The sequence below is a fragment of the Zonotrichia leucophrys genome, chromosome 1 (genome assembly GCF_028769735.1).
Source record: "Zonotrichia leucophrys gambelii isolate GWCS_2022_RI chromosome 1, RI_Zleu_2.0, whole genome shotgun sequence".
Classification (NCBI taxonomy): Eukaryota; Metazoa; Chordata; class Aves; order Passeriformes; family Passerellidae; genus Zonotrichia; species Zonotrichia leucophrys.
This window is the reverse complement of record NC_088169.1, coordinates 62,146,000-62,289,393: the sequence shown is the minus strand read 5'-3', so window position 1 is coordinate 62,289,393 and position 143,394 is coordinate 62,146,000. Positions and strand designations below refer to the sequence as shown.

At 41.6% G+C, this 143,394-nt stretch overlaps 3 protein-coding genes across 15 annotated transcripts in view; all 3 read left to right on the top strand.

Annotated features, from left to right (window-relative positions):
* The window catches only part of LCP1 (lymphocyte cytosolic protein 1), a 50,668-nt gene extending 4,056 nt beyond the window's left edge, over positions 1-46,612 (top strand). For 4 of the 10 annotated variants that reach the window (XM_064714624.1, XM_064714660.1, XM_064714633.1 and 1 more), the window contains 16 exons: positions 25,692-25,781; positions 27,678-27,829; positions 28,523-28,652; positions 29,602-29,734; positions 30,325-30,406; positions 32,479-32,644; positions 35,706-35,848; positions 37,510-37,536; positions 37,886-37,981; positions 38,489-38,684; positions 39,142-39,220; positions 39,421-39,535; positions 40,377-40,510; positions 41,463-41,586; positions 43,674-43,798; positions 45,175-46,612. In XM_064714624.1, the coding sequence (XP_064570694.1) occupies positions 25,692-25,781; positions 27,678-27,829; positions 28,523-28,652; positions 29,602-29,734; positions 30,325-30,406; positions 32,479-32,644; positions 35,706-35,848; positions 37,510-37,536; positions 37,886-37,981; positions 38,489-38,684; positions 39,142-39,220; positions 39,421-39,535; positions 40,377-40,510; positions 41,463-41,586; positions 43,674-43,798; positions 45,175-45,307 (1,925 nt within the window). In that variant the 3' untranslated portion in view covers positions 45,308-46,612. Of the gene's footprint in view, positions 1-7,675; positions 7,727-13,227; positions 13,292-16,109; positions 16,298-25,691; positions 25,782-27,677; positions 27,830-28,522; positions 28,653-29,601; positions 29,735-30,324; positions 30,407-32,478; positions 32,645-35,705; positions 35,849-37,509; positions 37,537-37,885; positions 37,982-38,488; positions 38,685-39,141; positions 39,221-39,420; positions 39,536-40,376; positions 40,511-41,462; positions 41,587-43,673; positions 43,799-45,174 lie in introns of those variants that run through there. The other 6 variants (XM_064714687.1, XM_064714614.1, XM_064714668.1 and 3 more) reach the window with 5 other exon arrangements.
* Positions 46,613-56,009: 9,397 nt separating this feature from the next.
* CPB2 (carboxypeptidase B2) lies at positions 56,010-69,200 on the top strand. Of its 2 annotated transcripts, none has more exons than XM_064725357.1 (11): positions 56,010-56,137; positions 59,434-59,509; positions 61,387-61,511; positions 61,603-61,711; positions 62,243-62,344; positions 62,867-62,971; positions 65,614-65,730; positions 66,180-66,270; positions 67,468-67,670; positions 68,697-68,781; positions 68,903-69,200. In XM_064725357.1, exons 1-11 carry the CDS (start codon positions 56,061-56,063, stop codon positions 69,085-69,087), a joined length of 1,275 nt encoding a protein of 424 aa, XP_064581427.1. In that variant the 5' UTR covers positions 56,010-56,060; the 3' UTR covers positions 69,088-69,200. The 2 variants fall into 2 exon arrangements, with proteins under 2 accessions (XP_064581427.1, XP_064581515.1); XM_064725445.1 differs by lacking the exon at positions 56,010-56,137 and adding an exon at positions 59,148-59,263 and having other exon boundaries at positions 68,903-69,148.
* A 1,155-nt stretch (positions 69,201-70,355) lies between these two features.
* ZC3H13 (zinc finger CCCH-type containing 13) lies at positions 70,356-115,708 on the top strand. 3 transcript variants are annotated; one of them, XM_064714593.1, is made up of 20 exons: positions 70,356-70,600; positions 76,393-76,515; positions 76,953-77,062; positions 82,297-82,408; positions 88,546-88,654; positions 90,308-90,447; positions 91,172-91,332; positions 92,651-92,848; positions 94,270-94,443; positions 97,227-97,537; positions 98,549-99,013; positions 100,000-100,182; positions 103,258-103,801; positions 104,469-104,572; positions 105,015-106,037; positions 106,904-107,413; positions 110,405-110,560; positions 111,167-111,367; positions 114,470-114,633; positions 115,215-115,708. In XM_064714593.1, the coding sequence occupies exons 2-20, from the start codon at positions 76,399-76,401 to the stop codon at positions 115,383-115,385; spliced, it is 4,953 nt and encodes a 1,650-aa protein (XP_064570663.1). In that variant the 5' UTR covers positions 70,356-70,600; positions 76,393-76,398; the 3' UTR covers positions 115,386-115,708. The 3 variants fall into 3 exon arrangements, with proteins under 3 accessions (XP_064570663.1, XP_064570653.1, XP_064570668.1); XM_064714583.1 differs by having other exon boundaries at positions 76,390-76,515; XM_064714598.1 differs by having other exon boundaries at positions 70,357-70,600; positions 76,390-76,515; positions 110,405-110,554.
* Positions 115,709-143,394: the final 27,686 nt, after the last annotated feature.

The window sequence follows — 143,394 nt, the reverse complement described above, 5'->3', positions numbered from 1 at the left end:
CTAAGTAAGCATGCATTTACATCAGAAAAGTTTCCTTCCTCGTAGCATTGAATTTTAATGTGACTCACTGCGTATGAGGTTTGGGTAGATGAACTCCAAAGTTTCCATCCCACCTACATATACACAGTCTTTTCTTCTCAGCATATTTAAACTGTACCACAAGATGGAAAAGTATGGTTAAAACTCAAGTGTCAAAATATTTGGGGAGAATTATGTGGCAGCACATTTAACATTTACGTCACATTTTAATCAGCAAGTCCAAAAGCTTTTGGAAAAGGAGGTCACTGTCATTCTGGAATTGATTTTCCCAAAGATAAAGCACTATAAAAGCAGTGGTAAAAATATTTGTTTCCAAGACCTGAGTACTTTACAAAATGTGTTTGTTCCTCTAGACAGAAATAGCCATATTTTTTATAATAGTGGACTTTCTTTCCTCATTATAGTTCCTGTCACCATGCTATTGTGTTGCCTAACCTTGAAATGAAAGCAGTTTTGTTAACTTTTTACAAATGCTTCTTGCCTTGTTGGGATTGAATTGCCTATCCCTCTCAGGGCCGATAAAAAAACCCCAAAAAATTTCATTTTCTTGTGTGTAGTAGTAAAAGGGAGCCAGTGTGCTGGGTAAAAGAGGAATTGAGCAGGAAAAAAACCTGAAAAAGAAGCCAGTTACTGCCTTTGCCTTTTTTTTTCTTTTGTTTTAATAGTTTTATATGGTCATCGTTTTCGGTAGCAAGGAAACAAAACCCAGTGTCTGCTCTTAAGCAGAAGTTTCAAGTTGAATCACTGAAAACATACCTTAAAATAGTATCTTATGAGCAACTTCTGTGTTTCATGATTTTGTGAAGAAACATGAGAACATTCTCTGATTTTTATAAAGAAAACGTCCCGAATGATTTACTTTAGGAAGTTGTCAATGTAATTTTTCTTTTGCTAATTGGAAGAACTCCAAAAACGAGATTTCAATGTATATCACAGACAAATTCTTCTTTGCATTTACAAAAAACTAAACAATTTATGTCATAAGTCAAAATCTCTCAATAAACTAAACATCTTTTACCCAACTTTTAAATTCAGAAGCATCTGTATTAAGCATCAGCAAACTCTTCTAGCATTTTTGCCCTGTTGTTTTCTATACAGTCCTTGTTTGCATGACATTTTGTAAAGGGATGATTTGATGATTTTTTCTCGCCTTGCCCTCCCCATACATGTACTGTCTTTTTGTACAGGTGGGTGTCATGAGTTCACTCTTCCATTTCTTCACCTTTATCCACCTTTATCCAGGTCAGAGATTTCAAAGGAGAACTTAGATTTCAGATTACCTGGTTTAAGACATCCAGGCATTTTAGAATCTCAGTTCAGCCAGGACTAGAGAAAGCAGCAAAGGAGCACAGCATAAGTGGAAATAGCTTGGGTTATATTTTGCAGTCACAGTGCGGTCTTTTGCGTGTTAGTGACTAGGTCAGCTTGGCTCTAATGAGCAAAGTCAGAATTGTGATTAACACAGGAAGTGTGAGCAGGAACATGCAATGAGCAGCAGCATCAGTTCATTTTTTTTTTACCCTAAGAATTAAAATGAAGTAGTTTATGTGTTCTTAAAAAAACCCAAAAGAACTAGTTTCCCCTAATAGCTCATCAGGAGAAGTCCTCACTGAGTGCTCTGCTGTGAGGTTAGGCAGAAAAGCTCCTGGCTCCTCTTGCCAAAAAGAGCAAGAATCAGAGGAAAGTGTCCCACTCAGCAGGTACCCAAATCCAGGTGTCTGGTGGGGTTGTCCTCCCAAAGAAGCCGTCTCTGACTGTGGGAACGGGCTCCCCTGTACCTGTGGGGGTGGGGGGGATACCTGAGGTGCCATCAATTGATAATCCTGGGGGCATCTGCTGCCCAGGGAGTGTTGCAGTAATAACATGGAATCACATGGACAGATGATGCCAGGGGGAAATGAGGCAGAAAAAGAATCACCACGCTGCTCCCTTCCTGATGAGGAGAGGGTGATGCCCACTGAAGGTCTCCCATGCTGCTGAAATAATGTGTCTCATAACCATCATCAGCCTTTAAAAAGCTTTTATTTTTAAAAAGAAATTGTCTTAGAATATGTGTGTCAGTAGGAAGCATGGGTTTTGGGTAGTACTGAGGTGTCAGTATTCACAGGGCATTTGGGACAAATAATTTAAAAAATTCCTGCAAGAGAAAAATACTATTTTGCACAGTTTGCTTCTTGATAATGGTAAGTGCTTTACACAATGAGGCAGTTATCAGTTTCTTTATTCTTATATTGCAAACACAGTTCTTACATTGCCTGTTTGCCTCAGAGAGATTGCTAGGTCATAAAAGAGATACTGAAGGAGAGATACTTCCCAGAAAATGAGGAAGAGATTTATAGTCATTAGAGAGAGAAGATGTCCTTACCAGAGATCCCTTAGACCTTCCTTCAGTCTCCTGTAAGTTACAGGACAGATGACACTTTTTACTTCTGGTTTCTACTATCAGAGGGAATCAAAATATTTGTTAATATGAATCACACTTTTAAAAACAAATAGCATTCTTCTCCTTCCTTCTTTTCATTTTGGGCATTCATTCAGTTAAAAAGGCAGTGCAGTCTCAATATTGTGATATGCCAATGAGCCCCAGTAATTTTGTGTGAATGCTACACACTTAGATGAGAAATCAACTTTTCAAGCAAATTCAAAAGCAGCCCTTAGAGAAAGCTGTCATTTTACACTGGTTGTCAGATAACCCTTGCTTGCTGCAAAGTTCTGAGTGTCCAAGTGTTTGCCTGTGTATGCAGTTCTTACTTAAATCCCAGTGTCCAGACTTTGTCAACATCCCCTTTCAGAATTACGTGCCCAAGATAGACAGGCAGAAGGTCAGAAGAGGAACAACAACCAATACTTAGAGTTAGGCCTCTATTTCAAACAGTGAAAGGTCTCTTTTGGACAAATGTTTTAGGAATATGTCTCTCTTTTTTTTAATTTTTTTTAATGGGAAAAGTGGAATAGATAAGTTAGCAGTTGAGATAGCTTCTTAAAGCAAACTCAGGTTTTTCTCAGAATCTCAGAATTTCTGCACTACTGTGCCTTCATTGTCTGCATGCGCATATTTAAATGGGCCTTTGCAGCCAATGGTAACCAGAAATCCTGGTAGCTGACCACCATGTATCTGCCTTGTATTTATCCTCTTATTCTTCCTCAGAGACTTTCTTGTGGTGGGATGTGTGGGCTCACTTGTATAGACAGAATCTATGCAGTGGCATTGTCCCAGAAATTTTAGATAGAATTATGGAATAGTTTGGGTTGGAACAAACATTTAAACATCATCGAGTTCCTACCTCCCTGCCATGAGCAGGACACCTTCCACTAGACCAGGTTGCTCAAAGCTCCATCCAGCCTGGCCTTGAACACTGCCAGAGATGGAGCATCCACAGCTTCTCTGGGCACCTTGTGCCAGGGCCACACCACCCTCACAGTAAATAATCTCTTCCTGAGATCTACTCTAAACCCATCCTCTTTCATCTTAAAGCATGCCCTTGTGAAAATTTCTTCCCCAGCTGTCTTGTGAGCCCCTTTAAGTGCTGGGAGGCTGCTAGAAAGTCTCCCTGGAGCTTTCTCTTCTCCAGGCTGAACAATCCCAATTCTTTCAGCCTGTCTTCATGGGAGAGGTGCTCCAGCCCTCTGATCTTCTGTATGGTCCTCCTCTGGATTTGTCCCTGCAGGTTCATGTCCTAATGTAGGGGTCCCAGCTCCAGAGCTGAAGCAGCACAGGTAGGGGTCTCATAACAGTGGAGTAGAGGGAGAGTGTCACCTCCCTTGGTGCTTCTTTTGGTGCAAACCACAAGCACACACCTTTCCTTAAATGCTAACTTATTTTGCAAGGGCAGGTAGGAAGACCTGAAAATATGTCCTTTGGTAAAAGCTGGGTTTGAGAATGCAGGTACTTGTGTGCTAGGAAGGGAGGCCATGAAGTGTGGAAACCCAGGGCACAGGGAATATTTCTCTGTCTGCTCTGGGGTGCCCTGACCCCCAGGGGAGCACTGACTTTAACCCTCATTCATAGAGAAAGTTTCCTAGACTTCAAGATAGACTAGAATCCACAAAAGTGTGATTGTAGAGAGTAGTGTAGGTGTACCATTTGGTGAGAAATTTAGGTTTTGGGATTTTTAGTGTGTTGTGGATGGAAGCAAGATGGAGGGCACAGGGGGTCATCCTGGGTTTCTTCTTCATGCTTCTTCCTCCTTCTTCTTCATGGGTTTGGGTGGCATTTTGTAATTGGGCAGAAAAGTCCACATTGCAGCTCTTTGGGATCAGTTATTGGGTTAAAAGGGAAAATAATTAGGTGTCAGTTCTTAATTGGATAGTTTAGTCTTAAAGGACTTTGTAACAAGAGATTGTAAGCCATTTTGTGCCTTCTTATGAAAAGCTGCCTAACTCATGGTTGTGAGACTGTTTTACTGATAAGAAATAATAAACACCTGAGTCCAAACATGAACTACCATCTCAAGTGCCTTCAATCCAGACCCAGAGAAGCTGATAATGAAGTTTTGATGCAAGGCTGCAGAGCAGCTGCTGCAGGGGATCAGTAAATGCTCAATCGTTTCTTTCTCATTCATGAGTCTCCATCTCTTGCACTCACTGGAGGAAGACACCCTTGGGCATAGGGCAGCTGTAGCATCATGGTTCTCGTGCCTGCTGTTCCCACAGTGCTGTGTCCAGAAATTAACTTGGCAAAGGCATCCCTGGGCTTTAAGCAGAGAATGCCCATGGTGCTGGAATCCCACTGGGTTATGGAAGTACACTTACTTTTACAATCAAAAACAACCCCTCCTCAGCAATGGAGGAAACAGAGCTTGCAACATACAGCTGAGACTACTGTGGAAATGTAAACAAAACCTAAATCTAGTCTTTGCAAAGGAACCTGCAAACCCTCTTGTTTAAGTGGGATTTGCAAGCCAGAGTGTGCCCCGTGCAGCTGGGGATACATTACAGGGCCAGTGGGCTGCTCAGGAGTGTGGTGGGTCTCACTTCTCTGGGGAGGGAGTCAGGAAGAGATGGGGGTGTGGGGATTGTTGCAAGCCATCAGAGCCAGACCCCAGTTTTTCTTCCTCTTCCTGTTGCAACTGCAGGAACAGCTCACATTCACAGGAGAGAGAGGAACCAGGCAAATCGGTGGGATCTTCTTCAGTGTGAGATCTTTGGTGGCTCTGCTATAGTTTGGTGTTTCTGTCCAGTTCTTCTGACAGCTAAAATGGATGTTTCATTGCACAGCTACTCAGTCATGTAATATGTAATGCTGTGAAGAGTTGAAGAATATACCTAGTTAAACCTAAATCTTAGATACTTTCCAGAGTAATGCTTAGAAAAGGATTTAGAGTTCCTGTCCTGTCAGAAACTCATTGCTGCTCACGTGAAGCTCATAACTCACCAGATGGCCAAGGACACAGAAATGCCTGAAGGAGCATTAAACAAGAAAAAGCAAGTTTAACCAGCAGGCAGACTGCTCCTGCCACTCTTGACACTGAACCCTCTTTCCCTTGAGCTGTTTGATGATTTGTGCTACTCTTTTATCTCAGTTCACCCCTCCTGTGTGTCTGACCTTTAGTCCTGGTTAGCAAAGTGGACTGAAATAAAAAGTAAGGATGCTCCTTCCTTTTCCTCCATGCTTTGCAACTCTCTCAATTATAATGGCAGAGCAAACCATTCTTCTGTCTGTCTGTTATGTCTGGTTTCTCTTACCTGCTTCTGTCTGTCATCTGGCAGAGTGCAAGACCTGTGGGAAATCTATCTTTCTTCTCCTCTGTCTTCCTTCAGTTCCTGGAACCACAGTGCCTGGAGTCTCCAGGATCTTTTGTAGAAATTAGCTACAGAAAAAGAGAAGACAGAAAGTTGTGAAGGAAAAAGTGAGCACCCAGGAGCATTCTGGAAAAAATTCTTAGCTGCATTACACATTCCTCCATGCTTGATGTGCCAGGGAGAATGGCCTTCTCACTTCATGGTGGCTGAGGCCATTTTCACCCTCAAGCAGCAATGTGGGTTCCTGTGCCTGGTCCCAGGTTTTGGGGTGGACTCCTCAGCCAGTCTGTGCATATCGCCCATGGCAGGGCTTGCCAGGTGGGAACGTGGCCAGCAGAATGGGACTGGGGCAATCCCAGCCCCAGGCTCCCTGCGTGCCCATGTCCTGTCCTTGGCACAGCTCCAGCTGCCTGGCCAAGGGCAGGGACGGTGGCCATGCCTCAGCTGGCCTTACAGGCCAGTTGTCCCCTTACAGGTCACAACCTACAGGTCACATTGGCCAGTGGTATCATCTGCAGGGATTTCCTTCATCTTCAATGTGTCCAGAGGTCTGAATCTCCACTGTTTGGGAACAGCTGAGGTCAGAGTTGATGGAGTTTGCCATTCATTGCATGAGGCACAGATAAATGTCCAGGAAAGGGCTAAACAGATCTGCCTGAGCTCATCTCCAAAGCCATACTGCTCACTCGCTCAGCTGTACAATGAGGAATGGAAACTGGGCAGCAAAGCCAAGTGGGGGCAGTGACACTGGCCCTTTTTGGGGTTTTGGTTTAGGAGATGGGTTGTGTGCACCTGTTCCCTTCTGGTCAGTGAGTGCCTGGGACAGTGGACTTCACTGATGGCTTGGGGGCGGCCTGCAGAGATGCCGTGGTCTGGGCATTTATTTAGTGGGATGCGGAGATGGATTGGGCCAAACACTTGCTCCTTGTGCCTTGCTTCTTGAGCTGTTTATACAGGGGATTTTTGGGCAGCTGTCTGGAACAGTTTGGGGTTTTTTCCATGCTTTGTGACAGCAAAGAGGGGGAAAGTGACCGCTCTGTGTGTCGCTTGGATAGCACAGGGCTTTTCTCCTGGAAGGCCTTGGTTTCTAAGTTTCTGACACCACACACACACACCCACCCACACACAAAGATCAATACAGTTGTGGAGTTTTTGTTTGCTACTGAATTGTGTAACATTTCAGTTTCCCCTGTGCCTCTTGAACGCTTTATCAAAAGAGCAATTACTGCTTGTTTCAAGTTTGTCTTTTAGATAACACTTCAGCTAAACTTTTGTTCTCTTTTTCAACAACAGTCCTTTAAGGGCTCTTTTGAGTCTCCTGACATTTGAAAACACACATGATGTCTTTGCCTCATTAGCTTTCACTGTGCATTGGCCACAGCAGCACAGAAAATGGAGCAGCTAAATGAGGATGCAGAAACAAGGAACTCCTCTGCTTGGCTGTGGATTTGCTCTGGATGCTCTACCCAGGCAGCTCCTGGATGATCCCCACAGGGATCATCATTGTGCTGCATCATCTCTGGGATCAAACTCATGCACCTGACACATGTCTGACACCTCACTGGGGTACTTGGTTTCGAGGGGTGGATCTCCTATCTCTCTGTGCTCCCTCAAAAATCTTTCACTTCTGCAGTGAGCAAAATTAAAGCCTGGTCTTCTCTTTTGTAACATGTGACTTCTTGTAGGATTTTGTAGGGGGATAGAAGATAAGAAAATAAAGATAGTGTAGAAAGTAATCTCACCCCTAAGGAGTTGCAGCTGGGCCAATTATCAAAGATGAGGAACAGGCCTGACTTTACCAGGCCACAGCTGTGACCAATGAGAAGAAGAGTGCTATAAAAGAGAGGGGTGGCCCCTTGAGAAGGGAGCTGGAATACAGGTGGCTGCTTTGTGAAGAAGGAAGGGTCGGTGCTCTGAGGAGATGCCCACGAGAAACACCAAGAAGGTATGGAACTTTTGTGATAAGGAGACAACAGTATGGAGCCCCTGTGATAAGATGACAACAGGATTTCTAACTTAACAGCTATCCCACTATCAAGAGTCTTCCTGACTGTATTCTTAGTCAGGTGCTAAATATATTGTATGCTAAAACTTGTTCAGGCTGCCTCAAATTTTTGCTCAGGTGTGTCTTGGCCACCATTGCTGTCAAAGCCTGGCTGCTGCTCTAGAGAGACACTTAGAGAATAGGAGCATGCCTTTGGGTGGATACCCTTCAGTTGCCTTGCAGGGATTTTGTATTCACATCTCTTCCAGCCTTATCTCAGTGATCTTCCAAGAAATATCAATGCTAACTAGTAGGAGAGAAAGGTGTTGGACCAGGAAGATGAATTTTAAAAGAACAAACTGAAAAATCAAGGAAAAACTCTTTTGCTTACTTGAAATAATCAATGCTGATACTGAGAATATAAAGGAATCATAACTGGGCTTGTTTGGTGCCAGCTATAGTCAGTGTTTCTCATTGCTAGAGGAGGCAGCATTTCCCCTTCCAAAGCCTTTTCCTCTTTTTTTAAATTTATATGTGTCATCCCAAACACAAGCTTGGACTCAGAAGTCTAGTTAATCATTAAGTAAAAACATTATGAGGACTAGATTTGTTCACATTCCTTTACAAAAATAGAGATGCAACAGGTAAGAGATTGTTGGATTCAGGGCCTTTGTGAAAAGCCTGACCTCAGATCACAGAATAATAGAATCACAGATTGGAAAAGATTCTTAAGATAAGATTAAGTTCAGTGGTAAACCAAGCACTGTCAAGTCCACAATTAAACCAGGTCCCTGAGTGCCACAACTACGCATCTTTTAAATATCTCCAGGGATGGAGAGTCAGCCACTTCCTTTAGGTGGCCTGTTCCTGCCTAGAGAAGAAATTTTTCCTAATAACAAAATAAACCAGAGGCCACTTAGTCTTGTCCTGTCACTTGTTACTTGGGAGAAGAGACTGACCCCGGCCTGGCTACAGCCTCCTTTCAGATAGTTGTAGACAGATCCCTCCTGTGATTTCCATATGATGCCTCTACTAGAGAAAACCCTCTTTTTTTTTTTTCTTTTTTTCAAAAAATGCAATCTTTTTTTGTCTTTCTGCAGCTTCAGTAGATGCAGGGCATGTTCCTTCTGAACAAAAGGCTGACACCCAGCAAGGGCATGGATAACCTAGTGCTGGCTTTTACCCTTCACCTGCAGGAGGATGGCAGGTGCCTCTGATGCAGCTCCAAAAGCAGGACTGACTCTGCAAACACAACCATGGCGAGGCTGGAAACAAAACCTCTTTGGTTTGGTGGTGCAGGGGGAAATATTTTTTTTTGGATGTGCTGTAGAAACCCAGCAAGTTCCTTCTCTGTTATGCAAAATTTCCCCTCCTGACAGGGAACTAATAACTGCTTGTAAGTGTTTCTGGGCAGCAGTTCCAGGGCAAAACTTGGGCCCCAGGCTCTCATGTGAGAGGCTGCAAACAAGAAATGGAGATTCTGAGCACAGTTACAAATTTTATGAGTGTTGCTGGCTTCAAAGCTTGACAACAAGCAAGCAGAAACTGCCAGGGTAGGAGTGAGGAAATGACCAGAGGCAGATGGAAAAGCAGGGGAAAAAAGAGAAAATGTGCAAAGGAAAAATGAGATAATAAAGGGAAACATGCCAAAGAAAGAGGAAGATATGCAAGAATATAGCTTTTAAAAAAGCTGAGAAGAAAAAGAAGAAAACTAAGGTAAACGCAGAGCAGACAGACTAGGATGTAAAATTTCTAACATTTAAAATCCTATAAAGTCAGAACGTAATGATAGAGTGTTCAAGCAGACACATGTGCAAGTGAACCAATGTGCACATGACATTTTGTTCAGTCCTGCAGGTATTTGTGTGCAAATTTTCATCTGGATCCAAAGGAAATGGAATTATTCTTTTCTTGGCAAAAAGCTGCCTGCTGTTCAGGAGAGCAGTGTAATTTATAATGTTGGGGTTTTTTCCTCCTGCCATGGTTTGCAGCAGAAGACAGGTACTTGAAATTCTGGCAGTGCCTGAGTTTTCAGCAGAGCAGCTTTGTCTTGGCTGTGACAGCCACCCTGTGCAGGGCCGGGGCCCTGGGAAAGCCCATCCTGCTGCTGTGTCAAAGCTGACTGTGGTTCACTCGCTAAAAACCGAGTGAGATTGAGGCTGAAAGTACATGAGAAGGTTGATTAACCATGAGTCAGCTTCTGTCAAATCAGATTGTCAAAAATCACTACTTTGCTTCCTCGCAGTTTTGCAAAAATAACTGGTATAATAAGTTTAATTAAAAATAAAATATTTTTTTTGTCCCATCTCTTTCTCATGCTTTTTTACTCCTGTAAGCATCTGGCCAGCTGAACCACCAAAAAATCGCATTTTATGTATTTCCTTCCATCACACAGTCAAATTATTTCCTGAAAAAAACCCAGGAAGACTAGAAAACACATTGAACTGTGTTAGGATCTAACCAAGGCACTGGTTTTCTTTCTTTGTAGGACAACCAAAACAGGATAGAGAGTATTGTTGCAACAGCCTCCATGAATGACACTTCTAGACCCATCTCCATCTGGAAATGGGTTTATCAGCTGGAAGAGTCACTGCCAGTCTCTGCTGGAAATGTGGGACTTGCAGCTTTCCTGGGAGAGCCTTGGAGGTGTGCCCTTCTCCCACTCCATCCAAACCTGGGAGCTGACAGTGGCCAGGCTTCTCCAACCTCTTCTTGTCACTCTCTGACCAAGTAAAACCTAAGATTAGCTCATGCACTGTTATTAATATTTCACTACTCCTCCCCTTTGCAGCAAATGGATGGCTTTGATCAATAATTCATGGCTGGGCGTAGCCTATTAAATTTGAAGTGGGGTGTATGCTTTCCTGTTATTTATTTATCATTGCTTTTATTTTACAGGGTGTTTTTTCCCCTGCTATTTCATTTTTCACTTGCTTAAATGCCTCTCCTTCAAAGTTCAGACTGCTTGCAGGAAATTAATCTTACGCCTTATGACTTTTAAGTAAGACTAAGCTCTCTGCAAGGGCCCGGGACTGAGCCACAAGGAAAACTTTCAGACCCACTCAGCCACTTCAGTGCCAAAGATCTCTTTGAAACAAATGACTTGGGGAATTTGGTAACAAATCCAACTGCTCAAAGCTCATCCCTGGCCTCAAGAGCTATCTGCTTTTTGATATTTGGGATATTTGGCTACTTCTGCTGAGGGAACAGCCTGCTCCAAAACCAGCAATCAGGTGTTGCCCTGTCCCCTCCTTTGCCACTGGGGGCTGTTCTATTGGAACCCTCCTGAACACAGGTTTTGGGGAGTGTAAATCTTCCTGGGCTGGAATGTTGTAGGTTGTATCACTTAGATACAAGTGGCCTTCTCCTTTGTGAAAACAGTCTACTCATGTCTTATTTGATTTTTGTGGCTCATCTTGATTCACAAATAAGACAGATTGTAGTGAAACTGAGATAAAGATTTCCTTGGAAGATTCTAAGACAGATTACTGAGTATAGGGCTTGGAAATTGAAAGCTGTACAAGCATGGGAAGTCATAAACCAATCTCCTGGCCATTATCCTCCTGGTCATTCCTGTGCCCAGGTCCAGGGGAAAGGGTGAGGTTTGGAAAGCTGCTGATCTGAGACTTACCCTACCAAAATCATGCTTTTCAGTATGACTGAACTTCTTTCTACATTCCTCTTTGTCCAGCCTTGCCTGTATGCAAGCCTGGGTGTCCCTCCTTGACCGAGTATAAATGTCTTGTTGCTGATGGGCACTCGGGGCTGCCATATTTGCTGTGTGGCTTCTTCCCTTCATTCCCACCTGTGTGCATGGCATGGGCCATCACTTTCCCTCTCCTCCACTGGGAATGCCCATACCAGAGGCCTGCAGGAGCTGGTGACTCCTGCCATGGGCTGTGGTGGTTGAATGGGGGTTGAGACCAGGTTTCTCATGGAAGGAGGGCATAGTGGCAGACTTCAGCTGGAGGCAAAGCTCTGGCAGGGGTAGATCCACCCTACTCCTTCCTGCATGGACAGATTCAGACAAAGAATGAGAAGCTCTTGTTGTACCAAGAGATATTTCACGATATCATGATTCCACTCTCAACAGACCCCAGCATCCATGTTGGGACAGGTTCAATGGGATCACCCAGCATTGCTTTGCATTCTCAGGGCTTTTTCTGGCATATATAATGCAGGAGGAACACAGTGTAAAAGGTCTGAGTTTCACATGCATTCTGCAAAGCCCCATCTGTAGTATTCTCTCTCCTGCAGAGATCACAGGTGGCATTTCAGGGTACACTGCTAACACAGACCCAGCAGTGGGTCAGATTACCAACTGGCACCTGAGCACATGCCATCAGAATAATGACTCCTGCTTCACAAAGCCTCATTTACCTTTCAACAGCTTTGAGGTTCTCAGGGTCCATATTCAGAGGCAGTTCAGTGCCTAAATCACTAGTGGTTACAGGAAGTATCACTGACTTTCATAGAAACAGGGACAGAGTCACACAATAAAGGCACAACTCAGCATCAAGCTGTAGTGGGAATTAGACCAGGTCCTCTGTACTTATATATGAGCAAGATATTATTTGTTAAAAGGAGATAATTTTAAAATAATTTCCATTATTTTGATTTGCCGTAGTTTTTCATGGCCCAGGATGTTCCTCTCAAAGGGTTAATTTAAAATTGTGCTGGCATTTAGCCAGATGCTTTGCAAGGTCCACAAGAAGCTTTCATTCTGCTTGGAAGATCTGTGCTGCAGTCCCCACTCTGCTCCCTACCACACACTCCCCACCCCAGAGTGTGGCCTACAACCTGTGACCAAATCAGCTGGGCCGAGGAACATGTGGCATTATATCAGTGTGATTTTGCAAAGTAATGGTTTTTGGAGAAAGGCATTTCCTAAAGCAGAAGCAGCCTGCGGGAAGGCAAAGTTCTTGGGAGATTGCAGTGGGCAGTTAAAAATGAGAGCACCAAGAGGGGGATGTGCCAGGAAAGGCCCACCCAGGAATACACAGCCCGAGTGCCCATAAGGAAACGACTGAGCTGCGGCAGAGCCCAGCTCTCTCCTCAGCTGGGCATCCCTGCAAACCCTCTCCTGACAGCCAGAACACAGCACTGCCAAAACTGCTGGACCTCTTCTTAGGCAGATGCCCCAGATCCTTCAAATATAATTCCCATTCTTTGGTGGAAGTGGGATTACTGGTTCCTACCTGCTTTTTGGGTTGTCACCTACTTTGCCAGGAAAATATCCAGGCCTTGTGGCAGGAGAGCACAGGCAGTTTCTTGTAGTGGGAGAGACGATAAGAAAATAAAGATAGTATAGAAAGTAATCTTACCCCTAAGGAGTTGCAGCTGGGCCAATTATCAAAGATGAGGAACAGGCCTGACTTTACCAGGCCACAGCTGTGACCAATGAGAAGCACAGTGCTATAAAAGAGAGGGGTGGCTGGGTGAGAAGGGAGCTGGAGTCAGGTGGCTGCTTTGTGAAGAAGAAAGGGTCAGTGCTCTGAGGAGCTGTCCACGAGAAACAGCAAGAAGGTCTGAAACTTTTGTGATAAGGAGGCAACAGTATGGAGCCCCTGTAATAAGATGACAACAGTTTCTGCCCACCCCAAGGCAGCTGGTGTGAAGGGGAGGGAGGTGAGAGGCCTTTGGCAGGCGAGGAGGCTGAAGTGCTCTGTGACTCACAGCTGTGGCCCTGGCTCAGGGGTGGAAGCAAGGAGCAGGTAACTCATGGAAGGCTTTGGAGCCTGTGGTAACACAGTCTGGCTGATCTGCAGTGAAATGTGACTGCATTGCACAGGCAGCAGGATGGGAGTGTCAGCACTGCCAAGAGCACTTGGAAAGAAAGGCCCTTCAGGCACAGGCACAATAAGGGTCAAGACTTGTGAAGTGGTGTAGTGGTGACAGCAGCAGGGAAAAGATTGGTTTTGACCTTTTCAGCTGTGTCTCAGGGGCATGGTCTGTTAACAACTATACTCCTCTCTCTGCAAATGATTGAACACAGTGCATGCTAATTTATGATTCTTAATTTATAGATAATCATCTTTTATATTTCCTAATGTCTTTTCCTGTAATTGGAGGACCACCTCTCCTTTACTTTTTTTTACCTTTCATGCACATAAATCTCAAAGCAGTTGCCTTGATATTTTGGCCCGAAGACTGAAGCTGTAGGTCAAGTGTATTGTTTTTCTGAGGTGGGACAGTAATGGACATTTAACTCAGTCCCACAGCACAGCCTGTCCTAACACCAGCTGGCCTGTTCCTAGCCATAAGCATACTTTGTGTCAAAATGCAAGCTGTTTATATTGTAGAGTTACAATTCAACGCCCTGTAGGAAACCAGGACTATAGTAATATCATGCCCTGTATAAGAAATTACTTCAGAGGCATCATTCTTATGGAATCCTACATTGTCAACAACAACACATCATGGAATCCTACATTGTCAGCAACAACACAGAGGTCCACACATGGGTACAAGTTAACCAGGTACAGGTAGGAGATAATTATTGCGCTGTCCCACTGAAATGTGTTTCAGTGCTGCCCAGTAAAACTGCTATTTGTGTGACACTTCAAGGATGCACAGAGGAGGGTGTAAATACTGTGTTATGACAGGACTTCAGCTGGGGTTGTATCTAAATTTTAATAATAAAAGGTTTAATAATATTTGGTGAGACAGCATTAGCTGTACAGGGACAATCCAGCAGGTCTTGAAATAAGAAAAAGGGATTCATGATCCACGTGTCAAACATGTGTTTTGTTTATGTCTGCCTCATAAATCCATCATACTTTAAATCTCATCGTTGCTCTCCTTGTATTTCCAAGCTTGTTTGAATGCTTCTTTAACACAGCTGGTGCCTATGGGATGTACTAGTATTGAATCAATGCTGAGTGTTGAGCTCAGTCTAGGTCATGTGATATAAAATATCACGCAGCATGGTGGAAACTCTGAGTTGCTCTGCTGCCTTCTGCTATAAGCTGTAACAATTCAAGAGAGGGTTAAGCAAACATATCTGATAAGGAAACACCCACCCCAGTTTTCCTGTTTGAGTAGGATGTTAGATTTAGAGCGCACATCCCTTTGGTGCCTTCTTCCTTATCTCAGAAAAGACATTGCAGCATTTAATGGGATATCATGGAGACCAACAAAAGTAATTTAGGATTTGGAAAAGGTCTGTAAGAAAAAAGCTGGGGCAAACCATCAGGCTCATGCAAAATATCCTGGAAAACAAAGAGGAGCTGTGGCACACCTTATCAAATAATCAAATACTATAGAGGAAGTATTTTTTCAATAGAAGTGAGTAACCAAAAATGCCTGGAAAGTGTTTCAATGTACCTCTGAAGAGAGCAAAAGTATGCTGATTCAAGGATGGATCTTAATTAGGGAGATTTGTTCATGAAAGGGCTTCCTGGAACCTCTTTACAACAGCATGTAGCTCATGGGCCAGTGAATGACAGCTTTTTCATTAAAGACATACAGTTTGGTAATTGTTTTCACCTGCCTGCTTTCAGAGGTAAAAGTCAGAACAGAAGTTTTTGAGAAATCTGAAGGATGATTCTTCAGCCTGCGGAAAGTGGCAAGAATCTTGCTGTTAAGGCAGAACACTTCTTAAAATCTCTGTGGGACTGATTATTAACTTTTCTCTCTTGATGTGTTTTCAGACCTAAGCCTTCTGCAACGTTGCATTGTTGGGGCTTGAAAGTTGTGAGGTGGTGTGAGGAGGGCTGTGTTCTTTCTTTGGCTTCCCTGTTCAGTAAATGGTTGGACAAACTGTAGGGAGACACCAGGATAGTACTGGGATGGAGCACAGCAGATCAGAGGACAGGGGAGAGTGCTCAACTTGTTCAGCCTGGAGAGAAGAAGGCTCAGAGGGATCTTGGCATCTACACCACCCTAATCAGAGCTCATAGAGAAGATGGAGCCAGCCTTTTGTCGGCGATGAACACTGATAATGAAAAGGTCACAAGCTGCATCAAAGGAAATTCCAAGCACTTGCATGGAGGAAGGGAGGGCAGTCCAACGTTGGCAGAGGTTGTGTGGCGATGCTGAGGAGTTTCCATGCCTGGTGACTGTGCCCCAGTCTGGCCTGGCAGCCAGCCCTGCCTGGTGGGTGAGGTGTCACTCTGTTCCATGCCTCAAGTTGTAGCCACCCTTAAAGGAAACATTTTGAGGGTGCCTGTATTCCCTGAACAAGAGTGCTACTAAAAGGAAAGTCACAGAGCAGTGGCCCATATGGAGAGCTGAGGTGAAGAAGTAGAGACCCGAGACCAAAGACTTCGTTTCCTTATAAAGACAAAAATCTATTGCACTATGAGGTTTTGTCACCGCTCACTTCCCTCTCGGCTCAGTTGTGGGCTTGCACTCTTGGGCTTGCCTAGCTGCGCTGCAGAAAAGGAAGAGTTTCCTTGTCTGCAGTGACAGCTGCGTTGCAGTCCCTCCGCCCTACAGGACGTTTGGTTTCTTTCAGAAGTTCTGCCCTTTCCGTTGGATTTGCAACTGCTGAGCTCTTCGTTGCTCTGACCCACTGCTTGAGCCCAGGAGGTAAGATCACAGCATCTGGTGTTTTTTTGGCAGGCTGCTCTCACTGAGAGCCCCAGCAGTTTAACTGCACAGGAAATTGTGGCTGCCATGAAAAAAACAGCAGGTTCTGTATTAGCATGAAGCATTTTCCAGTAGTCTTGTGCATAGCATTTCTACTGACCTTCAGGAAAGTGTTTGATAGATTTAATTTGGCAGAGTGGCTTTTGGCTGAGTAGAATGGTAGTCTTGGAGTTGGTATTGGCTTGGAAGGGCATGATAAAGTAAGAAGCCATTATTTAGATTGAAGTCTGGATCCATGTAAGAAGGTAATTTTAATTTCAGTGATGAGAAACACTGATTCAAAAGTATAATGTATTTTGGCTTGTAGTGCTTACAATGTAATCTGCTGGCTCTTAAGACATTTATATCAGGTTTTTAGAAATGTAATTTTACTTTCCAGTGGATAAATAAAACTGATTCATGTTAGAGCCTGATTGCAGTAGGAACTTCTGCTTTTAAAATAGTGACATGGGGGGGGTCCTAATGTTATAGTTGCCTTTTAAGATCTTGACTGGTGAACCTGGTCAGGCTGGTCCCTTGCCTGCTTTGGGGTTTCAGCTCAGGCTCTGGATGAATTGAGAGTTGTGAATGTCTACAGATATTTTAGGTGGTACTATTGTGAACAGGAGCCCCCAGGCTTAACTATCTTCTTTGTAAGAGCAGTAGCCTTGCTGGTTTTGTCCTATAGTGATTCCCTCAGCACATGGATTTGGTTTGAACACTGGAACTTTAGGTCTTTCTTATCGCAACCAAAGTCTCAGACCAGGCTGGCTGACTGATCTCATACTGCTACAGGTGTCAGGTGAAGATTATCTCTAGCAAATGCAGCTGGCTGCTCAGCAGATGGGGTTTGACCACCTTGCTAAAAGCAGATCACACCCTGGCACCCCTCCCACAGAGGAACTCCATCATGTTTCACCTTCCTCCCCTCTTGCCTGCCCACTCTGGCCTCCTGAGCTGGCGAAGATCTCATGAGTAGACAGGAGATGTGGAAACCCCCTCTGTGGTGGGAAACTCCACTGAGAAGCAATGCCAGAGCCAGGAGGGACTGGGAAGTACCTGCCTGCTTGCTGGTAACATGAGCGGGAATTTCTGCTTCCATCCTGACCATAAGGTCCAGATTTACTTAGCTCAGAAGCTGAAGGTCAAAAAAGGGATGTGTTATCTTACTGGGTTTGAATTTGCTTCCTCAGCTTGACCAGAGTGTCTCCTTGGACTGAATATTGTTATGGTCATAAGATGTTTGTACTTAAACAAATCTAGTGGTGTTGCTCTTCTTCGCTTACTCACAGAACCTACCACACGCTCCATTGTCTTGTATTTTGCTCTCAATTTTTTGACTCCATTTCTTTCTGATTTCAGTCATGAGCAGTTTAAAACAGCTGTATAGCTTGAAGTAGAGTTATCTTGATAGAGAACCTACTGTAAAAGTCATTACCATATGTTTTTTATAAAGCATGAAAGAACTAGGAAGAGATTGAGTAAAGGGGAAGGAAGGAGATGGGGGGACCAGGGGCGTAAAGTACATTCAGAAATGTAGCCATTTTCATACCCAGCTCCTTCATGCAAAACAGTAGACTCCAGTGAAATGCTGATGCAAAATGTAAAATATTTATCAAAATGAAAAATATTTAGGAAAAAATCTGAAACAGTGTTTAGGTGTTGCAGGACAGAGTACAGGAGAGTCTGTTGGATGCTCTGTGCATTTCCACAGTTATCCAAGGGGAAAGCTGTAGGATGGGAAATAAATTCCTGCCCCTTGATGAAACAAGTAGGGTGTCCTGGACATGGAGGCTGTGCCAACAAGCAGGAGGGTGGCATGTGAGAGGCATGAGAGGGACATCCAATGACCAGGCTTGGGGACCATGCCATAAAGCCAAATCATTATTCAGAGGAAAGGGGAGCAGGAGGGCTGTGCCTTCTGCTGCTCCAGGTGCTGCTTGAGTTCCCCACTGCACACTGCAGCTCCCAGCACAGCACCATCACAGGATAGGGGTCCAAGCAACAGCACAGCTGTAAAGGAGGGCTGTGTTCAGATGTGCTTTTCTTTTTCTAGTCTGATCTTGTGGGTGGAAGGGCCTGGTCACTGCTGGAGTCACTGAGGTGTCCTGCAAAACTGAGGACAGAATTCAATTCCTGGCACGGGAGAGACAGCAGCAGATTCATAAATCCTTGTGGAACCAGGCAAATGCAAAAATGTGATTGTATCTTAAAACCTCCTTTTTACAGCTGGAACATGTTTTTAATATTTTCCGTGCGCAGAGGAACTGTTTTCCTGCAAATGATCTGGAAGCAGAGGCTGTCTTCTCTCTTTCTTGCATCAGTTACCAGGCTGCCTCAGCACATTTGGGTCAGTACTTCACGACCTGACCCCTCACCCTCAGGCTGAAGCACACAGGAATAGGAAGAGAAGATTCTATCTGTCCCTCCAAGGTTTTATGCCCATCTGCCAGCCCATCTGTGCTGTGATAGATTCTCATACCTACATCCAAAGCAGACCCTGCAGATGCTCTCCTCTTCTCCCACCTTTGTTAGTGAAGATGGAACTGGGTGGGACAGGGGTTTCCATGCCAAATGGGACACCTGTTGAATGACTGAAACTGTTTGTCAGTTTGAGAATCAAAATGTTCCTTTATCTATGGAAAGATTTTCTCACTTTAAAGCCAGCTAGCCTGTGTTGATAAAGAGATGAGAAAGATAAGTGACTCAACAAGAAAGGTAGGGTACTGGATCTATTTTTTTTTTTTTTTAAGAAAAATTGTACAGACTTTGATTGAAAACTAATTTACACCTAAATGCTATCTCCCTAGTAGGATGTATCTTGTAGATACAAGACACATAAGGAGAGTATTTATAGGTTCAGAACTCTGCTTTTTCAGTGTCTTAATTTTCTGGAAGGATTAGCCCTCCCTGCCACTGAGTGGTATATTGGAAAGAGATCTCCATCTCTTTCCAGACCCTGTGGATCTTCCCTTCCCTACTGTTGACCAATATTTGATTTAGGACTGAGGCATCACACTGACAAATAAGGTCCTTTAGGAAATGGAACATTAACAAATTACTCATGGGCATTGCTGCGTTCCTTCTGAACAGTGATAAATGTGTTTTCTCAGTATTGTTTTTTTCAAATTGTATAAGAAAGAAAACCAGATAAAGTGCAACATCTTAATAATCCCAGTGCTTACATACATGGCAAGATTTGCTGTTGCAGACACCAGTCTTTTAAAAAACCTTTGAGGCGAAGATTGTCATTTATTGTGGGCTAAATCATGAATCTTTGTAATGTACTAGGGAGGAAGTATTTGCCATATCTGCACAAAGACTCCTCTTGGTGTCTTGAATGCTGATTTAAACAGCAAGATGCTGTTTAAATCCCAAACTGAAGGCACTGTGATCCAAGTTGCCCATTGTTAACAGAGGATGTTTCTGTCTTCTTTAGGATTTAAAATTTAGCTCAGCATCTTTGAGGAAATTTAAAAAAATATTCTTATTTATCTATAGTTATTTCAGTAGGGAAAGTGTCAGAGCCCAACATGCATAACATGAAAAACTAACTTTTTTTCATGTTATACATGAAAAAGTCACCTTATGTGTTTGAAATATTGCAGTTCATGCTTCTTAAATGATTTTCAAAGTCCCTGTGTAAGGCATGTGTCTAATTGGCATGAGGTTCCAAATGTGTTTGTGTTTGCTGATATTGTCAGCCGTAGTGAGCAGCTGTCTGAGTAACTCACCAGCATGGAAGAGAGGTATAAACTCTGGTTTTCATCTTGCATCATGAGCAGAAAAAAAGCTGTCACAAAAAACCAATCCACTCTGTGTGCCTGGAAGCTGTGACACCAAACAAGGATAAAGGACATCGATGGGATTGTTTGTTTGTCTAAGGAGGCTGGGTACCCCTGAGCTATCGCTGCAAATGATCACTGGCAGCTCACTTCAGTTCAGCATTAAAGCTGCTATCCTATTTTGCTGTGGGTGCAGTGTGGATCACCCTGCTGGTGTAGGGATCTAAGTACATTATTTTGATCAGAACTGTAAGAGAAATAACAGCGAATAATAAATATGTAGGAGAAAAGCATGATAGTAGCAAATATGCTGAGACTGAAGTTTAATTGAGAGATGAGCTATTCTGGATTATGCTAAAGAACATGTTTGGCTGATTGCCAACAAGATGGCTTTGCCTGCTGCGTTTTAGTCAAAGATTTTTGCTGATAAGCACAAGATGAAACTTTCAAATTGAGGAACTTCTAGGCCACACTGCTGTAGTTTTGTAGCCTTGATTCTTCTTTCAACATGAGATCTACTGTATCGTTTATCTTTTTCTCACCCTTTAGTAACAATTAAAATGGCAAAAACTTGTCTTCAGAAGGAAAGAATCACAATCTAGCTCAATCTCCTCTTGTCTCCTCCTCAGCCTTCCACACTGTAGGAATCAGCTGAGACAAATCATTTGGACAGAAATGCATATGGATATATGGACATATGTGTGATATCTTCTGAGAGAAAGGTAGAGGGAAATATTTCTTGGGAGGAATATCCTATCAGGGATATTCTGAAGAGTGACCAGGAATAGGCAGGTATGCAAAGGTGCAATAAATGTGGGACAAATATTGAATATGTCCGAGATACAACGGAAAACACGAGTTATTTTTCTGGCCTTCAAGATGCTTCAGATCTGTCACAAGAGTTTCTGCACAATTCTAAGGACTCTTCTCTCAATCCTCCCTGCTGGTGGCATGATCCAGTGCAGGCTGTGCTTTGGGGGAGGATTGCTGGGGCTGCCTCTTTGATGTCAGCTGGGAGGGAAGGTCTATTGCAGAAGAGAGCTGGGGAAGTATTCCCCATCCCTACAGAAAGCCGGATGTTGGAAATTGAACTTGTGAGTGAGATAAGAAAGAGAAAAGGAGTTAGAGCTATGAGCTCTGGCAAAGTGAAAGGCAGAGTTTTGTGTGTGCAGGGGGACAGTCTCACATTGCCCCATGGAACAGCTGACAGCTGTTTTGCAACAGCCAATGCCTCTTATTTCATCATATTTCAGAAAAAATAAGCAAGTTTGAAGAGACGATAGTAGGAAATTTATATATGCCAGGGAACATGTGTCATGCCCCTCTCCAACAGCCAGACAAGTTATCATATAATTAACAAAGTACCAGTGCATTAACAAAGCAAACCCCTGATGGTAGAAAGTGAGTAAATTTTAGTAATGTTATTGACTTTCTTGAAACCAAATTCACAGTTAAGTTGTTCCTAACTAAATATGCTTGTGAAAGGCAATGTTGTTCCATGAAATGTGCTTTTTTGCTTTGGGGAAAGGTACAACTTTATGTCTATCTATGAAGTGCCATTTCAGGTCTTCAAGGTTTTCATTGCCTTGCTTGCAACAACGCTTAAACACCAGAGCAGTGGAGAAAAATATCAAACAAGGTAACCATTTAATACAAGTCTTGGAAACCTTGAAGTTTTAATGGCTTTGCCATTTATTATTTATAGTGCATGGTGGGTGTACACTTTGCCAAGCAATGCATAACCAGGCAGCTCCTCTGAGTATGGCTTCAAAATCGAAAAGAAAATGGAAGAACATCAATATCCCCGTGTTTCAATTTAGCAATTATGTTCAGGTTTAAGATTATTTTAGTTCTTCCTTTATATTCCAGTTCAAAAATAGTTTGTTATTAGATCTCTTAAAACATCAGTGTGGTCATAGGTTCTTCTGAGGATAAGGTCAAATACAAGGAAGCTTTAGGGCATGGCTGTGACATATTGGTTGGAAATGGTGGCAGGGAAGGGAATGCTTTGCTAGAAGCTCTTTTGGTACCAGTTTGCTTGTATTCTCAGCAGCTTAGGGGAGAACCTCTTCCCTTTTTTACACCAACTGGTAACTCAGCAGTCTTCTGGGGAGGAAAGAGTGTATTTACACAACTTTGTTTTGCTTTTGCAATAGTGGGTTTATGCTCCTTGCCAAACTAGAAAGAAGTGTTGCTTCCAGGCAATGTTGTAATCTGGATGTCCTGAAGCCATCTGAATCTCAGACTGTCTCAGGGAGTTTTCTATTTTCCTTCTGAATGTTTATTACCTTCCATTTATTTCTTGTTGGCAGTTCCACTGCCTTGCTTGCACTGACCCAGGGAGGTGTCTTCCCCTTCTCAGCATCCTGCCTCAGCATCTAAGCATGTGCTCACTTTCACCTCGTTCTCCCTGAGACACTTCAGCTCTTTCACTGATCTTCCATCACACCAAGTTCAAGATCCTTCCTCCCAGCTGCTCCTGATCTTCAATATCTCATCTGTGCTGGCAGCTAAGCTGTTTGTCTTCAGTTGACAGCAAACTCCCCTCTGTCTTGCAAACCTCTCCCCTGCCCAGCTTTTCTCTTTGCTTCTAGCCATACATCACTTTGCTCAAAGCCATTGCCTGGTTTTCCCTTTGCTCCTTCCTCAGGTGGCTCCTCAACAAATGTTCCCTCCAAAGGAGCTCTTTCAACTTGTTCACATTGCTCATCATCATTGCTCATCCGCATATTCTCCTTTGCTCTTATATCACCCTCTGCATTTTTTCTCTGCATCTGCCTGGTCATACTGATTTTGCAAACAGTTTGGAGTGAAGCATTGCACTCTGTGCTTACAATGCCTTGTGAGTTATCAGTGATTGAACTATTCGCCCAGGATTGTTGGATGCCCAAAGTATTTTCAGTTTGCATGGGGGATGGTGAAGTGCTAAAAGAGATTGAGCTCTAGAAGCACATGGCTCTACTCTTGCTGGTTAAATCAGTAAAAATATTGGGCCTGACCTCTCCTGCTACTATCCAGAAGCATTTTACACCTCTCTGTGCCTCAGTATTATCATTTAATGATTTAAGCAAAATAAGCATTTTAAATACTGAAAAGTGGCTTTTTGAAAGGGGATTTTTCTCCATTTTTGCGGTGTGTTGCTGAAGCTTTGGACTTTCACTCACTTGATTTCCTTATGTTTTGTTTTTCCTACTTGAGCAATTTAAAAAGTGACTGATTTTTTTTTGTTGGGAATAACTCTGAAGCCTTTAAATCTGAAAATTCTGGTGCCTTTCTGAATCTCAGTGTTGTGAAACCACAGTGGGGTATTAACCAGCAAACCCAGTGGATTTAGATACTGGAACTGACAGGCTGAAGTCAAGAGGTGCTGTGAGGGTGAAACTGTACAAGAAGCTCAGTTGTGTGTTGGAGCAGGCAGTGACCATCCTTCTGTCACCCGAGGAGAACCACCCCTCAGGTGATGGAGAACCAATTCTCATTCTTGGTGTGCACCTGAGATGAATCTGATTGCTCAGCTAAGTGTGGTTACCTTCACAACCTTAGTTACCTTGGTTTCTTTATGTCAGTAGATAATACTGACATAAAGAAATCAAAAGAGGCCATTACAGCTATGCCCTTCATCCTATTATTATTAGTATAAATGTCCACATATGTAAACATATGTACTTCTAATAGGATTCTTTGTGCTTAACAGATTACTTAATTACATATCAGAGGTCACAACTTCTTATGCAAGCTGGAAGATGCCATTTTATGTTGGTGATACTTTTTTCTCAAGGTTACTTTGCAAAAGTAATGTTATAGGCAAAAGCCTGTAATGTTTCCTACCTCTTAAGCCTAGAACAGTCTTCGTGCTATTAAAAGTTGTGTTACAAATTATATTGCTTGATCAAGTGAGTGGACTAGAAAGAATGACCTTGCAGTGGAATATGGGCTTTCTGGCTGATAGTGTAAGATTTTCACGTGTCCAGCTGCATTTTAGTTAACCCACAATTTGTAAAAACACCGAGCAGGCAACAGAAAAAGATTGGCAGTGAGAAATCAGAGGCAGGAAAGATACCAGGACAGACTGGGGGAAGACTATGGATGTAACTTTACCTAACATACATAGCTCACATTGCTAGTGGATCATAGGGGTTTTTGAAGGTAATCCTTGAAAGTAGGGTGGTTAGAACCAACTGCAAGAGCAATGGCATCATGGATTCTGCTGCACTCCTCTAGTTATCAAGGTCAGAGTGAATAGACTCATCACATGGACTCATCCTAAAACCACAGTGATTAGGCAGGAAAAGGGTGCATGGTACTACTGGGAGGCAGCAGACAAGTTAACGGCATGAGTTTCTTTTGGTTTATTTCAAAGCCGTGTCCATAGTGGTTTTCACAGACACAAGGAATCGATGCATGAGTTCTGCAAAGCATTGACTCTGAAGCCCAAATAGGCTGTACATAACTCTGTGTTTTTACACAAATTGCAAACCTAGGGGTTTTTTTAAATTGTGCAGTGTGAATTTTAGTTTGGGAATGGCACATTTCTGATTTTTTCCCCCTCATTTGATTACTGTATCTACTGCAACTACTTCCCAGGATCAGCTCAGGTTTCCATTCTACTCTATTTAAATAGTTGTTTGGTTAATTAATACTTAAAGAGACATAGGACACTATAGTCATTCTCACAAATATAGAATAATAGATAGTCTGTCTCCTGAACAGTTTCCTCATGAATATATTCAAGGGACAGTAGGTGCATGAAAGGCAGATGGGGATAATGTGCATCTTCTGGCAGTGTATTTAGTGATGCCATAAAAGAAACTGAACTTTCCCTTCCTGATTATTAAGGAAAGTGCCTGTAAAGTGAAAGTCTAATCCTTGCTCCTGTTTTATATCTTTGATGAGAGGAAAGACAGGAAAACTCCTTCTGGCCACACATTCCTAAAGCCACACAGCCTCAGGCACTAACTTAGGCACCTTGGGAGGAAAATCCTTAAACTCCCACATATCCAGGGAGAGAAGCGGCTGACTTTTGGGAAGCCAGACCTGGTGCTCTGAGCACCTTGTGAAGGAGCATCTCTCAATCCCTCCACCTTGTCAGGGTGAGCAGCTTCCTCATTAGGTACCCAAAGGTATGTGGTGCAAATGTCCCCTGAGGTTCTGGCTCCATCCCAGAGCCCTGGGAAGCACCCAGGGCTGCTTCTGTGCCAGCACTGCTGAAGAAAGGACTGGATAATTGAGTTTCCAAGGGGGAATAACAAGAACCAGCACCATTTAGTCAATTTTCTCCATGAGAAATGAAAGTCAGCAGAGGTAGGATTTAATTCCAGTTAAATTAGTATAAATAAAACTGTTGTAATTTTGAGCAGGGCCTGGCAAAACAACAGGAGGGACATGGAATTGTGTCTCATCTCCACAGGATTTTATCCCTTCGCTTGATTTCAGGATACAGAGAGGAGCTGGGTTTGCAGCTATGGCGAGCAGCTCCAAAGCTTTGAAAACCCAAGTGAAAACCTCTCTCTGTTTCATCACAGCTGCAAACTCATAAAGCACCAAATGAAACAAGTGTCTTCTCCTTGCAGACCTGCCCCTCACAGAAGTCAGGATGGCATCGGCAGCACACTTCTCCGAGGAGGAGATGGCAGAGCTCCGGGAGGCCTTCAGCAAAGTTGGTGAGTGCAGCCAGCAGCAGAGGCACTGCTGAGGTGTGAACCTGTGGCCAGCTCTTTTCTCATGATCTGACTGACCAGCTGTGAGGAAATGGAGTTTGTTCCAGCACTGATCACACATCAGCCACAGAAAGCCCTTTTCCTGCCACTGCAGGCCTCCCAGATGAAACCACATCAGCTCACTGCAGAGCACTGGCCTCTTGCACAGGGGATGTTGGGGCTCCAGCAGGATTTACAAAAAAAACCCCGCAAAAGCTGTACAGCAAACCATGTTGGAAATATTCTCAAGCATTTTCCCAAGAATATTGTTTATTCATGACAAATTATTTGGAAGGCAAAAAATGTTTTATTTTAATGTAAATTGAATATTCCCTGTGGGAAGGAAGAATGTGGAGAGGACAAATGTGCAAATGGATAAAAAATTTGTAATCCCTTCACAATGACCTTTCAATCCCCATATTTCTACTGTGTGTTTTCTTTCCAAACCTTTGACATCTCATCTGATCTGTCTCCTTTAAAGTCACATGGACCCATCACTGTCTACCCAAATTCTAAGAAAATGGCTTTGTGCTTCTCACAGCTCACTTAACTCCTATCAGCCTCACTGGATTATGCACTCATCAGCTGTCCTTGCTGATTCAGGTTGATTTCTGAACACACAATAGTCTAGTCTGTCAATCTTAAAAATCTGGTCCGAGTGTCCCATACACCCAATGCCCTGAGAAGGCAAATCACAGAATCCTGGCATGGTTTGGCTTGGAAGGGACCTTAAAGATTATCTAGTTCCTACCCCATAGCCATGGTAGGGACACCTTCTACTACATCTGGTTGCTCCCCCAAAGGCTGGAAGGAAGCTCTCATTCCTCTCCCAGACATTTCCCTCTCCAAGTCCAGATCCTTTTGTTCCATGCCATGGTGAGATGGATGGGATGCTCTTTGCAGTCCTTGTTAATCCTGCTACTGATGCTGAGAGCTGAGTGTCTTTTTGTAGCATGTGACTCAAATTGCAACTTCCTATGCAGGAAGTCAGCTCACACTGCTCTGAAATCACCTCAGCCTCCAGGATGGGGCAAAGAACCCTGCAGAAAAAAAAAAAGACACAGATAAAAAGCCAAATATAAATAAACATACATATATATATATATATATATATATACATGTATATATACACATATATATACACCATATAACTATATATATATTTATCTGTGTCATAACCACAGTGTTTGAACAAAAACTCTCCATGTGATGAACTCAGTTTGCTTTTTTTTATCTGTGAAGTGTTTCACTAAGTGGAGAATAAAGGATTATAAACCTGTATTGGTCATCTTCTCATCAAATACTACCCTGTATTGGTGATCTTCTCTACCAAATACTTGCAGGAAGCTCAGCAGGAGTATTCATGTTAGCACCATCCCAGAGAAACACAGAAGTTTTTATTTTGAGGATGACCATATGCAGTTCCAGCCTACTTCTGATGTAATTAGATCCAGAAAACAGGTCAAAATCACAAATTATATCTATGGATAAGTGCATATGTGTATTGTGTCAACTTTATTTTTTTTAGCTGTTCTGTGGACTGGATGCTTCCTTTATAGATCACATTTGTCAGTGTGTAAACCTTAGAATAGCAATTATATCCTTTAAACCTAGCTTTGTTAAGATATTTATATGTCTAAACTTATAAATTCAACACTGTGAGGTTTTGTTTATTAAAAAGGGATTGTAATTCTTTCTTGAGTGTGAATAACACCAAAGCAATTGAAAATACCAGATTTCAAGACAACAAATCTTTGTCTATAATGTACCTTTCCTTGGATAAAACAAAATCAGCCTTTATGTGCAGAAAATGTCACTGGGCTGGATGTAGAAAGTAAAAGTTTGCTTTAATCTTTGCAGATATCAGCGGGAATGGCTTCATCGATACCAATGATTTAACAGAGGTGCTGAAGGCTGCCAATCTCCCTCTCCCAGGATACAAAGCCAGAGAGCTCATTCAGAGTCTGACAACCACGGGGAATGGCAGGATCAGTTTTGATGAATTTATTTCAGTAAGTAATTTATTTCAGTCACTCAGGGTGATCTCCAGGGCACAGCAGAGGCACAAGCACAGGGTCTCATGGGCACCTCATTAATCCAATGAGTCTCCTCTCCGGAAAAGTTGAAATCGGAAAATAATCAAGCTAGAAATTCTGCAATTTACTGGACAATTTATGTGAATACAGCTGCTCATTGCATAAATGTCATATCTTTCAGTTTGGTTCATGCAGCAAGATACAGTTTTTCAGTTATACACTGAAAAAAGATGATGTTCTGGCTAGATGATTACAGAAAATGTAAGCAGATTGAAACTGAAATCTTCATGGGGCACTTTTTAATCAAAAAACTTATTTTTCTGGTCTGAATTGGGTCAAAAGCAAATGCTAAAATAGTGGAATTTCCCATGGGATGGCAAAGTAGGTTTTTACTTGCTCTTTCTTCAAAACCGAACTGCTGTGCTCCAAAGTAACATTTTTATTACCTAACTGATCTTTGTTCCCTGATTTGAAAGCATAAAAGCTGAGTTGAATCCTTTTGTACCTCAGCAGATGATACACAGATTGTACCCAGAAACCCACTGAAAATACTAAAGCTGCCCTTCCCTATTCATGAAGCAATGAGAATGTGTCTCCTGGCCCAAGAGATCACTCTTTTAGCTTGGTTTAATTCTCTAAAACTCTAAAATACTCTCTCACGCTTGAAAGATTTTCCAAGACCTGAAGAGTGATGATGTTGCCAAGTCATTCCGGAAGCAGATCAACAAGAAGGAGGGGATCTGTGCCATTGGTGGCACGTCGGAGCAGTCCAGTGCTGGCACACAACATTCCTACTCAGGTGGGTGCACCTGGCCCTCCCTGACAGCAGCAGCACAAACACCTGCCCACTGCTGCCCCTGCTCACCAGGGAGGTTCCCCACTGCTGATAGCCCATTTCACTGCGCATTTTAGCAGGCACTCATTCTGTAAACTCTCCTTGCAACCTGGTAGTTCCTGACTTTTTCCCATGGAGGGTACAACTCCATCAGGGCTTTTCTCCCAGCCCATTTCTCCAAGCTGAAAGTTGGTTGCTGTTGTTAGCTCCTGGGCACAGCCCACTCTGAAGCAGTTCCATGGGGAGGAGGTCCTACCCTTGGCAATCTTCTGCAGGGACAGTAGTTGGGGATTGACTCTCTGGGGAAGGGAGAACAGAGGATGCTTCCAAGGGCTCCATCCATCCTCTGGGAGCTACTGGGAGCCATGTGAGCTGCTGCTGGTACAGGATAGCTGTGCTTCAGCCCTGCTGAGCTACAGGCACATCTGCCTATTACCCTCTGAATGCTCTTTGTCAGAGCCCAGTCCTGGCCAGGCTTTTCTAGATATTCCACATGAAGAGGGTGTAATGTGCAATACAGAATTGTTTGAAGTTATGTGGGGTTTCTGTTTAGCAGAGTGGTACAACACTGCATTCAAATTACAGTGAAAGCACAAATTACCACTTGCAGAGCTTAACATCTGCACCACACATTAGAAGCAAATGGACTTCATTACCAGTCTCTGTAATATGCCTGATCTCATGACCCAGACAACCCCCAGTGAGTGAGAAGGGTATTGAGGGAGTATTAACCAGCTCAAGCCCATTGCTGCCCTCAGCTCCTTTGCTGGTCTCCTGAGAGCCTCTTCCATGCAGGGTTTTGTTGATTAGTCACACTGGTGGCAAAGGCTCCCCCAGGAGTTCTGCCTGTGTCAGTAAAACGATGGTAGAGGCACTGCACAGCAAACTGATGGATTTGACGTTGTGTCCACAGAGGAAGAAAAATATGCCTTTGTCAACTGGATTAACAAAGCCCTTGAGAAGGACCCCGACTGCAAGCACGTGGTGCCAATGAATCCAGAGACAGATGACCTCTTCCAGGCGGTCGGTGATGGCATAGTGCTTTGGTAAATGATACCTTTCCTTCTCACAAATGGGAGCCATGAGTCTGCAAAAACTCACATTTCTGTTCAAAGTGAACCTGCTGAATTTACATGAAACTCAGGAGTGTTTGCAGACTCAGGGCATTGATAATACTAGGATTTTGTGCTTCTTTTATCTTCAGAAATATAAAGCATATTTCATGCTTAATGAGAATTTTTTCTTGCCTCTAGACACTTACAATTAGATGAAGTAAGTGAAATTTGAGGAGCTTCTTGGTTTTATTTTTGCCCAAGGACTTTTGATGTTTCACACAAAGCAGCACAAAATAGTGAGTGCTTCCACAGACATTTTCTGCACAATAAATTTCTCATACAACTTCACCTTGTGGCATTCTTGGCCTCATTGTACCTATAGTACAATCTGTATGTAGCCCATAATAAATGCTTAAGCATTGAGTGTGTGCCTATGTGTATATATGTAGAAGCAGAGGGTGATAATCTGTTTTTGTTAAGTAACTCTCTAGCTCTTTGACTTGTCCTGCAATGTAGAAAACTTGTATTTTGTGCACATATAGCTTAATGTATTTCTTGTTATTTTTTTCTTTTATTTCCAGTAAGATGATCAACTTTTCAGTGCCAGATACCATTGATGAGAGAACAATCAACAAAAAGAAACTCACACCCTTCACAATACAGGTACTTAAACACAGCAAAATCCTTTGCTTTTCCCCTTAGGATGCTTTTGTGTAATGACTTAGAGGAAAGGCTGGTTCTGCCCAACACAGTCAGGCAAAGTTTTTTGTGGCACAGTGAGATGCTCAGGTCCGTGTCATAAAAACACAAAGACTTATATTTACATTTCTTTCCGCACATATGAGCAACCTGACTAACCAAACACAGTGAATAATGTTCACCAGATCAGAGCTTTAGATGCTTTGTGGTAGATGCTCTATGAATGCAAGAGCACAGAGATAATACAGTGACCAGTTGCCATTGGAGTATCTCTCAGAAGGCTGAATCCCTCTTTTAAGGCATGGCAATGGACCTGAACTCACACTGCTGTTGTTGCAGTCTGATGTCCTCACCAAAATACTAACTGTGACCCTGGAAGTGCCAGTGCAACATGCCTGGAATTGGACCATTGCTGTTGCATGCCTTTTACAAGCCAGTGTTTCACCTTGAATACTGAATCCCTCCTTTATTTCTATCACATGCACATATCTATGATTGTTTAAATGGGCAAAAAGGGTGTTAATTTTCACTACTTAAAGTTTATTGTGCTTCTCACACAGCAGTATGTAGAGAGATATTTTTATATTAACAATATCTATGTACCTGGTACAGAATATAAATAGATATATGGAATAGATATGAACCTAATCCAGTTTAGCCCTCAGCTACTCTGATTTGATGGAACATTAGCCAGACTCGAGTAAGCTCAGAAGCCATTAAATTGGATTTTTATGCTGTATACCTCGTTTTTCAGTTCTAATCATTTTGGTCAGCAGCATAACTTAATGATGCAGCTCAGATCAATCCCTGTCACATGTAGACATGATTTGATCAATACAGCTTCCACTTTAACTTAACCCTTTTACAGCTGTCTGCTGGAGAAAAGGCAATTAATTTGAAATGGTCCATTTTTTCTAGCTTATGAGAATTTACACTATGTCTCTCTCTGCATTTTATATCTAATCAGATCTCCCTGTCATGACAGCAGTGCTGAAATTCATGTGAAAAACTGCAAAGCTGTGTGATAAATTATATTTTCCAGGCCTCTTTGCCTGCCTTGCTTGCCCTCTGTTTACAAAGCCACCTTTTTGTATAGTGGTAGACCTAAGGATCAGATTTTTTAATTCCCTTTATTTTAAATGGACAGGAAATGGCAAAGGAACATAATAATGTTCCTGAAATATCACTTTTATTTCTGCCTGTCACTGTGAATCACTGAATCCCTCAGCTTCCTCTGCATGCTCCCAAACCAGGAGTCCATACTCCAAAGTTCAAAAAGAAAATGTCCAGATATTACCAGTTCTGACCATGGCTGAACTGCAAGGCTAAAAACTCATCAGGTTTGTTCACACTGATTCCTGGGACAGCATGTTCTTTGCAAACATTGCCAGCTAGCAGCTTAGTTGTATCCTAGGTATCAGGGCTTTTGCAGAGTGCTCAGGGAGAGGCAAGCCTGGAATATCTGCCAGTTGATGGGGCTGTAGCTCCTTTCCTCCACCCCCCAACGTGTGCAGCACTGAGCAGAGGAGGGTTTGTCCCATGCTGAAGCTACATCTGTACTTGAGCATGAGCTTGAGCAGTAGGCCTGGGGAGAGCCTGGCCTGGGTAACCAGCATTGAGCCAGGACATCACTGTGAATGTGGCTGTATGCCCTGAGCTCCAGTGCCTTGTGACCTGACATTGGCCACTTCTGCCAAAATGAGATCCTTTCTGTCTTTGTGTTGAGACCCAGAATGTGCCTGTAAATCCCCAGGAGAGTCTGCATTGCCCTGCTTGCTGTGGCCAGACATGTATCCTGGGCTGAATCAAAAGAACTGTGGCCAGCAGGTCATGGGAGGTGGTTCTGTCCTTTTATTCCCCTCTGGTGAGCACCCAGAGCACCTACCTGGAGCACTGCCTCAGGAAAGACATGGTTCTGTGTGCTTAAATGCATTTACAGTGAATCTGCCTACAGATTCCACTCATTTTGGCTGCGCTCCCTTCCTGTAGCCTCAGCTCAAGTTCTGCATCATTCAAAAGTTCTCATCTTTTTCTAGGAAAATCTGAACCTAGCCCTGAACTCTGCTTCAGCCATTGGGTGCCATGTTGTTAACATTGGAGCTGAAGACTTAAAAGAAGGGAAACCTTACCTGGTTCTGGGTCTTTTGTGGCAAGTCATCAAAATTGGACTCTTTGCTGACATAGAGATCAGCAGGAATGAAGGTATGTATGGCTCTTCCTTTCAGTGCCCCACTGTCGTCACTGCAGAGGCTTTAGGATAAAGCTATTAAAAAAAAAAAACTGGATTTTAATTTTTTTCTCCAAGTATTTGTTGTCCGTTTTCTTGACTGGTCTAATTTTCCTTGCTTTTCACAAGCTTCTGCACTCAGAAGTCCAAGGCTTTCTGCAGAGTTGTGTGTTCAGAGCCTTTTCATACTCATTGGGTCAGGAATGGTGGTCTGCGTCCAAGTATATTGGTGTATTGATGCTAAATCTGGGATAAGCAAATCTGCATTCAGGAAGCTTGACTCCTTCTTGCTCTTGATTGCCAAACATCTTTCTTTGTGAGATCATAATTATAGAATCATAGAATAATTTAGGCTGGAAGTAACCTGTGGAGGTGCACCTTGGAGATCTGACTCACCCATCCAGCCACCTGCTTTCACCCATACAACATCTTAAGTGCAACATCTTAATGTCAGATGAGGTAGCTCAGGGCCTTTTCCTGTGTTTTCTGGGCAGCCTGTTCCAGAGCCCAACCACTCTCGCTCTGATTTTTTTTTTTTCCTAGTTAGAATCTAGTTGGAATTTCCCTTCTGGCACCTTGTGTCCACAGCTCCTCATCCTTTTCCTGTGCATACTGGAAAAATGCAGATCTGGCCTCTCTATAATAGTTGAAGACAATACTTGCTCCCCTCTCAAACCTTTTTCCAGGCTAAATAGTCCCAGTTTTCTCATCCTCTTCCCTTATATCACAAACTTCCATCCAAACATTTTTGTGTCCTTCCACTAAACTGGCTTCAGTTTGTCAATGTCTCTTTTATACTGGGGAGCCAGAAACTGGACCCAGCATTCCAGGTGTGTCTCACCAATGCCAAAATTCTCCATGAAGTAGCTTCATCACGAAGGCTGCGGGTGTACTTGCAGCCCACAAAGCACCTCATCTTGCTGCTTTGTTCCCCATGCCTCTGGACAGTCCCTCACCCAACAGTGACACTTCTTTCCTCCAGTTTCTGTGCAGGTATTACCTTCATTGCCTCACCCCTTCCACATTTCTGTCCCTTTCATTGCCAGAGCCGCCAGTTCCCATTCCTTTGTAGGTAGCCTTGCCCTGCTTATTTGCTATTTTTTCCCTTTCTGGTATTTTCTCCTTCACTTCTCATCTAAGACTTCATCTAAGGCTAGACAAGCCAAGAAAATTCTGATTTTTTTCAGGTTCTCTCTTTCCCTCATAGCCCTTTTCTGCAGCTGTTTCAGGTAGAACTCCCCTTTCTTGAACATGAGACCCTGTATTTCCAATGAACTGTCATGAGCACATTATATCACGGCAGTAATACATCCCAACCTCTATGGGAATTACCTGGGATGCACTTAATATCTCATTGGATTTTCCCCATGTTGTATCAAGTGGTGGCTCAGAGTAGCTTAGAAGACATCTAATCCACTCAGGTTCTCATCCTTCGTTCATATAAGCTTTTAGCTAATAGCAGTTATTCATATTAATTCCCCAGAGAAGATCTTTGAACATGGCACTATTAAATTGCATTCCATTTTTATTACTGTCATCTAGTTCCTTCTGTCTGGTTTCCTGATCATCCTCTGTATTGACTATGCCACCTATTGACTATCATCTTCACATTTTTAGCATGTTGAAAGTATTCGTGCCAAGATAATTGATGCAAAAAAAAAGGAGAAAACATTAATCCAAAAATCAATCCACAGTCAACTCCACAAGAATCCTTCTTCCAGCCTTTTGGCAGTGTCAACACTGACAAAAACACTTCATAAAATCCTCTGTCTATTTTCAAATGCTTCTATTATCCCCCTCTGGTCCAGTTTAACCCCATTGCACCCTATATCAAATTATCTGTGTAATTATCTCTAGTTATGGTCTGTCTCCACTGTTTCCTTTATGTAGCCAACCCATAATTCTTTCAAGGTCTGACAAAAGATTCTGGAAGAAAATCAGAGCAATGTAACACATTCTCCTTTTTTAACCACATTAATAGTTAGTTTCCTTGTTAGTTATTTTCAAAACTCATTCTAAAGCCTTTCATGGTCCAAGTTTCAAGGGTCAATCCTCCCATCCTGCCTGTTCCTCCTCTTGTGAACATAATATCAATTTGTCTGTGTAAATAGAGCTATCTCCTGAATTGACAGATGAATTAGCCCTGCTGGCCCACAAGCCCATGAGGTCATGTGCAAGTGTTCCAGAATGCCTGTGTGAATCCAGTTTCAGTGTGAAGGCCACTGAGATTTCTTCCATCTAAGCTGCAAAAAGCCTGTGTTCATATTTTCATTCCAAGCTTACCCCTGTGCTCAGCATCACTGCATCCAGCTCTGCACTGCTCAGCACAGGAAAGACTTGGACCTGTTGGAGTGGGTCCAGAGGAAGGTCACAGAAAGGCTCAGGGTGCTGGGCACTCCTAAGAAGGTGGGCTGAGGGAGCTGAGATTGTTCAGCCTGTAGAAGAGAAGGTTCCAGGGAGATCTTATCACAGCCTTCAATGCTTGAAGGGGCTTATGAGAAAGATTATTACATAATTTTCAGTGGGACCTGTTGCAATAGCAAAAGGGGTAATGGTTTTAAGCAAAAGAGGGTAGATTTAGACTGGATATGAGGAAGGAATTTTTTGCAGTGAAGGTGGTGAAACACTGGCAGAGGTTGCCCAGAGAGGTGGTAGATGCCCCATTCCTGGAAACATTCAAAGTCATGTCAAATGGGACTCTGAACAAACTGGTTTAGTTGAAGTTGTCCCTGCTCATTGCAGGGAGGGTTGATAAGACCTTTATACTCATGGGCAGTTCTTAGACCACACTGAAATTGTCTTCCACTTGAATATGATCCACTACTAGATACACAAATTGCAACCTTGGACTCTATTGGTGAGACCCTTTTTCTGTTTACATCCTCTGTCATGCTAACCCAGCTTGAATTTTAGCAACATTTTGACAACTCACATTTTACAAACTAGGGCAGGAAAACATGAAAGAGAGAAAACAGTTATACATTTTCTTCCACAAGTATTCACATCATTATTTTTATTTTTTTTTTTCCTGCTTAGCCTTGATTGCTCTTCTGAGAGAAGGAGAGAGCCTGGAGGATCTGATGAAATTGTCTCCAGAGGACCTGCTGTTGAGATGGGCAAACTATCATCTGGAAAATGCAGGATGCAACAAAGTCAACAACTTCAGCTCAGACATCAAGGTATGAGAAATACTGACCAACAAAAGCAAAACAGCAGCTCTACACCCAAATTCCTGCCCTCCAGACAGGGGCTGTGCACTGAAACACTCCAAGCAGCTGAACACATGGAGCTGGGTACATAAAATGCCTTCACTGGGGTTTGCCTTTGCACTTAGTAGTATTCCTTCTCTTTCTCCTGACCTCCCAGTTATCACTGCCAGCTCCTGCACACCAGATGCCTGGGAAAGGAATGGCTGCTGGCTCTGGACAGGGCATTAGACACTGTATTTTCAGTTCCTTGCCTCTATTGCTGAGCTCCTTTCCAAATCTCCCTAAATTACTCTTGACCTGACTTTTGTTTGGAAAAGCCTGGACCTTATTCAAACACGTAGAGAAAGATGATTGAGCATTTCCAATTCCCCTTGATCTTTCCTCACTTGATCTTTCCTTCACCTAGGCTATGTGCTCCTCTGTCCCAACATTTGCTATAGCCCAGAATGCAGTTTTCTGTGAGTTTCAATTCACTGGGACTATAGCTAGACAGGGAGACTCGTGCAAGGCTGGGTCTGTAGTCTGGCATCATTATTTCATATACTCAGGACCTCTTGAGCTTGTTGGGTGCAGATTTCAGCGGCTTTCTCTGTAGGACCTTTGTTGTTCCCAGACAGATGTAGCTGAGCCTCAGTGGTGCCCACTGATGAATTTCAGATCCTAAAACCCAGTGTGAGTCCCAGACAGCATTCCAGATCTGTAGAGGGTGTATAAGGGAGGGTATCTGAGCTGGCTTACAAGAAAGCCAGGGGCTGGCCAGCACACCAACCTCACCTGACTTCTCTGCTCGCAGAATGGCTTGGGAAAAATTCAGCTCCCATGGTACCTGGTCATAGGCTTCACTAGGGACTGAAACATAAGCACAAGCATTTAATTGAAATACAGAAAAAACCCACCAGGGAAGGCAACAGGAGGGGTAGAGAGTCACATCTGATAGTACAGTTTTTATTGTAACAGATTTTTAGTTGACTGGGTGGAGGTGACTGGAGAATATCCATGAAAAGGGAAGGGAATGGAGTCTTTCCCATCTTTCTGTGTGCTGGCCAAAAAGACTATGGTTCAGCTGGTTAAATCTTATCTACAGCTGAAAGCTAAATCACAATTCTAGTGTTTACAGTTGGAAAAGAAGGCACACATTTACAAAATTTCAGTGTTTACAGGCATTCTCTAACTAAGTCTGTCTCCCCACCTCACTTCTGTTGTAAATAAACACTTCCTAGATACAGTACATAGTAATACAGATGTAAAATATTTAAAATAATTCCATTATTGATATTGACTATCAGTAGTAGTCTGCTTAATATTTTGAAGAGCATCAGTTGGGTTAGTTAGTCAAGTCCCTAGACATTAAAATGTAGCTTCATTTTCAGTTCTTTGAGCTCTTTTTGAAGTGAGTTAATATTTTTCACATATGGAAGCAGCGTTGTATTTCACAAAAGATTAAAGACACAACATGATAAACCCTTGTCTTGTTCTTGCCCTTTTGCCTGAAAAATGCTGGTATTGTTGTCAGTGTTAACTTTTGTCCTTGAAAACTATGCTTTCTCTTCCACAACTGTTCCAGCCTTGCTTTGAAATCTACTTTAAACATCTGCTTTCTCCTTCTGCATTTTCTTTTATTAAATGCTCAGCAGCCTGACTTCTACAGCATTATAAAGGTATGCATTTTCTTACCTCTAATTTTACCTTCAGATTAAGTGAATTCTGATATCATTTTGTTGTTGCTGCCCTTTCTGTAAGTTCCACATACAGCATTCTTGTCTCGTGTGTTGGGCATTCTCCAGCAAATATATATTGTGCTGGAGAAGGGGAGAAATAGATTTGGCAAACACAGCATAAAGTAGGAATTGCTAAGTGCTTCCAGCTTAATTAATTTAATTATGTAGCCCAATGATCGATGTAATAAAAATGAAGCATGCAGGCACATTGTTCAGGGGAGCACTGGCAAGCAAAGGGCTGAGCTTTAGATGTAATTTTTCTTCCCTTTAATTTCTCTGTCTGTCACAGGACTCAAGAGCTTATTACCATTTGCTGAACCAAGTTGCCCCCAAGGGAGATGAAGAAGGCATTCCAGCTATTACTATTGACATGTCAGGATTAAGGGTAAGATGAGATAAGTTTGGAGTAAATGCCAATATTTTCTGTCCATTACTTGCATTCCTGGCCAACACACAGCTGCGCTGGGATGTCAGAACCAGCAAATTCTTTCTTGCATTGCAACATGCTTGTAAATCAGAAATCAAAGCTTCCAAAGAATTAAAGAAGAATTAAGAATTATTTGTTTGGATTTTTGTTAGCTAGTAACTCTGAAACTTCAGCAACCATTTAATCATACTGATGAACTACCAGCATGTAACAAGTGTATTTAAATACATTTATCTGTCCATCACATTTATATGGAATATGGCTGTAAAAGCAATATGGTGAGGTGGCTGAATCGTGGGCAAAGCCCATTTGAAAACACAGACTTGCCATCAGTAAAAGTGGGAACGGGAATAGCTGTAATTCCATCAAGGAGCTGCTTTAGCAGCTAGATGCCCGCAAGGAGACCGAGATGGGGTGGGTGCAGTGCTGGGGAGATGAGGCTGACATCCCGTTTGTGCTGGGCAGGAGAAGGACGACGTGCAGCGAGCCGAGTGCATGCTGCAGCAGGCCGAGCGCCTCGGCTGCCGCCAGTTCGTCACCGCCACCGACGTCGTTCGCGGCAACCCCAAGCTCAACCTGGCCTTCATCGCCAACCTGTTCAACAAATACCCTGCCCTGCATAAGCCAGAGAACCAAGACATCGACTGGGGCTCCATTGAAGGTCAGGAAAACGCAAATATCTCATGGTGCACTGTGATATTTCCCTTGCATCTCCTTCTGTTCATGGTTCAGTGCTGTAGGGGGATAGAAGATAAAAAAATAAGGATAGTGTAGAAAGAAATCTTACCCCTAAGGAGTTGCAGCTGGGCAGTTATCAAAGATTAGGAGCAGGGTTGACTTTAACAGGCCACAGCTGTAACCAATGAGAAGAAGAGTGCTATAAAAGAGTGAGGTGGCTGGTTGAGAAGGGAATTGGGAGTCGGTGCTCTGAGGAGCTGCCCACAAGAAACACCAAGAAGGTATGAAACTTTTGTGATAAGGAGACAACAGTATGGAACCCCTGTGATAAGATGCCAACACAGTGGGCTGTAAATTCAGTTTGGGTTTCCTCTCAAAACACTTACATTACTGAAGTGTGGTGTTCTGCAGGCCTTTGATTGATGTGTCTGTTGTTTCAGGTGAGACAAGGGAAGAAAGGACATTTAGGAACTGGATGAACTCCCTCGGTGTTAATCCACGAGTAAATCACTTGTACAGGTAAGATGAGGTATTACACTTCCTTCAGATGATAGATACAGCCAATAATTTGATTGCAAGAATATAAAAACTTCTGGGCCCTATAAGAATATATGCTGCTTTGTGTTTCCCAGGGAACTAAGTTTACCTCTGCTAATAGTTGAATTATGTTTCTTTCCTCCGTTTTTTGGACAATAATGTACCTTTTTTGTTGTTTTCAGTGACCTGTCAGATGCCTTGGTTATCTTCCAACTCTATGAAAAGATCAAAGTGCCAGTAGACTGGAACAGGGTGAACAAACCACCATATCCTAAACTGGGTGGCAACATGAAGAAGGTACAAAAAGCTAGAATATCTCCAGTAGTGATGCCTTATCCTCAGTGAATGTCTGAATAATTTCAAACGGCAGTGTGGGTATTCATGTTGCTCTACAGTCCCAAGGACAGCACCTTAAATGATTTTTGTGCTTAGTCAGTGGATAATTTTTCATTCTGAAAAAGAAATCTACATTAGACTCACTCGCTCTGTTGACAGGTAAAAAATATTTGTTATGTAAAAAGACTTGACAACTTTTGTATCAGTATTTAGAAACTGTATTTGCAGATCCCTTTTGCTACTGCTTTAGGCACTGATTGTAATGCATCTGGACCGTGAGATGCATGGCACCAGCTTAATTGCAGCTGTCTGGATCACTGCCCTCCACTTCAAATGAAGACAGTGATGATAAGCATTCTTGATCAGATGCATCAAGAACCAATCACACAGTTGCTGCTAAATGCAAAGGTTTCTCCCAACTATCTGGATGAGTAATTGCATCCAGTTAGGCCAGAGTGATCAACCAATCTAAAATATTGGCTGGGACACTAATCCTTTGTCTCAGTGCAATGCCACGATGCTGGAGCTACCCATGAGCCATATGCTTTTATTTTCCAGGCTAATTTGCTTTTCAGGCCTTAATAATGAAGTATAGCATTTTCTTCTATGTTAAATGTTCAGAATGGTATTTTTGGGGTGGATCTGCCTGTTGGTAGTCAATCAGCTGTTTTATCACAGAGCCCCAATGTTCCTTTTTGCCCAGGAGGATCTGGGCTGAGTGATCCAAAGAATTTAAAGTCATAGTGTCTTGTCTTCCTTATTTCTTTTTTTTCTTCTATGTTTTTGACCCTGCCATTAACAGCTTGAAAACTGCAACTATGCAGTGGAACTGGGAAAGAATCAAGCCAAATTCTCCCTTGTCGGCATTGCTGGGCAAGATCTGAATGAAGGAAACCGTACGCTCACACTGGCCTTAATCTGGCAGCTGATGAGAAGGTAGGTCAGAGCATCTTGGTGTGCTCAGTTTGCATTGCAGTAGTTTCCTGATGCTCTCACTGGCTACAGCCTTCTCACTCCTCTGTTTGCACTTCAGTGCCAGGGCACAGTGACCTTCTGCTCACTCCTTCTTAAGGATGTGATCAGAGCACACATCTTGTGGGCAAGGCCATACAGTTAGCTCATGCAGAAGATTAATATTGTCACTATCTGCATAGCAACAAGAAATGTTTATTGCATAGAAGAGAGGAAAAGAAGTTAAAAGGTCTCTGTATCAGGGAACAGGCACAGTGTCCCAGAAACAAGGAATTGATGCAGCAGTTTTGCAAGCTGCTTCCTGAATGGGTATAACTCAGTACCTCTCCCCATTTTAATGTAATTCTCTGTGTGTGCATGTTGCTGTGTTTAAGAGTGCCATAACTGAAAGTCAAGAGCCCCTGTAGTTAGGAACTGAATACAAACCGAATTCAGACTATAGAGAAAGGTAGAGTTTTATCAGTAAGGTAGTTGAAATAGGGATGAGGTGATTACTTACCATCAGTTTGGGATATCTTTCCAAGGTGTATGCTGATATATAAGCAAAATACTCCAGGTGTGTTTTTCATGCAGAAGGTCAGTCTTAGGTGAGCAGAAGGATTTCCTTCTATCTCTACAATCAGTGATTATTTTTAAGCACTATGTGGATGAGTAATTTACAATGAGTTACATTGAGAGAAATTCCAGGAATTTTAAGTAACCAAAACTTTTTACATTCCCCAAACAGTGATTAACGAATTGGAGATGAATTAAACTTGTTAGATTAATAATTGTGTTATAAATCATATGCACTGTGAGTGTGTGTGAGGCAGAAGAATATCAGATCATTGGGATGATCCCAGACAAGCTGTGTACATACAGGAGAGTTCTGAGGTAACAGCAGACTTTGAGCAAATATCCTGGCTTCCCTCTTAAGGTACACCCTGAATATCCTTGAAGACATTGGTGGTGGAGAGAAGGTCAATGATGAAATCATTGTCAGCTGGGTCAATGAAACACTCACTGCAGCTGGGAAGAATTCAACCATCTCCAGTTTCAAGGTACAGGATTTTTTTTCAGAAATCTCTGCTCAGGAATCTTATTCAGAGTGCATGTGTGTATGGTATGTAGATGTGTGTATGCCTATACACACACACTCTACATTATGATATAATTCACTGCATAGCTTGATTATTTTTTCATTCCCTTTTAAAAGCTTGTTCAAATACATAGGTTTTATTCAAGGGACTTTATTGTGAAAAAGTAATAGAAATATGATATGAACACTACAGGAAACACCTTGAATTCCAGTTTGGCTTGGGAAATCAAAGGATGGAGACAGGAATGATGACTGGAATTAAGAAACAACTGCTGTGTAGTTGGTTATGAATCAACAGCAATTACAAATGGCAGTATTAAAATGAACAACAGCAATATATTTATAACCTGGTAGTACCGTCCGGGGGTACCTTGCCCTATTTTGCAAGGTACCACACAAACACAGAGATGAACAATTTTCTAGAAATTCCAATTCCGCTAACCGCACAGTATCTATGACACTTCCCAAGCTAGGGAACACTCCATGGATATAAATCAGCAGTTTGTACCAGGCAGGAACAGATCCATCAAACTTCATGTAATGAGTTCAGGAATACACAGCTGGTCCCTCTCACCCCTCCCAACAGTAGATGTCTATCAGCATCATCTCCCCACAGGAAGCAAATGCACTAGCCCTGCACCCCATCTTTTGCTTTATTAATTAATGACATTGTATTCTATGACAAGGTGACCTGCTTCTTGAGTGAGGGAAGGGCTGTGGATGTTGTCTATCTGGATTTTAGTGAAGCCTTTGACAGTGTTTGCCACAACATTCTCTGAGATAAACTGGCTGCACATAGCTTGGACGGTTGCACTGTTTGCTGGTTAAAAACTGGATGGCCAGGCCCAGAGAGTGTTGAACAGAGTTACATCCAGCTGGCAGTCTGTCACCAGTGGTGCCCCAGGGCTCAGTTTTGGGGGTGTTTAACATCTTTATGGATGGTCTGGACAAGCAGATCAAGTGCATTCTCAGTCAGTTTGCAGAGGACACCAAGCTGGGTGGGAATGTTGATCTGCTGAAAGGCAGGAAGGCTTTGCAGAGGGATCTGGACAGGCTGGATTGATGGATCAGGGCCAGTTGTATGAGGTTCAATGAGGCCAAGCGTTGGGTCCTGCACTTGTATCACAACAGCCCCAGGCAGTACTACAGGCATGGGGAAGAGTGGTTGGAAAGCTGCCCAGCAAGAAAGGACCAGAGAGTGCTGGTCAACAGTGGCTGAACATGAGCCAGAGTGTGCCCAGGGGGCCAAGAAGGCCAATGGCATCCTGGCCTGGATCAGCCATAGTGTGGCCAGCAGGACAGGGCAGGGATTGTGCCCCTGTACTCAGCCACACCTTGAATCCTATGTCCAGTTCTGGGCCCCTCACTACAAGCTGAGTTGTAGCTTGTGCACCTCACTGAGGTGCTGGAGCATGTCTGAAAGGCAGCAAAGCTGAGAAAGGATTTATGTTCCAGAGCCTATGAGGAGCAGATGAGAGGGCTGGGGGTGTTCAGCCTCAAGGGAAGGAGGCTCAGGAGAGGCCTTATCACTCTCTACAACTCCCTGAAAGGAGGGTGTAGCCAGGTGGGGCTCAGTCTCTTCTCCCAGGTAACAAGTGACAGGACAAGAGGAAATGGCCTTTAGTTTGCAAACGGCCAGGGAAGGTTTAGATTGGATATTAGAGGAAGTTTCTTCCCTCAAAGGGTTGTCAAGCCCTGGAACAGGCTGTTTAACAAAGTCACCATTACTGGAAGATTTAAAAAATGTGTAGATGTGGTGCTTAGGGACATAATTTAGTGGTGGACTGGGAAGTGCTAGATTAAGGGTAGACTTGATCCTAAAAATCTTTTCAAGCCTAAATGATTCTGTAATGTTTCATCCCTTGGGTAAAACAAAAAATCCTAGAAAGAGTCCTTAGTCTGCCTTAGATTAAAAAATATTCTAAGCAGTTTTGCGAAGATCTAGATGGTATTTGACTGAGTTGTCCATTGCTCTTGAGTCTAGACTCTGGCTTTGTGGGAGTTCTGTCATCCTGTTCTTGCATTTAATTTTATTTTTTGTCTATGCAGGATACCAAAATCAGCACCAGCATGCCAGTCCTGGATCTCATTGATGCCATTCAACCAGGGTCAATCAAGTATGACCTCTTGAAAACAGAGGACCTGAATGATGAGGAGAAACTAAATAATGCTAAGTATGTTTCTGCCAAGTGGCACTTAGCATGAGTTACCTGCTTACATTGTACTAACTCTGTCTTTAAAAATGACTCTGCTGTCCTTTTCACCTGGCACAACCTCATGTGAGAAATACAACCTGAGTTAGAAGCATGAAGGCAGGGAGTTAGGTAGTTAAAAGAGTATCAATGGAAATACAGTGTGTAATGTTATAGTTCCTGCTTCATAAATGCCTAGAAAGGATTGAAATCCCTTGGTTTCACAAGCTCCTATTTTCTCATATTAAATTTAAAATTCTTTCAGATATCAGGGAACAATACCAACCAATAGTGAAGAGGGATTAGTGACAGCTCTTTAGTCACCTACAGGTAGAAAAACGGCATCTTTAAGAGAGAAGGGGCAGGACAAGATTCATGCCTGAAAAACTGGTTCTCTAGATGTGGGTATTGATGTTTTTTCCCTGAATGCAAATGATTTCCTAGCAGAGAGTCAATTCCGAGGGCATGTCCCTCTCCTTTGAGAGTTACACAGATCACCTGCTGGTCTGATAATCAGTTTAATTTCTCTTCTATGCAGTAACTACAAAGGAGAAAAGGATGACTGTAAAGCAATCAGAGCTTCCATTATTTTTGTAAAGACTTTTCCCACTGTTCTTTTCCTTCTATTTCCTACCATCTGTTCTCCTTTTTTTGCAATCCTATGTGTGCTTTTCTCTGTACTTTATTTCTTCATTCCTCTGCTGTTCTTTCCCTCATTTCTCACCCCTGTTCCCCCACATTCCCAAAGTTTCTCTGCATTTTGGGGGAAATTTCACAAATGTATGTGCTCTGAAGTGGAAAGAACCTGGGATTTTCTAGCTTTTTTAAAAACATAGAGAGAAGAGACAGACTCGCTGGAGAACACCCAGTGTCTCTGAGCAGGTAGATGGGAATGTCAACCTGCACTTTCTGGGTATGACTGAAATAAGTCCCCAGATGTTGATTTCCAACAACACTGATTTCCACTGACATCAGCCTTCTGCTTCTATCCTTGCAAGTTTGTTTATGTGCAAAGCCTGAGTCTCAAAGATTGAGGGGGGAGCAAGGTCCCAATGGGTGGTTTTGTGGATAATCTTTTAGGTGATGGAAGATTAAATATCTGTACCAGGACCTGCAGATCCCATCCTGCAGGTAATCAGTGCTCTAACTATCAGGGAATGCACTCTGCCTTTTATTAGAAATGTAGTTCTTTATGAACTTGTCTAAAACATTCCTATAGAAAAGTTTAACTTTGGTAAATCACTGACACCCACTGTGGTATTGATCATGTAAAACACTTAACAGGGGAAAAATTATTGCTTCTGCACTAATTTCTGTCTTTATTTTTTTCCTTTTTTTCTCCCACCTCTGCAATGCAGATATGCAATCTCTATGGCAAGAAAAATCGGAGCAAGAGTCTATGCCCTTCCAGAAGACCTGGTCGAAGTAAAACCCAAAATGGTCATGACAGTGTTTGCTTGCCTTATGGGAAAAGGAATGAAGAAAGTTTAAAGGACAAAGACTTGCACTGATGCCTGTTGTTTGTGCTATGAATTCCTTCAAACTGGATGCTGTTCTCTGTATCAAATAAATATGCAGGGTGCTCATGCTCTTAAGGCACAATTGTTATACATGGTTCCAGGCAGAACCATGCAGAAGTTGTGTATTCACTTGTATCCACGAAATACTTTCTGCTTGATTTCTTTGCCTTATTTTTCCACTTTGCTAGCTATAACCATTTCATATTCCTAAACAAGTTTTTGACACTGAGGCCTAAGCATATCCTTTCATTAATGGATACCAGGGTTTTCTGTGGAGGTCACCCAGTGACAGACAGCTTTTAGGACTGTGAAATGTTATACTCTGCTTCTGCCCTAAAATATTGTCATGCTTTTTGTAGCATTTCTGCCATATTTACCTTCAGTTTGCACCTGGAATAACAAAACAAGTTTCCTCAAGCCAATGCAAGTAGTAGTGACTATTTCTGCAGAGGTAGGATCCTCTGAGGAAATTCTTGTGGAAAAAAATAAGTATTTGGTGTCTGTGACGTGTTGCTGGTATGTAAACTGAGCAGTACTTTTCCCTGCAAGTTATGACTCTGCCATCCATGGCATTACTCACAGATTACATTACTGCTCACCAAAAAAAACACACTGCAGCCTGGTCCGCCAAGAACATCCAAACTCTGGAACCTTGGCAACAAATATTCTCCAAAGGATAATTCATTTTTATGTCATAATACACTTTAAAAGGATTGCAAAGCATGATAGTAATGAAAGCCATGTTAAAGAAACTAAGGGAATGTACTCAGTAGCAATACAATGAGAAGTGAACAAAGGGATGCAGAATGACATATTTATATAGACAATAAAAATTCAAGTGTTAACTTCACAGAATTGCACTCAAGGGGCTGTGGCTCTGATTCAGGAGAGCATTTATACCTGTGCTAGCATAAGAAACACGTACTAAAATGCTCCCCTGAATCTGGGCTGGGATCCTCAACAGAGCTAAATCAGCTTTGCTTTGCAGCTAACAAGGCGCTGTCAATTTGCCTCAGTTGAGGTCCTAGCCCTGTCTATGGATAGTCAGTGGGATATATTTGCACTGAATCTCTTCCTTGGCATGAGACATTTACTGGCCTTTATGTGGATTTTACTGTGGTGAAATGCAGAAGGAGGGAATTTTGCCTTAATGCACTCCTGTTGACACAGTTCTATCCCTCTACCCCTACCTTTCCTCCAGCCCTTCAGAGCTGCCTTAACAAAGAACCAGTAGTCTATGACATGAGAAGTGTCTCCAAATAAAATGTTCTATAAAGCCAAATGTGTAGTCCTTGCTTTTAGTAGTGGATGTGCTAGTTGGTGTGTGTCATGGAGCTGAAATGGGGACAGAGGTAAAAATAATCTGTGGGCTCACTGAGAATGTGTCTTCTGCGTTGTTACTGAAACCACAGATTGCAGAGAATGGAAAGAATTCTTTCCTAGGCTATTTGTGAAAATTCCTCTCTGAGACACTGCCAAAGATGGAACATTGTTCTGGCTGGACATACAGTATGATTTCCCCATTTGGTGCACTGCCCATCATCCTCTTCCTTTGCCCAGGTACTCATAAATTTTGCTTCTTTAAGCATTCTGCAATGCAAATATGCTGCCTTGTTTCTGCAGGAATGGCCAGATCCTGATCCTGATCTGATCTGACTGCCCTGTTTCTCTTAAGAATTTAATACAGGATGAGAAAAATACAGCATCCTAAACCCCATTCTGTCTGGTCCCAGTATTTCCCAGTGCTTCCACAAGAGAAAATCCAAAGTGCTATACTATGGAGATGCCACCCCAGCTTCTTGCCCAGGCAGGGGGAGTTATGAGACCATGGCCCCTGCACTGCTTCTCCTCCTCTTTCCAGGTGTGGCACCTGCCGTTGCCAGAGAAGAGGGGTGGCACTGAAAAGGCAGCTCCACCCCCTTTGTGATTGACTTGGGAGTCCTTCAGAGGTCATCCAGAGAGAGGAAACTCGGACTGCAGAGCTTCTCTCAGGTGGGATGGCCATATTTTGTGTGTCTCATGCACGTGTGTGTGTTTGCAAAATTAAGAGGCCATTTTTTGTTGGATAAATGGTGTAGATCTGAAAGGACTGGGTAATCCTGCCTGACGAGAGCCCTGCTTCAGGTTCCTTGTTTCAGGGAGATGGAGTCACCCCAGACTCAGGGGCAGTCATGAGGGATGAAGTAGATGACAGATTGGACATGGCAGCAGTGCCAGGGTGAGAAAGATGGCTTTTCCCTTGACCCCAAATGAATGGAGGTGTTTGCCATCCCCAGAGAGCAGAAGGGATTTTCAGGATTTTCCATTCACCAGCTCTTAGCAGCTCAGCTTTTTGCACAGGGGTAGGACTTTTAGAGAAGCCTGCTGAGATGGGCAGAGAGGAGGTTTCCATACATCATGCACTCCCACTAGGCAGGGCATGGGACTTCAGGGGCTCTGGGGACTGAAAGCTGCCTCTGCCTCAGGCTCTGGCGAGAGGCCAGGTGATGTACGGTGTTATTTGAACCATGTTTTGTGGAAGGGGCTGCTTTTCCTCCTCCTCAGCCCCCCAGCTCCCTGGCGCGCATCCCTCCCCGTCGGCAGCGCTCTGCCCGCGGGCTTTGGGGAGCAGCATGGCCGAGCGCCAGCCCGCACTCTGCAGCAGGGACAGATAACCACGAGATGGCACTCCCTGCACCCAGAGCTCCCACACCGCCTGCAGCACTGCCATCCTCTGAGGAACGGAGGGAAAAACCTGGATCCTGAGCCCTCGGCACAAAGCCAGCACTCGCCCGTGCGCGAAAGGGAGTAAGTGCTGCTGGCAGGGATGCCACGGTAAATCCCTCCCAGATCTTCAGCCCTGCCTCTGGAATCTCACTTGAAAGACAAATCTGTCGTGGCCCTGAAGGTGTGGGGATAGCTGCATTCTGGTACAGGAGTAGAAATATTTTCACTTTTCAGTGCATTTCTGTTTAAGCGAACTTATTTGATGGACGTGAGGTTTTGCTTTCATGAACTGGTAATAGCAGCCTGTAATAAAGGTCTCTCTCAGCAGGTGCTGAAAGGGTTAAGCCTGTGACAAACATCACTAAAAATACCAACCAGGATCTGGAATGTTTTGCCGTTGCTTTCCTCAAACTTTTTCCATCCCTCTTAGAGAAAGCAGCTGTCTTTGGGATTCACTCCCAAATCAAGCTGGCTTTGTAAGCACTTCCATTATTGATTTTCATTGCACAATTAATCATAATTTTCAATGCTTCAAAAAGGCTTAGACACTTACACGAATAAAAATAAAGCATCAGCATTTAGACTAAATAGGAGAAAAACCATGAGGGCAATCAATCCACATGCCTCAGGGTACAGCCTGATCACAGATGGACTTAGAAGGAAATGTCCCCCCACAGAGTAGTAAAGCATAATTAGGTGTATGATGAGGATTTTACACCTTCTTGTAAATCATCTACCCTAGCTAGAAATCATCTGTTCTAGCCTTAGAAAGGGGAGAGCAAGCAGTTTGGCTGGCTGCTGTGCTCTTGTAGAGATAAGATTGTCTCTATTTCCTCCAGAACTGGGACTGAACCAAAACCCCAACCTGAAGTCACTCATCCTTCTAAGTGCAGCTTAATTCCGTCATGAGCCTAATCACAAACTTCAGGTCTGGTGTACACTGCTGCCTAAATGAGCAGCAGCTTTGATCTGGCTTCTGCTTGGAAAATAGGACCTTTGGAAAATAGGTCTCTGTCAGCTGGCTGCAAAAAGCACAGGAGCAGCACTGGTCCTGCAGCAAGTACCAGTGAGTGCTGCTTTCAGCTTGATGGAGAAATGGATCCTGGTGCCTCCAATGCTGCAAACCCATATGCTGAGCTCCTCAGAGTCAGCTCTCTGTCCTCTCCCACTTCTGGCAGCCTCCTCCACCATATGAAGAACAGACTTGCCAAGAATTTGGGAGCGTTTTCCTTCAGGCTGCTCAGCCACTCAAGCCCAGTGCTTTTCAGGCAAGCAGACAAGGCAAGCAGCAGAGAGCAGCACCACTGAATGCCTAACTCTCATTGCCTGCTGTGTGGTGAGCCAGTTTGCAGCTAAAGTTTGCCCACAAACCTAAGAATCTGTTCATTAAGCAGGGCATGAATCAGAAGAGCACTGTGTACTGGTAAGGTGGCATCTGTGGACTTTGTACAGCTTAATGTGAGAAAACTGTGAATTAGGGCCAAGCTCACGTTATAATGCTCTACTTTATTTTTTGTAATTGTCAATCAGTGCTTGGTAGTGGTTCTCTTCTGCCACCAGGAAAAATGTGTTATTCCCCTGGCAATTCCTTTGCTGCTCTGAAAGTAACACACAGCTCTTAGTACTCAGCAAGTAAAATTACTATATTTATAAAGGACTGTTTTTCATTGCATCTTATTTACTTTTTGTGCCCTGAAAACTTTTCAAAGTGCTTTATGGGAAACTTAATTTGTTCCCAGAATGCAAACTACTATTACTATTCCAGATCCATGATAAATTGTCCAAAGCTTGGCCAGAATTCACACAGGCCATCTGCTCACTGGTGTTACTACAATGTGCCTGAAATTTGTGAAAAGAGCAGAAAGCTACATAACCAATCCCACCTAGACACATTGAACTTTGGGGATTTGTTAAGGATCCAAAGAAGTACAGAAATGAATATCTGTAAATGCACAAGGCACAGAGAGGAGCCCCACACGTCCACTCTGGAATTCTCCTAGCAGGTGCTTCACATGTGTGGTGATGCTTTGATTCATGCAGGCAGAAAAGCAATGTGAAAATGAAAAGCAAAACATCCTGCATGTCTGAGAGGTGGTGAACAAGGCTTAGGAGCACCAGCCCTGCCATGCCTTCTCCTCAAGGCCTGTGTTTGCTTGGGTGTCAGTGAAACCATCCTGTGGTTAGGTAATGTGCCTGTGAAAGGCTCAATCAGCCACAGCAGGGAAAACAGAGATCCTGAGGAGGGATGCAGGCCCTGCCCACCAGTCCTACATCCACTGCTTGCTGCACAGTCAAATCACAATTGGCGTTAGGGAAACGTGGCCTCAGTGCCCCTAATGCTTCTCAGACCTTCCTGGGCTGATGCTGTCCATGCAGTGATCTGATCTTGTATACCAGTCAAATGCCTCTAGAAAATTTCAAAATGTGTAGAAACTTCCCAAATTTGCACTTGGAGCCAAATTCTAGAGTAGTGATGGTGTCTCTGCAGTGTGGATCTGCTTGCACAGACTGATGGTGGTGGGGACCACACCAGCTGAGAGGGGTGAATGAAAGAGGGCAGGACCTTTGCTCTGTGGGCTTTCTCTTCAGCAGCGTCCTCAAACAGGCCCTGGCACCTTTCAAACAGGTCCCAGCATTCTCCAAAAGCCCAAAGGAAAGCTCCACTCTTCTAATCTCTGAGAGACACCGTGCAAGAAATGTGAGCAAGGGCAAGGAGTGCAAAGAAGAAAGCAAATTGTGCTGATCCATCCAGAGATGGGCAGAACACAGCCCTGCTCCAGGGCTAATTGCATTCTGGATATGTGCACACATAACCTTTGTACACAGAGGGGGAGACAGGTGTGCATCCTTGGCCAAAGTATGCTCTCTGTATATGGTACTTGGACACCTTCCTCAAGTGCTCAGAAGTTCTGCTTGGAGTGCTCCTGGGACTCTCTTTGATATCCTTTGTTTACCAAAATAAAACTTGCCTTGCAAGTGCTCCCTGCTAAGACACTGGCAAATAAGTCAAGGTGTACAGGCAAAAAACCAACATGAGTCACTTGGACAACTGTTGTTTGTGTGGTGGTTTATAACAGACCTTCAGGAAGCAGAGCTCATGGAGAAAGTGTTTAAACAGTACAGACATCTCCCCACTTACGCCAAACCTTGCATATACTATAGCAGCTTTCTCTCTGCTAACCCAGGAGGGCTGACTAGCAAACAGAGTAAAAGAAAAGATTTAATAAATAAAATAGGTTGGCACAACAGAGTCCTCAAACAAGTATTTCCAGCCTTTGCTCATACCTATCAACCATGATTGAAACATACTGCTGGGGTGTGTTTTCCCCCAGGTTAATCCATCATTTTCTAGCACAAGCAGCATCTGATTTTTTATATTTGAGAATGATGTGAGGGAGAAATGCCAGAACAAGAGAAATTTAGACATAGTCCAGATTTTCCTCTCCTGGTGGTTTCATGGGCTGCAAAATTGTTTCCTGAATGAAATAACAGAGGTTGGTGACATTGGCCATGTATGCAAATGATCACAGTGTCCTACAAAGATTAATTGGTTCATGAATAAAGATGAGGAGCTGAGGTGTGCAGGGAGAAATCATTTATCAATTATATGCCTTGGAAAACTGAAAGATGATGCAGCCTTAACGGCTGAATGGGTTTGAAAGGGGGACTTGTAAATTGAGTTCTAATTCTGTTCTGCCACATTCATAATAAAGAGCTGTTACACTAATTGCATCCTTGTGTGGCTCATGAGCAACAGCCCTCAGCTGCATCGCACACTGAGCAACAGAGATCAGAGTTTAGTTAGATTTTAGTCATCTTCTGCCTCATGTGGGAAGGATGCTCACTGGTTACCTTTGGCCCCATCAGTAGTGATAATGCACCAAAAAAGGGGCAAGGGCCCATCAGCAATTTTCATGAGATTATTTTGCATTTGCAGCTGAATTTAAAGAACCAGTAAGGACAGCACAGACTCACTTGGCTTTTATGTTCTGCTTCAGTCACACACATGCATCAGCACGATTACCCATCCCTGGAGGGACTCCCTGATTAACTGGAAACAAGAGGATTCTGGAGGATCAAAACCATACCAGACTATGCTAATCCCAAACAAGGAAAAAGATCTGAGGGATGTGGTTGCTGATAACAGCTGACCTCTGCTCCTCCTGCCCCTTGGGCGTGCTTGTTAACAGGTGTACTGTTACAAACAGACAGCACCAGCCCAGCATGGGCTTCAGCACACACTGAAATACAGACTCAGATCTGAGGATCTTGATGAGACTTGTTATTTAAAATCTTGCTGCTGGATACTGTGCAAGCCCCAGGATCAAAGAGGACAGTCACACTTAGGTCACAGCTGAGTATAAGTGAAATCTCATGACACCTGGGTTGCTGAAAACTATAGGAAAAGCAAAGTGACCCCCGACGAAGGGAAGAAATGATGCATCTGACTCCATTGATATCAGAAGGCTAATTCATTACTTTATTATACTATATTATTCTATACTTTATTACACCATATTACACTGAATCTGCATAAGCACTCAACTCCACTCAACTGCACAGAATCTTGCAACTGTCAGCCAACAGTCCCGACACACACACGTAGATTCAATTGGTCAGTGAATCAAAATACCTACACCAGAATCCAATTACCAATTCCCTTCAGGTAAACAATCTTCCACAATGCATTCCACCTGTGCACAACAAGAGGCGCAGCAATTGAGATAAGAATTGTTTTTTTCTTTCTCTGAGGTTCCTTGCTGCTATTCTCAGAAAATATCCTTGGGAAGTTGTGCCTTGCTTTTCTCTGTGAAGAGGAATGCCGCCACAGAAAACCAAGGGTGACACTTAGGAGAGTCGCTGGACATTACTCAGTGGCACTGCTGCAACTGCTTGAGACCATCTTGCTGCAGCAGTTCAAGAAGTTTGACTTGTTTTATCTGACAGCTTTTCAAGGTCTGCTCTCTTTCACCAAAAAGAGCAGCCTGCAGGAGCCCAGGCATCCTAGTGTGTGCAAAGGGACCTTGAGCAATGATAGACACCCTGACTTAGCAGGAACACGAGTGCTGGTCTCTGCTGCTGCCACCATTTTGGGCACTGACATCTTAAAGCACCACACAAAGATGTGCCAGAGCCTGGTCTGGCTGAGGTACAGCACCCAGTCTCTGTGCAGGGGACACTGGTGTTACTACATGTGAATGTGCAGAGGGAGAGGAGAGACAGCATCCAGTCAAAAGAGTGAAGACATCTCTTTAGAACTGCCTTTAAAGTGTGATTACATTTTTTAAAGCAGTATAATATTGGCATTGGGAGGCTATATATATTACCAGTCCTAATTCCCAAATGCATATTTTTCAACAAAGAAATCAAGAGAATACTTTATTAATTATCTGCTCTGAAAACCAAGACCTGCTCATCCCTCTTTAAACAAAAGCCTGTGCATCTCCCAAAGGGACCCTAAAAGTCAACACAAACCAGCACAACTGGAATTGTCCCCCATTAGTACAAGGCCTCTGGTCACATTTGCTATGGCAACACTTGCAAGTATCAGCTCAGCACAGCCCATGGACTACCCAGTGGAGAAGGAATAATTAATTCAAATGCAGCAAAATCTTTGAACTCTGACAGAATTTTTGACCAAGCAGCTCTTCACCAGGGAATGCTGAGTTAGCAGAAGTGAAATGGGTTGCTGGGAATGATCAGTTTTGATGAATTTCCTAATTAGAGAAAAATAGATTTGTTCAAGAAAGGAGGATTTCAAATCTCCTCAAATTCAACTAAAACCTCACCTTGCAACAGTTTCTAAAGTCTTATTTTCTCCAGGTTTTAAAAACAGTCTGTAGAAATGCAAGTTAATTTTCAATAAAATAATTAAAATGCCTTAGAAAAATCAAGCAGCAGTCAAAATTCTCAAAATTAAATGTTTCTATTAACTCAATTGTTTTGACAGTTGCCCTTCACAGTGTTTTTTAAGACTGCATTTTTTCTTCCCAGATAATCTGAGAAATACTTCCCAGGTTCTCAGAAGTCCTCAAAGGTTATTAAAAGATTTACTGCTGGAGGTAGAGTTTCCTCAAACACCCTTTTTCTTCTTTTTTTGTAGGAAGTATTTCCTTTGCATTCCAGAAACCAAAAAGCAAGTAGGAAATCAGTGGCTTTCGAACACTGTGGGAACAGTCTCTTTCCAGTAAACTGGAGAATTTCCTGGAAAAGCCACCAACCCCAAAAAAAGTCTTCCAACTACTGTTTCTCTAAAACAGTCTTGGGTAGACAATAGAAGGTGTTCCCTTTTCCCCCTTAATTAACACCATAAGACATATAGAGATATGCTCCTTTCCTACAGTAAGAGCAACACAACTCCATCAGCTTTTCAATTTCTTCTGTTAAACCTAGCTCAGCAGATCAAATTTTTCGTCATATCTGTACATGAAACAATTCCACATGAAAGATTGTCTGGATGAGCAAGTTTTCTCTCCTGTATTTTATTTTTATTTGACAGCTTCCTTTTGCCTGTGTGAGGAAAGAGCATCTGAACCACTGGTTTAAAAATCAACCCTTCTGGCACAGTGCTGCCCTTGCTGGGAACGGCCTCTGTACTTTACCAGAACTTCCTGTTTGTTTGAGCAACATCTAGAAAAGATAAGAACTAAAAAGACTAGGTAAGGCATCAGTGATTTCACTTCCCATGAGCCTTTCTTTGCCTTTCCTCTTGGTGTCTGGTTTGTGCTTTGGGGATTTTCAATGTTGGTGTATTTTCACAAAGACATCAACCCCAGCACACCCACTGGGGAGCATAATTCACCTCTGTTGACTTCAGTCACCTAAAACTCAGCTCTCTGGCTTCTTAGCACAGGGCTGCCCTTCTGAAACAATCAAAGCAAAATAAAAAACACCAACAAAACCAAAACCAAACTCCGGGCTGTGCTTGACTTCCAAAGGCCTGGCTGCCTTCTTAGGTGGAGAATTGGCTCTGATCCACACCACTCCAGAGCTGTTCTAGAGGATGTTCATGGATGCAATCTAGTCTGCATCACCTCACCTTACCTCCAGGGCTTGTTCCCAGCCAATTTTTTACCTGGGGTATAGCTATAATCCTAAGCCACACCTAGAGCATCAAAGAATTTCGTTCCCCCATTCACCTCCAGGTCTTGGCTCCCTGCTGTCCCCATTACATACATCTTGATTCACTCCTCAGTCCTCTTCTGGAATTAATTCCCTCTGGAAGAGGACTTAAACCAGGATAATTATCTGTGTTTTAGTCAAGTTTGGATTTTTCGTTCAAGCATGGGACAGAGATGAAGATCCCTATCTATTCTGGGCGTGCGAAATTCACACAGCTCTTCAGCATGTCCTGTACGGAGACCTGTGGATAGAGATACGAGGAGCAAAATCTTGGGGGCATGCAAAAATTAATAATAATGAGATGAAGAGTCACTTGTACTTTTTCTTGAAAAGTAACCCTTATGACATCCATAAGGAAAATACATGGATGTCAAAGCACCAAAAAACCATATGTCTCACTTGCTCTTTGTTTTCTCTGCTAGCAAATGCCAGGAAAAGGAGGCTTCCTGTTCACAGTTTTTCTGTTTGGACTTAACCTCATTGCCACTGCTTTGAATCAGATTCATGCTTGGCTGTGATGCTTTATAAGAGAGCTGGATGCACAGCACGCTGCTGGACGTCCACAAATATTAGAGGATCACAAAAGCTTTCTGCTTGCTGTTCTTTCTTATGTCTGTGGTTCGTAGCTGCAATAGAATAAAAGGCTGAGATGACAAAGTGATTTGTCAATATGAAAATGTTCAAAATGTATTTTATCTTCTCCTACATGGACAACATCAATATGAGCAGCACCTCCCCAGGGAGCTCTGTCATATTGACTTAGCCACCAGGAGCTTGGGGTTGAAGTGAGAAGCAATATTAAATTTTAACTACTCTTTAAATAACATTTTAAAAATCAATAATGTGGGTCCTGAACCCTTGTCTTTCCTATTGCATTTGGTTTTGTTGTGAACACCATGAAGATGAAGTTTTACCTGTTCTTTTTTACCTTTTTTATCTTGGTTCCAGAGAAGCATGCCTTCACTATTCCAAGGTAAAGATCTACTGATGCTGCTGGGTGTTCCAGTGTGCAGTGGGTGGGACAGGGAATGCAAAATAATTCTGAGTTGCATGAGAAAACATTTGTCAAAGGCTGACGTATATTTATTGCCCTTGTAATTGGATACGGGGTTCAATTTAACATAAAGATGGTGGGGGAAATGAAATTATTTTAAGTCTTCTTTGCATCCATAAATCCTGTGGTTTTAATCATATGAAGACTACTCTTTTTGGTCTAAGTGCAAATCAATTCTGTTCATTCAGTACTTTTGAATGCCAATAAAGGGCATTTGGAAACTTAATGGGAAAAATAATTTGCTTCATTCGCCTTAAAACAAGATCTTAAATGAATTACTTCTTGAGGTAGAAAGAGAAACCATTTCAGAAAGTGCTAACAATCTGTTTTCTTTCCAAAGCAGCTTTTATGATGGTTTTTCCAGGCATAAATCATTTTTGAATAACCATTTGGTATTTGTACAATGTTTCAGAAGCAGCTTTATTGTTACCTATTGATAAACTTCAGAAATGCCCTGAAACCAAATGCTTTCTTAAAAGATGAGAACATATGTCAGAGATGAAGACAGGCAAAGTGCTTTTATTTTCTGCATGTACTACTGGTTTAAAAACCTGAAATGTTTTAATAAGTAGAACTAAAAGGATAAGGTCCTCATGGTGATTTTAAGCAAAGCTGAACAACCTAGGATTAAATATAACCTGCTCCCAGAACTAAAATATCTACACAAATAAAATGTGAATTATTTCTCGTATCCCTTCTGTGATTTTGCACCACTCTGCAGACCTGTGAGAGGAAAACACCGTTGGGTTTATGCCTTAAAAAGAGGATCTTTCCTCTCCTTTTGTGTTGCAATAATATTTTGTTGTGGATTGTTATGGAGGTGGGAGAGTTAAAGTAGGGGAGGAAACAAATGTGGGTTTAGGTGAATTCAGTGGAACAATATTGCTCTGTGCTACTTGAAGATTTATTTATTTCATGTTTAAATAGAACACTGAATATCTGACTCTCAAAGAAGAATATGGTGTTTCCCACTGGAAAGCAGGAGCCTAATCCCCCCAGCCCCAGTTATGAAAATGGCTAAGAATGGAATTTTTGACCAGATGGAATTTTTACACAGCTTTGTGTAGGAACAAGCCCCCTTCACCTTTCTGTACTGCTAGTGGGGAAAAATACGTGTATTTGGAAGGTAATTCACATCAGGTTAGCACACACCTGAAATCAATTGCCTTCTAAGTACACATATTTTAAATTAGCTCACATCTAAATTAGCTCAGGTTAACCCAACCCCTAAAGCACCTGTTTCTTTATTAAAAGAGTGCCTAGCTCAGATGAAGTTATCAAACCCATCTAAGATTAATTGAAATGTAACTTACTCACATACAGGGTAAGATCTGAGTAAGGTAGTGTGGAGATGGCAGCTGGACTTCTACCAAGAGGAAAAAGGGAAAGGAAAAAGAATGGGAAACAGGGACAGAGCCAATGGGTCTCTGGCAGAACACTGGAAGAAGGAATGAGAAGGTTCTTTTCAAGGACAAACTGAAAGCAGTCAGGGAAGAGGGCATGAGAACAGAGAGAAAAGAGGTCCAGCTGTACAGGGGCAGCAGGCAGGGCCAGGAAGTTGGGAGGGCTGATTCTGTGCTTGGTATAAGGGTAATAATTAAAGCTTTTGTCTGGGTGTTTTCTACAAAGAATGGGAAAGAAGAGGGTACAATGCCAAATCAAAGCAGGGGAACTGAGAAGGGCAACAACTACAGTTTTGGCAGTTAATAATTGCCACACTGAAGTGCAGGGGCAGAATTTTGATCAGCTTATTCAGTGGATTCAGGTCTTATCACAAGAGCTAGGGAGGAACTGTAACACCTGTTCAGTACTTAGCACACTGGGATGAAATAGCTGTGCAACAAACCGTGGGGTACAAGTACACATCAGCTTCCCCACTATGGTGCTCTCAGGCTGTGGGAATTGTGCAATGAAACCAGATGCAACAGGCCTTTTCTTGGCTCCTGTGTGAAAAGACAACCTCAGCTATGACAAGACATTCATTTTTAAAGTAGCCTCAAACACACACTTCAGAGTGCGCTAAAGAAATAGGCAAGCTGCCCACCTTGCCTATCCCTGATTGTTTTTTGATGTTCTGTCAAATGATGGTGGAGGCAAAAATAGAGTTGGCATGTTATTGGTTCTGCATGAGAAACAACAGTGATTGCTTGGAGCCTGGCTAAAAGCAAAGATGAATCACCTGGTTGCCAGATGCTGTCAGGTTTCTGCTTGAAATCAGTCACAGCAACAAGCTGTGACAATCATGTTATGCTGCTTGAAAATCCTAGTTTTGAGAGCCCTGCCTGTTTTCTTTTCAGGACAGTCTTTGCAGACAGGGCTGGCAGGGACTTTGATCGTGTCTGGTTTATACAGTGCCACCAGCTGCACGTGATTAGATGTGGCTGAGAGCCACCCCAGCCCAGGAAATGGAAAGAGGGCTCTGACACTCCCCTGAGTCACTGTCTTCTACACACACTAATTATTTTAATTACCTATCCAATGCAATTTTTTACTACATGACTTGCAGGACACTGATGACCAGGACTCAGTGCAGAGTGCTGCTTTTTTTTCTTTCCAGAAAGTGAATTTCACTTCTGTCACCAACAGTGGCATCAGGCATGGAGTAGCTGGGAAGCACCATGTCATGGACAGCATGTCCAGGCCATGGTTTTCAAATAGAAAGGGAATACAAGTTACTGGGCAAAGATGGGGAGGACAGTGGTGCAGACCATCTGAAACAATACCAGCAGAGGGACACAAATGAGGAGACCAGAAAAACTTGACTAAAGTAGGAATGCACAGCTACAAAACATCATGTTTGGCTTTTACCAAATCTGTGAGGGCTTTTGGCAGACTGGGAGGGCTGATGTCTCTGCTGAATGGTGGCTGAGAAACTCAGGGGACAATAGGAGAGCCATCTTCCTGTTCTCAGGTAGTTTTCAGCTGCTGCTGCTGCACTGTGGGTGAGCTGGTGGCTGGTGGCTGTGGTGCTGGTGCCAGCTCCCAGGAGCAATCTCAGTGTTCAGCAAAGCCCTGCACCATCTCTTTCATGGATTTTGATGACTGGTAGGTGCAGAGGCTGGAACCAGATTCAGCATCTTCACTATTGAAGTGTCTCTGGGTTCATGGCACCCAAGCCAGGGAAGATGAGGGAGGCCAAACCTGCTTCTTCCCTTTTGCATGAACTGGAGCTGTTCCAAGGACCTGTGCTTCACCTAAATACCCTTGTTTTTCAGGGATGAAGTTTTGTGGGCTCTCCCACAAACTGATGAACAAGTCGAAGCTCTTCAGGATTTACTGAACACCACTGAGGTAAACAGATTATTGTATCTCTCTGAACTCTAGGCCAAATTTTCCCCCCAAATGCCCTAATACGTCTTCTTCCTCACAAGAAAGATCTAGCCCAATTCCATTTATTTGTTCTAATACATCAGCTCACGAAATGCTTGGTTTTAATTTCTCACTACCTTCTGATTTACATGTGTTTACATAATATCTCAGTAATTAATTATATTGGAGCTCATATTTCTGCAATTGATTTTGTGTATTAAGGCACTGCAAAACTGGGAAAACACAAACACACAGTAAGTAGAAATACATTTGCTAGGGAGCCTCAGCACTTTTGACCATGTGATCATGACCAGATATGGCTTGCACACCTTTAAAGATCAGGACTGGATTTTTGTGGTATTGTTTTAAAGGTAGCATCTAGAAGATAAAAATGTCTTAAATAATACTTTTGTATTATTATTACTTCCATCTTTCATTAGATAAAGGAGTATTTGATTTAAGTGAGACATCTCTTTTCTCACCCAATCACACCCTCCCAGTTTGAAGTCAACACTGCAACAAAAGTGTAACCATTTCTTCAATCAACATAATTTACAGGATGATTGAGAATGGGTTTCATATGACTAAGAGCTTTTAGAGGTGTCTACACCCAGTCTTTCTCTGTCTCTCTTGGCTCCTATTCATTTTATGCCCACTCCAAAATCCTTCTGCTGTCCCTACTGGCATCTTCTAATCCTTCTCTTAAGTTCTCAGTAATGTTTTGATAACCTTGCTCTTTTCCACCTTCAAAAGTCAAGTCACATATTCATCTCTTTTTCTGTACCAATATAAAACTCTGCTCCTCCATCTTTTATTTACTGCTGTGATTCTTCACTTTCTTGTACAAGGAGCTCCAAGAAGTCAGGAAGAAGAACTGCAGCACATTCAATGCAAGAGGGCTTGTGGTGTTTTATTCCAAGTCATTTATGGGAATGTGCCAACCAAATATTTTTCATGGGTTATAAACCAGACAATTTGTTTCCATTACTATAATTTGAGGAAGCTATAAGAAAAGAACAGAAAGGGAAAGGGGAAGGGCAGACACAAACAGTAACTCCCAACCAATTTTAATGGTTACCATTTATTGTTCAAACAATATTCCTTGTGCAGCTGAACCATAAAGGAAAAAAATAAACCCTATTGTCTGGTGGCTTCATGCTGTATGCCCCAAAAATTCATCCAATAATTATGCTGACTTTTTCCACACTCTAAATTTATGCCTAATTTACTGCTAACTGTCACCCCCCAGATCCTTCTGTAATATTGGTTCTGAAGTTTCAGTCTTTTATTGAATATGCTGGCTTCTGATTTTATTATTGTAAAATATTTAATTTTACAAAGAACAATCTCATTTTCTTACTTTTTTCCAATTTCTAATCTCTGTATTGCTTCTTCAACTTGAGTTATATTCAAACTCCTTCTGGCACTCATTTCCTCACTGATCAAAGTCATCAGAGAATACAATAACTACAAACACTGGTCTGATCTTCATTAATTCTTCAAATACCCTCAGGGAAAATAACTCTCAGCAGACTTGAAAACATGTAATATAATAACCAGCTAAATATATCTATTATACTAGAAATACTATCTTAGAAAAGGTTACGTTCTTGCCTTTGTTCTTGATTTATGAATTTCTGTGCAGAAGTCATTATAAACCTTTCTTTCTACACACATTTCACTTCCAGAAGCAGCAGAATGCTACACATCACAAGGAACATTAAACTGCTTGTTACAAGGAGTCTCTTAAATTGAAAACATATGCTTTGATTGTTTTCAAAATGCTTATTAAATGTTAGTAAGAATATTTTTTCTTTCCTAAGGTAAAAAAAAATAAAATGTTTTTGGAAACTTTTTAGGTCATTCTCTGGCAACCTGTTGTGGTTGAAAACATCCAGAAGGACAGAGAAGTCCATTTCTATGTCAGGGCATCCAGCATAAATAGCATAAAATCTCAGTTAAGGCAACTGACCATCCAACACAAGTATGTATTTTTTGTTTGTTGTCATGAATGATTCTGTAAAGTTGTTTGTCGTTTATTTAACAGGAGGTTGTGCTCTTCCTTTGTTATTCAGAGTCTTGATGGGAGATGTTCAAGGAATTATTGAAAAACAGACTGTCAATGACACAGTCAATGTTCGTGGATCTTCCTCATACTATGAAAACTACCATTCAATGCAAGAAGTAAGCTGTTTTTGTTGTCAACATCTGTAGATGCAAAGGATGAAATTTGTTTCATGGTTGAGAATGGATATAAAGGGAAAGAAATCATCAGCAGTTAATAACTACCACTGCATTGCACAAAAATTAAGAGTTCTATTTATTGTAATGCCTTCATAGAGATAGAAAGAAGCACCAGACAAAATCTCTCATACGTGTATTGACTCAAACTGTCATTCAAAGGCAGTAAGCAGAGAAGCAAAATGAAGTCACAAAACAAACATGTAAATATTTAAACATAAAATCAATAACAATTTAAACAAATAGAACTAAACCAGAATTTCAGGGCTACATTTGGACTGTATTGTGACTGCATCTTACTGTTGGTTTTAACAAAAATTAGAGTCAGGCATGTGGTAGGTGGGTTAAATTATTAGTTTTTCTTTTCCGTCAGATAAAAATTTTGGAAGGTAGAATGAATTTAAATCTAGACTACCTTCAGGGAGGAAGGAAAACAGTAAAAAGTAGATCCACTTACTAACTTCACCCTTGCAGATATACCGTTGGATGGAGGCAGTAGTGAAAGTCCATTCTGATCTCCTCCAGAAAATATATATTGGATCCTCCTATGAAAAGCGACCGCTTTATGTTCTGAAGGTACACCTGTGACTTACTGCAAAAACTTTCCAAGTACTACTGTAAGCAAATGATGGCGTTTGGCCAGGACATTTCCTTAAATCTATACATACATTCTTATTTTTTGTGATTTTTAGAAGTCCGAAGTTGTTCTAGCAAGATGCGTTCTGTTGCAAACGCATTTGACCAGATTAGGTTCCTCTCTGGATCAAAGGAAGTTGCCACACCTAGGCCATCATGCAAAGGCATGAAATACTGGATACCCTCCTGTGTTGATGTTGAAGCCAATCTAGTTTTTTGCCCTGCACAGCTGATGGCAGACTCCTCTGACCTGAGCTCTTGCTGTAGTCTTGGTGCCTGTGTTGGGACTCTGCAAGCAGCCTGAACGGCTCTGACTGTATGCAAATGTAACTTGGCGCAGGATCAGTCTGAGCTCTCCTTACAAGACATGCTTCTTTTTCCATCTTGGTTACACTTTCACTTCCACTTTTATATGGTACCCTTTCCAGTGGTGACATTTGAATGCAATGTCTCTTTTGTCAGATTTCTAAAAGCAAGGAAAAATCAAAAAATGCCATATGGATTGACTGTGGTATCCACGCTAGAGAATGGATTTCTCCTGCTTTTTGCCTGTGGTTCATAGGTCATGTGAGTACACAATCACATCTGATTACTGTTTTCAAAGCAAAGCTAAAAATCTTGATGCCATTTACCTTTGTCCAATTGCATTCTAGGATCCATAAAGCCTTAATCCATTTACTCCAACACATGATATTTATGTCTAAGCTGCAAGCATAGCAGAGTGTGTATGTGTGTATGTGTGTGTGTGTGCCAGTAGATAAGGGTATGTGTGTGTGTGAGAGAAACTGAAAGTCATTGGGAGCAAATGCAAAGGAGCTCAAACGTACTATCAAGCATGAAAGAAACCTCAAAGTATGTGCAGCAAATTCAGCAGAGACATTTATTGCTGTGAGTGGTCAGGGATGGAGAAGGCATGCCAGGAAAAGCACGTGCCTGGTAATCTGCCAGGGCCATGTCTGTGCTGCCCTGTGGATTGCAGCAGTGCTCTTGGCTCTGAGTCACACAGCACATGGTGACTTGTGTCCGTGTTACTGCAAGTGGCACTGCCTGGGCAGTCAGAAGACACACAGGGTGAGCTCAAGCTGTCCTACAACCCTTGGCTCTGCTCTAGAGCCTTCCTAGAGCAATAGGTACCCCACACCTGCCTGCTCCAGACATGGCACAGCTCCACAGCAGCAATCCACTGGCTGTGATGCATCACCTACTCCTGTGTCTGCTGCCACTGCTCCTCCTGACTCCAAGCTTTTCATTTGTGCTCCTGCTTTTTTTCTGGATCTGCAGAGAAAAAGGCCACATAAGCCACGTTCTTCTTCAGGTATTACCCTAGTGACACCCTCATGTCAGACCTCCAGAACACGACCAACCACATCCAGCTGTAGTACCAATTCATGGATACTAGAAAATCACTGATGGGTTGAGCCGGTAGATTAAACACTGATGAGATGGGTTTAGATCAACCAGCCTTGATGTGGCTGGTTTTGTCGGCATTTGTGGGCCACAGACAAATAGGCACATCTATCTTTAGTATCTACAAAATACTAAAGATATTTTTTATTATCTTTATAATCTACAAGGATTATAAGGTCTATTATATCTACACTCCTCAGGAGACGGAACCAAGCTGCACCAAAAGAAACAACATCCACAGTTTACAACTGCATTTTAAAATACATTGCCTTGGTCTTTTTGAACTTAAGGCATCTTTACTCAACTCCTTATGCTGAGCTGCTGACCCAAATCCTGATATGGACCAGGAAAAGGTCCCTGAGCCTTTCTGGCCCAGACAAGGTTGCCCATTTTGCTCAGTTAATGTTCTGAGATACTATTTATGATTAATTTTTCACAAAAGCAAAGTTCACAATAAAAATAAACTAGATGACACTGAGACTTCACAGTCACCAGTACTGCAGTCAGAGGAACAACACAGATGAGTCCTTGAAACATGAATTATGATTTGGCCATGATGGAGCTAAATAATGTGGATGATGATGATAACAATAATAACAATAAAAATATAATAAGTTTCTTTATTTTTGTTATCAATCACAACTATAAAATCTCAATGCCTAAAATATTTGAAAGGATATTGCAGGAGTTAGGGACAAATACAGCTGAATGTACCTTGTGACCCACTGATAATCCCAGCTTGCAAGGTTCCACTGGATATAAATGCATTTGCCCTTTTCATGCTGCTCCCAGTAATTACCAGCTGTGCTGTCATTCTGCCAGTGACATGTCCCTGCAGCATTTTTCAGAGGTAACAAGCTGAACATTTAGGTTCTCCATTCCTTTGATCTAATTTACGTGGTTTAAATTCAAATTTTGTTTCTGTATCTCTTCATGAAGCAATGTTTTTAAATCTGACATTAATACACATCTACAAACAGGCACTAAAATCATCAGTTCTCCCTAGCAAATCCTAGGCTTCTTTATTTTTTATAAAGAAATTCTTTTTATTCTTTATAAAAGGTCCACTTTTTATAATTTAATTTTGTCATTAAGATTGTAGAAAGATTGACATTTCTCATTTAGTCAAAGGAAGCCCATTGCCTGAGGATAACTAGGAAGGATTTAAAATGAAAAAAGGTGATCTAAGTAAGGCATGAAGAAAAAACAAGGATGATGAAGGACTTAGTCTATTCTAATAGTAACAAACCCACTCATCTAGATTAAAATTTATTTCTTTGTCATGGACCAACAACCAGGTTCAGCATCACTAAAGCCTTCAAAATAAGCTGTGAGGCAAAATTAGCAATGTACATCATACTGACTCTTGTCACATAGTTGCATTAAACTCACAATGCAACCTGAATAAATAATTTTATGTACGGCAGCCATTTGAAGTATTACTTGTTATTTTGGAGCTTGCTGTATTTTGGGCAGGAGGGAGGGTTTCTATTACTTTCACAGGCAGCAAAAGCTCAAACCTTCCTATTAATAGGCTTCATTTCTGTCTCATGACCACCCACTAACACTAAAGAACTGCAGTGTCTCTGACTGACTGTATCAATTTTTCCCCATGGCACTTCTGAGCAGAGAGCTACTTTGCTATTTAACCATTTCCATGATGTGATGAGCCTTATCAGACTCAGGTAGACTGCTCTGATAATTGCACAATTATTTTACACATGCCATCAGGTACCTTTGCAGGAAGGTAAGAAAAATAACAATTACAAATGCTCTTAATATGTGTCCCCCGTGCTTTATAGGCAATCCATGTGCGTGAGAGAGATCGGACCATGACAATGCTTCTGGAGCACTTTGATTTCTACGTCATGCCTGTGATAAACGTGGATGGCTATGCGTACACGTGGAGCCACCCCTCTGTACGTAGCCCTTTTTTGAAAGGTTGTTCAAGGTACTGATTTGCTACTTATGGGGATTATCATTGTGCATGGTTAGGGCATAGTTATCATCCTGAAACTGCACACCCCAAACTCTTCTTCTGTGCTTGGAATTTCTGCATCTTTCCCCAGAGAAGGTTTGATTTATGCTCCTAAACTCACGTGTCTGGCCAAAGAGTATGTCTTCTGCCCTCCTTCCACAGTCCAAATTCCATTGAAATCAGAATGTGATCATTTCAGATCCTTCCCAACATTTCCTTTTATCACCCAGCCTTGCTGGCAAGCAGACTGGTTTTAGAATCTTCCTGGGTCCTCACTTGCACAGGACTGTAGAGGCCCACGTGGGAAGTCACACTTAACTAATCAGTGAGGTAGTCATTGACTTTTCCAGCATTTTCCTCTGAACATGTGTTGTGTGTCTCTTTCCACAGAATCGACTGTGGAGGAAAAGCCGCTCCTCACATGGTAACAGCAAGTGCATCGGTACTGACATGAACAGGAATTTTGATGCACACTGGTGTGGTAGGACATAATTTTCTTCCTATTGTACCCCTGCCTCACTTTTGGCCATTAAAACTTTTGATTTTGAAAACATTTTCATGTACTGTTCCGTGAAGTTAGTACAAAGACAAATGCAGCTGAGTATCTGTTATGAACCAGTGCCAACTTTCCCAGCTTTAGATAATTCTTTCTGGGACTCAGGATTTTTCATCCCCAGATGATGCACCATGGAATAACCTCTTCCCAGCCCAACAGAACTCCTTGCATTACACTATGACACACCTTGAGGAGCCTGTTGGTGGGCAGAAAGAAAAAGAGAAGAGGTGGCCCTTGCCATGCCCCCCCAAGGCCTATTGCACCATCCAGCTGCTCCACTGTGGTGTACAAACTAATCAGCTCAGTCATCCTTCCATAATGCCTAGCTGACCAAGATTTTTAGCCCTTTATGATTCTTTTTAAGACTACATAATATTTAATTACTGCAGGCACTTTGGTACTTGACAAGTTTTTTTTTTAGTCTGCAGAATAGCAGCCTTAAAATGTTACCCTATAGATCAGATCTGACTTCACTCAGGGCTGACACTAAAGTCCTATAATGGATTTCAGTCATTGTAGCCCATTGCTAAACCATCCATGGCTTTTATATCAAGAAAAACACACATTTTTTCCCCTAAAGATCCTGAGTGCTTCGAGAAAGTTATTTGGTCTTATTGTGAAGACAGAAGTGGTGAATCCTATTTGTCTTCTTGATAATTAGTTTCAGCATCAATTTTTCTTAAAAATTTTCATTTTGATTTGTTTCTTCAGCTTCCCATTGGGAGTTTGCTTTTCCACAAGATTAAATAATCATGTAGAATTGCCTTTTTCCTGTAGTATTCTAGATTTTAAGATGCGATCTCACAATCATGTGATCATTTTAAATGAAGCATATTCATCCTCTCCTCTAAGACTTCTTATCCAGTCATTGAATACTTTTTATTTTAACATCTTCTTCTTGATTGTTTGTAAGAGCACAATAGGTGAGAAATCCTGGAAGGCTTGCAGGGATTTCTACAAGCATGAGAGCTCTTTCCATAGCATGGTGGAATCCACGATTTCTTGTGTATTAGCACCTTACTCTGCTCTTTCATTTGATACTCTTGCAGTTTTCACGAACAGAAATGCAGAAGTGAAGAAGTAAAGGAGTAAAACTGTGCACTTTTATTGTTTTGGTTAAAGGTCCAGGAGCATCTCACTTTGAATGCCAGGAGACATACTGTGGACCCTACCCAGAGTCTGAGCCTGAAGTGAAAGCAGTGGCTCGCTTTATCAGAGACCACAAGGACACCATTAAAGCCTACATCACCATGCACTCCTACTCCCAGCTGGTGCTGTTCCCATATTCTTACACTATGAACAAAAGCAAGGACCATGAGGAGCTGGTAAGTCCTCCCACCTCCTGAAGTTTCACACTTATTCCAGAACTATTCACCCAGCTTGGTCAGTCTTCTAATGAAGGAGTCACCGTGCTGGGAGGATCAAGAATTAGGAAATGACATTTTTCTTGATGTTCTTAACAAATTTTAAAAGTCTGGGCTGGTCTAGTAGTGTGCAAGTCAGCAATCTGCTTCTGAAAGCTACAGACAAATGAAAATATTTATTCCAGATTGATTATATATCAACAACACCTAAGATGTTGAAGCTGCTGCTAGAAGAGCAGAGTCCTGTTGTTCTGGACATCTTGAAAAGATAAATATGCGCAAATTCTTCTTATGTTTTATGGTTTATATAAACTCTGAAATTAATTGGGAGTGTGACTCTCGAAAACACCCTTTACATACCTAAGCAATGAGGTATTCTGGTGGACATTTGCTACTTTTATTAAGGCTTTTGTTTAAGGGATACTTACACAAAATTACTGGTAGGATGGAAAATATATCCTGCATATGTAGAATTTTACTTTCTCAAGCCACCAAATGACACAGCACAAACTCTCATTGAAAACAGTGAAGTTCAAAACAGAGCTGTTACTCTTGCTCTGTAAAGCAGAGAGAGGTGCACTGATTCTGGGCATTTCAGTCTTCTTCATGGCTTAATAGTAGGGTTCTCACAATTAAAATATTTTCCTGCCATATTTGTCAATATTACTTAAATAAAGAGTGACTTAAGTACTGTGGCAGAAAAGAAAAAATATGAGATGAATGAGAACAAATGGTTTGACAACAGTTTACTGCCAGAAGTGGGGATAAGGTCACATCTATACTTTTTATCTGTCTACAGCAGAAATAGAATCTGTAGCATGGGCATATGCTGAAAACTTTTACCACATTCAGTGGGTATTCTGGAACCTTTTATATGATTATTTAACTAGTGTGAAATCCTGAGCACACTGCAAGTAAATTCTAACTGCGTGCATTTTATCTATTGTCACACAGCCTTAAAGACAATAATGTTTTGTTTAATTTCAGGAAAGTCTGGCACAGAAAGCAGCTAAAGCTATAAAGAGGACAACGTGGAAAACTTACAGACCTGGTGCTGGTGCACAAACAATCTGTAAGTATGACTTTATGGCAATGAAATAATGACAATATATCCTCTCTAGGATCAGAAGACAGCTTTTGAATGGAAAAAGTTCTGTTTTCAGGCATTTTTCTATTTTCCTTTCCTCACATAGATTTAGCTCCTGGAGGATCTGACGACTGGGCTTATGATCTTGGCATTAAATATTCTTTTACCTTTGAGCTTCGTGACACAGGAACTTACGGATTTTTGCTTCCTCCTCGAGAAATCAAGCCAACTTGCTTAGAGGCCCTTTCTGCTGTCAAAGAGATAGCTCAACACGTTCTACAAAATTTGTGATGTTGAATATAATTTATTCCAGCACGACTGCACTAAGTTACTCAAAAAAATGCAATTAAAAAAAAAAAAACTTTGCTCCTTTATTAAAATTATTTGTACATAGGCTAAACTCCAGGATGACTGCACCCCTTGTATTTTAGAACAGTTTTTTTCAACCATACTTATATACCTGTCTCTATAACAGTAGCTCACTGCACCACAAGTATAATAGAGAGTAGTGTAGGGGTTTCCTACTAGATGACGGGAATTCCAGATGAAAGGGTCTCTGACTCCCTCCACAGAAGACACTGCTCCATTTAGGTCATTTGTTATGACAGGATTTGGTTACAAGAGAACAGCCCCACTTGCCGTGTCCCCTGTGTGACAGGAAGGGTGCTCACAGCAAGGTGAGGACACTCGAGTGGCCAAACCAGCGAGCGGCAGTGCCCAGAGGCTGCTCCACTACAGCCCGCCCAGTCCTGCAGCCAAGCACTGGCCTGAAGACTCTGTAAGGTGGATTCAAACCAAAACTGGGCAGGTTTAGATTTAAAAGGAAGGTTTTTTTACAATAAGGGTGGCGTGGCACTGGTACAGGTTGTCCAGAGAGGTGGTGGATGCCCCATCCCTGGAAATATTTATGGATCAGTTGGATGGGGCTCTGAGCAGCCTGTTCTAGTTGAAGATCAAGGAAACACAGATTCATTGAGGTTGGAAAAGACCTCTGAGACCATTATGTCCAAGCTACAATCCAACACCACCCTGTCAATTACATCAGGGCACTGAGTGTGAAGTACACTCATGAACATACAATACAATACAATACATGTACAGTATTTCCTTAAACACCTCCTGCTACAGTGATTCCACCACCTCCCTAGGCATCCATTCCAATGCTTCATCCTTTCTGTGAAGTATTTTATTCGTAATATACCACTTGAACCTCTATTGGTGCAGCTTAATACCAGGTCTTCTCGTCCTGTTACTTGTTGCCAGGGAGAAGACCTGGCTAAATCTCCTTTCAGGCGGTTGTAGGAAGTGGTCAGGTCACCCCCGAATCCCTTCCACGCCGAGCATCCCGAGCTCCCTCAGCCCTTCCTCCCCTCACTCTGCTCCAGCGCCCGTGCCCGCCCATTGCCCCTCCCAGGGGGCGGAGTCGGGCGCCCGCCCCGCCCTCCCCAAGATGGCGGCGCTGCCGCTTCCGCCCTTCCCGCCACCGCCCTCCCAGCGGCGACGTCACCGCCGTCGTCACCGCCGTCATCATCGGCGGCGGCGCGGGCGGCGCGAAGGCCGCCGGGAAGGGCGCGCGGAGGCGGTGGCGGCGGCGGCGCTCCCCCGACGGCTGTCCCGGCGCGCGGGGCGGGAGCGGCGGGTCCGCGGGGGCGCGCGCCGCTCCGCGCGCTCCTCCCCCTCCTGCCCGCGCCGCTCCGCGCTCAGGCCCGGGAGGACGGACCCCCCCCTCGCCCCCTCCCACCCTCTCCGCCCCGGGCGGCGGCGGAGGAGGCGGCGGGGAGCGGCGCGGCAGCGCAAGGAGCAGGTGAGTGCGGCGGGGCGGCCGCGGGCGCGGAGGGTGGGGCGGAGAGGCGGGGCGGCCCCCCGCGTTCCCTTCCCCCCGCCCGGCCCCGGCCCGAGCCTGGGCCCCGACCCATGGCTGCCGGGCCTCGGGCGCGCTCGGCCTGCTGAGCCAGCGGCGGGGAAGGGCCGCGCTCTCGCCCGGCTGGGTGCGGGGCCGGGGGCGCACGGGGGTTCCCCGAGGAGGGGCGGGGGGAACGCCCGGAGGCGCCATCCAGCTGTGTGCCCGGGATGCCCTTCCGTCAGTCGGTGGTCGTGCTGGAGTCTGCTTCCCGTGTAGTCGGACATTCCCTGATCGTGGGGGCGTTTGGTTGGTTTTTGGTTTTGTTTGGGTTTTTTTCTTCCACTTCAGTAGTGCTCTTCTCCCACTTTTTGGCAGTAAAATAGTTTCTGCTCTGTGTGCTCAAGAGGGACTACTGATTTCGCTTGTATGAATTCACGCACCACCATCCTTTCAGGTAGCGCCTACAGTGACTCCCATCCCTTCCAGAGCTCGTAGCCAGGCACGCTGGGTTAGTGTGTTGTGGGTGCTCTACTCAGGGCCTCGCCTTTGGCTTCTCGATGGGGTCTCACTCCTCCATTGATTTCTTGTCAACCTTCTGCGAGAGTGCTTGAAGATCAGGTGTGTGGCTCTCAGTGAGTTAGCAGCCAGCGCTTTGAGGGATCTTGGGCCGGTGATGGAACACTCACGGTTCCTCTGTGCACATAGAAGTGGACAGACTCAGCCAATGCACCTGAAAACTGAAGAAGTGTGGCTTTATGTGGCTGTGCCCGAGATAATACACCCTGCTTCTCGGCAGGTGTGCTGAGAGTGACGGCACGACAATGTGCTGATCCAGCTCACAGATGGGAGGTGATGTCAGCTCACTAAGGCAGTGACCTGTCCACTCCGGTCTTCACAGACTGTCTCTTAGTCTGGGGAAACATCTTCTTTGAGTGTGAAGAGTTTGTTAGACAAGACAGGGAATACTCTGATCAGGGAATTTCCTGATACTGTACTGGGGCCCCATGTTTTTATTTGCCTGTGGAAAGCCAACCATGATTTTATACCTGTGCAAACATAATTAGCAGTTGCTTGTTGCTACTAATGGAGAATATCCTACGTGAAGTTAGAGGGATAGGTTCAGGTTACTGTGGTGATGGGTTACCAGCAAGGAGTTTTTCAATTTGGATTAGTTTATAGTTTTCTGTCAAACAGGCTTCTCTGTGTGAGGATTTGACTGCTCTTTTGGAAGGTTCATTATGAATGCATGGTACCATTTTTAGTAATATTTTTAGGTAGTAAACCCATGGAGCTTCTTCAAATATTGCTATTTTATTAGCGATGTGACACAGAAATGTTAACATGGTAATAGCACCTGAAATATTTTCAGGTAAAAGCTCTTAATTTTAAAAAGTGCAGGCAGGGAACCATTCTCAAAGCTGTTACTCAGTTTTCAACACGTATTTAGTTTATCAAGGAGTGTTAATAATGAGTTTGTATCTGAATATCTATAGGACTGAAGTAATTTCACTTGTTATTTGAAATGGCATATTGTTTATCCCTTCACAGGTAGGATTATCTGGAGTGATGTTGTGCATAGCTTGTGTGTGGTGTGGTGTGCATGTGCAGACATTGACATGCTTATGAGTGATGTCTTGGACTTCCTAAAGAGATTTTTATCTCCCTGAATGTTTTCTTGTTTTTGAACTTTGCTTTTGTTCTGTTACATCTCAGTTTCAAGTTTTCCTGTAGAATCCTTCAAGATCCATTTTTTGGGAGGGCTGGATTAGGTTTTTCTAACAGGAAATCAGGTGTTTCAGATATCTCTTGATTATGACTTAAGTAGTATCACACTGATTTTGAAGAAAAATGTTAAGCACGCTTGACACCAAAATTAAAGAATGTTAGTAATAAAAATTACAGAATTTCAGTGAATGCTGTCAATTATATCATGCCTCATGGATTTCAGTTCATTGGTCAGTGCTCAATAGGTGCACTCACTTCCCTCAAGTCTGTCACATTTTAAATGATTCATGTAAATAACACTGTGATATGTTCTCCTTCAAATGCTAGTGTAATTAATGTCATTAACAGATTGTCTCTCACCCTGGGAAAGTTATTTCTATTAAAGAATAACATAGATGCATCCGTGAAAGAGTCATCCTAGTGTTATTTCTAATTTATTTTAATGGTTGTCATGGATCTTATTTATGCATGGAAAAGTGATAATTTACAGTTAAAATTTTAGGTATAGAATTTATTTTAAGAAGATAACTTTAACTTTGCTTAGTTTCAGAAACTTCATTCTGTTTCAGAAGTAGCAGAAAGTTCAGTGCCCCTGAGAGTCAGCAGTGCAATGTCATGTACCCGAAATAGAGAAGTGTATATTTTACTTAGAAATTTTTTAATTTTTTTTTTAAATCCTGATAGTAATTATTTGAATGTTGAGAGTGCTTAAGGCTCAGTCCACACTGGTGCTCACAGCTAATCCCACATTAGTGTTTGATAAGGAGATGGCAATTCAGAGGCAGAGATGTGTGATGGGAAGTCCCTGCACTGGTCATCAGCGTGGGATTGATAGCAGGGCTGTGATCATCAGTGGCAAAACAGCACAAGGTGAAAATGTTTCAGAAAGGGAACCTATGTGGGATGTTCCATTTAAATTGTTCTTGGTTGTCCATTAATGTGCAGTCTGAGAAATTTGGAAATTAAACACACATAATTTTTTCCACTTACAGTACTTGTTTATGAGCAAGGAACCTTCTCAGAAACAAAAAACCTGTCATTATCCATCCGAGATTTTCAATATTGTTTTAATAATCTCTTTATTTTTCCAACTCACTTGATCCTCAAAGAATGAAAATGGGACTGACTGCATTTGCAAGCACAGTCTCTGAAATGCATAGTTTGACAAAGTGAAATTCCTCAGTTTGCCTCAGAGTAATGTGTCCGGGCTCTAATCCTGCAGCCTTTGATAACATCTGTATTCACTGAGCAGTGGAATTGCAGTTCTTGTTACACGAGGGAGGCCCTCATGTGATAGTATGTGCATACAGAAAATATGCTGTGCACTCACAGCATGCTGGATTTGTTTCTTTAGAGTAATCTATCATGAAATACCTCTTCTGTTAATAAAGGATCTGTTGTTAATTGCAAACTGGTAGATATGGACCAGACTAGGAGGTTAGAATTGACAGATTGCTACCCAAAATAGCGCAGGTTTTGGTTTCTCATTTTAAGTTGTTTTGGGTTTTTTAAGTAGGGGGTTTTACAAACCTTAGAAGATTTAGGGTTGAATGGTATTCCTCCTAATTTCCATCTGCAAAAATGCAGGGAAAAAGGCGGTTGGAATTTCAGTTAGGATGATGATGCCTCTTCATCCTCTCCATGTTTGTAACTATCCTTTTAAACCTAGTCATCATCATAACTTCCTATACAAGCTAATTCCAAAAAGGTACTAAATGCTGGGTAAAAATTAACATTTAAAATGAAAGTTTTGCCTCTGTTTCTATGAAAACAAAAGTAGATTGGAACTGAGGCAAAATTAATGTGATTTTCCTGTATGCTGCTACGATGTCAGTGTGTACTTGTGTATTAGACTCATCTGTCCTTCATGTGTTGAACCTTCTCCCAATGCCATTGCCAGTGTCATTTATCTAACTCTTTTAATTTCAGATATGGCTCTTTTAACTGTAAATATTGAATCCAAATTAGGCATTTGTTATATGATTGTCTTAGTAAAAATGCTTTTGCATGTGTCAGTTGATTTTTATATCTTCTGTTAAAAGAATGTGACTGCGTGAAGCTGTAGAAATTTAGTAGTTTTTTTCTGAGATTCTGTGAGAATCCTGAAATGGAAGGGTGCTCAGCTAGGTGAGATGTGATATTGTTTTGCTTTCTAACTTTAATGGTTTATCCTGTCAGACTTTTTAACTATTGCTGCACATTGAGCTGTCCACAATGACTCCTAATTATTTTTCTAGAGGACTGGACTAATTTGGTCTCATCAACTATTTAGACAAAATCATTTCTCCTTGTGTGCATTGCATTATATTTATTTGCATTTCATCTGCTGTTGTATTACTCAATTCTCTAACTCAATTAGATCTTTCTGGAAATCTCTGTTCTCCACAGTTCTTACTAACCCAAATAATTTCATACTACTGGAAATTCTAATGTTTGACTGTCTGCTTCCACTAATTGATGTTAACCATTGTTTTTAATGTTTGGTATGCACTGTATGGTTAACTTCTACCCTCCCTGAACATCTTGGTTAATGTCTTGATTATCTGAACCTTTTTTGTGAGATAAAGTTCTTCAGATAATCAGAGGCTTGGAGAAGGAGTCAGTAGAGCAGAGGTCTACTGAGAAATCTCAAATACACAGTGTAAGCTTTCTTTCTTCCATTGTATATAAAGGAGCTAAAGTGCTTCAAGAGCTTCAACACAGTATTCTGTTTGTAGAAAATGCACAGGTGTCAGACTCCTAGGGAAATCTTGTCATGGAAATAACTGTAGGGTTCAGATAATGAAGTGTCCACGTTTTGACGCGATAATATTTTGCTTCTCTGAAATATAACCTTACCGTATGGAAACTGTGGGAACATACTGCTGATCAGATGGTGAAAATGTGTATTAATCCTCTCTGGTGGATGCTAGTTTAAATGTGTATTACTCTGGCTGTATGGATGCAGTTTGTAATTTATAACCTGTTTGTGTATGAGGTAGTTGGCGTGTGTGTGTTCTAGATGTGGTGATGCGTGCAGTGCTTAGAAGCAGAGGGGTAGGAGAGTAGTGTTTGGCTAATAATGAGGGTGATGGCACATTGCAGTGCAGCAAAGAGGTGTGCTTTTGAGCTGTATATGAATTGATGAGTACCTGGCAGATGTTCCTAAATTGATTTTATTTTTGTTTTCATCAAGTAGAACGTAAAGAATAGAGATTAGTTTTTGAGGCCCTTTTTGTGCAATCTGTCTGTAGTGCTAAAAGTATATGTTCCTTTTCTTTAAATTTGGTTGGTTTTTTTTTCACTGTAACTCCTTCCTTTCTCAGGTAAGATAAATTGTGGCTTCTTGTTTATCAAAGTTATGTTGTATTTCCTTTAAAATCTGTTTTTCTTAATGAGGAGGAGCTACTTTTTGAGCAGATTAAGAAGTGCATCATTATGGAGTTGTCTTTTTGTTTTTTTCCTAAACTCATGTAATTCCAAATAGTTGTAGAAATAAGACCGATAACAAGCACAGACTGTGGATGATAGCAAGATGGCTTTCAGCAGGTTGTCATACACAACAAGGGGGGAAAAAAATAAAGCTCTCATTTTTCAAAATTTGTTTCAAAACTGGGAGGTGTTTTTAGTGGTAGAAATTGGTTTCTGAGAGGTTGGTGAAACAACATTAAATGTTCTGTTCACTTTAAGTCACTTGAGTTTGTGCACCAAAAATACACAATGAAAGAAAGCATCTGTCCTGTGTGGTGTTTGCTGTCTAAATGAATAACATGTCATATGATCTTTCCCAAGGGGAAGCTGAAGAATCCAAAGCAGGTCATGAAATGAAATGAAAAATTATCATTACTGGTGTTCAGCTGACTAGTTCAAGTCAGAAGCATTCCGTGTTATTAGATACATTTCACTCATTTATGACTTCTTTTTCTTTCTTCATCACCTCTGCAGCAACTCTTGCAACGTATTTCATACTATTTTATTCATGTGAGTTCAGTGTCAAAGGCCCAAACTGAAGGATTTTACAGTTTTGCTTTTTTTTTTGGTTGAAGTAGTACAAAATGTCAAAAATTAGAAGGAAGGTCACAGTGGAAAATACCAAGACCATATCCGATAGCACATCCCGAAGACCCAGTGTGTTTGAAAGGCTTGGACCCAGCACTGGAAGTACTGCAGAGGTGAGTTGTAAAAGTGTTCTTCTTTTCCTCCCCACCCCAGCATCTTCTTTTCCAGGATTTATATGGTGGGAAATAGTAGCTCACAAGCAGCAAATACTCAGATGTTACTGAGGTTAAGTAAAGGTGAAAAGAACTCCTTAACATATGGATGTTGAACATGCCAATACAAGAATTTTCAAATAGTGTGTGTTGTGCCAGCTTCTGGATGGAGCAGTAGTACTGTGCATATTAATAGTGTTTCCACCAAGCTAAATTTTTCTCTGCCAGACCTGATACTCTTTGGTGATTTTTTTTAAAAAATCAATTATATTACTGATGGGCAGAAATTACAGCTAAATGGGACTTAATGTGGAGTCATTTGTTTGTTCTGCCACACTCACACCAATGGTATTTCCAGAAAGGAGTGTGAAATTCACCCAGTAATGTCTGTCTCTTAGACACAGTGCCGTAACTGGCTGAAGACTGGCAACTGCCTCTATGGGAACACATGTAGATTCGTACATGGCCCTTCACCACGAGGTAAAGGCTATAGCAGCAGTTATAGAAGGTAAATCAAGAACTCACTTTGAATTCTTCACATGCTGTAGGAAAATAGCTTTTGCAACTCTGTCTTTTGTTTTGTTGGTCTTTTTTTTTTTAAGTGAAATGCTGTGGTGTGCCTAATTGTGTGTTATATCAATAACCAATTGCCTTATGAAGCTGCTTAAAACAATTATTTTGGCAATGTGCAGGATTTTTGTGTGTATACAGCTTTAAAAAAGGAATAGTCAACTGGATGCAAATTAACTATATGTTACTTAAAATGGGAAGTTCAGGTACCTTAGTACTTTTTTGTTTTGGCATAGTGTCACTGCACCTTTCTGGTATACTTTTCTGTCCTGTACTAAAATGCTGGTTTGCAATTACTTACAGCAGTGCTTACACTCACAGCCCTCCTGCCTTTGCTATGTTACATGATGAATGTCTATTGTTTCTCTCATGTTGTGAGAAAACACTTCTCTTCAAAACATGGCTTTGTGACTTTATCTATCAGATATTGGAAAATGTCCTGTATTGTAGGGGGAGATCAAAAAAGTTACCTAATTTTTCAAAAGAGAATATTTTTTGGTATATGTCTCTTCATATGTTTCTAAAATTTAATTTTTTTTCGACTGTCCTTTGTGTGGCGTAACACCTAACTTAACTGAAGCCAAGTATGGCAGCAAGCTTGTAGTGTTCTTTCTATAAAGGACAAAAAGATGTTATGGTTTTAGCATAGTATCTCTTTCTGTGAAGGCTTCACAATTTACAAACAGCTGTCCTTTATAATGCCAATATTACCTGTAGATTATGGATGGGCACACTGAAGCATTAAAGAGTAAAGCAACAAAAGGAAGGTTGGCCTGATGTTAGGGTTCTGTCTATGGTTCTTTTTCCTATTCATGTGGCTTGCTCTTAGGATGATCTTGACTTTGCTTGCTTCATCTTCCATTGCTTCCAAGGTGCTAGCAGCTGGGATACAAAATGCATAATACTGAGTTTAATGTTTCTTTTGGTGTGTAAAAAATTTTACTCTGTTCTGTGCTGAATGTTCCAAATGAATAAAGTAAGCAATTTGCTGGTAGGGATTAAATTTTGAAACAGTTAAAATGTCACTTTCTCCTTGCTTTTAGTGTTTGGAACACTCAGTGCGTAGTTCTGCTTGGTCATTTGAAGAAAAGTGACATTTCTTTTAATGATTAAAGCTGTGTTTCTGCTTCACTGTCACCAGTGACATTTAAGAAAAACGTTGATTTCCTTCTTCTTATTGCTAACTTTTTTACTAGGACTATTTGAAAAGTCAAAGGACAAACCTTCCTGCTTATTTGCTTGGCACATTCAGCATTTAATAAAGATGTTCTTAAAAGTAAAAAGGAGGAGGAAGCCCCCCCCCCCCCAAACCAGACAAATGAAAGAGCTGTGCTAGTCTTCAAAAGTTTCCACTAATAGCTCTTGGCCAGGCATAGAAAAAGCTGGTACATAATATATACATAATAAAATGGTGGCATTTTCATGCCATTTAACATTAGAGAGATTTTCATAAATGTTATCCAGGCATTTCAAATGCAATTTTATTGGCTTCAGGCAAGCCAAACTAATGCTGCTTCTGCATCAGTTCAGTTAAAGCAATATTCTTGTTCAAGTATCTGGGATAGCAAAATGGCAGTGTGTCTGCCTGTGTTCAGTCAGCCTGCCAGGGAGCTCTCATCTGCTTTGCAAGGAGTTGGGTGGGACAGAGCATCTCTTGCTGCCTTTCTGTCTTCCTACCTTCTGCCTCAAGTTCCTTACCTGTCTGCAGTCAGTTCTTTTGCTTAATGGTTTTATCTGACCATAGTGCCTCCCATAGTTCAAAACATGGGAGGAAAACTTGATTCTGAAGTATGATAAAGATCGATTTTAGCGCTAATGCTGCCTTTCACAGCATGAATTTTAATCTTGCTATAAAAATAAAACCTAATGTGTTTTTACATGAAGCATACCTGATGATAGTATTGAGGATTCAGTATTAGACCTGCCAGTCTTCCCAACATCACAATTTAGGTGAAGCTAAGAGCTGTGTGTAAACATGCTATCCCATGAGGAATTTTGCTCTTTCTGCACTTGTGGATTGTTGGTTAGTTGCTTGGCAACTTCCTGGCTGGCTCCTTCATACGATTGTCAGGATCTATGCCATTGCTGGGCCCTTTTCTTAGTCTGACTGATCCTCTTTATTTGGGATCATCACACTGCTTTTGAAAACCAAACCAATCCAGCAGTCATGCTAGGAAAGAATGTATGGATTTTGAAAGTTTCAAATATGGGAAACTGGAAACAGAGCAGTGTTTCTTGAGCAGTTACAAACGTGTACATAAAACACAAATATTGGTCATCTGCCTCTGTGCACAAGTGTGCTCTCACACAGGCACACAGAAATATCTTCAGGTAGGTGTGTTGCAAGGTCTGCCTGTTGCTGGGTGCTTGTTCCTGACACTGTAAGAAGTACAGGAGCAAATCAAGTCACTGTTACAAATGTGCATTTCCTAAATGCTGTTGAACATGGAGAACTGAACTGTTGCAGGAAGTAATGCTGTTTGAAATCACTTAACTGCCTTAGAATTTGAAACGAGGAAATTTTTCATTTTAGGCCTTATGTAAAAGATAGGCCCAGCTCAAAATATTAGAAAGAAATTGCATAATGCCTTTTTTGTGAAAGGTTCTGTTTTCAGTTTGTCTGCAACTGAAAGTTGCAGTCTAGCTATATTGTCTTAAGCTGCAGAGATTATTTGTCATGAACTGTTGAAGTTCAACAGTGAGCATGACCTGGAATAACCAAAGATCCCTTTTGGAGGGGGCTGGGGGAAAGTTATGTAGAAATGAAGCTGTGGCACACATAAAAGAAAATCAGCTAGTAGACCAGCTTGTTTTTCTGTGCATTCAGCCAAAGCATCTGAAAACAGTCATGGCTTTGTGAGTAATTATTTCTTAAAGTTTGACTAATTGTCTGTCTTATTTTATTAGAGTTTTTGGAGGGTTATGATGTCTTTGGGGAAGGAGAGATAGGGTGATCACCATGACTTTGCTTTGGTGTTCTCCTAAAGCTGAAAAAAACTTACTCAGTGACCAACTATGCATACAAGTATGACCTACTCAGCAAAACCAACAAAAAATTGTCCAGCAAACCCCAGCCCTGAATGTGTACCTTTAACTTTGTGGGGTTTTTTCATAGCTTTTATAATATTTAAGTAGATTTGAATAATACTTTAGCACAATACCTTTTTTTCGGCATGGGAATGAACAAAAATTTTTTTAATTGGGGGTAAAATTGGATACTTTGTATCCAGTTGGTTTGGATACTTTGTTTTGTACCCCAGCTTGTAACTTTAAATAAAAATAAAAGTATTAGAATGTCAGATGTGACTCTGTAAGGTACATGAGCTGCCCTCAGTGTGTGTTCTCCTGTTTTCTCCTTCAGCTAATGGGATTTTTTCCTGAAGGTATTCCTCTTGAGGAACAATATTACAAATACATTATTGATAATCTTTCTGTTTACTTTTAGCTTAATTTTCAGTTTCACTGATCCAAATCCTTTGCATTTGTGGCTTAAATATTATTAAAAATTAAGGTGTTGAATTACCCTTTAATGCTGAAAGACAGTTTATTTGTTGAGATAGCTGATGGTTGGAACACTTCGGAGAGTTTTGGTAATGCAAATAATTACCTTTTTAATGTGGAGGGAGGGGAAAAATACTTTGAATCATAACCTTTACTAAATCCAGACATTTTAAGGATCATATAGTCATGCATGCAAAGAAAATAACTTATTTATGTTTGTATGCTGGTTATTATTTGATCCTTGGTGATGACAAAAAGCAGAGCTCTACTCTTCTGTACATTTCCTCTGATCTAGCTTGACCTGTACTTACAATTTCATGGAGAATTAAATGCTATAAAAAATGAGAGCAGTCATTGATCTTTGTCTCTGTAGGTCCTCGTACGTTTAACCCTGTGATGCAGTTTAAAGAATTAAATCTAGGAAACAGCGCAGAGGAGGAAATGGAAAAAAATTACCTTTTCAAATATGTGCAGATTTAATTAATACCATTTCATTTTCAATTTTTGTACGCGTTGACGGTGAAACAGCCGTCACAGAAGTACAAAACTCAGTATCAAGACAAATGTATATGAAGAGAAAATTTGTTTTCTTGAACTGAAAGGTCTTCTGAAACAGTTCCTACATTTCCTTAGCTTAGGAATTTGTTTGAATCACAGAATGGTTTGGGTTGGAAGGGACCTTAAAGATCATCTGATTCCGACCCCCCTGCCATGGGCAGGGACACCTTCCATTCCACCAGGCTGCTCAGAGCCCCATCCAGCCTGGCCTGGAGCGCTGCCAGGGATGGGGCATGCACAGCTTCTCTGGGCAACCTGTGCCCGTGCCTCAGCAATGCAATGGTTGTTCTCTTCTAACACATAAGGGGTGAATGAGCTCATGAATCCATACTAAAATTACAGTAGTGTAGGATGTTCCTCCTCCCACATCACAGTAATATTTTTTACAGAAACTGTATCATAAAGGTTCATGACTAGCAGAGTTCATCCAGTATTTTGTAATTAAATAATGAAATAGTTATTAGTGCAAGATGGAAAATGGAAGAGGCCTCCCGGAGTTCATTTCTGGTTCATGGTCCTGCAGCAGTGTTTTCCTGTGTAGCAGCCTCACCTAGATCATGGGAGGATGGTGCTTAGGTTATCTCTCCTTGCAGACTTCATCCACATTCAGAGTTGTGCTTCTCTGTGACTTTCATTCCTAGTCTATAGTTGTTTGATTCTGCATTAATTGTGATTTTACATGTATGTATGTAATATATAGAGAGAGACACTTATATTTATGTAATATATATAAAAGTTGTTGCAGCTTAGATGAAGGAGAAGGCTAAATCTTCAAGTATTTGGTAAGAGTGATTGTGAAACACATCTGCATGATGGTCAGAAAAAGGTTATTCTGGATGGGAGGCTGATCTAGAGTAGTAACTGAGTAATGCCATATATACATAAAAATAATTTTTCTTCTTAGAGTCAAGTCTTCCTTGACTTTCTGAAAGGCAAGTTTTTTAATGCTTAAGCCCTTTAGAATGGAATATTTTCTTACTCATCAACCTTGCCTCTGGGTGGGAGGTTTAGATTTTTCTGGATATACTAATAAAATACTAATTAAAAGACAGATAATACTCCTTAAAAAATAGTCCCATAGAACTGGTTATATTATGTTTCTGTATTATACAGGTCACCAGAAAGACCCACTGGAGATCTTCGGGAAAGAATGAAGAACAAACGTCAAGATGTTGAGGCAGAGCCACAGAAACGAAGTACAGAGGAATCATCCTCTCCTGTTAGGGTAAGAGTGGAGTTTGCAGAACTCCAGAATCCCTCAGTAACAATTGGGCAGTGTGTCCTAGAAACCTTATTGTTGTGACTTGTAATATTGAAAATGTTTTAAGGAACTGATCATTTTGTACATAGCATATCACATTTTTTGTTATGAAGTGTCTTAACAATTGTACTGTTTTGCAATTTTCTAGTGTTTCTGGTCTTTTAGTTCCCAAAGATTTTATAAACCCCAAAGACATAAAATGTGTTACAAATACTGATGAACAGGTATTTAATAACAGTGCAGACTCCTTGATTATTACCAAGAAAGTATACTAACCATTGTTTCAGTTGTCCACTATTTCCCCCCCAAACACTTACTCATGCATCCTGATCTAAGTTGTTCACCCCAAATTTGCCTTTGATGAAACCATGCAGTTACGATTGTGCTGGTTCATTTTCCCTTCCCCCTCACACACTCATCAGTCACCCCAACTGCTTAATTAATGAATTTTGAAAAAAAATTCATTATTGTTCTTATTTTGTAAGCATCTTTCTGCAACCCTGTGGCCCTCAAATATTAAAATTTAATTATTTTGAAATTGTGTTACCTGTTTCTGATGTTACAGACAAATAGGGTTAGAGTTCGTAGTGTGACCCTGTACCTATGAAACAGTAGCACCACTGTGTTCCTGCACCATGTTTAACATCGTCTTCCTATGAATAATTTTTAAAAGGTTTTATTTGTAAAAATTAAGTTTTGCTTCTGCAGGTACTGACAATGTTCTATCATTTCCTCTTGATCTGTTCCTACTTGTTGTGTGAAATAAATCTTTTTATGTCAGCTGTAAATAAATCAGCAGCAGCTGCTATCATTAAATTTAACTGAATGGCTTACCTTCCAATCATGTTTTCAGTTGCTGTTAATTTTTGTAAACTCTCAATCTTTTTACTGAAATGTGTTTCTTTTATTTTCTAATAGTTTGAATAAACTGTTCAGTTATTGAGTACATGGTTGGTGGGAAAATTTTTTTTCCAACCGTCATTAAAAATTCGCTGTAACTTCTGTCCTGGTGCAACTCTAATTTTGATGTAATTCTTACTTTTGATTAGTTAACCTTGCTTTTTATAGTGTACTCTTAATGTAATAATAAAATACTCTTAAACAACTAAAACCCAAGTGAAAGTGAACTGGAAGCAAGAATCTAAAGGAATTGGAGAATTAGTGTTAACGTATCAAAGAATTATTTATAGATTAAGCACACAGCAGAGTAAAAAATACTCTGCTTCAATCTCATAAAATGGAAGATTGAGGAAACAGCTGACCTTTTGTTTTAGTTCCATGGAGGCAACTCTGAAAATAGAGGATATCAAAGAAAATATTCTGGAACAAATAGATGAAGAGGGACAGTCGTCAAGAGTTGCTTTGCAAAGAACCAGGATATCTAAAAGGACAGAAGACTCAAGTGGCTGAACTGCTAAGAGAAATCTTGCTCCATCGGTACAGCTGCTGTTACGGTGGAGATCTAATATGTTATGTTTGCATACTTTATTAAAGCTTTTGGGGTAACAGCAGAGCTTGACAAGAAAACTTTGAAATAATGAAAAGTAGCTTGTCCCATAAGAAGTTTCATAATTTTGGTTAAAAATAAAAAAGACCAATCAGAAACATTTCTGCAGATGAAATCTGTGCTTCACCAGACTACTAGACTGAAACTTCGATGGAGAGTAGTGGTTAAGAGAGAACTGCCTCTCATAGGTCAGACCTGTTTTGAAACGAGACTTCTGAGGCCTATGTATAGATAGTCAAAGAATAGAAGGTATAGTATTCTAGGTTTAGAAGCCAGCTGAGGGGGAAATTTTAGATTATTTGAAATTGAATTACACAGAATGCTGTTGTAATTCATTTAAAGAACTATAATTTTAAAGAATGTAGAAAAAAGTTGGACATTCCAAATGTCAGATTTTGCAGAAGATTTGAAAACAGTACTTGGGATTACTGAAGTCTGAGGAATGCCATGGGGGTTGGGAAAGACAGTTTTTGGCAGTACAATGGCAGATGAAACTTGGTGTTGGGAAGTGCAAGGTCATGCACAATGAAGAAAGTATTTAAAAAAATGAATGAATTTTTTAAAAGTAACTGAAACCACTCAATAGAAAAATAAGTTATTGTGGACAGCTCAATGAAACCATGTGTTCCAATTGAAGTCACAGTTGTAGAAGCAAACATTCAGGTATATAAAAATGGAATAGAAAATGATTGATAATATGCTGTAGAAATTCATGGTCCAGTTTTATTTGAAATGCTGTTTGGTTGTAATCACCTGTGTGCAAGAAAATACAGTCAAAGGTCTTCCTGAAGTGGGCAAAGAGGTGAAAAATAAACTGGAGAGAAGAAAGGACATGGAATGAATGCATATAATGTATGTTTGAGAGAATGTGAGTTAGATGCGTCATATTCGTACTTTAACCCAGTAGAAAGGGTGGCAAATTTGAAAATGACAAGGGGAAATGCTGTTTATGTTATATATAATAATTCTGCCTGGTTGTCAGAAGATAGGCATGCAAAGCTGAAAGATTCCACCAGAATCTAAGACAGTATAACTAGGATAAAATCTTTTCAGAAGAGATTTTTTTATTCTTTGGAGGCATAACTAGTACAATCTATATGTATTTAGGAAGAAACTTCCTATATTGGCAGTTTATACACTATATCCCTTTTTATTTCTTCATGCTTTGTATTATTATTTGCGGAGACAATATGCTGTGTTATGTGGACACCTACATTAAACTCAGTTGTTTTTGTGTTTCTTGGATTTGTGTTTGGAATTACTTCAGCACTGTATGTTAGTGTATGAATCATTATACAAATAAGTAGATGAGGTTCCTGCTGTTACTTATTCAGTTGAAAATTTTTATTTTAAATTATGAGAAGACAGTTATGTTGGTGTGTATGAAGTCTTACCTAAAGTCTAAACGTGGAAGGTGTGTGTGATTTGGGAGAAACAGTGGGAGGAGCTTAATGTACATTTAGGAAGGTTTTTGTAAGGAATGTGTATCACTTGTTTCGTATCTGTGGATTTTGTCACTGTAGCTTTTATTTCCACGGGAAATAGGACTCAGCATTGTCTTCCATCTCTGAAATGGGAACAAATACCACTTAATGTCAGGGGAACTTCAGATTCATTTACTTATGTATTTCTGTAGCATGATAGTAGTTTACACTATAAAGATATTATGCCTGGAGCAAAGTAGTACTGTAGTACTAGCTTGCCCAAAAGGTTGTAGCTGTAATACGTGTAGCTTACTGTAGGTTTAAAGGAATCTGTGCTTTGGAATGACTTTATTTTGCTGCTGCATGTACGTGTGCAACCTGATAAGGTTGAAACTGAGATTTCTGCAATGCAAGAATTGTAGGTTGTATCAATTTTCTGTTCTTTCCATCGGTGTTGGCAAAGTAACACTTCTTGGCTAGAAGCATGTTTTACAGATTGGATGAGTCCTTTTGTACTTGGCCAGGCTTTTGTGGCAGTAGTGGGAAATTTATTCAAGTAGACATCAAGTCTTGTGCTGTAGAGGGCTGATCACATGGGACATAGAACTTCAACTTGAATAGACATGAAATAAAATCTCACAGAAATCAGCCATAATGTCGTGAGTTTTTCCCTTTCTTGTGTGGCATCTCTCTTCAACATCAACGTATGAAACTGTAAACATCTATCCAACACCTGCTATGTTTAGCTGTGAGCATATACCTAAAAACTGCATAGACAAAGTCTACAAAATCATTTCCTCTTAAGACAAGCTACATTGTTTTTTAATAAATAAATATATAATTCTGTAAGTATAGTGGTTCTTGTCTAGTAAATGGCATTTTTTCAGAGTCTTCAGAGAAGTTAACAAGAGTGAATATACAGCATCTTCAGGTACCAGTGACAGTCATGCTATTGGCCTTTAGGAACTTAACTTACTTTATTCTTGGCTTGTTAGGGGAGGGACAAAAAAGTATATGAAGGAAATATTTAATTCCCATAGTATGAGGGAATCAAATGTGTTACAAGTGTAACAAGTAAAATAAAAGGAATATGTTGAAGACTTTTCAGTGAGAAAAATTAGGTATGTGTTCTAAACACATCATAACTTAAATTCTTGATTAGCATGCCCCAGGAAAAATATACTCAATTTCTAAACTGATATTTATTTTTCAAGGTGTAGTGTTGTCAAAATCTTTTTTCTTGACAACTAAGCAACATTAGTGTGAAATACCATGCTTCCCCTATATACAGTATTTCAGTTTGATAGCTGTTTTTGTTCTCAGTTCTTCTGTAGAAATATGATTGTGCCACTACTGAATCTTTCCACTGAAAGGATAAAATACAGGCTCTTGCAAGATGCTTGTATTGGCTTGTAAGTCTGAGGAGGTAGGCATGATACATACAGGTTGTGTAGTATTTTTAACATGGGGCATTAAATGGGACTTGAAGCACTGACTTGCTGCACGTTCTTTGATGACAAGGTATTGGATGAATTTTTTTGGGAGATTTTTTTAAATCGGTGTAGAGAGGTTGTCCTACTGTTCATATTTCAGTTTGCTAGTAAGAGGTAGTGTTGAATTAATAGAAGCTAGGATTCATATTTAAGAAATTATGGTTTTGTTTATGTTATAGGGCGTGGTTGAAGTATGTAGAAGTATACAGCCCAGTAGAACAGCTGTGGCCTTCGTGGAGGGTGGGCTAGAAAAATAAGAACAGTCTTATGAAAGAAAAGAATGGTTGCAGAGAAGACTTGTTATGCTTACAGATTTTTAGATCTCATCAGAGTAATTTTCTTTTAAAGTAATTTGCTTTGGGGCCCATAGACTGAATGTCTTTAGTACATGTTGAGACAATAGCTTAGTGGATGTAGACTTGTCTGCAGTTGATGTCAGAAACCAGCATGACTCAGTAAGTTATTGCCTTCTGCACATCATTCAACTAGAAAGTTTTTAACATTGTTACTGAATAAAAAGGAATAGTTGAATTTTACTCATTTTTGAGTGACTGACTGACTGCAATTTTATTTTGTTTCCTCAGTGTATGTGTAAGGTGATGTTAAGGTTTTAAATTAAATCAAGATTTAAGTACCAATAAGGAATAGCTAGTGAAATTCTCAAGCATCTCCTTTTCTTGATGTTTCTCCCACATACCAACATGAAAGAATCTCCAGAAAAACAAGAGGGCACTATGTGAGCTGAGAAGAGCAGGGCTGTGGGACAGATTTTGCTGTTCTGGTTTCCTATTTAATAAATTAACCTGAGATGCTTTAAGCTTGAATTTTCTTCTGTTGCTAGTAGGGAAGAAACCTTTTCCTGTGTTCCACTTGAGTCCAGGTACATCACACAGAGGATGTTGCTTCAGCAGATGCAGAGGTGCAGCTATGTAGCTCTGTACTGGAATTTAGCAGGGGCACAAGAGCAGCACAGCATCAGTTGACTTGAAATTATCTTTTTTCTTGTACAGATAGTCTCTGGCTTTCTTAGGTGTTCACAGGACATGGGAAATGGGTGCTACTGCATTAGGTAGACTTCTCTTGGAGACAGTGAAAGTCAAACACAAAGCTGTCAATGGAACTTGATTTGATTGTGTTGCTTTAGAATTTTTCCCCTTCTGCCAGCCAAGGGTCTCTGGGTTTATTATCTCCTCCCCTTCCATATTCTTTATCCTCTGAAGAGTTAAATGCTTCCACTTCTGAGGCTCATCTGCCTTGAATATAAATATTCTTATTTACAGCTGAGAATTCTTGCTCAGGCTGTTAAAAATACACTCTTTGAGTGTTCATTAAACTTCTGATCTTTAGAACTTAATCTCTTATTTTGGTGCCTATTTTAAACTTTATCCTCTGATATGTGCTTGACTCTTGCCCTGCCTTTAAGCCTTCTTATTTTATGAATCCTTTCTTCTCTTTTCCCCATCTGCTATTTGCATTCTGATTATATGAAATTGCATTAGAACATGTAGCCTGTGGAGTCTCTGCTTGTTTAGGAGAGTATTTGTTCAACAGACTAAAGGGAAAAATGCTTTTTGTGCTATGAAAAAACCCCAAAATACCATGTAAAATACACCTGCTTCTTCAGGCTTGTTTTGAAATGAAGTTGTTTACTCTAATGTGGCATTTTTCCCTTTATAGAAAGAGTCCTCACGAGGAAGACACAGAGAAAAGGAGGATATCAAAATTACAAAGGAGCGAACACCAGAAAGCGAAGAGGAAAATGGGGATTGGGAAACAAATAGAGAAGGTATGTATTGAACTGACAGTCCCCTGATGCCTCAGAGAACTGAGAGATTTCTGGGCTGTCTGTCAAGTGGAATGCTTCAAGATTTGGTTTCTAAGCAGAATACTTTGATGCAGTAGCTGTTAATTTTTTTTTTTTTTTTTTTTTTTTTGAGGAGAACTAACAAGTTACCCGAGTTGGACTGCTACAGTGGTTAAGCCAACTAGCTTTAAAAACAGGTTTTTTTTGGTATAGTCTACTCCATGGTGAATCTTTCACAGTAATGTCACTAGATGAATCCAAGTTGCATCTAAAGTAATTTTGGAACCTGTCAGTCTGAGAAGAAGGTGGAACTCCTTTGAATTCAAAAGTCAGCCATTTTTGTTGCATAATTTTTAATGGTGTAAGCTGTCATTAATGAGGTCTCCATTAGAATAACAACAGTTGAAAGTGGACATCGGTGAAATATTTATGTTTTAAAAATACTTGAAGAATGCTAAGTGTCTTGCATTGCCTTGACTCTTGCATTGACTCATACAGTCACTTCTGTATGAGTTGGTCGGTGGGAGTTTCTGGATTTGGAGGACTTTTAGTGCTTACTGAAAGTTTTGTTGTTGCTGTGGGCACTTTTTTTCTCTCCTAAGTTTCACTTTTGTTAGAGTCCAGGTTGACCTGATAGTGATGTTACAGGAACTTCTACTGAGCTGTGGTGTTTCTGTAGTTTTCTGAGAATCTGTGTTTCAGAAGTAGTTACAATGTTGCAAGGAAAAAATGGGAATTCTGATCCCATCGGAGAGAATTCACATATAATGAATATATTTGCAATGAATTTCACCTTTTATGTAGTTCTTGTATGTAGAAAGGGAGTGAAAGCTAATAACTTTTTATTGAAGTAGTCTTTTCTCTGACAGATATTTCCCCAAAATGCTTTTTGGATATTAGACTTAAATATCCATAAACAAAATTAATATAAACAGAGTGAATAAATTCAATTTTCAGTAAGATTTCACTTGCCAGGTTGGAAGCTTAAGATATTACCTGTCCATGACTTAATGAAAAAGTGTGAGAAATAACATTTCTTCTACTGGGAAAACCAAACAGTGGTAATGTTGTAAAACCAGATGTAAACTCTTGAAGTGTATGTTCATCCAGTGAAAGGGTTAATGCATAACTCCTCTCTTACTTTAAAATCAATGTTTACATGTAATTAATTGAGTGCATCAATTGTTTTGTAAGACACTGTATTAACTAAACCCCTCCGGTATTATGCATCATTATATGAATCTGTTTAATGTGAGTTCCCCAGTTATGTAGTGCTCTACATATTTTCACTCCCTGTGAAGACACACAGTTTTAATTTTCTTGTTATTTAAATATGAAGTGGCTTACTTTGTTTCCCTTGCTTCCTCGGATGAATGTCCATGAAAGAAGTTGAGGTGTTCTTTTAAATTAAGAGTTGAACTTCAGGTTGTATGGAACTAACTGGAATTACTTCAGGATTGTACACAGAATTGGAGAAGAAATTTGGCACGAATGCCAAATTTCCTTGGTCCATTCATGCACTGCTTAAAAGTCATGGAGTAATATTTGTGGTTGGCATCTAGTATGCTAAATGTTATTGTTGTATTTTTCATAAGAAATTGTCCACTGATCAATTTTTTTTTTCTTCAAATAAAGACTCTGACAATGGAGATGTTAATTATGATTATGACCATGAGCTGTCTTTGGAAATGAAGCGCCAAAAGATTCAGAGAGAACTTATGAAATTGGAACAGGAAAACATGGAGAAACGAGAGGAAATAGTAATTAAAAAAGAGGTTTGTATTATGTAAATGTGAAATAAAACAAATCATCAGCCACTTCATAGGCTTGTAATTGTTTCCCAGAAGACTTAAAGTTTTTGAGCTACAAATGCACAGTTGTGTTACATGATAGTAAATAACTGGCACCTATATAATTAGTATGTGACTTGAGTGCTTGAAGTGAGTATCTGATCAGTCGTCCAGCACAGTAACCAAGTTTTCTCCTTTGAAGTCAGCCATTAAATGAGTAAGATTTAATGCATTTTAGTGATACAAAACTAGTAAGATCTGTAACAGAGAAGATAGAAAAAGGAAAACACAAGGCATTTCCTAATCCCATTTTCCTGCTTGCCTTGTAGTAACAGAATAGAGTGACAGAGACAAAGCTGTAGCTGTTAGAAACTCTAAAATTTTGAGGAAGACTAAAAAATATCCTCTAAGGATGTCTTTCTTTTTCAGACAAATGTGAGTGTAAGTTGTGAGTATACTGATTTTAAACCTTAAGTTACAGTTTTTGTGATGTATTACAGAGTGCATGACCTTCTCTTCCTCCACACTTTGTATGTTGTCTTCCTTTTATGCCGTTCTCCACAAACAATGTGGTGAGGTTGAAGAAGAGATGTACATGGTTCTCATACTCTCTCACTTGCTGAATTTACATGTTTGACACACATATTGGCATACAGTTACATTTTTGAGCATCAATACATTACTGGTTAATTATATTCTTTCCCTCAAGATTTCTCCAGAGGTGGTTAGATCTAAATTATCACCATCACCATCACCACGAAAGTCCAGCAAATCTCCAAAACGAAGATCCAGTCCCAAATCATCATCTTCAGCTGGTAAAAAAGACAAGAAAGCATCTACTGTCTCTTCACCACTTTTGGAGCAGCAGAGGTCAGTATATAGATGCAGCTTGCAAGAGAATGAGAAGAGAACCACACTTACATTTATTACTGGAGTTTTCATAAATAATGTTTTGCATTTTCCTTCCTTTCAGTGCCCCTGATTATATAAATTCAGGAGAAGATCTCTAAATTGTCCATTGTGAATCATCTTATGCAGATAATTGTCATATGGATGTAGTTTTCAGTTGATTATTTTCATGGTTTACAAGCAGATCTTTTCTCTGAATCTCCAGAATCTTTGTGAGACAATGAGAAAATACAAACCACTGAAAAGAGGAAAACGCTTCTGTTTGAAATGCTGGAGCCTGTGAAGCTGCCTCTCTAAATGTTTAAATTTGACCAACTGCCCATTCTGTTGATATTGCATGTTACTGTTCAAGATAAAATATGTGACTTTTAAGAAGGGAATTTCTGAGAATTCAGGAGAGAATAAGAAGTGAGGGATGTGGGGGGGCAGGGAAGAATTAAGGATAAAATATGTAAAAATCAGAGGATTTTAACAGGCTGCAGTGCCACCAAAGTCAATCACCAAAGCTGCTTCTAAAGTTCTTGCTGGCCATAAGATATTTTGAATTGATGTTTGCAGCTTTTAGATAGGAAAGAAATTACTGCAGCAGTGTAACCAGACACATCTGCGTTTGGGGAAATCCCCTGTTTAACCTATTTGTTAAAATCCCCTTTAAAGCAAGGACAGAATGACATTGTTTCTGCTGCAGGAATGGTATAGCATGTGCTGGTATACTACTGACATATGCAGTAATACCTAGTTGATAGGATTTATCTTAGTGGTAAATTATGCAGAAAATACGTAATGTTTCATATTGTGAGATGCATACTCAGGAATGTTTAGATGCTTCATCCTGTCTGGTAGTTAACATTAAATTGAAAACATGAGTAGTTCAAGTAATTTTGTGTGTGTGTTATTAGGATATTGCATTGCAGAAATGGGAGTATAAACAAGGTACTGTATGGTTTTTGTCTTCTGATGTACACAGTTCATGTAAGGGCATTTTATCTTTGAAAACTGGTTCTCTCTGAACAGGAGCAATTCCTATTTTTGTTCACTTCCTTCAGAAAAAAAGGCTATAAATCTAGGAGCTCAACATAAATTTTTACCATCTCTACTCACCTTTCTGTCAAATTCTGCTATTGAATGGTGCTTGCTAAGGGAGTTGGTAAATCCCATCCTAAAAGCTTCAAGGCCTTTTATGTTATAACTTTCCTGTCAATGTCTGAGAAATTATTGTTTGAAATAGTTGTCAACTCTTTGTTTTTATACTCCCCCCACCCTGTTAATTTCTCTCTAGGAGTTCTAAAAGTACTCAGAGTAAAAAGAAAGGTCCTCGCACCCCTAGCCCTCCTCCTCCAGTACAAGAGGAAACTCCCCTGGGGAAAAAACACAAGGAAAAACATAAAGCAAAAGAACGTTCAGAAGAAAAGGCAAGGGACGTGAAAGAGAGAGGGCGTGACTTTGAAAGGCACAAGGAGAAAAAAGAGAAGCAGAGGTAAGTTATGTTGCATCATTAGCTTTTAACTCTAACCTTGCTTTTAAAATTAAATTCTATAGAACACTGAATAATAAGGATGGTATTGCCTACACTGCCAACAGCCTTTTCAGTCTTCAGTGAAGTATTTTCAGTATGTTATGTAGGTGGGTTGATAGACTATAACTAACAGATTGGTAGGTTTTAATTGCATTACTTAGTAAGTTTGTGAAATGCCTCTTTGAAAGATTCATTATTTCTCAAGAATTTGGATCTTCACCAGTGGAGCAGGTTGTTTGCCAAAATCTTTATTGTGAAGTCATTCACTGGTCTGATTGCATGCTTTTCTGAAATCTTGGAGGACTGATATTTTCACAATTTGGCAGTGTGCATTTAAACTCTCCCTAATCTTCAGTAGGTTCAAGTATTTTTGAGGTTATCAAAGACTAGTGACATTTTAGAATTGCTTCACTTTTGCATTTATGCATATTTATTTATTAAAAAATGGTTGGACTACTATGACTATTCTATTATTTCCTGGAGCATACACGTCCACTTAAGCTGAAAGATACATGATCTGCATTTTTATGTCCTGAATTTTCCCGATGAAAGTAGGGTACATGTTGTGAAGTTGTACTTTGTAACTGGCATAGCAGACTAAGGATTGGAAGAGCAGTGAATCATGCATTTTTAATTGATTAAATAAATTCCACCATACTTACTTGAAAGTATTTTATTTCTGTCATGATTGCATACTCCATTACTGGAAGGAAGTCACAAGCAATAGAAAGGAACATTGTAGGTAGTGCTGAAAGCACCATGACAGTGCTTGTCTTATCATTGTACTATAAGCAGGTATTGCTGGGGCGACTACAGCCTTGTAGTATTCTCTTGGATTTTTGTCATTTTTTTTCTCTGTTTTTCGCTGTTGGATTTTTGTCATTTTTTTCCCTACATAATAAAAATGAAGTTGAAATGTCAAATCTCTGTGAGGTCAGTGGAATAGTTGAAGGTTTTAATGGATAACTTTCGTTCACTTACTGCTGGCATTAGCCTTTAAAAATGTGTTTGAGCTTGAAGCTGCATAAATAAAGTTCTGATATTACAGAAATTTTTAAATAAGGTAGCAAAATATTTCTCCATTGGTAAGAATTCTGATTTACCACCACATGAAATGTTAGGTAAAATTAGAATAAGGTTTTTTTTGCTTTACCATGTTCTAGTTTTTAAAGTCCAGTGTAGCAAGAAATTTAGTGCATATCTTGCATTCTTGAGATTTGCTAGCTTAAGGTAATTTCATATGTGAAATCATAACAAATGACTGTATAACATGGTAATTGGTATGGTAATCACATGTTCTGTCTTGGAAGTGTCTGTAGTTTCTTAGAACTGTGCTAATGCCATCTTAGCCTGTTAAACAAGCTGCTGTTTGTGTTTCCCAGGGATCCGTCTGAAAGCTCCCGTCGACAGAAGCGTTCTCCTAGTCCTGCAGATCACTCTGGCAGTAATTCTTCCCCTTCCAGGGAGTACTCACCGCCTGCTGCAAGGCGAAAGCAAACCTCCCGTGCTCCAGCCAAGGCAGCCACTCACAAACATAACTTCTCACCCTCGCGCAGGTGGGAGGTCAATTCTCTGGATTTTATTTCCTTTAATAGTTCTGGTTTGGAAACTTCCTCTCTTGGTTTGACTACTTGTTTGGTTTGTGAGCCTGTTGTGAATGTTTATGCCTCAAACAAGCTCTGGGACTTTTTTTTTCTTTGCAGTGTTACTGCACGGAGGGTATCTGTCATGCAAATGTTTTGCCTTCAGGTAGAACTTCAGAGGTCTGATATGAGATACAGTCAGTCTGTGAGTCTTTGGGAACTTTCTTCCTTCCTAGCCTTCCCCTTTTTAAAAAGTGGAACGTGGAAAAATATTTTACCTTTGAGATTGGAAATGGGCAGAGATTTTCTCTTCTAGAACGGGTAAAATGATATGCAGGTCCTGGTTCTGCACCTCTTTCTTGAGAAGCAGGCACAACTGGCTAAACAATGCTGTACAAAGCTTCTTGCAGGAAGTTTTAGGGAAGCTATCATATCTGTTAGTTCTTGAGACTTTGAAAAATGTTTTGCCATCCATTAAAAATGGAGTAGGCTCCTTATTTTGGCCTGAAAGAGTATAAGCTCAGGTTTAGGATGACAGTGCTAAATACTACTGTAGTCCCATGTTTGTATAATGGAAAGCAAGGCATTCTTATTTTCTGCACCTCTGTTGAAGCGTGGGAGAAGCTCCAGATGTCATACATGTTTCTGCATGCTGATTTATCAAAAGCAAAATAAAACCCGTCCATTCAGCAATCCAAAGAGTTGTAAGCAAACTGTTTTGGCTTTTGTGGTGACTCCATTCAGCTGCAACAACATTGGATTGTTTTGTGGTAGATGTGACTGCTGGACATTTTTGCTATATTGGATTCTTCATAGAGAAGAGAGTTCTTCCTGGAGCAGTAGTAGGGAGTCTGCAAAAGATCTCTTTTGTACTCTTTTCCCTGTTTTTTAACTTACTCCAGTGTCCTGGTTTCAGCTGGGGTAGAGTTAATTTTCTTCCTAGTAGCTACAGCAATGCTGTGTTTTGGATTTAGCATGAGAACAAGACTGATAACACACTGATGTTTTAGTAATGATTACTACAGTTTCCCACACCCTGCCATTGAGCAGGTGCACAAAATGCTGGGAGGGAGCATGGCCAGGACAGCTGACCTGAACTGGCTAAAAAGATATTCCATACCATGGAACATCATGTTCAGTGTATACACTAAGGGAGTTAGCCAGGAGCATCCAGTTGCTGCTCGGGGACAGGTTGGGCATCAGTTGAGGTGAGCAAATATGTTGTACATCACCATTTGTCCTGGTTTTCTTCTTTTTCTCTCTCTTTTTGTTATCTCCCTTTTGATTGCTATTATTGTTACCATCATGGTTATGTTTTACTTTATTTCAGTTTTTAAACTGTTCTTATCCCAACCCACAGGCCTTACTTTTTCCCCATTCTTCTCCCCACCCTGCTGGGGGTGGGTAAGGGAGTGAGCAAGCAGCTGTGTGGTACTGGGGTTAAAGCATGACATCCAGTATTTTGCTCATCACTGCCTGCTTGTATCAAATGTTGTGCAAGGGAATGTTAAGCAGGGAAGATAAATGGGCCTTCTGCTAGAAGCAGGGAAGGCTGTTTGAAATATTTTGTCTCCATACCATTGAAAGCCTTCCATGCAAGCTAATCTTGGTAACTCTGAGTCTCAAAATGATGATTTCACAGGGAAAAATAAATGTAAGCTTAGTTTATAGACAGTAAGTCATGAAAGTATTTTGGATTCTGTCAGTCATATCTAGCCTTGACAGAATTTTACATTGACTACTTTGGAAGTTTTACTACTAATTCCAGGATATCTGTTTCATTTGCATATGAATTGTCATCTTAGAGGCATGCAGGCTACTTGTTTCCTCAGGAACAGTGAGATTTTTGAAGATATGTTGTCCAGTGTGGCTTTATAACTCCCACTCTTCTCTTTGTCAACTCTGGAGTTTTGTGAAGTAGAAGGGAGTTGGAGTTAAAGACAGTATATATTTAATGAGAAAAGATATTTGCAAGTTACTTTGGTGCTGATAAAGGGAAAAAATACACCACTACTGAGCCTAAAGACTTGAAGTGTGTTTTTGCCCCCGTTAGTCATATTATGAGGAAATTTTTTATAGTTGTGCAAATTATCTTTTGTTGGTGACAGAATTTCAAAGATTAGAAATATTTTGTGTACGTCTTCTTATTCTATCAGATGTGACTTTTCCATGTTTGTGTAAATAGTCATGTTGGCTAACATTTTAAGTAGGTATGTGTATGGTTTTTTTGGACCTAAGAACTGTTTAAAGATCAGTCCTTACAATAAAAGGTATTTAGAAGTGTATAAGGAGAAGACACTTTTTTGTAAAAAAAATTCAATGCTGTTGTAAACAAAAAATCTTAGTTACACCTCATAAAAATGATCTGTGTAGTTTTATTATAAACTCCAAAAAACTATGTTATATTGAAGAAAAATTGGTTTTTGCTTGGGAATGGGAAAGAAGATACTGATTTTTTTCCTGACTCCTCCTTCCCTTCCCCTACATTCTGGTAGCTATGTAATACAATTTTGATTGGAGAAAATTTTCCTGGACATTAAATAAACAATATTCATTTAAAGATAAGCCTATTTTGAAAACATATACTTGCCATCCTGGAGGGAAGCCAAGTTTGATGTTTTATAGAAACAGCACGTATTTTCAGCAGTCAGAGGGTAGAGAATACCAAAATTATTTTATTTGCTTTTTTGTATGGTATGTCAAGAACCTTTTAAGTCAAATTATTACACGTGCCTGTTTTTAACTCTTCCTTGCAGGTCTGCTTCTCCATCAGGTCAGCATCATTCTCCCATATCCTCCAGACATCACTCCTCGTCCTCACAGTCAGGCTCCTCTGTTCAAAGACATTCTCCTTCCCCACACCGTAAAAGGACTCCTTCTCCGTCCTATCAAAGGACAGCCTCCCCGCCTGCGAGGCGGTCATCTTCCCCCTATCCCCCACACTCTTCCTCTCCGCCTCAGAGGAAGCGCAGTCCTTCGAGACACCGCTCTCCTGCAAGAGACAAGGGAAGGCACGATCGCGATCGGACGTCACAGTCTCATGACAGGCGCCACGAGAGGCGGGACGGTATGAATGAAAATAGCACTTCAGGGTGGTTTTTGTTTGTTTGCAAATTGCATTTGGAAACTTGATTTTCAAATTGTGGCATTGTGTGCACCCATCCCAGTGGCTAAGAGTTGAAGAAAATACTGGCTGTGTTTACTCTGGCTGTGCTGGTGATGCTGTTTGCAGGTACTGTGTAATAATGTACCCCTGGCAGAACTGCTTATGTAGGCTCAACTGATTGTAAAGGTGCTTGAAGGTATCTGTGTAGGTGTTCTGTGTGTAATGCAGTGGTGATATCAGTAGGAAAGTGATTTTCACAGCAGGCTACACCGAAGTAACTATTATTCTTTTCTGGGAGGTGCCCAAATCCAGTCCCCACTGATTGCTTTCTGTTGTCTCTGTAATTGACATTAAGTGAGGTGTCTGCAAAGAAACAGTCATTTCCTCTGCTTGGGTAATATGAGATGAGCAAACATGCTGTTTGCCTCGAGAGACAGATTACAAAGAGTATGTTTGTCAGCTGTGTTTTAGACTGGCTGTAAACTTACCTTTCTGTTGCAGTAATATTATAAATACGTTGTAGAAAAAGCCCAAAACAAAACAGACCCCCAAACCCAAACCAACAGATTTCAACAGGGCACTGGGGCCTTACAAGTGGTCTAAATATAGCACAAATGTTTTGAAGTGTGTCTGTGTGTGAGTAGAAAATAAGAGGAATCCATGATCGGAGGAATAACGACCCTACCTTAAAATTTTTGAAGTGCTCTTGCTCTTTAGTATGTTTGACAATTTTTTTATTATTCTTACTGTGTTTTGAATGGGTAAATATCTGTAGAGATTGATATTCAGAATAAGATCATTAAAATTTACTGAACGTATGATGGATAACCCAGCATGATCTTGTCCTATTTATGTATTAATTTTGATTTGGTAAATGTATTTTGAGTACGTTGCTTTAGTGTTCTTTGTGTGCTAAATACTTGCTTGCTCAGATTAAGCCAGGTATATAACATTCCTTTGAACGTTTTACAGAAACAAGAGGGAAAAGAGAAAAAGAAAGAGAAACAAGAGATGATCGTGACTATGACCAAGAACAGAGTACCTCCAGGGACCACAGGGATGACAGAGAGTCTCGTGATGGAAGAGACCGGAGGGACACGAGAGACACCAGAGATCGGCGGGAGCCGCGGGAATCCAGAGATACTCGAGACTCCAGAGACACGCGGGATTATAGCAGGGACACCAAGGACAGCCGTGACCAGAGGGACTCGCGCTCCACGCGAGACTCCCATGACTACAGGGACAGAGAGAGTCGAGATGCCCACAAAAAGGATGACCAGTATCAGGATGACTTGCGTAGCTATGGGAGATCCCATGGCAGAGAGGAAAGCTCTCGTGCTGAAACAAGGAATGACTCCAGAAGTGACTCCAGAAATGAGAGCAGAAGTGATAGAATTGGCAGAAGTCGAGGCCGAGGTCCAGAATTATCTGACAAAGGTATTGTGTAATTTAAAAAATTCACGTGTCCCTATCATTGAAGATTGAGCATTTGCATTCATACTGCCTTGTTTGATATTTGATATGCAAGTACTGCCAAATAGTTCATGCTTTAAAAGCTGTGTTCAATTCTGTTGTCATTAAATTAAAACTGTTGTTGAAATTTATAGCACTTCTGTCTTCTCCATTCATTAAAGTGGCATAACATTGGTATTCTGCCATCCCATTTTAAAACAAAGCCTAACCCTTACATCACTCCGTTTAATGTTTCTGCAACCCTAGGTTTTCCCATTGGCTACAAATACAAGAGGCTGATCTGTAGTGGAAAATTCATAGGTGGTAGTGCATCTCAGAGCACTGGGCAGTAGGTTTCTTATGCTCTTTCAAAAACAACTGCATGGTGTGTGGTGCCTGGAAACCATTTCTCACACGCACCCAGCTCTGCCTGCTTCACCACCCTGCCCCATCTGCTTTCCAAAAAGTGTGACTTTATTCTTTAAAATGGTTTCTGAAGTCTGATGCATTAATAATAATAATTATAAAAAACAACAACTTTTAATAATCTATAATTTATTTTGCTTTTTCAGGCTTGTTGTAACATTTTCATTGGGGAAATTATGTGTAGTTTTTACAGGACAATGATCTCTGCTTTCTCTGCCTATTTTTCCTGCACTATTAGCTTACATCCTATTCAGAATAATTGTGAACTGGCTTTTGGACTGATACATCTAGTCAGGAGACCTCATACTATGACCAGGGCATGAGGATTCAGAAAGTCTTGATTTTGCAGTTTGCAAATAATAACTTTAAACAGTTAAAACATATGAAATTTGAGTTGTTGGCTAAGTAGAGTTTGATGTTACAATCTTCAGCCCATGAACAGCTAATTCAAATTTATTAGATGTTAGTACATCAGTTGGTATAAAGTATCAGTGGATTTCCTCACGTGTGAAAGCTCATGTTTTGTGTTGCTCCATGTCCATTAGGAAGTCGGGGGACCAGAGGATCCCAGGCTGATGGTCACAGCAGTAGTGGGAACTACCATGACAGCTGGGAATCGAGGAGTAGCTACGCTGATCGGGATCGCTATGACAGTCGCGATCAAGCAAGGGACTCGTCCTTTGAGAGAAGACACAGTGAACGCGATAGGCGTGACAACAGAGAAAGAGGTATTTTAATGCCTGGTTTTACTCATACATCTCTAGTCAAATGTACACGTATGAACGTGTGTGTTTCCCTCCTTTTTCTATCTTGTTCTGCCCCCACACCAATTCAAAAATAGCTCATCTGACACCACACACTGACACTACTCCTATCCTTGACATAAGATAGCTTCTGTTGAAAGATCAGTCATTGGCAGTGTATGCACGAATGCTGTCACCTTTTCTCCAGCCCTATGGCTAGGTTTTGGCATCTTCTGTGTTTATTCATCCAAGTATTATTAAAAAAACTAAACTTCAAGGGATCTCATTGTACAACTCCATTGCCTCCTCCTCCACTTCGTGGTTCACAAGCATGTTAAGCTTAGATTCATGATTGTGTTTTGTTACTGATTCTGTTTGCCTGTATAGAAACATTATGCTTTTGTTCTGTAAATTGCTTGAGTGTGTTTTGGGGAAGGCCTAAACTAGACTGACAGTTATGGACTACTTGCTACCAAAGTAAGTGACAGTTTAAATTTATGCTTAATTCAAATATTTGTTGTCTGGGGAGTTGAATAGTGATGAGTGCTTTGCTATTGTCAATAATTATTAAGTAAGCATCAGTACAGATACCAATGATCAGGAAAACAGCATGCAAGAGTTATTTTGACATAGTATGCAAGATGTCAGACTTATGTACCAGAAAGTGCACGGTGTTGGCTTGGAGGAGCTTAGGACCAGCTTACACTCTGGAATATATTTGTATTGCTCACCAATTAAGAGAACAGGAGGAGTTAGGGAAATGAAAATAGTGTGAAAATTGAAAGAGGAGCTGTGAAGACTAAACATGAAATTACAGTGGGTTATTTTCTGCCTTGAATTTTGATTTACAGGTGACAGATACATTCTAGCTGCTCTGTAATTTCAGTTTTTCAAAGAGCTATTTTGTATGCCACTTCAAAAGATACTTTTTAGCCTATTGAAACAGATCTGTTGTGGCTTGTTCCTGTGAAAGGCTCTGCTTCGGATTCTCTCTCATCTTCAAGGCAGGATTTCAACAGACCTAAACTCCAGGCTTCCTTTTTCATGTCAGCTGAAAAATCCTGAAGACTGAACATGTCCTGGGGGTTGGCTTTTGCAGTCTGGCTTTCATCTTTTTCACCTCTCCAGCCCAAATAAATCATACAGATATATATAGTATAATTCTGTACTCTTCATATCTTAGCAGATTTTTAATTTATTAAGAAAAACAGCAAACATCCACCCAAAAAAACCTCAAAACAAAACTCCAAACCGACAGAAAAAAAAGTTAGAAACAAAAGCAGCAATGACAACAAAATAAATTTCTAGGAGGGAAGTTTCTTTGAATGGGTTGTGTTTCCCTTTGGGGGGAAAAATAGAGAGCATAAATTCAAAATTTGTTGTCTTCTTCCTTAAAAACTTAGATCACTTTTTGTAGTAGTAAGTCCTCCGATTTACAATTCAGGACAGTTTCCCTAATTAGACTGCAGTTTTAGTGTCTGTCATTCTGAGAAAAATTGAGATATATTTTGATTCTGTGATATCCAAGGAGTATGATTTTTAAATGCAAGCTTGCAAATTTGAGCTGTCTTTATTCAACTAAGGCAAATATGTGAGTGTTCCAAGCAACCACTGGAGCAGTACTTCAAAAAATGAAGTCACATAAGAAGTGCTGACTAGCTGCATTTAATTGTGTAATACACTTGCAGTGTTTGATTCACATAAGACTTTCATGTGGATGTTTTGTCACCAAAACTGACATAACAAATAGGAGTTACAGAACTTCTTTATAAAAACCTAATACTTGGTATGCAGAGTAAATCATATTACAGTGCTGTAGGCCCCATTAAAAAATGTGAAACCTGTTCACAGAACTGATTGCGTGGATTGATGGTTTAGCTTTTTAAAAAGGCAGAAATGTCACTCAGCTTTGCTTTTAATTTTATGTGGTAACAGGGGATCACTAAATCATTGTTAATTCACTCAAGGATGAAAATTGATTAAACTGATGGAAATGCACGTTTTATTGATTTAGTTCTGTCCAAACTCTGCCTGCTAACGCCTAGTGGACATTGTCTCAATTTACAGCAAAGTGCACTCAGCCTCAGAGTAATGGACCGAGAAATACCAATCTCTGTTCATGCCATTTTTTCCCTCTTTTGTGTAGTGTTCTATATATGTTGTAGGAAAATAGTTTTATTGATTTGTTGTGGCTCAAATACTACTAATGTGAGCATAGAAATTGCTATGAAGTAGTCAAAACTTATAGAAATGCTCAAAAATATCCAAAATACAATGAAGAATACATAGGTAAGTCTGTGGCAAATGAATACAATTGGACAGTCCTCTCCTTCTGGATCAGTCATTTTCTACATGTTTAGTTTTCCCTCTGACTCTAATCCACTGTCTGAACAACAGGAAACTCAGATTCTAAACTGTAAGACTCTGCAATGAACACAAATTAAAACTTCTGACAGCTCTGCTTCCCCTATCTCATCCTTGCCTCTCCCTATCTTGTAGATTTGGTTGTGTGTTTCTGTGCAGGGATCTCGTCTGTGATGAGACAAGCCAATATTTCTAATTTTGCAGAAACTTTTACTCTGTGTTGTAAACAGCTTGAATCCTTGTAAAGTACTTGATTTCTAATAGATTTAGGAAGTAAAATCTTTGTACAGAAGTCTTAACATTTCTTATGCATGCATTCCCTCCTAGCTTTTTAAGATTTTATACCAGATTTGGAATCACTGAGTAATGCTATAGTAATAGCTACATTGTGAGGCATACATTTGTCTTTTGGAGCTATTCAGAAAAATCCGGTAAAAAAGTAAAGATTTTTTGGCAACTTTTGGTTAAGTAGGCAAAGCCCTCTTCCTAAATGTTGAAAAATTCTTTCAAAACTAGTTCTGCTTTTTGTCTTCCTTCCTCCCCAAAGGGAATATTCAAGTTTCTGCAGGGAGTTGCTTTTCATTTAATGCAAACCAAGATCTAGATTGTCAAGAGAAAGGCTCTTTTTTTATTAGTGCAGGGGAAGCTGTGTATATCTGTTCAGCACTTGGTAATCAAACCTGCTTGTGTTTGCAGATCAGAGAGCAAGCTCGCCGGTACGGCACCAAGGACGGAGTGACGATCTCGAGCGGGATGAGAGGAGAGAGGAGCGAAGAGTGGATCGGTCTGATGACAGAAGAGATGAAAGGGCCCGGGAGAGAGAGCGGGAAAGGGAGAGGGACCGAGAGAGAGAAAGAGAAAGAGACCGGGAAAGAGAGAGGGAGAAAGAAAGAGAGTTGGAACGAGATCGTGCTCGGGAACGGGAGAGGGACAGAGAGCGGGACAAAGACAGGGAGCGTGAGCGGGACCGAGACAGAGACCACGACAGGGAAAGGGAACGAGAGAGGGAGAGGGAGAAGGAGCGGGAGCGAGAGCGGGAGGAACGAGAAAGGGAGCGAGAACGAGAGAGAGATCGGGAGCGGGAGCGCGAAAGGGAGAGAGGTCGAGACAGAGACAAAGAGAGAGAGCGCCAGAGAGACTGGGACGACAAAGAAAAAGGAAGGGAAGACCGCAGGGATAAGAGAGAAGATATTCGAGAAGAAAGAGGCTCAAGAGATGTCCACGAGGAAAGAAAATCCAAGTGAGTGGATCTAAATGTTACTTCAAAGAAAAAAAAAGGGAGTCTTTTACTGCTGAATTTGGTAAGTTAGTAGACAGGGGAGTATCTTAAGGAAGAAGACAACCTATTTATGCATAGGCTTGGTGTAGGGCTGTCTCCCCTGCATCTGTGTGGCACATGCTGGTAGCCCCCAAATTGGTACTATGCTGATGAAGTTATTCGAGTGTTTTGTTAGTGCTGAATCATGGAACTGCTCATGAGCTAAGAGTTGAGTCTGACAATGTAATTTTCCCTTTTATGTATTCTTGCTTTGTCTTGCCTTTAATAATACAGTCTCTAATGGAAACATAGTAGAAAACTGTGGTACATTATGAACTCTGAAATTCAAATAGCAGCCATCTGGGTCAGGGTTTGTGACCTTGTTAATTAAATTTCTTTGGAATATGCATTACCCTTTGTACTACCAAATTTCCAACACTGGAAAGCTACCAGTGAAGGTGTGAAAAATATCCTCAGTGTTGTCTTGTGCTTCCTTTAAATGGATAGCTGTTACTTGGAATGGCAACTTAAGAAACTACAGAACTTCATGACATCTTTAAATGTCTTCTGTATGAGGTGCTTAGACTTCAGGAATTGTATTGATGATAAACTCAAAGCGTCCTAAAGAAATTTGGTGTTCCTTTTGCAGGAAGCGTCACAGAAACGAAAGCAGTCCAAGTCCCCGTCAATCACCCAAACGTCGCCGTGATCATTCTCCTGATAGCGATGCCTACAACAGTGGAGATGATAAAAGTAAGTGGGAGTGAGCTCTCTCTGCAGCTGGACACAGGTTATCCTCTGTCTATGGAAAATAACTTGCAATTTTAAACACATAAAACATGGGGAAAGTTTTGTAACTGTTCTCCATATTTTTATGAGCACTACAATTTTTCTTCATCTTCATTTGTCATTTATCTTCATTTTGTTTTTATGTGCTATGTCTACAAGGTGATAGTGACTTCCACATCTTCTGTGTAAGGTGCATGTTTACCAAATTGGAAAATGTCTTTTGCTGCTGCAGCAGTAGAAAAACCTAAGAAATCTAACTGAAGGAATGGGCTATGTGTTTTAATGGACACTTTTTTTTGGCATGCAGAAGACAGCAAATGCTCACATGTTCTTCCTACACAATAAAGGAAAAAATGTTCTTCTTAGAACAAGATGTTCTTTTTCTCATTTCCTTCTCATTTTGCAGATGAAAAGCACAGACTCCTGAGCCAGGTTGTGCGGCCGCAGGAATCCCGGTCACTGAGCCCCTCTCATGTCACGGAGGAGCGGCAGAGTCGCTGGAAAGAAGAAGAGCGAAAATCGGACAGAAAGGAAAGTTCCCGACGCTATGAAGAACCAGAGTTTAAAGAGAGAGTTTCTTCAGCAGATAAGCAAAGAGAGCAGCCAGATACTTCAGAAGGTTCCCGGTCCAGGGTTCAGGAAAATCTTGGACACCGTCCTTCTGAAGAAAGAGATGCTTCTGATAGAATGCATGATGACAGCAAGAAGAAATCTAAGATACAGAAAAAGACCACAAAAAAGAAGAAAGATGATGACAGTGGGGTGGAAAGGTACACTAATGAACCAGCAACCGAGGAAAGCCAGGTCTTTTCCCCTAAGAAAGGTCAAAAAAGAAAAAATGTGGAAAAAAAGCGGAAGAGATCCAAGGGTGATTCTGAAGTTTCTGACGAAGAAATTGTTCCACATCATAAAAAGAAAAAAGGCCCAAGAACCCCTCCTGTAACTAAAGAAGAACTGGTTGAAGCACCACCTGAGAAAGCAGTGGCAGAAGCCCCCACAAAAAGAGAAGATACAACATTTAGTGACTGGTCAGATGAAGATGTTCCTGAACGTGGTGACATTGTTGTTCCAGAAAGAACCGCTGACGATTCCCACAGAAAAAATCACAGGCCGAGGGTAGAAAAAGTGGAAGCCCCTCATGTTACTATAGAGGATGGAGCACACCGTAAGCCTGTGGACCAGAAGCGCAGCAGCAGCCTCGGCAGCAATCGGAGCCACGCCTCCAGCAGGCTCAGGTCCCCCTCCAATGAGTCAGCGCATCGCAGTGGAGACGATCAGACTGCACGGAAGAGGATCCTGCACAGTAGCTCTAGGGACAGGGACAGGGATAGGGACAGGGACAGGGAGAAGAAGAGCTTAGAAATCACTGAAAGGAAGTCTCGAATTGATCAGCTGAAACGAGGGGAGCCCAGTCGCAGCACATCTTCAGGTAATGAGTTATATTTTAGTGACACTGACCTATCATTCTGCGTACAAGTCCCAAATTGTTCTTCATGGCTCTAATTAGTGTGATAGGAGAGGGAGGTCCTGTCTGCATTTCACTGTAAAACTAGAATGAATTAAGATTTCTGCAAGTGTTAATATATTTGAAAAGCTGATTCTCAGTGGGCAGGATTACCATTTTGTTTACACCAAAACATTCAGTTGGATTTGGTTCATGCTGTCTGGGGAAGAAAGTAAATTGTAGGACAGAAAAACCTCATAGAGAAAATGCTTGTGCTAACAGAACATTGAGGTAGTTTTATCATCTAAATAATGTTCTTAAATTCGTTATTAGTGTTAATTTCGGTATGGAAATTCCTGAAATTATGCAAAATTAGGTACATTTTTTATGGTTCCTGTTAGGCATACTTTTAATGCACATGGAAATCATCTTCATTGCAAATCAAAATAGTCACTTTTTTGTGTGTAGTTGCTGTGAAAAAAACAACAGGTAAAATATTTTAAAATTGAAACAGCATCAATACAAAAACATTTTCTTCTGAAAGCGTTTTGGTTCTCTAATCTTCTCATGGTTACATGCCTGAAATTATTTTTCTGAATTCATCATTTGTTAACTAAGGCATTTGTAGCTTTTAAAAGACATGTTATAAAAATTCGGAAGTGGCTTCGTGTTTTTAAGTAAGGTTAAATCTTCTAAGGCATTGTGAAAGCATTGTTAATTTGAAGATGCTTCTTTTGAGAAGTATATTTTCGTTCCTGAATCTTTAAAATGCTTTGGTCTAGTAAATTGGTATTACATTTTATGTAATTTATATGTTATTGTCATGCTTATATATATAATCTTTTATCCAGATCGTCAAGATTCAAGAAGCCACAGCTCAAGAAGAAGTTCCCCTGAGTCAGATCGTCAGGTTCATTCCAGATCTGGGTCCTTTGATAGCAGGGAAAGGCTCCAGGAGCGAGATCGACATGACCACGATCGGGAACGAGAGAGGGACAGGAGAGAGGGGAGGCAGAGGGACTGGGACCGAGATGTGGACAAGGACTGGCCGAGGAGCCGGGAGCGAGACAGGCTCAGGGAGCGAGAGAGGGACAGGGAGAAAAGACGGGAGCTGGAGAGAGAGAGGGACCGGCAGCTGCCTGATCCTGCTGAAAGGGAGAGAGAGAGAACTCTTGACATCTCCTCTCAAAAGGAATCCACAAAGCACAGTGAAACAAAACTGGACAGAGATCACGAAAAGGAGTTTGATGGTGCTTGCCGGGACTCAGCGGCTTCAGAGAAGGAGAAAACAGACAAAGATTTAGGACCTTCACAAGGCTTTGAAGATGGAAATGAGGCCGAAAAGGTAGAGAGTCTAGAAGGTGAGCTATTCTGGGAAAGAACCTGGACTAATAAGTGTTTTATTTTTTCTCTTTTAGCATAGTGCTAAGTAGAATAATTTTTTACTGAAAAGCTTATTGGCTTCAGCTTCTCTGCTGTGGAAGCGGACAATGAGAGAAATCTGATGAGCATCTTTCTTATTGTTAGTTATGTTAGTGCTATTTCTTAATTTCTAGAGAAGTCTTGAGGCAAAGAAGCATAAATTATCCAAGCTAATTTCACAAAAATGCAGTGTTTCTGAGTAAGCAGTTTACTAAAAGATAACACCAAAATTTAATTGCCTTATTATATCATTTTAAGATCTATTTCTTATTTTGGGAGTGACAGGTAATGAGTGAAAAAGAAAGAATGTGGACTTGGAACTGTTCTTAGGGGTTTTTTTCTGCCAGAGCCCAATTATCATAGAATTGTTTGTCTGATTAGTAGGTGAAACATATGTATGGCTTGGCACAATAGTCCCAAAATAACTTTCCTGAGGTAATCTTACAGATCTTTCCAGATCTAACCTTATCTGAGGTGATCTCAGTAATGTCAGCTGAAAATGCAGCTTTGTTTTGCTGGCCCTAATGATACTGGGGTAAGTGTGCTTAGAAAGGGGCAAACACTGACAAATTCCTAGCAGTTTGTTACATGGATTAGAAGCTTGAGCTTTGCAAGAATAGGGAGTTGGGAAGTGCTTTTACATGAACAACATAAAAGAAAGAGTCTAAATCCAGAGTAACTGGCGTATGTTATGGTTACGCTCATTGTGTTTGTCGTTCTTAGTAAGAATTACCTGTAGTGTTCATTGTTGAGTTGGGCAGTTAAATCAAATGCTGTCTCAAGAGCATGGTGAGGAATATTTAGTACTTAGGTCTTGTACCTGATTACTCACAAAGTGGTCTTTAGAGGTGAGAGAGCCTGTTGGGAAAGTTTCATTTAAGGAGATTATCTGTGGAGTGGAAGCACTTGACAAAGATAGTATTTGAAATGAGACTGGAAAAGCCTGATTTTGCTACAATAGATAGAATTAACTGTTTCTAAACTAGAGGAAAAGCATGGTGTGATAAATCTGAGGGTACCATGTAACTTGAGAAACGAGGTGATGAAAGGCCATTCTTGGGTGCATGACCTGTTTCCAAGGGGGCATCTATAACCATATAGGCTGTGCTTGTTAAATGTGTTCTTAGGTGTAGCCTTTCAGTTTTGTTATGTATGCTTCTGTCTGTTTTTCAAAGGTTATGTTCTAAGTTCTCTGCAGGTTATCATCTGTAGGGTGTTATGGTATATTTAGGATTTCTTTTTTTTTTTTAGGAAAATGTATTTTGTAAAATATTAGATGGCATTCCATTTTATTAAAACATTTTATATAGCATGCTTATGATTTTCTAAGGTTTAGTATACTTCATTATCTTCATTACTTTGTAACTCCTCTTTACATTGCTCCATTCAGTTGAGCTTTTAATGCAGAATTAATATGAAAGTACACTTGCACATAAGTTGTAAAAGGTAGTCTAGAATTTATCAAATTTTTACTTGAAATTCAAAATACAAAATAATTTTTAAAAATTACTCATTGAGAACTATGAATTGTATTATTTTAAATTTCTTAATACAGTAAATTTTTAATGGGTCCAGGCACATAGTACTGGTGAACTAGTGTATCTGCAGCAGATGCAGCAGATGGATCTTACAGGCAGTGAAAATTTAAAGTTATAAGACACAAAATGAAATCTAGTGTGGATCACCTTATTCTCCTTTCTAAAAAGGAAAAACTTGTTAGAAAACTGTTAGATGGGCTGGTGTTAGGAAGGTATGTGGTATTTACTTGGGCAAATTACTGTTGTATATTGTCTTAACAAAATATGTCAGCATATTACTAAATTATCTTAATGTTTTGAACTTAATGTGTTTGCTTTAGGAGTGGGCTTAAATAATACCTAAGATGCTATATGCTTCCTCCAAAGCATTGCCAGATGGTCTGAGTAGTTTGTTTATGCTCTACTGGTTTGTCTTTTACTTGCTTTTTCCTTGCTGATTTTTAGGTTAGTTGAGGTTACTACTTTTTCTTCCCTCACAAAAGCAAGCCAGAAAGAACCCCAAAGAGCAGGTGGGAAACTTAAACTGGAAGCAGTTTCACTCTGGCTGAGGGAGCTGGAAGGTATCAGAATAGTCATTCACAGAGGAGGATCCCTGTCAGTTCTGTGCAGTTTGTGTGGCACAGCTCATTGTTAGTACCCATGGTGGAGAACCATAATAAAGCCTGAGTTTGGAGCAATGGAATTTTTAAGTGCTTGAGTCAGATCTTTCAGTCTTGAAGGTGAGAGGATGTTCCTTTTGTGAACTGCAGAATTCAGTGTTTGAGTGTCTTGTGTTCACAGGTCCTAAGGATTGTTTCTACATTAAACGCATGTATTTGTGTGTGCAGATAGTATGTGGATGGAAAGGAGGGTAACAACTAAAAGAAGTTTGATGTGGCTTTCTAAAAGCTCTTCTTGTGACTGCTACAAAGAATCTAAAATTCTGTACATATTGTTTCATTCAGGATACCTGTTACCTTTTGTATTTTGGAGTTTTGTTACTTATTTTAGGGCCTTTGGACTGAATCCTGATTTTAGATTAATATGCTAAAGCATCTGGAAGACTTTGTGGCAGTAACTTAATTTTTTATAAACTATTTATTATTGCAAACTTCATGTCAGATATCACATCATCAACATGTATGTTGTGAAAATGGCCTTCTCTGAGTAGTTTGACTAATACTGCACCAAAAAATTGACCAGTATATGTAAAATTCAAACTGCTACATTGTGTATGGGAGGTATAACTTCACTGTTTCTCTGGGTTAATACCAGTTTTTATGTTGAATATACTTGTTCTTAAAAGCTAACAGTTAATTTTGCTAAGCCTTTTTGTCTTCAGGCAGTGTACAGCACGTTTAGGAAACAAATATGATTGCTTTAAAGCTACAGTATATGTATCTGTCTCTGTAGGAGGAGAGGATGAGGCAAAGACTAATGATGTGCAGTCACTGGGGTCTGGTGCTGGAGAATACGAGCCTATCAGTGACGATGAACTGGATGAAATTCTGGCAGGTGATGCTGAAAAGCGTGAGGATCAACAGGAGGATGAGAAGATGCCTGGTAAAAGTATATCAACCCCCTTTTGTGATTATTTGAATATAAAGATTAGATCCATGTGCACATAATGCTGTTGTGATGTTGACAGTATTTCTGAATTAGGAGTGCAGTCTGTGAGCAGATTCTGTCTGTGCTTGAATGCTTTCCAAGTGCATTGGGAAGAATGGAATTGCTTAATTGTCCTAAATTCAATTGGGTAATCTGGGCTCTGTGAACTACCTTTCTGAGCATTTAATTTGAATCCATCTTAGCATGTTCAGTTGTACTGTGACTTTTCTGAATGCATAAGTAATATCTCCAAACCTGCTGGCTAAGCAGGATCTGAGCAACCTTTCACAAAAGAATTTTAATGAAAATAAAACAGAATATTAGGCATGGGTTGAGTTTTTTAATCCATATAGCTTTTTATTTCTATTTCTTTTTGTATTTCTGCCATTTTCCACCCATCCAAGTGAGTTTTGACATTCTTACATGAAAGGTCCAAGAGGTCTGCAGAACAAAGTTCGTCTAATATATATTGCTTTCAGGAGACAGCTGTGTGCACAGCATGTGAATTCATCAGCTGTAGTAAGGGGTGGTGATGTGATAACTCATTCTCTGTCAATGTTTTTGCAGATCCAGTGGATGTTATAGATGTAGACTGGTCCAGTCTTATGCCAAAGCAGCCAAAAGAACCACGTGAGCCTGGGGCTGCGCTCTTAAAATTCACACCAGGTGCTGTTATGTTGAGAGTTGGCATTTCCAAGCGATTGGCAGGACCAGAGCTCTTCACCAAAATAAAAGAGACATGCCAGAGAGTGTTGGAAAAACCTAAAGGTAAATTCTGCGGGAATTAAACTGTCTTTTTGTGTAGTGAAAAAGTCCTTACAAAATGTACATTGGTTCATTACTTTAGGTTTCAAAGACCACAGAAAGTTTATAATGAGTATTGTGTGAAAATTACGGAATTGTGATCCAGCAGCATGTTAGTCAGATTAGTGTTTTGATTTCAGCAATGGTGAGGAAGTCTAGACTAATAAACAGAACAAAACTGATTTTATGTTAGTGGAATATTTGTTTTGTGAGACCATTCATGCTTTCCTAGCCTAAAATGTATTAGCATTTCTTAGAGAGCTAAATATCTTTTCCAGTGAACTGTATTATTACGTAGTAGTAGTATTTCAAAAAAGAAGCAAAATTTCTTATTTTCATTCTAAGGATCCTTTCTAGAATTCATAGATAGGGGATTTGGATCAGAATGAAAGTGCTGAGTTAAATATGTATATTATACCTCTACTAAAAGTGGGAAATATAATAATTTACAGGTTTGGAATTTGAACAAAGTGTATGTTATAAGACAGGCATGACAAATGCCATAGGCGTCAATTGTACTATTGCTGTTTACTACAGTTCTAAGTGTTAGCAGGGCTTTTCCATAAGAAGGAATACTAATTTTTCTCTTTCACATCTCAGGAACTAGTTGAGCTGCTTGCAACAACTTCCATGGTAGAATGGTTCTTTTGGGACTATGAAACATTTGTTTTTTCTAAGACCTCTATGCAAATGATTACAGGATCTAAATGTTAGAAAATTGTGGCTTAAAAATAATAGTATTTGTGGAGCTCATGTTTTTTTTAACTCGGTAAATTCTAGATTTTAATTTGAAACAATGCCTTTCACTTTACATTATTCTTTATGCAGTTGTCTTGTTCTGAGAACCTCACAGTTTCAGATAAGTAGTGGGGGAGGAAATATCCAAAACTTCTACCTGTGCTAATCTCCATCTTGAGCCATTTAAATTATTTAACTGTGTGAATTGTGAGCTATTACACCTGCTGCTACTTTTTTTTTTTAATTAAATAAAATACTGAGTCTTTCTGAGCATACAAACTGATATAGTCAAGGTATGAACTGTGTCTCTCTCCCTCTGAGCTTTAACTTCACTGTATTCTTCAACAGTTCTTACCAGGGATTCCTTGCAACAGCAACTGCACTGCAGTATCACTCCACCTGGCTGTTTGAAAGGATTCCTGAACTAATCTCACCAATCTTTGCATGCTTCCCTAGAAATAAAGTCCTTGGTGATGATAGGAGGCTCTCCAGCACTGCCTTTGGACTGTCTTAAGTATACTTGGATTCAGCAGAACTTTGCTCTGGAGAGGATGGGGGATTTGAAGTGCCTCTCTTGATTTCCCTGTGGTGTGTGTGTGCAGTCTCACACATCAGAGTTCTACACTGCCACTAGACTTTCAAGTGTATGCACTTTCTCTGCAATCTGCCAGGTGAATGTTCTCTGTGTAGAGATTACTACACAGCCCCAGCACATGTAGTCTAAAGAAAGGCACAAATACAGTGCCCTGAAAACCGAATGAATCTGGGCTAGGTGTGCTCAGTGTGTGTAACAGTACAAATGTAGCATTTTCACTCTGGACTTCGTGGTTGTATAGTTTGTCTCCCTGTCTTATTCCTGAGGTTGATGTTCCCATCTTTGTTCTTGTTGAGGAATAAATTGACATATTTCTGGTAATACTATTAAATGCAGAAAGTAGGGAAATGATATCTTGTTTCAGGGTGTGCTTTTAAAATTATTTTTTCTTTGGAACCAAAAATCTGTAGTATGTGATGTGATGGTATTGAGATTCTTAGTTGACTTGCCGTCTATTATATGCAATTGTTCCTCTAAGGATATGGGCACGCTTACTTGCAAGATATGCTCAGCAAGCATCTGGCATCTGAGAAGACTCTGCAAGCTGTCCATGTTACCTTTGAAGTGGCCTTTTTGTGTCTTGTCATTTATTTCCAATTTTTGATTGTCCATTGAGGTTGTCTTTGACTTCAGAGCAGTTCTCTTTAACCTGCCCTTCATTTCATGTAACTTTCTTGTTTCTTTTCACCTTGTTTAAAAACTACTGAGTTTCATCCATGTTCTGAGAGGTTTAAAAAATGCATCTTTGCCCTCTTCTGTGTTCATACTGCCAAGCTGCTGAAACAGTCTTTGCTTTTGCCTTTTTTTTTTTTTTTTTTGCTTTGCTGTATTTTCCCCAGGGTTCTTCACATATTGGGTGAGGTGTTAAATTCTCTGCTGAACACCCAGCTTTACTATATAGAGGCAGCTAGATTGGACTCAGCCATGTCTCTTTCCAGCTTTTTGTCTATTACATGACAGTCTTCCTATTTATTGTAAAAGGGCTATAAATCAAGGAGCTCTGGTCTAGCCCTAGTCTTTGCATTTCATAGAAACAGACTTGTTGCAGGGCAAGATTCACCTCACAGCCATCTTTTCTAAAAAGTGTTCTTTCTAAAATGTGTTCTTTCTAAAAAGTGTTCTTTCTTCACATTGTTTCTTCTGGTTAATGTGTTGAAGGACTGGTCCTGTAACCTTGAGTTCTGTTAAATGCTTTAAGTGAGCCAGTAGGAAGGGGTAGTCCATTGGCAGCTGCTGACTTGTTCTCCAGGTTCATCCACCACAAATGAAAAAATTATTCTAGATAGTTGTGTTTCACTTCTGCATAGCCATACAAAAACAGTGTTGACACTAGCACAGTTACCTGATGTCTTGCAAAGTGAAACTTGGGCTACTTTATGATTAATGCAAGTGGTAAGCAAACACCTTTTGTCCATCATATGTCTGACCATAAATCATATCCCGTCTTCTGTCCAAAGCTGTCACTTGACTTTTAGGCTTCCCAGTGATTGCTGTCTCAATATTGCTTTCCAGTGCTGCAACTAAATACAAGGGTATCCATCCTTCGTTTTCCATGGTGAAGGATTTATTAGTGTTATTTTATAAACTCAAATACTTTTTTTTACCAAACCTTGATATTGTTTAGAAGGCAGAAATACAAATAGTAAAAACGTTAAGAAAATTCATGAGATTGTATGGTGCTGTTCAAAAATACCATGTGTACAGTAATCTCTGCAAATCTCAATTCTTTCTAGATGCAGAAAACCTTTTTGAGCACGAACTGGGAGCACTGAACATGGCTGCACTTCGGCGGAAAGAAGAGAGAGCAGGTCTTCTCAGCAATCTGGGTCCGTGCTGCAAAGCGCTCTGCTTCCGCAGGGATTCTGCCATTCGGAAGCAGCTCATGAAGAATGAAAAGGCAAGTGGTCTGCTCACAGTGCTGGGGCAAAGTGTGGGAACACAGATGCCCCTAAGCAGAGCTTTTCTCTGAGAGATAATTTTTGTGTTTGCTGTTCTGAAGGAGATCTAGTCGTTTAAATAATAAACTGACTTTTATTTAGAGAGGTTGCAAGGTGTTTATTTTTTATGTAAAATGAGAGCTTAATTTAAATTTGAGACTAGAGCTAGTTCCTGTTTCTTATCATTTTGGTGTTTAAATTCTGGAGATACATTTTCTCTATTTAGATTGTACATAATAAAAATAATTAGGTAAAATATTATTTCAAAGGTAACTGTTGAATGACTTTCTTGCTTAAGATTCCGTGTGCTTTTATAAGAATTGTAAGAATCCAAGTTAAAATTAAAACTTCTGCAGTGGGTTGTATGATTTTGTATGCTGGTAGAAAAATCATTAATTCTCCAGGTCTTTTCTAGTGGTACGATTAGTATGATTAAACCTGTAATTATTGAGAGTACTTGAGGTTAATTTCCCAGCTTGCACATTAAAAGACATTGTTTTCAGATCTTCCTTTTTTAAAATTCCATTTCCAATTTCACCAGGGTGCAACAAAACAAACTTACACAAATTCTGGAGCAATGGACAGCGACTTGTTACGGTTGAGTCTACGGTTATTCAAACGAAAGACTGTGTGCCAGGTTCCTGGGCAGGAAAAGACAGAGGACAGCAAAATTCCACAGCCAGCTCTCCAGCAGGAAGTATGTGTGACTTGAGAAAATGGCTGCAGTGGCGCTTCCTTGATTTTGAGTTGATTTCTCGCTACCAGTGTTGGTGTTGCTGTTTAGAACTGGTGGTTGTAAAGCGGCTCTAGAAGATGAAAGGAAATATTCCATTTGTACACAGTTAAGAGTATTGGTATTAGATGTGAATAGGAGTGAAAAATTGAGACTTCTGTGTGGAGGTCTTTGCAATTTTTGTATTATTGAACCTTACACTGTAACATAAACCTGTTTTATGGTGCATCAAGTGTAATAATGTGAAGATGTCTGGGTTTAGCAGTTTATAACATCAAATGATATTAAACTGAGAAAAACTGTCGGTGTCTCTTTTTCCTTATTATGAATGGGTATTTACACCACCACCTTGGTCCCTCAGTCCACTTCTGAAATTTGTTAAATAGCTGTGAGTCTCTTTGCCTTCTTTTTTCCAAATCCTCTTTCTTATAGTAGCCTCTGGTGTGGATTTGGATCAAACTCTAGCTCTTTTCCATCTTTAACGTAGGTTTTTAATGTAAAGGAAATTTCTTTTAATTCCTTCTGGACACAAAAACCTAGTCCAGTCAGTTAAGGCTCCTTTTTTGTTGATTAAAGAGAAAGTTAAAAAAAATAAACTAAACCATAAAAAAAAAACAAAGGCAAGCAAAAAAAGAGCTTGCAGAAATTATTTATGACCAGTTTTAGGTGTCTGTACTTACGAGACTAACTGCATTTTGGAAATGCTGCCTGCTTTCAAAAGGACTGACTGGTGCATATTGAAAAACATCTGAAGAGGAGCGCAGTCATTGGTCACAGCCAGCAGGGCTTTGTGTGGAAATTGCTTTTCAAACCTGATTTCCTTTTACCATAAGGTAACCCTACTTGGTTGGTCAAGGAAAGCCAGTTGATGTAATCTGCTTGGATTTCAGTAAAGTTTTTGGTAGTCTCTCAAATACCGTTCTGGACAAAAGGGATCTCCAGGACACAGCTAGATAAGCACATCATGCGATAGGTGAGCAGCTGGCTCATGGATCAGGCACTCAGGGTTATAGTGAATGGGGTGACAGAGTGGGCTCTGTCACTAGTGGGGCTCCACAGGGCTCCATCCTCAGCCCTGTGCTCTTCAACATCTTCATTAAGGGCTAACTAAGCTTCCCAGTGATACTAAGTTGGGAGGAACTCTTGATTCCCTGGAAGGCAGAGGGGCCCTGAAGAGAGACCTGGATAAATTAGAGATGGGCAGTCACCACCCATGTGAAGTTCAACAGGAGCAAGTGCCGGATTCTGCACCTGGGATGGGACAGCCCTGGAAGTACAGACAGACTGGGGAATGAGAGGCTGGAAAGGAGCCCCATGGATAGGGTCCTGGGGGCCCTGGTTGATGGCAGGTCAGGAGTGCCCTGGCAGCCAACCCTGTCCTGGGGTACATCAGGTACAGCATCACCAGCTGGGCAAGGGAGGGGATTGTCCCTCTCTGCTCTGAGCTGGGGCGGCCTCACCTCGAGTGCTGGGGGCAGTTTTGGGTGCCACAATATTAAGACATTAAAGAGTGTCTGAAATGAGGACAGTTAGGAAAGTGAAGGGCCCTGAGGGGATCCCATAGGAGGAGCAGCTGAGGTCACTTTGTCCATTCAGCCTGGAGGAGAGCAGGGACCTTGTGGTTTTCAGCATCCTCAGAAGGGGAAGAGGAGGGGCAGGCACTGATCTCTTCTCTCTGGTGGCCAGTGACAGAACCAGAGGAATCAGCATGAAGCTGAGATGGGAGGTTTAGGTTGGATGTCAGAAAAATATTCCTCACCCAGAGGGTGGTTGGGCACTGGAACAGCTCTCCAGGGAAGTGGTCACAGCACCAGCCTGACAAGAAGCATTTGGACAAGGCTTTCAGGCATATGGTGTGATTCCTAGGGTGTTTTCTGCAGGGCTAGGAGTCTGACTTGGATGATTCCTGTAGGTTCCTTCCAACTCAGGACATTCTGTGATGATTTTTATATTCTGTTAATTATCAGGGCAGATCAATCCCATGCAGCAGCCTGAGGGTGTTTCACAGTTGCTGAGTTTCAGGAGGTTTTGTATGTTAGCTGTAGAGGCAGTGATCAATTATGTTTTTGCTGGTTATTAAGATTTCAGAGGCATGTTAGGGACTTGTCAAGCCTGGGCTCAGTTTTGTAAGAATTGTTTTATTACGAAAGGGGTGAGGGATCTTTGGATCCTACCAGTAAGGTATCTTTAGGCAGTCTGTGTTGTCCTCCATATGAAACCAAGACTTCTAAAACCTCAGACTAAGTCTCTGTGTACACCTCTATACTTTTCCTGGCAATAAACTTGAACTGTTGCTTTGAATTCTGCTCATAGAGAATCCAAAAAAAAAAAAAAATCCATAGCTATACCTTGATACTGGATTGCTGCAGAGCAACTTGCTTTTGTTGTTCTCACACAGGTTGAAAATGAGTTATGAACCACTAAATTTTTTGACAAGTTTATATCAGTTTCTTATCCTTTTTCTCCACTTGGAACCAGCACACTGTGGTGGGATGTTGAGTGTGCTAACAGCAGGTCTGTCTCACATCTGTTGTGATTGCTGACAGTTGTATTGGCTTCAGGCAAAGGCCTGACTATGAACAGCAATGCAATTCAAGTACAGAGATTTCTTACTGCCATGCTTTCTGTAACACCCAGTGCCTGAATGTTCTTCCACTACATTTAAAGAATTGTTGAATGAGACATGAGGAAATTCCTAGTTCTGTTTTTAGTTCTATTTTTTTGAGTGCCCACACAGCAGTGTATAGTATTCATATCAAATATAAATAATGTGAGAAATCTCTGCCTTATTTTTTTTAAACTCTTACTAAATTAAGTGATTCGGGCCAAACTTAATTTTATGATTTTCACTTGCTGGACATTCTCAGCTTGCTAACTATTATTTGTGATGTCATTGATGATTTTATATATGCTTATAAAAAATAACGTGTCTTCAACGCTGTAGCACCTGAGCAAGAGTTAACAAACCAATTCTATTCAGCATTTAGATGTTCTCACCTGTTTTATAGCTATAGTAATGCTGCCTTTAAGCTGAAAGTATCAGATCATTGCTACCAATTATGTTAAAGCCTATTTTAACCTCTGTCTCTAAAAGACATAAAAATATTTGATAGCTAGAAACAGCCTTATCTAAGACTGCAGTACACAAAATACATCAATGGTGTGGCATTTAATTACACTGTGCTTTAAACCATCTTCCTGTAAAACAGTCAAGGTGTATATATGCACTTAGTTTGGAGAAGAATATTTCACATTACCCTAGAAAATGCAAAATAAAGTAGGTCTGATGGGCTACTATGAGTATGTCCTGAAGTGATAGGGTCCCATCAAATTCAGTGCTGACCTGTACCATCATTTTTTGGGATTATACAAAGAGCAGTGCTGAAATTGCCTCTTACACACCTTCACTTTTATTCAATTTGCAGCACTTGTAACTGAAAAAGTATGTTACAGTACTACAGGGAGAAAATGTGTGTTCCTATGGGAAGCACTAAGATTTTTTTCAAGCATTTCCCTTCACCTGGCAGGAATTACTGTACAGGTAGAGCCCATTAAGTGTGAAGTTCCTGTGTATGAGTATTTTGGTCTCCATCATTTTAACTAAAAGTAATGTTTAGTTTGCAGGGAATGTAAGTTAGAAACTGTCATTAGATCGTTTTACAATAGCTTTAAGAAAAAGAGAATTTCCCACATCCCAGTTTCAGAAAAGGGCATGAAATTTGTGTGAACTGCAGACCTTGCTTTAGGACCTCCCATCTTTGGACCCTCCACACCTTCCCGGTGTTGATCTTCATTTCTGTGACAGGTCTTCTTGCATCTTTTCCTTCTTCCCGTTTCTCTCCTAGCTTGATTTTGTGTGGAAAAAGAATGGGTGGAAGAATTTTAGTCCATTTCACATTTTGCAAAGCTTCAGGAGGATACAAGAGCCTGTAATGTATCCGGCGGTGGGGCTAAATGTGTGCCTCGGGTGCCCCTTTGTGCTCTGGCTTCAAGTCTGAAAACATGGAGAAACATCTCTCCCTACTCAGTTCCTTCTTTTAAGCTGTGGCAGCGACTTTAAAGCAGTCCCTGAACCAGATTAGAGACGTCTGCCCTCTCTGCTGCTAAGCCCATGCTGTGCCTAGTTGGATGATAAATTAGTTTTAAGCATCCCTGAGGTGCCACTGGCACGTGGTGCTGCAGAACAACGAGCTGTGCCTGTGCTGGTGCATGAGCCAGGCTTTTGTCCCAGTGAAATGCTGGGCCCAGCTCCTGCAGCCAGAAAGGATTCAAAGGCAGAGCAGATTTTTAGAGCCTCGAGACACAAATGGGACTGTGACCTGTATCTTGGGGCAGTGTCACATTCATTATCCCAAACAGTACTTTAGGGCTATTGCTGCTTCAACTAGTGAAGGGCGATAGGGATTTTGACAGTGGGCCATCTGCACAGTGTACTCAAAAGGCAGAGTTTAAACAGTTTTGCTAGATTAAGGCTTTTATTTGAATTGCCTTGACACAGTTGTATTCTCCTGTAGGGATGCCCTTCAACAGGCTGAGTGGAGCTGGACACAGTCTGTGTGTTCAATTCCAAATTTGCTACCAGCTAAAAGAGTTCAGGAACCTCTTGTTTTGCAGTAGCACTCAAAGTCTGTTTTTCAAAGGGTCCTTTTACAAAGCAGCTGTTTTTACTGTGCAAGTCTTTGTTTTAATGCCAATTGGAGGCCCAAAGTTATAGTACCAAATGCTTGGTCTCGCTGCACACATTATAAAGTGAATAAGGGATTGTGGGCAGTGTGGATGTCCAAGGTGTTTTTGGATGCAATTTGGATTTGGATGCAATTGAGAATGGCAAATGAATTGTTAAAATAATTATAAAAAGCTCTAAGCAAAGCCCTAAACTCCAAAGTAAAGCAATGTGACCAAACGTCAAAATGTGAGGAGTTTCTTCAACAACTAGTCCCCATAAAATTTGAAAATTGGTCCAATCAAACTCTATAAAGGAGACCAATCATGTGGGAGAGACAAGTACTAAAACAAATGCCCAGAGTTTTATGGAAGAAGACTGGTTTTGTACTGAACAGCAGTATTATTGCCTCTGCCCTGTCAGCAGGGATCAGTTGATGAAAAGGGGAAGATAAACACCTGGAAAAGCTCAATTTCCTAATGTCAGTTTTCACTGCTGGGGGTGCATCTACCACAGGCTTGCTTTCTTTCATTGGTGATGGAGGTGAGGTACTACCTATAAAAATTGAAGTGTCAGAATACATGTGAGTACAAACTGCTGAGGCACAGAGTGATGTGCTGCCAGATTTTAAGTGTATATTCATTTGTGAAAGGGCTGTGATAGCTGCAAGCATGCAGATCCTAACCACGGGAAGACTGAAGCAAAGGATTTTGGGTGAGGATTTTAAGAAAGCTCTCAGCTTTGAGTGGAATGGAAAATGTTCTTCTCATTGACTCAATGATTCAATTCATTGTTTGGATATATTGTGGGTATGAGGAGTGCTCGGGGCACTGCCTGGAAAGTACTTGAGGAAGGGAGTAACAGAAATGGGGCATATTTGAGTGAATTTGAGTGGCGTAGGTTGTAGTTTCCAGCCCAGGTTTCAGTTTTCATATTTGAGTGAATTTGAGTGGCGTAGGTTGTAGTTTTCAGCCCAGGAGCTTGGCTTTACACTCCTTGAATTTGGGAGCTCGCTCATCAGAATGAAGGAGGCAGAAGGATCTAGGTGTGCTAGGTGAGTACATGAAGCACTGCTGAAATAGCTGTGGAAACAGGCTGTGTGGCTGTAACATGATTCCAGATGGGTGTTTCCAGCAGGGAGAAGAGTGGTTTTACTGCTCTCTGTAGTACCTGTGGATTCTCACCTGGTCTGCCATGGTCTGCTTCCCTGTGCTTTCAGAAGCTGGATTCAACCTACAGACTCAAAGAGCTCTGAACATGAGGAGGAGCATGGAATATGAATTCTGTCTTCTGAAAAACTGAGAAATGGGGAGAAAAAAACGAAGGTCAGAAACAGAGCAGGTGGGGACCTAAGCTGCTGATATGTATTTTTAAGATGGCTACTGAGATCTGAGTATGTGCCCACAAGATTTACTTTCTCTCTGAGTTGCAGAGGTGCTTTGTGCCAGCACAAAACATACAGTTGGCTCTTAGACATTGTGCCTACATCTGTGCCTTGCATGCTCACAGAAAATGTGCTAGCAAGAGGTTTCAGAGGACTTCTGAAACGTCTCACACAAGGTTAGCAGGAAAAAATTAGGCTGTGGTGAGTAAAGAATAAAGAAATGACATGAATTTAAAATTAACAAGGAAACAGAAGGCAAAACAGAGAATTAACTGATCATGTCTCATCACAAACAGCTCACAGTGAGTGACCTCCCTGTACATTTGTGATTTGGAGAGCAGCTGACTGAGAAGCAAGATGAGAAAATTTGCAAATCACAATTGCAACTGGAGGGAAACCCGAAGAGATGTGTTTGCTGCCATGTGGCTCATTCATTTAGCTCATTTCAAGTCCTTCTGCCAATCAGCATCAAGATGTCCAAAAGTGACTTTATTTGGTTTGCTCAGCATGGGTTTGCTCACAGGAATCTACAGGGATGGGTTCAGTGAGAAGCTGCTGGAATCTTCCCCCGTATCTGGCAGATCCAATGCCAGCTGGCTCCAGGACAGACCCCCACAGGCCAAGGCTGAGCCCAGCAGTGACAGAGCTGGAGGGATAACACAGTTAGGAAGGGGAAGGAAAAAGCCTGGACCGTTGTAGATGGAGAGGGAAGTGAGAATATATGAGAGAGCAGCCCTGCAGACAGCAAGGCCAGTGGAGAAGGAGGGGCAGGAGGTGCCCCAGGCATCAGAGCCGAGATTCCCCTGCAGCCCCTGGTGCAGAGCATGGGGAGGCAGCTGAGTGAGCCCCTGCAGCCCATGGGTGTCCTTGGAAGCAGAGATCCACCTGCAGCACATGGAAGAGCCCACACTAGAGCAAAGGGATGCCCAGAGGAGGCTGTGATCCTGTGGCAGTCCATGGTGGAGCAGCCTCCTGGCAGCACCTGTGGTCCTATGCAGCGAGGGCCCACACTAGAACAGGCTTGCTTGCCTGCAGGACTTGTGACCCTGTGGGGACCCACCTTGGAGCAGTTCTTGAAGAACTGCAGCCCATGGGAAGTTCGCAGGTTGAAAGTAATAGAGGACTGTCTTCCAGAGGAGGACCTCACACTGGAGCAGGTAAGAGTGTGAGTCCTTCTGAGAAAGAGGAAGCAGCAGCAGAGACAACAACTGATGAACTGACCACTGCCCCCATTCTCCATTCACTGGTGCCACTGAGGTGGGGGAGACAGGGAGTTCAAGAGTAAAGTTAAGCCCAGGAAGAGGTGAAGAATGAGGGAAGGTTCTAAGGTTCTGCAAGGTTCTAAGATTTGGGGTTTATTTCTCATTGCTCTACTCTGAAAATAAGTTAAATAAAATTTCCCCAGCTTGAGTCTGTTTTACCCAGGACAATAATTGGTGAGATATCTCTCTCTATCCTTATCTTGTCCCACAATCCTTTTGTTATATTTCCTCTCCCTAGCCCAGCTGAGGGAAGTGAATCCAGTGGCTTTGGTGGGCACCTGGTGTCCAGCCAAGGTCAACCCACCATATTGACATAAAACTGAAGCAGAAAATTTAATCAATGTCTATACCTTGTAGTGCCATAAGTTTGTGGTATTGGTGCGAGAAGGAAACCTACAGTCCACAGGAAACTTCAAACTGATGCAGAGAGATATGTGTAAAGCCAAAAATAGAAGAATATACAGAAAAAAATTATGTATGCAGAGGTAGAAACTGCACAATGAGTAGGTTTCTAATGTAAGAAAGCTTATTGCAAAGCAGGTGAGAACCTGGGAAAGGCATGTAAGATCTTATATCAAGGATATTAAAATTCTTGGGACTGTGTCCTTAGAAAGGAAAGGAGTAATAGATATTATTAAATTATGTGAAGTAGTGGTCCAGAAAAAGAAGCATGGAAGATAATTTTTTTCTGCTCCTTATGACAAAGCTCAGTAGATATTCAGTAAAATTGAAGACTGGCAGAACTGAACAATGAAATAGAAATTCTTGTTTTCCTCACAATGTCTAACTAAGTTTAGAGTTCAAGCTGTAGGACGTGGCAGAAGCTAAAACTGTACAAAATTTTCAAAATATTTAGGCATGCTGTGAGCATATACAGCTGTTTCTGGGAGGTAAACTAAGACTGTGTCTAAACCAGCTTCTATTACATGAACTTCTGCGCAGTGGGGAAGGCTGGGGAAGACATTGTGAGCTCATGGTACCCAGCAGTTTGTTTCTGTGTGAGCAAGCTGTCCTAACTCCTGAAATGGGATTGCTGCCTGCTGGGAAAAGTCCCTGACCCAGCTCCAGATCACATAGAGCATTTGGTTGGGAAAAATTCATGTTAGGGCGAGCCAGGTTCCATCACACAGTCGTTCAGATTCAGTCACATTCCTGCACTTGGGAATCATCCTGGGCATGTTTGAAACTTTCAGGGTATCATATATGGGGCATAAACAGCTCATCTCTTGGAGACTGTAAGAGCTGCTGAGCAGCCTATGTCAGCCTGTGTCTAACTCTGGTAGAAATTAGGAGGCTCTGTCTGATGGTTTTTGAATTTCCCTTTGAGGTGTCTGGTTAGGACCACAGTAAGAGAGAGATAAATTGACAGATAACGTCTGACTGTGACATTTTTCCAGCATGATCTGAATTTCATTTTTTTTTCTTTAGGGAACTGTCTTTTTTTTTGCCAGCTTATCCAAAAGCAAGTTGTGCAAATAATAAATGCACCGTTAAATCCACACTTAGCAGCAACTATTCTGTTCTCCACTCCCCCAAACAGTGGTACTCCTCTTTGAAAATCTCATCTGATACATGAACTGCCAAAACATAAATGGGCAACTGTGACTTTTCTACGGTCTGCTCTGGAATGATAGCAAAATCTATTTGGTGTATTCATGCCTTTAATTTCCATTTTTATTGCTATAATCTCACCCACTTTTTTTTCTTTCTTAGTGCACAAATTATGAATATGGCCTTGCCTATTCATCAGTAGAATCTAAAGTGCATGCAGTGTGTGATGCACAATCCTGTCTTGTTGTTTGGTCTAGTTAATGCTGCACTCATAACTACACATAAAAAATGTGAGTGCTGCCTGATGACAGCTTGGTGTAAATCATGGTATCCTCTGGCCAAACTGGAAGCATGGAACCTTAGCAAATCTGAAGCTTAAAACAAAAAAGAAGAGGGACAAACAGTGCTTTTAAAACGTTTCTAAACCTGTGAAAAACAGAGTTGTGCTGCTGTTCTGTTTGTTGTACAGGTTTGAGTGGACACATGAGCCTTTTCCTGGAACATGGTACCGATGGCATCATCATTTACACTGAAATGTCATCATGGGATGGCTACATAAACACAAGATCTGTTCATAAGGAAATGCTCAACTTAGGGCCCCACTTTCAGCATCATTTTAGGAAAAGCAATTTAAGCCTCTTCAAATTCAGTAAGAATAAACCAGCCTGCTTTTGCTTAAATTGCTGGAGCCTATAACAAAATGTATTGGGTAGTTAATAAATAAGGCAACTGGATAGAGTTTGAGAGTCAGACTTTTTTTTCTGGCAACAAGCATATATCAGTTCTAGCCTCAGCTCAACCATGCACATCTGGATAGAAAGGAAATATCACATTTATGTATGGGATATTCAACTCTAATTTTCACCTGTATAAACCAATGTGAAGTGTGAAGAGAATGACATGATAAAATTGATGTACTACCGAAGTGATAAATCCAATATCTGGAAAGATGTTTTCCTTCCCTGCTTGCTTCTGAACCGTAGAAATTGGTTTTCAGCTCTTCACCTGAGAGCAGCAGAGGAAGATTTATCACGTGGGGCTATTTTTTTCTTTAGAAGTATTTTGTGTTGCTCTGAAAGCACCTAATCACCACAGTATTGATTTCTGTATCAAAAGGGAATATTAGTTAAAGAGCAGGAGTTTTCTTGGCTTTTGTCACTGATTGTTACTGGAATACACATATATATTTCTACTACAGCTCCCAGAGGGTAATTTCTCTGATCTGGCCATGGGACACAGGCAGTGGAGTTACTGCCATCATGCTTGAGCCTGTGGGGTGCCCCCGTGGTGGTCTTGGTGCCATGGAGGGGCCGTGGGCTCAGTGTGCTGCTCCTGGCCATGCACAGCTCCAATGAGAGGCACCAACACGTTGGCCATGGCCCAGGGGCTGTCACACCTCAGGCTGCCTGTGGGCACAGGTATCCCAAGCATGTTTGCAACCAGCATCTTCAGGAGGATTTACGTGATGTCACTGTTTTAAAGCACGGCACAAAAGCACAAGGTCCGCAGCTACAAAAGAAATATTTTATCTGCAGACAATAATCTGATAAATGTTGACACGGTCCCATAAAGGGATGGAGGAGAAATCAATGTAACCCTAAATTAATTTGAAGTGTTGTGGTTTTTTTCCTCTTGCTTTTTCAAGACTAGGGTAGCTTTGCGATTCATTGATCAAGAGCTGGGAAAGTTTCTTTCCAGACTTACAAAATTAAATTTCATGCTTCTTTTGACCTGGATTAGTGGTGGACAGAGCAATATAAAGCCTGATCCCAATTATTTCTTAGCTGTCACCGCTGGCCTGCTCCATCCCTCCAGCGCTGACATGTGCTGCTGCTCGTAGGCTGGCTGCTGCACAGAAGCTTGCTGGAAAAGGAGTCATGGAAGGGTTACTAGATGGCAATAGAAAGCTATTTTAAACAAAAAACATTCAAAAAGCCAGAAGAAGTCTTAGGTATGTCTTAAAATACATTGTAAAGAATATTGCAAAGACCATTTTAGAGATATAGTGATCTTTAATATGGCTTTCCTTCTAATTGAGTCTTAGACTCCCACTGTTTAAATGACTGACTTTCTATCTACATGGTTAAATGTACTTTTTTTTTCCAGATAAAAATTTATGAACACTGCTTCTGTTACAAATCCTGAAGTACAATTTACATTGACAATAAAACCTTTAACAATTGCTAAAACAGTTAACCAGCACACTAGAACATTCCTCATCATGGATCTAGCCTTAGGAATTTAACTAACAAACATGTTATTAACCACTGATGAGGAGATGTTTGGAAGAGATCATTGCTTAATTAATCTTTGTACTGAGCTAATAAGAGTGTTAAATGGGCCTCTCTGTTGAACTGGGTTGTTAGTACAGATTGCAAGTTCCCTCGGGGGGAAATCCAAGGCCAATATGACATTAAAGTTAGCCATCCAACAAAGAAGATATTTTAGGCATTAAAAATAACAAAGCCAAACATCTCCATTAATAATGTCATAAGGTTCAGTGGCTGTGGATGTACAACTGAGTGTATGTGTGTGTACGAATTACTGTGCTCTTTCCTCTTCTGGTAAGAAAGCTTTGTCAAAGGTCTTATTTAGATTCAGTGTTTTTCATCACTGTTCTGTTGTGGCATAAATTAAACCTGTCACACTTATCTGAGGGAGGCAGGTTCCACTGATCAGGAAGGCAGAATCTGACACAAACTCTAATGTCATCTGCTTATCCTAAAAAGACAAACAAGATCAAAAATCTCTTCATATTAATGAACTGGATAAACCCTCTGCTTGATACAATTTGATGCCACAGTAAAAGGCAGTGTGACCAGATTGCCCTTGTGCTTCACAGCATTTTTAGCAGTGAGTGCTCAGGTTTTAGCCATGGAGCAAGGTGCCCATGCTTGATATTAAACATTTGTTTTGGAAGGCATTGTAATTCTCTGCACGAGAAGTTACCTACTGCCTTGAGCTCCCTTTTAACACACACGTTACATCTTTTGGGAGAAGAGAGAGTCCATAAAAAGAAAGGTTGGAAAGGAATAATTTGTCCTTGAATGTCTGGTGTTAGTAATTCAGAAAGGATATCAGTCTGTCACTAGAGTCCGTTTCCCACTCAGAGGTGTAGACTCTGTGTGTGCCTGCATCCCATGATCTGAATATCCCATTCAGTGTGTGATTACATTTGTTTTGTATGAAATTATCTCAAAAATGGCTAGGCAGAAAATTTATAACATGAAAATGGCAGTATGACAAAAATGCATTCGTGCATACCTGTATTTTTGATGTTTATGTTTTATCTTGCCTGAATTCTCACTGGCTTCATGTTTAATATACTGCACACACCCCCTTGGCAAAACCTGGGTGTGTCTAGGTGAGATCAGATCCTCGCATGCCTGACTCCTCTGTGACCAGCCTTTGACATCTCACAGGTTTCTTTCATGGTCTTTTTCTAGGCACACTTGAATACTGATAAGAGTCTTGCACTTTGGAAGTGTGGTCATAGCAGAGATCACCACTTAGTGGTCCATGGACTGGCTTCTCTGTGTTGTCTATGTGGTCTTTAATGCATCACCTTGAAGCACCAAGGCAAAACCTTCTTGGTTAGCAAACCCTTGGAGACCTCTAAATATTGCCTCACTTCATTACTACTGCAAAATGATCAATATGCCTCACCAAAATTAACTGTACATTGGGCATCTCCCTTGCCTGATTACTGTGCATATTTTATCCCTCAAGGATAATGGAGGCTTGTTCCCTGCCAAGATGTTATCCTGGTTGTAGGCACAGCTGCAGAGTCTCTCTGTGCCTGTGGTCTTTTTGGGAATGGGCCTTAGCTACTAATCAGAAGTAGTTTGTGCAAGTGCACATGATTTCTGTTTGGTTAGTTTGAGCTGAAATTCATAAATGGTAAGTGAGTGATTTGAATAACACACCACTGTGCTTTTTTAAACATCAGGATGAGGGCTGTAATAACTCACTCCTGACTGTCTACAGCATGTGTTCACAAACCAGAGATGTTTTTCTACCCCTCATTTCATGCTGACCTTTTAATGCAGTAACCAAAGCCAATGTTGCACGTACAACATCTTATTGGCTGCAGTGCAAACATTGGTTTTGTTACAAATAATTAGTATGGCCCTAGTCAGGCATTTTCTCATTTATTATTTCCAGTTGCTTCATGGTTATTAAATGGCCACATTTCAAGTGCGGACAAGTGTCCATGATGATATACAGAGGTCTGTTAAGTGGAAAACTTAGAGGTGCCTTTGTATTACTCAGATCCCTGAGAAATACTGCTGTGGTCATGCTGTCTTCAAAGCTATATTTGACCTATCCTGGGTAAGCACTGCCAAAGGTTAGAATAAATATGCATGTTTTCTATGCTTATTAAGCCAAACTCTACGCATTAAGAGAACACAAGAGGAGGTTCCACTGGTCTCCCAACTAACACAGTAAATTGCTCATGCTGGATGCACCTGCCTGCCTCAGCTCCGCTCCACTCATCCATGCTGCTGTTTTTCCATACATGCATTCGTAGAAATCCATTTGCATGGAAATACAGCTCACTAGTGAAGCCTTTGCATTGTAAATCCAGGTTTAATATTATCAGCAGTGCTGCTTCCTGCTGTGCATCAAGGTCCAGTGCTTCCCACTGTGCATCAAGGTCCAGTAAGCCACTCCTTCATGCTGTGGGCTGTGGGACCCCTTCCATGTCCTGTGTCTTCCAGTCTCTTGCTTTCCATTGCACCTTCTTCCATGAGCAATACGAGGTCCCTCTTTCTGCAGCACAGGCCAGCTGAGCTGCTGCAGTAAGCGCAGGAACCTTCTAGACACAAAACCACAAAATTGTCCAGGTGCTGTCCTCAGTAAAATCTCCTTATCAATGTTATTCTTGCAGGATCCTTTCTGTACGGGAGTTAGGTCCCAAGTGAGTGTGAGCTTCGGTGTGGGGGTCAGTGACAAGGTCAGAGAGTGCAAAACCTTGTTCCTTCCCAGCTCACCACCACATCCTAACCTGTCATCCTAACCACTATCAGCTGGGTCTGAACTGTGACAGTGCTAGGGAAGAGAGGAAAGGAAAGATGAAAAGGAAAAGCGAGCGACAAAAGTACAAACAAATATCTGGGGTGAAAAAAATGCAAGAGTTAGAAAATTATAGAGCACGTATTGTGTGTAGCCATCAGGTAGTAAAAATCTACACAGAGGAAAATAATTTGCTTTTCAGGACAGACCTAGCTCCCAACAAAGTCATATTGGATTCAGGGACTTGTCTTTTACAAGATTCTTTTTAAGCAAAAAGATGCTGTATCTTTTTACCGATAAAAATCTGAATGCCATGATCAGGAATCCAGCTGAGGATAATCTCCAACTCCAGCAGTCCTGTTTGTCCAGGACAGGTGTCCCCCTTTCCCTCTTTGCTTTCAGACCATGACATTTCATTTTCTCAGTTGCTCAGGACACTCTTGTTTCCAACCACAGCCAACCACTGCAGAGTGGTCCCCATCTCCCTTTTCCCTCTCCTGTTTGGGTATGTTCCCACCACTGCTCTGACCTTCAAAACTGAGGTATGAAGCATCCCTGCCTGATCCCCTGACACTGACTGTGAGGCTGGGCAGTAAAACGAGGAATTATCAGGCATTTACATTCTGAAGTTAATGATGAGGAGTGTGAGCCTTCCGAACATCTGTTTCCCCTGTTTTCAAGGGGGCCTTCAATTTACTCCTGGTTCTCACCCACGTGGCTGTTGTCAGTAATCCCCCCTGGGAAGGGCTGTGGAATGAACTCCCTCTAAACTGTGGTGCATCTCAGTTTTGGGGATATGATTGTGACAGCCATGAGGTTCAGGAAACAGCTGGAGATCCCTGTAGGGATGGTGAGAGAAGCACAGGGAGAGCTGTGATGTCCTCAGGTCTGGAGCCAGACTCAGGGCTGCACAAATAGGAGATTGCTCTCCAGGTGGTTGTGGTCTCTTCTCCAGGGCACCACTGTCCTGCCTCCTCAGCTGGGTCCTAGACTGGGAACTGTTGCCCAGGGAGGAGCAAAGATCTGACCTGAAGGTGAGAGAAGAGCCTGAAACTTCTGAAGTGTCAGTTTCCAGAGGAAAAAGGAATAAGAGGGAAAACAGAGTAGGACAAAAGCTCCAGGATTGCACGTGTATGGAAAAGGAAGTAAGGAGAGATGGATGAAGGGAAACTCCAGATAATGACCACAGTTTGGGATTGGACTTGATGGCCATAGGGGCAGAATGCTGTTCCCCAGTAAAACACAGGCAGGGGTGAAGCTACCCAAGAGCAGCCATCTCCTGATCCTGTGAGTGAAGAGGACAAATAGGGAGCCCTGGAACATGGTCAGGGTGTCAGAGCAAAATGCAGAATGGACTCTTTATGGAGTAAAACGCCTGAGTGGATTACAAAGGCAAATATAACAACAAATCATCCTGGTGCCCCTGCCTTTGACTTTCAAAGCCCTATGAGGGCACGTTGTTCAGCTGTTACTCCCCTCCCTGCTTCAGTGGCACTGGAAGTAACCTTCCCCTCCCAGAGTTCCCCACTTTATTGCCTTTAATGACCTCATGAAGGGTAATGAAGCATTTTAAGTTTTGTGTCAAGCTGACTGGTGTGGTGGGGGCTGGAAAGGCATTGGGAAATTGGGTCAAGGCTTTGAGATGTCTTTGAGCAGGGGCCCAGGGTGGGAATGTGACATCCCAAGGCTCAGCCCTGGGGTCAGGATGCTGCTGCAGCAGCTTCAGCTGAGAACTCCCTGCCCCAATCAATGCCAGCTCCACATCTTTTCCCAAATTTTCTTTAGTCTCTCTGTGACTTTCACATGGAAATTTTGGGCTGAGATGGTACAAGGGTGCAGGACAGAGGGAGGATCCCCCGAGCCCCATACCTGCTGCCCACACACAGGAAGAGCTAGAGGAAAGTTTGGACATTACCTCTTGTGAGAGGAGTTCTCCCATGCCAAAATCTAAGAACAATAAGAGCTGGGGACAGCTTTAAAAGCCTGATGTCAAAAGTGACTTTCATCACACTGCTTGCAGTCGTCCAAGTGCTGTGATGCTGGTGCACTCCCCAAATTGGATTTGTGACAGCTGGATTCAGGGTGGAGGTGTGGGAAGCCTCTGTGGTTTACCAAATAACAGCGAGAGACAGGAAAATCAACATGTCACACAGTGTCTGCTAGCAGGCCGATGGACTTAACCAGCTCCACGTATTTTAACATTTGTGGTGAATTTGCTTTGCTTTTAAAAGCAGACAGACTTCCAGGCTTGCAGACATTTTGAGACTGAACACGCCACACTACTCTGTCCTCCCCATCCTATGCTGAGACTTTTTTTGACCTGCACAGATTGTCTGATGAGGATTTGGTTCCAAAATGCCGTCTCCAACATCCAATAGAATGTTGTATTAAAATGTTTGGGGTTTTTTGGCTGTTTCCCTTTTAAACAAGGTAACCAAGAAACCCCAATTTGCGCCCCGAAATGGTGTTTGCATTAAGTAGTTCAGTCCATCAGGTTCCCAGTGACACTTTCTGTCTGTGAGTTTCAGATAAAGATGGGGAACTAAAGTAGCTTAGTGGATTAAAGGAATTGCCTTTCCCACCTAGACACCTTGGCTGGAATCCGATTTTCATGTAATTGCCCATTTGCTTTGGGGGAGGGAGGTGGGGACAGACCACGTGAATTTGTGTGGTCATCTGGCAGCCAGGGGTGGCAGCCACTGCAACCAGGGCCATTGGCTCCCTGCAAGTTCCCTTACCAGATGATCCCTCCATATGGGATTTCTCCAACGCTGAAATTTTATTTATTTATTAGCTATTTCATCCCCTTTGGCATGAAATCACTACCCCTCACAGCAAATGTGGAGAAGCTTTTCCCAGTACAGAGTACACTGTGACAAATGCTGCCAAATTCATGTTCATGGAGAGTAGTGCTCAGACAGAGGAGGTGCTAAATGGTTAACCTTTCCATCAGACCAGGGAGAGGCTTTGGCTGTGAATGCACCAGTAATTTACCTTCCATTAAGATGCTGCAGCTTCTCCTCTATTTGAAGGCTGCAAGAAATTGTTTTCTAAATAACAAGACTTTCTCTGTAAAAAATATCATAGGTAATGGAAAGATTAAAACAGGGGTTGAGACACCACCAAGCTATATATTCAATCAATGTCAAATGCTTTATGCAGTCACTCTCTGCTTCCTGATACATGGCACTAGGACTGTACCAGAAAGCTCAGGAGAATTTCCAGGAATTGCTGCTATTTTAAATTTCTTTTTTAATTATTATTTTTAGTCCAGCTTTGAGGTCTAAAACAGAATAATTGAAAGTTGTCCAAATGACTGAGATCAGTGGAAAATCTTGCAGAGAACCCATTACTTTTGGTTTACAGTTCTAGGGTCACTTTCAAAGGAGCAACACAGCTCTTGGGGCTGTTCCTTTCACTCTTCAGTGTGGCTGTATGAAAAGTGAACTTTCTTAAAAGATATTTGTTTCTGTGTTGAACTGAGGGTTCATCATTCCTTATATGCCAAGACATCCCAGAGCATCTGAGAAAATGTGCCCTGAAGAGCTATCTCTTAATTGTTGTGTTCTTCAAGGTGGAACATCACAATTCTGTCTGGTAGCAGCACAGTGCAATTTTCATGAATGTAAAATTTCTCCAAGATAGTCAGATTTTGATTAGGAAGAACAGAAGCAGCCAAGCTGAACCTGAACAGTCAATATCCCCATTTTTCAGACTTCCTTTTTCCCTATAGTATCTGACAAAACAGTCTATGAAAGCAGTAGGGAAGAGGAAATAATTTCTTACCTCTGCAAGCAGAAGCTGGTCCCACTCTGCTGGTTGAGGCACAAGTGAAACACTGTGTATCATGAGAATGATGCATCCACGTGACAGAGACAGACAGAAATAACACTTAATGTTGAATTAATCCAACACAATTTAATAATAAGGTACAAAGGAACAGAATTGTCATTTACCATTGGATTTAAAATGCTTTGTGTGTAAGCTGCCCATTTAAACCCTCTTAATACACTCTCCTGTTAGCATTTGCTGCACATCCCAGTTTGACTGCCCCTCGCTTCTGGGCGTTTCCTAACCCAGCTTTCATCAAAATGTGATTCAAGCACAAAAATGGGTTGAAAGCTGCTGCAAGAGGGGTCCAATTCTCTTCTCTCTCAATATTTTTTGTAAGAGTCTAGAAGAAGGCTGACCTTGACATAGGACATGGTGTCATTGCCTCTTCCCTTTGCTATGTGGTGTAACAGTTACTCCCTCTTGTGAGGATGCAGGAGGAAGCCTGCTCTGCAGCCCTAAACCAGGGAAAAGTTTTCCTTGATGCTGAATTGAGCAAATAGGATGGGAGATTGTTCTTGGGTACTGCCTTCAGGGTTGATTCTAGGCTGCAGCCAGAGCTGATGGGATTCTTTTCCCCCTGGAATTAGGCACTTCTGTGGTCAGTGCTGATTTTCAAGTTTCTGCATGAGAAACCCATAGGTTACAAAACAGAGACATTTGGGAGTTTCTTGACAATCTAAACTTTTCAGATCATGAAAAATCATTAAAATAATCATGTACTTGAAAGCATGTATTGAGTGCAAATGTTGTTTTTCACTGGAAAACATCAGGGACAATTTTCTTCACCAGTCTGGCAGATCAAGTCACACATTAGCCTTGGCTCCTTTCTTACCCTGCTTCACTTCCAGATGTTTTGCCTCCCTCTGCCCAAGTGCCCCTCTCCCTCTCTGCCAGAGACGGAGGTGGTGCTGTGGTCAAAGGGTCAGTGCATGGCTAAAGGGTCCCTGGCTCAGCCCTGCAGAATTCTGTCAGCATCATTTAAATGTCCCGGAGGCCAGTGGAATTTCATGTCCTCTGATGTCAGGAGAAAACCAACCAACAGATTTACTTCTGGAAGCAGGAGAAGGCTGGAGCTGGAAATGGGGAGTAGGGCACAGAAATGAGGGAAACATCCAGGCCCTGCACAGGTTCTGCTGCAGGCAGCAATGGGTCACTCTACCCCTGTGTCAATCCATGAGGGACACTCTCATACTCAATGTCAACCCACCCCCCTGCCCTGTCCCCTGTCACATGATGTTCCCTGAGATCCTCAGCTGAAATGTCAATGTGCAATGACAATATTACCAGGATACATTCATCTGCCTTACTCACACCAGATTAAATAGCTAAAGAAATTCCTATTTACCCCAGTCAGCCACTGAATACAGTTTATTTAATTTACAACATTGAAATATCCTGGTGGTCCAGAGGGTTGAAAAGGAGCAGAAAGTATTTCCAAATTGATGCAGTGCCCTGAGGGTACCTCTGCAGTAACAAAGTGCATCTCACAGATCTGACTGGGCTACAGCCCAGCAAGGTGAAGTGGAGTGGATCTGTCCCAGGTTACCTGCAAAGGAGACTGACATTCTAACACAAATTCAACACCCATCAGGGCTCCGATTACATTAGTCACAAAGCCTTGGAAAACCATCTATAAGGACTTTCTCTTCTTCAGGAGAAATTAATTTATGAGATCTGCAAAGAGTGGAAAATCAGATGTACAAGAAGCAAAAGCCATTTAAGCTCTTTTCTTTGCCCAACTTTCTCATGATGGAAACCCGTAATACTAGAAACAGATGCTAAGTGTGAATTAATCAGGGTGCTGTGTTTCTCCTCCCCCACATTCCTTGCCCTGGCCTTTGAGGCAGAGAAGCCCCTCTCACCCATGGATGTGGCCACACCTGGACAAGTGACAGGAGACAAGAGATCACCACTCCAGGACTGGGCTGCAGGAGATGAGAGGGACTGTGATGGTGAAAAATGCATGAGCTGGGAAAGGTTGGATTTCCCTGGGGCTTGAGGACCCATGTGTGGTCTGAATGCTCCTTCTGGTGAGATTAGGGTGCCAAGGGTGCCTCCCACCCCTGCCTCACCCTGGAGCACCCAGACTCTATGCCAAATCTTGGCATGGGGATGTGACCATGCTGTCCCCAAGCCCACACCGCTGCCCTCCTGCTGAAGGGCTCCAGCCCCAGGCAGGCTCAGCCTGGCACCAAAAGGCCAAGGGACACAGGATGGCCAAGCCTCCCCCAGTGGTGTTTTGGAGGAACAAAAGTGTGCTTATTTTCTTTGCTCAAAGGAAATGTATGCAGGAGCCAAGATGACCAGAGGGGTAAGGTCCTCCTTCATGACTTCGTCCCACTTGTGCTTGTGCACAGGAACATCTCACCCTCAGCAGGCACAGCAGAAATGCAGACATGGTGGCAATGCTCAGGCTGCACATTGGACCAGGCACTGAATGATATTGGGATTTTTAAAAATTGAAAAATAAAAATTCGAGGAAATAAAAATTTCCAATCTGTACTTTGAGACTGCAATTTGTCCCAGCTCCTCCTTTCTTATGGTGGGCCATGGGCCAGGATGGGTGGTAGGTGTTCTTTGAGGCAGGATGACTCCTCTTGGACTTTGATTCAAAGCCACTATGCCAGAAGATTCTGCTTCATGCCTTATCCTCCAGTTCTGCTATTTTGCATTTCAGATGCAGGGGCATGGTTTATAGCCCAATTCCAAAAAACAAAGACTTGGCATCTATTTTTTATGCTTTGTTAAGTAGCTGTTTGGATTTTTATGATTCAACTTATATTCATGGGGTTTTAGGTTGTGTGCAGCCATCCACCAGCAAGATTAAATAAAAAGTGGAGTCCCTTTATTGATTTGCTTTTGGTTAAAAACAAACATGTCATATATAATTGAGATGTACACTGCTTGTAGATAGTAGAGAAGACATTTATAAAGCCATTGAAAGAAATAATTAAACTGAATATATCACAGCCACCTTTCTGAATTGTTCAAATAGGGAAGTTTACACCCCTAAAAGGCTGATACTCCTTCTGGCAAACTTTTAATACAATAATTTGGTTTGTACTTTAAATACCTGGCATATTTTAACCTTGGAGATAAATGAATCTCAGTGGGACTGCTGAGTAATTAAGAAAAGTGTGTCTGATTGGCTTGCTTCATATGGAGAGGTGAAATAACACCGTGAGAGTCAGCTGATCATTTGATATCTTTACATTAAACAAAAAAAAAAAAAAAAGAAGCAAGACAAACCCTGAGGCATGCCATTGTTATGCAGTGTGACAGGGATTGCTTTCAAACAAGTCGTGTTTTCAGTGTTAGCTGTATCATGGTTTTTAAATTGCCATTTAAAATGTAAACCAATGAGCATTGTGGAAGGAAGTCCCCTGAGACCCCCTGAGCTGGAGCATGGTGGCCTCGAGGCCGGAGGTCAGGGCTCATCTGCTCACTGGGGCTTTCCTTGATGGAGGGCGACAGCTCAGGGGGAAAGTGGCAGTGCTGGAAGGGCTTGAGGAGGAGCAGTTTGGGGCCTGCTGGCTAATTACTGGCAAGAGATCTGCAGGAGCTGTTTATTTTCCACTAATAGGTCAAGATATAGTCAGGATGGTCTTGAGAACTTGCTTTAGGGTTTTGTGTTGAGTCATCTGGATGCTCAGTTTTACTGAGGGCTTAGACTCCTGGTAAGAAATGTCAAAAAGCAGCTGAAACCCTGAGCCTCCAAAGAAAGGAAATCAGGCTTTGAAATTACCGCCTGAGTGGGTTGTGCCATGAAGATCAACACACACAGTGTTAGTCCCAGTGCTCCTGCACACAAATCACACTGGGAAGGCTCCCTCAGCTATTCCTGCCAGCAGAGGGACGCTTCCACACCAAGACATTTCACTCCAAGTAGTTGCTTTGCTGGGAAAACCTTGGAGAGCAGGCTCTGGGAATTTCCCCCCCACAGTAAAGCAGAAAGCAGCAGAGTTATATCCCAGGCTGGGAGCTTTCAGCCTTGGTCTCTGCTGGCTGCCCAAGGTCAGGCCCTGCTCGCCCCTCGGGAGCTGGCTGTGTCACAGCCAGGAACGCGTGGTGTCAGCTGGGATTTGTGCTGACAATACTGCTCTTGGTCTCAGGCAGCGTCCTCCAGCATGAAAAAGCATTCCAGGAAGGATGTGGCTGTATCCCCAGGGATGATAACTGATCTTGTTGTGAAAAACATTAGTTGTTCTCTGGAAAACAGAGCCCTCATAAAGACATTATGCAATTAGGGCCATTGCTCCTTAAAATTATTATTTTCCACTAAAAGATGTTATTATTGGTGGAGAAGTGGCTGCAGGAGCAGTCCACTTGACAATTGTGTCTGAGAGCATGGGGCAAAAGCACCTGTTTATTGACTATATAAATCAAATTAATTTAGTTACATTTACAAACACGGGAAGAAAAGCAATAAGGTCTGTCATGTGGCCGTGCCCCAAAACAGGCAACACTGTCAGTATTGAAACTGCTCTCCCCAGGGAAACCAGAAATGTGATGTGGCTGCAAGTATTCATTTGGTTGTTGTCATTTCCAGTGCTACATATTTTAAATTTACTTCAAGCTCTGTTGAAAGCCTATAATGGTGAGGAATTACCTGTCCAGAGGGACTCTGGGTGACATGCCCACCAGCAGAAAGGGAAGTTGTGCTGTCTTGCTCCATGGAAATAGTGAATTAAGGGTTTATAACCAAGGTTAATAACTTCAGATATATCTCCTTCTACCCCACAAGGAAAGTGAATTATTTATAGGCAGAAGTCCTGCCCCCCCAGTTGTCACCTTCTGCCTCTCTCCACTCCTTTACCAACATCCTTTGCCCTGTCCATGACTCCAGCTACACCTAAAACATGGCACAGCATTGCTCTTCCACCTGGGATGCAAACAAGAGGTAAAAAGAGGTCATATTTGGAAAATCCTCCCCAGCAATTCTTGCTGTGGTATTTGACCGTTATCCAAGGCCAGATGGGCTGTGTGATGCAGAACCTGGACACTCAGCCTGTGTCTGCCTTGTGAGATGCTAATCCAGGGACACAGGGAGACACAATCCCTGCAGAATGTAGCCCAGAGGGAGCTGGGGGGCTTTCACTGCCCTGGGCATCTGGCAATTGCAATCATTGCTCTTCTTTGTCTCCATTCAGCATAATCACAAGGGTATATTGAGCTGAAGGACAGCCCCAGAATTTGTTTCAGGGAGAACTGAAATAGAGGGGAGCCACCTCATTTTTTTCCTCCTGAGGTTATCCTGAGGGTGAAATAAATAGTCTAAGAGTGAAGTTTTGCCATCAGATACCTGTCTGCAAACGCCACTGGCGTCATGGGACCACCACATGTGAACACAGGAAGAGGATCTGGCCCTCCTTCTTCTTCAACATCTATTTTTGTGCCCAGTTTCTGGGCAGATGGGTCCCTGCACTATCTCTTACTTCAATAGCTCGACCTAAGCTATATGTAGGCTGGAAAAATGCCTCCAGCTGCCAGGATGCCTTTGGTACTTGTGCAGATGTGAAAGGACAATTCCAAGCAAGCTGTTCCTGGGTGTAGCTCATGCAGGACGGGCGCCTCTGGTGACATGCTGGGACACGGTAATCATCCTAACAGCACTTGGCACTGGATGCTGCCTCATCCTCATCGCTCCCAGTCTCTGTGCCATTAGCTAATTGAGCTTTGCAGCAGTGCCTCAGAAACACTGGCTTTGGCAGGCACATTTTTCAAATTACTAAATACAGATTTGGAAAGGCTACATGTGCATCTTGGCAAGTGGTCATCTGTGGGATCTGCGAGCCTTTAGCTGACAGGAGCAGGTGAGACCCTCAGATAGTGAAGGTGGCCCCTGGTCTCACCAGGACTACAAGGGAAGATACTGCTGTAATCTGTCCCAGAAACTCTTATGAAAAGTGATTGGAAATTTAGAAAAGGGGTCAGAAATTCAGTCACTTGTCCAACCATACCCAACTTGAATAATTTATCATTCTTGTGACCCAGAAGAGCAGGGGCTTCATTTTGTGTTGTTGAGTCATTTGGATAACAGCCCTCCACCTCGTCCTCCATGCCCTCCTCTTTGGTGGGGGAATCAGATTATACAGGAGCAGCAGTACCTGGTTAATCAGGGCTTCTCTGCAGCCCCAAAAATCTTCTCACCATTTGACATGAGTGCAGCGAGTCTGTCTCCTTCCTGCTACCTATCCGTTCTTTTGCAAGGCCCCATGCGTGTGCCTCTGTGTCTGTTCTAAAGCAGCTGGACTGAAAAAAAGCCCACTGGGACTCTGGCAGGCTCCTAGGGAGGCCCCAGCATCCTGATTGCACACCAGCACTGGAGCTGAGAGCACACTGAGGAGATCAAAGGGCGGCAGCACAGCTGCCACCAGCCTGCGTTGCCGGCTGCCACTTCCCCTGGCTCGGCACGGCTCTGGGAGCAAAGAGAGGGCAGGGACAGCCTCTCAGGCAGGCCTCCCAGCCACAGGAAAGCTCCTCACCCCTTAAAACCTCCTCAGAGTCAGAGGCTGCCTCTGAAGAAGCTGTTGTTCACGCTGTCAGCAGGAAAAGGAGTCTCCTCCGTCCGTCATTTCTGGCTCCAGGAGCTTCTTCGCTCCATCGCCAGGCAGACACGGTCCCTCCAGCCAGCCGCTGTGGCCTGGGGCAGCAGAAGGCTCCGGTGGGCACTGTTAGGCTGGCAATTGAAAGCAATAGGTCTTTATGGTAATTTGGGCGCCAGGCAACCACTATGAATAGGAAATGATGGCAGTTACTTTATCGAGTAACAGCATGAAAATGTGAAGTGCCTTTATTGAGCTGCTGGCTTGCTGGTGAGAGTTAAAGGAGATGCTCTCTCGAGTATAACATTTGCAGAGAAGTGGCATGAGATACTGCCATAAACTCCTCCTTTAATAAGTGAGCAGGGGAAGGCAGAGAATACCTAATGCAGCTGTGTGAAAGGACAAAATTAAGACGGTAGAAGCAGCAACATTTTTCCCTCAGCAGCAGATGTACCCCAAGGAGAAATGAAGAATTTCCCTCTTGACCCAAGAACTAGAAAACTCATGTAGTGCTAATATTAATGTAGGAAGGATGGCTTTGAAAGGAATAAAAGAAAAACACGTCTTGCCACATCAGTGCCCTCCAATACCAGGGAGAAATTTAAGTCTCTGCTGAAGGGAAGATTAGCAGGGAAGAGACCAGCTCAGCAGCTGTGCAGTGACAATGCTCTGCAGGTGGCCAGGGGGTACAGAAATGACTTTTGCTCTGTGAGAGATGGGGGAGACCTGGCCCAAGGGTGTAAAAAAATGGCAGCGTGCATCCCCAGTTATTCCAATGATGGTGTTGGATTGCAGCCTTGCAAAGCAGCTCTGAGGGCAATGACCATGCAATGTTGAAGGTGAGCTGCCCAGAAGAAGCAGAAAGGCAGCACTCAGGAAACACTGGGGAAAATGTCAGAATTGCAAAATTGGTTACAGTTCAGCAAATTCTGTTTTCTCACAAGTTTTGAAAGATCGTCTGTGGCATTTATCACTGATATCTTAATTGGCATGTTATTTAACTAATTTTGATAGTTCTTGCCCAATGAAAGCTGTTCTTCTGAGAAAATAAAAACTGTTGAGACATTTAACTTAAAGCATGTGTTCAGTTCCACTGCAGCTATTGCCTATATCGATGAATGTAGTCAAAATGGATGGCAAAATAATTCACCGCAGATAAAGAATTTTGGTAGAGCAAACAACTTCTGACAGAACTTTGCTTTTGAAAAAAGACAGATGATTATTAAACAAGAGAAAAAAAATCTGCTTATATTCTCACTTCCCATCACTGTAGTTGCCCCATAAGATGAGAGGAGGGAGTATCTCCCTGCATTTTTGGGGGAGGTCTGTGATTCTCCTCCATGCCCTCAGGTAGCTCTGGCTTCTTGTAGCTGCACTGGTGTTAAACCTGCCCTGCAAGCAAAGTGGAGGTGTGGAATGGAGACCCCGAGGAGTGGACAGGTCATGTTTGTAACCAGAGCACCGTGATGTCTCTTTGCTTCTGTACTGATTGGGGTTGAGAAGCAGATCAGGTTCGAGAAGAGAGGAGAAGGGGGAGGAAGAGGAGGAGAAAGAAGTAGAGAAAATACACAGAGAAGCTGCAAGAGTGACCTGACCTTGGGCAAGAAAGGTGCTTTGCGAAGCAAACACTACCTATCTATTGAGTTTGGTGGAGGAGGTTTTGGGCAAGAACTGGGTCTTCACATGCAGAAAGTCTGTGATGGCAGAGACTGCCCCAGCTCAGTGAGGGAAAGCACAATGACTTTCTGGAGTCAGAAGATCATGTAGAAAAATAATTCACACTGAAAATTTGATAAAAAATGCCAGTGGTGAAGATACATAATCTTTGTGAGAACTTAGCAAGAGATGCCACTGTTCTACTTCATGGGAATCTTCAAAGCCAGACATTTTGGAAAGAATGGGCTCCAATCAAAGCACAAAGCAGTCAGTGTGGAGTGACACATGCTTTACAGGGGCCAGGCTGGAGGGCTGCAACTCTTGCTCCAGTTGTAAAAATTGCTGCTGCTTCTAAAAGGCTCTGATTCCTTGTGTATGTGCCCTCCAATGCCCCAAGATAACAGCTGTAGGTGCTAGGGGAATGCTAGGAGAATGGACAGCAGGTGGTGATCCTTGTCCACAAGTCAACTCAACATGCCATCTCCTGTAGTCACTGCAGGGGACAGGCTGCTGGGCTGGAGGAGTCATTGCACTGGCCTAGTGAGACTTTTCGTATGTTCTTGCTTAAAAGACAACACAGGAAAATGATAACAGTGCAAAAACCTCTCCTCAAAACCTGCTGTGAGAGCCAGGAGAGCACATGAAGCTTTGTACGTTGCTTGGATCCAAAGGATGCAGAAAACTGCCTGATGTCCCAGCCAGGTGGCAGGTCCTCTGGCTCCTTTCTCAGGGAAATACAAAGTGTGAAGCCAGAGGACGTCTTGCATCAGCCAGCCTTGCCAGAAATCCTACCAGCACTCAGAAACATGGGCAGGCTGGTGAGGAGCCTGAATGGAGACTCCTGACACCCCTGAGCAGCATCTGCTTTCCTGTTTTTGGGATAAAGACTAGTGCTGGTAATGTGGCAAGTTAGGTTTCCCCTATGGCTCTTGAAGAGAGAAGGCAGCTTGCAGGAAGGTGACTCCCAGAAGTGCCCAGTCAGAAAAACAAACAAATCTGGTTGAAACCCAAGATCTCCTGTTGGGTTTGGATGGAGCAGCCCATCTCCCAGGCTATCATCCTGCCAAGTCACACAGTGCCTGGACACCTGAGGTTTCCCAGGAGGACTCTGCTCTCACCTTGGCAGCTCAGACTGAAACACTGGACAGCTATTGCTTTTGTGCCTGGCTGATCCTATTACCCTGCAAACCTGAGGCAGCTGCAGCAGCAGCTCAGTGCTTAGAGCATTATAATCCTGTGCATGTTACAGTGATGCCACTTGAGCTGCTAATTTGGCAAAATCTGGATTCTAATGGAGGTTTAGCTCATGGACTTCTGCCACCTCCCACTTGTCTGCTGCAGAATTAACTATCTTGGAAGTAACAGCTGCAGTCACCAGAAATTTGCAACCAGCAGTGAAATGGGGTTCACCAAGCACCCCTTGCAGGTGAACACATTTTTCCTCTCTCTGGCTGCATCCGTACAGCTAAATAATGACATTAATGAATGTCACACTGCTCACACACACTGCCATGGTGTGAGGCCAGGTGGGGCAGCAGACCTTGGACTTCTAAGCCTGGGTGAGGCCACCATGAGCTCAAATTAGTGGAGTTATGCTAGTCCGGAGCCTCTGTATGTGAAAGCAGAAGAAAGAGCTGGATGCACACCCACATGCCAGATGATGCTGCTGATTTTTGTTTGCAAGACAAGTTGCTTGCACAGCCAGCTGCTGTGTCTTAGTGGATGCTGGGTCCCTCATCAAGCAGGTGCTAAAAGTGTTGAAATGCAGTAAGCAGGTGCTGTGTGACAATCTTTGGACAAAATATGGGCAGTAAATATTTTCCAGATGTGCCATCACGAATGTAAGCTCATGCACTGAGCACAAGTTACCTTCAGATGCACTGAATGCTCATTTTCATCCTTCTCTACAAATATTGGTGGCAGACAGATGCTCCTCAGAAAGTCACATGTAGCAAGTATGATGGATGCAGATGCACACAGGGATTTGGGGACTGCAAAGGTCCCTCACCCATCCTTGAACGTGGTCTTTTTTTTGGAGAACAACAATCCTTTTTATATACCAGCCCACAGGCACTAA

What these genes read in the sequence shown, in the direction of transcription:
- ZC3H13 (XM_064714593.1), top strand. Translation starts at nt 76,399, where the DNA reads ATGTCAAAAATTAGAAGGAAGGTCACAGTGGAAAATACCAAGACCATA. An exon ending in AAATAGTAATTAAAAAAGAG is followed by an intron (nt 90,448 to 91,171) that starts GTTTGTATTATG and finishes CTTTCCCTCAAG; the next exon opens with ATTTCTCCAGAGGTGGTTAG. An exon ending in GCGTGACAACAGAGAAAGAG is followed by an intron (nt 100,183 to 103,257) that starts GTATTTTAATGC and finishes TTGTGTTTGCAG; the next exon opens with ATCAGAGAGCAAGCTCGCCG.
- CPB2 (XM_064725357.1), top strand. Translation starts at nt 56,061, where the DNA reads ATGAAGATGAAGTTTTACCTGTTCTTTTTTACCTTTTTTATCTTGGTT. An exon ending in ACACGTGGAGCCACCCCTCT is followed by an intron (nt 65,731 to 66,179) that starts GTACGTAGCCCT and finishes CTCTTTCCACAG; the next exon opens with AATCGACTGTGGAGGAAAAG. An exon ending in TTTTGATGCACACTGGTGTG is followed by an intron (nt 66,271 to 67,467) that starts GTAGGACATAAT and finishes TTTTGGTTAAAG; the next exon opens with GTCCAGGAGCATCTCACTTT.